The sequence below is a fragment of the Callospermophilus lateralis genome, unplaced genomic scaffold (assembly GCF_048772815.1).
Source record: "Callospermophilus lateralis isolate mCalLat2 unplaced genomic scaffold, mCalLat2.hap1 Scaffold_578, whole genome shotgun sequence".
Lineage (NCBI taxonomy): Eukaryota > Metazoa > Chordata > Mammalia > Rodentia > Sciuridae > Callospermophilus > Callospermophilus lateralis.
The window spans coordinates 823,868-968,046 of NW_027514514.1; the positions used below are offsets into that span (position 1 = coordinate 823,868).

A 144,179-nucleotide genomic window follows, 5' to 3' on the forward strand; every position below is an offset into this window, starting at 1 on the left:
AGCACCACTTTCAGAGGAAGGAGGGATGGGGTTCCAAAAAATAAAGGCTGAACAATTAAAAACAAAACAAAAACCAATACTTGTCACCTTGGGATAATGTGTTCAAGGACAGACACTGCAGTGCTGGAGAATCCGCAGGGATCCCAGAGGGCAGGTCAAGATCCTGCATGCCTCAAATGACAGAGGACTTTGGATAGTTGGATAAGAGGAGTTGGAATCTCCTCCCCTAGCAAGGGTGCCTCCAGTCTGTCCCAGTGGAGATGGATTCCTCTGTCCTTTTCCCTCTGGCCCTGTGCTCACCTCCGTTTTACTCCCTCTGCTTCTCCATTTTCTCCAGTCTTATTAGAATCTGCTGGACTCTGGTCTCTGGGGTTAATATTGGATTTGTCTATGAGAATCAGGGCTTCTTTGATGTAGTTCTGCACCCCAGACACAGGAGTACAGATGACATGGCTGCCAAACCCGTGGGTAATTAGGCTAAAATAAGACAAGCAGTTCTGTTTGTAGGTTTCTAAGACCAGGGAGTGCCTTTTGTTGCCATTGTGTGTTTGGTCTTGATTGAGAAGGTTCGTGAATTCTTTACAAACTTGCTGACCTCCCACAGTGTTATTCTTTCTTGTTGCCATCTTGGTTTACTCTCCTAGGTAAGGCCTGGTTAAATATTTGGCCACTGGCTTACTAGAAAACTCCACTTCACAGCCATATGCAAAGCCCCAAGCCAAGTGAACAGCTTTTCCTTCCACCAAGAATGTCAGGAGGATCACAAGAGCAGCTTTCTGTCTCCCAGCTGGAAGTTTCAGGCCAGTCTTGTCCAACTTTTCCCACAACTATCAGCCAGTTTGGGGCTTTGTTTTTTGAAAATACCTCCCAGCAGAGAGGCCTTTAAGCATTCAGAAAGTGACAATCACCTCTGCACTTCAGCCACAGTCACTTACATTTGGATGTGGAGCTGAAGAGAGACAATCTTCCCAGAACCGAGCAGGAGATTTATAGGATTCATCAGGGCTATCACCAGCTCCTTCTGACAGGGGAGACCCAGGGGGTTTTAAGCCATGGAAAATGGGACCTTTGCAGATTACCGTCTGATCATGCCCAGGCAGGTTTGGGTTGACATTCTTCACCTCTTCTATCTGGTGAGCCATGTTGTGGAGCCCCAGGTTCTTTGCCAGGCCTGTAGCATTCAGGGTGTGCATGTGGGGCAACAGCAGATCTGGGTGGCTGTAGGCATCCCCGAGGATGCCCACAGCACTTCCCTCTATCCCAGAGAGTTGAGGAAGCAGGCCGGCCAGGCGCCCTAGTTGTAAAGGCAGGGCGGCCCCCTCCTGACTCTGGCGGCCAGGCCAGGACCATTGCTGACTGTTGGCGGCCACAGGCTGGTGCAGGGGGCTAATGGCTGCAGCATAGGCTTTGCTCAAATGTGAGTAGGGATCCACGGACTGAGTGTAAGCCAACTGCTGCTAGGGCGGTGGAAAGTAGGGTGGCTGCTGGTATTCAGGACTCCAGTGTGGGACCACAGCGTGATGGAGCTGTAAAGATGCTGCCCTGCAGTTAGGTTGGAGATGCGCTGGTGGGGGTGGGGCTGAGTCCTCAAATCCCTGCGGGAAGGTCTGGGCACTGGGTTTCCAGGGCATTCAGAAGCACCAAGTGAGGACATCCGATCCCAAGCCAGATAAGTCCAAGCCTGTGCTCCAGAGGTAGGTCAGCTTGCAGCAAACACTGTGCCAAACGTGCTTGCTCATCAGCCGCAAATGTTGGGGTCATAATTTAATTTCAAATAATAACTATATTCTATTTTTTATTTTTATTTTTTTAAAGATGAAGGGTATCAGGCAGTGCATTCTTTTAATATTTATTTATTTATTTTATTTTTCGGTGGACACAACATCTTTGTTTGTATGTGGTGCTGAGGATCGAACCCTGCCGCACGCATGCCAGGCGAGCGGGCTAATGCTTGAGCCACATCCCCAGCCCAATGACTATATTTTAACACTGATTTGTAAAATTCATGAAAAGTTAAAGGTTGGCTCTTGCTAGCTGCTGAAAATTGGTACTAGCACATGACTCAATGGGGACATATTATAAGGATTTTCTGAATGTATCCCAGGACAAATACATAATATATTTCATGCAAATTTAAACAGGAAAATTTAAGTTATGTTTTAAATACACATGGAATCTGATATTCATGTAGAGGCACGGATTCAAAATAGCTCTAAGTCTTGAGGTAATATTAGGTTTAGTATTGTACAATAAGGTTATTTGGGTTTTGCCAAGAGATCGTGCAACATCAACTCTATATATACTGTGAAATTCAATTGAGTTAATAGAAAAAACTTAGAGTTAACATGAAATTTTGAGTTGGGTGAGGAGTCATTCTAGAGGAAAAATACCAGTATTGGGAAACATGAATATACATAAGAATGTATCAGTGAAAAAATTAGACCAAAACATAACATCATGTATGATTTGAATTACAGAAGGACATTAGGTGGGGAATTTGGATACATAGTATGTGTATGTGAGAGTGTGTGTATATATATATATATATATATAAATTCTGCAATGCAATGATGTATCCTATAAGTCAATAAATGATGACACAGTAAGTGTACCATTAATAATGGAATGTCTTAGTCAACATCCACTTAAATGTGCACAGTATGTAGGTTTATTGGGGAGAACAAAGAGTTTAGGCTTAATAATGAATTATCTTTCACAGTAGGTTTTGAGTGATGTAGTGAATGATAATGTCAGCCCCCAATGAGAATCCATAAGCAGGCACATTGGAAAATATGTATGAAATTTGGTAAAAATATATAAGTTCTGAGATATAGAAATGTATCTCATATGTTATATGATTATTAGTATTTTTAAATGGAGAATGGCAGAATATAGAAGATGAAGAAGACACAAAATCTACAGTCACCATTGGCATTGGATATTCAATGTTTTACTCAAGAAACACATAGGAGTTCATAGGTATACTGAAATGTCCTACAAATTCAATTTTGGTATTAACATAAGTTGAGGATTTATATTGAATTATCTGTCAGTCACATTACTGTTATGAAATGAATATGAATATCAGATAACATGCATTTCTTTCACTATACCTCTTAAAAACTTTGATAACTATGGTGTTTTGATAGGGAAATATATATGTTTACTAATTTTTCTCCAGTTGATTCATGAATATAACTCAGGACTTATACATAATGTATTTCTTACAAATTTTTAAAAAAATGAATTATGTTTTAAGTGTACATGTAATCTCATATTAATATACAGGCATGGATTGGAAATAGCTCCCATTCTGGTGGTAATGTTAGGTTTAGTATTGCATAATGAGTTTGTTTGGGTTTTATTAAGTGATCCTATAGGTTTCTCAAAAATTATGTATGATTAACAGATTGTTCACACCCAAATGAGTAGTAAAACAGAAAAATATGCATTGTAAAACATTAATTTTAAGGCACTGGGTTTGATCCTCAGCATCACATAGAAAAAATAAATAGAATAAAATTATCTACAACTAAATATATATATATATTAATGTAGCAATAATTTCTTGGGCATATCTGAGCACTTCACCAGAATTAAAGGGAACTTTCTTTCTAGTTCAGGCACTTGATGTAGTTTCCAATGAAGAACTAGGGTAGGTATATTCTTCGGTAGTAAAGTGCACTAAAACATTAATTCAGTGGGGTAGCTTTTAGTGATAAGGTTAAAATATTCTTTTTTATACTAACAAAGCAAAGATACTTCTGAAAATAAACAGCCATATCCCCCCTTTTGGAGTTCAGTTGCCTAGTGGCATTTTATTATTGAAAGCTCAGTCCTGATCCCTGATTCCAATCCAATGATGAGAACATGGTTTTGAGAAAAAGGAAAAATAAGTTTTTGCTTTGCTAGCAAAGGAAAAATATAGTGGACTCCTGTTCCAGAGGCTATGATTCTCCCCATTAGGGCCACCAAAATGTGCTTAAAGGAGTCACTCAAAGACTAAATTCCAAGTGTTCCCTATTCAGAGTTGTAATTCACATCTTAATTTGGGTAATAATAAATTATTAATTTTCAGACTGTGCCTGCCCTAGTGACTCCATAGTGTGTAGAAAAGCAGTGCTCAGGCTGTACCTGCCCTGGGTGCCTCCATGGTGTACACAACAGCAGTTCTCAGGCTGTGTATGCCCTTGGTGACTCCATGGTGTACAAAATATTAGTTCTCAGGCTGTGCCTGCACTGAGTGACTCCATGATGTGTAAAAGAGTAGTTCTCAGGCTGTGCCTTTTCTAGTGATTCCATGGTGTGTAGAACAGTAGTCCTCAGGCTGCACCTGCCCTGAGTGATTCTATGGTGCACACAACAGCAGTTCTTAGGCTGTGTCTACCCTGAGTGACTCCTTGGTGTACACAACAGTAGTTCTCATGCTGTGACTGCTCTGAGTTACTCCATGGAGTGTAGAACAGCAGCTGTCAGTCTGTGCCTGCCCTAATGACTCCATGGTGTATGGAACACCTGTCTCAGTCTGTGCCTAAACCTTTCTTACTCCATTCTGCAAAGCAGTAGTTTGCTGTGAGCTTCTCCATTTTGAGTTTATTTGCTGAGGTAGAGTGACCATACCTGTTTGTTCAAGTAAACAGCTGCATTCTGCCTGATACCACCACAAGGCAGAAGTTGCTAAGTTTCTTATACATGCCAGTGTTATAGTTAAAGCTTTGTCCCGGGTTTCATAAACTGACTTCTAGACCACTCACATATAATTGAATCAAACCTTTATTGAAGCACACCGGTAGTGACTGACCAGAACATAAAGATGTTCTACTGATCAGTTCTGAACAATTGCAAGGGCACTCCTTATAAGCCTGAAAACTGCAAAAGAGACATATGGGGGTCTAGTCAATGCAAGCATGCCAGGTTACAGAAGTGGGAGAATGCAGTCAGGTAGAGGGAAGCCTAACCAATCACAGTTAACCCAATCACCCCAGTTACAGAAACAGGGCCCCATTACCCTAGTTACAGAAACAATGCCCCATTAGGTCCATGTTATTAAATGTTTCTGTAGCAAAAGAAAAAGAACATCTTGCCCTAGTCATTACTCATGTACTTGGAATGTTTGTTTTACAGAATGGAGTCACAAAACAAAATGGAGTCACATATACTATCATATTTACTATCACAATTAGACCCAGTTAAATATCTCTATGAGCCTCCATGCTTCACTTGCAAGACTATTTTCAAGGATGATACCATTATGCCTATAGTTGAGCAAACTTAAGACAATATATTTCAAATATCCTTCAGGGAAATATGTTAGGATACCAAAGAGCTGAGAAGTTATTCCTGAGTGTGAGGAAGAACTGGAAGCTTCTTTATATGATTATAGCATGTGATCTCTGTGATCATATGGAATCTCTGTGCACCTGTGTATTTGTCTCTGTTCTCTATCTCTACAACCTACACCTTCACTACCTTCACTGTTAGTTATCAGTATTCTCCCATATGTGACTTTATATACTTAGTTTTGAATCCTAGTTTTGCTGTTAACAAACTATTGCTTTGTCTAAATTTTCCTCTTGTAAGGTAGACATAAAAAATAGTAAATTAATTAAATCAAGGACATTAAAGTACTTATTAATTAGTTGGGCACCATGTAAAATAAGGTGATATTACTTGTGTTTGTTAAATGTTTTTCTCTTCCATGTGTTTAAATTTTAAATTATACATAAAAACATTTCAGAAATGTGTCCTGTAGACTAAAATAAATCTTAGGTGTTTTAACCACTAAACTACTTAACTCCATTAGCACACTATAGATGACAGCCCTTTTCATGAGTGACATTGAACTGGCAGAGGGCAGTTGGAAATATGGTACAAACTGAGTGTTAAATAAATATAAACTTGATACATAAAAGTAGGGAGGAAATAAAAGAGAGAGATTCAAGCCTCTGTGCTTAGATCCCTTACATCTCTTCTCCACTTCACACCTAACATTCTTGAATAAAAAGCAAAACTTAATACGTAATAAAATCTGCAGTATGGGAACTGAGAGTACATGGATTTGGAAAATCTTTGGGGAGATGTGGAAATTTTCTAAAACTAGTATGGTATTATTTGCACAACTCTGAAAACTTACCAAATATATTGAATTTTACACTTTACATTGAATTTTTATACCAGGTGAATTTTATGATATGTAAGTTATAATCCAATAAGGCTACTTTAAAAATTCAAATTACATTGTATTTTAAAAGCTTTGAGTGCCTTCAGTGGTGCTTATAACTTAACAAAACACACACACACATATTATAATTATTAGATAAAGTTGAATGTATTGTTGCTAAAATAGGGGAATAAAACAAGTTATAGCAAACCCAACAATTAGAACTTAATTCAGAAGATTCATGAATTCCAAGGCAAGCCAGCTGATCTTGCAGGATCTAAGCTACCATTTGTTAAATGGCTGTGACACAAATGGATCTGTTGCTAGGCAGTTAACATATATTATTATATGTCCCTTTTACATTCTCTCTCTCTCTCTCTCTCTCTCTCTCTCTCTCTCTCTCTCTCTCTCTCTCTCTCCAGGCAACTGAACCTAAGGTACTTGAACACTAAGCCACATTCACAGCACTTTTTAAAATATTTATTTATGGATAGGGTCTCATTAAGTTGCTGAGGGTCTCACTACTTTACTGAGGCTGGCTTTGAACTCAAGATCCTCCTGATTCAGCCTCCAGAGACTCTAGGGTTACAGGTGTGCACCACCATGTCTGGCTACGTGTATTCTTAAAATTTTTTATTATGTCTTGGACTGATTTGCAAAATAATTTAAAAACATGCTGCAGTCAGGCTGCAGCAAAATAACCGGGGGTGACAAACAACTTGTGTACAATGATACAGTAGGAGTGTGGAGCTGTTTATTGTAGGACAGGAGGGATATATATATTGTAGGACAGGAGGGATATATATATATTCCACACAGCTTATTTTAATTAACATAAACTAGATACAACAGTCAACCAATAAGGAATCTCCATACTTAATGGCTCGCTGGCGTTATTTCACAAACCACTCCCTCTGCAAAATGCCAGGCACCATCCTGACTTGTTTACAAACCCTAACAAGAACAAGTTTATATTCCAATGTTTTGTTCTTTTTTAATATTTGTCTTTTAGTTGTAGTTGGACACGATCCTTTATTTTATTATTGAAGAATAATCATCTCTATTTTAAATGGAATGCTGTATTTATTCTTAAATGCAATCAATCATGTCATACACCAGAATGTTTTAAATCCAATTGGTGAATGAATCATTTTCCCTTTTTAATATGGAGATTATCATACCATCTTTTTATTTACCCTTATTCTGAGGTAAAACATATTTAATCATGTTTCCAAATGCAAGTATACACTAATAAAACCAGAATTTTCTATCTGAAGATTACTGTCACAGTTTCACAAAAATAACAGGGGTGAGTTTCAATTAAAGAACAAAACATTGGGCTGGGTTTGTGGTTCAGTGGTAGAGTACTCACCTTGTATGTGCAAGGCTCTCGGTTCCATCCTCAATACCCACAGGAGCAAGAGTATCTGGCCTTGGGGATGACACCAGAGAATCCAGAGTCACCCGGGTTGAAGAGTAAAGGAATACCCCTGTGACACATCTGAGGGATACTCCTGTGCAGTGGGCAGGTGGCCTGTCCTCTGTCTTTCCCCAGCTCATAGGCATGGGCTGCCCTCTATGTGTCCCTCCCAACCACAGAAGTAGTGAAGTGCCCAAAGTCTTCACAGAGACCTCCAGCTCTCTCATGGGACTGGGAAACAACATGCTGTAGCTGGGGTGTTTGCAGCCCTGGGGGGAACACCCTCCAGTCTCATTTTTGCAAATAGCATTTATACTAATGTGGGTAAAAAGAAAATGCAGAGAAGAAACTGTATGAGACACTTGAAGTCTCTGACTGAAGCTCAGGTCCTGCTGGTTTAGCACAAACCAATGACAGTCATCAAGGAGGACCATGATGCAGATGCCCTTGAGGCCTCTAGAAGTTCCTCTCATGGAAGCTTGGGATCCATCCAAACTAGTGCATTGCAGCCATGACACACTTAGATGTGCCCCATGCTGGGCTCTGTAAGCCAGTTGGCCTTAGGGTTGGGAATTTGGGCCCCCTGGTGACAGCAGTGGCAGGAAGTTGCAGGCTTATGTGAAATTGTCACATCATCCTCTTACTTCTTGGGATCGTTCTGTGCCTCTTTAAGAGCCCAGTAGCACAGGAGGGCATAACCCAGTGTGTGCATTGAACTTCTTAGTTTGGTAATTGCATGAACTTTTCAAAATCCTTCCTTTCTTCAAAAAATAAGCAGTAGTTATTTCTATCTTTGGAAAATTCCATGAAGCACAATATATTCTCACTGCATAAAATCCATGTACTCTGTGGCACTAAGTTTCAGTATTAGAACTATACTTTCAAATTACTGAATCCTCAATTCAGAGTAATTTCATAGGCTTTTGTTACAAAAACTTCCAGCTTTAAATACTTTTAAGCAAATTGAGATGACAGATATAATTTTAAACCTTGCAACAAGAATGACCTCAGACTTTAAATTTTCTCTATCTCATTGTCCCCAAGAATGACAGAAGTCTGGGGGCCACTTGTTTTACTCATCTTTGTTTCTTCTGTGACCAAAAGACTTCAGATATCTCTGTTGATGTCAGAGATTCAAAAACTACACTACAAGGCTTTGAATAAATGATGCATACCTTAACTACACAGAAGAACTGCAGCCAAATACAGTGGTAAGAAAAACTGACTTGGATTGAGGTTAGGATCAAAACATCTGTCACAGGACAGAAAGTGGCTTTCATCTTGAAGGTGGAGAGCACCATTGGACAGCTAACTACAAGAATGTTACAGAGCTAATCCTATAACTTGGCTTACTTTAAAAAGTCTTTGCTTTTGATGGTCTCATATGCATGATCAATATTTCCTGAAGGCATTGACCACCTGGTGGAAGGGCTCCCCAGAGGCTTGGTGTGGCCACACTACCTGAGAACATGAAGGTCATTGGCCCTCCATTCTCCAGGAAGCAGGCATTTTTAAAAGGTCATGTCTTTGCTATGGAATGTGTGGGAACCCTGAGTGAGATGCTCAAAGACTTCCAGTGCATGCTCTTCCTGAAGTAGTTGGGAGTTTTGGAATGGACATTTCCCATTGGTGTCTCCTAGTGTTCATGTAGGGTGAGGGCCTCCTTACCTTCCATCAGGTCAGAAAAGATGCAGCAGTAAATTGACATTGTCTCCTGCTTGGTCTCTCAAACATAAGACCTGTGCTCATACCTCGAATCCAGACCCAGCTCAGTCAGGGAGACATGGTCTTGCTGCTCCAGCCATCCTGGACAAGACTCACTTCTGAGATGGAGTTAAGTCAAATTCCATGATTTTCTCATTTATTGGAATAATATCAGGCAGTTCTTATAGAAGCCATTGGTAGTCACTACAGACTATCACAGAAAGTATTTGAACCCGCTTCTCTCATTTCAGGATTTAAAAAGTGAAATGTTCATTTAAGAATGTGTTTTTCTTCTAATAACTTGTTTTAGTCCTAAAAATTCTTTTATCCTAAGGGCCATATGTAATCATGTATTTAAAGTAACTCAAAAGAAGTCAGTGAGATTACTAAGAGTATGCTGCTTATTGTCCCCAAGAATGCCAGGAATCCAGGGGCCCCTTGGTTTACTCAGCTTTGTTACTTCTGTGACCAAAAGACCCAACAAGAACAATTTTAGAAAGAAGAGTTTATTTGGGGGCTCATGGTGAGATTTCAGTCCATAGACAGCTGGCTCCACTACTCAGGGCCCCAAGTGAGAAAGAATATCATGGCCTGAGACTGTGGTAGAGGAAGGCAGCTCAGGACATGGCACCAAGAAACAAGAGAGAGAGAGAGACTCACTCACCAGATCAAAAATACATACCCCAAATACATGCATCATTGATCAACCTCCTCAAGCCATTATTCTACCTGCCTGCAGTTACCATCCCATTAAACACCATCAGGGAAAAATACACAGTTTGGGTTAAGTTCTCATAACCCAATTATTTCACCTCTATACCTTGCATGGTCTCACTCACCAGCTTTTGGGCACATCTCACAAGCAAACCATACTGCCACAAAAGGAACCCTAGAGGACTGCACTGCTGGGATATCACATAAGACTTCAGGAATAGTTAAAACCATGGCTGAGAAAATATTATCCAAGATAGAAAGGGAAGTCAGCAATCATGCCAGAACACAGTCTCTTAGTGTATTCACAGCACTACTGGGGAAGCCATGAGCAAGAATCTGAGAATCTATTTTAAGATAAAGTAGACACATGCATGGTTTTATATATAAACTTGTTGAAGTATGAAGCTCACCATATTTTAAATTTTCAGTACAATCAGTGTTTTGGGGGAGTGATTTCTTCACAGAATTTTTATTTGCCAAAGTCAGAGTATTCTCAAGAATGTACCTGTGATAGCAAGTAGGATTTTTATATATGTATAAAATATATATTTTATACATAAAATATATATATTTTATGTATATAAAAATATATAATGTGACCCAGGCGACAGAGACAGGCAGTCAGGAAGTTACATATTTGTTAACATTGAAAATTCATTGAGAAGTATTACAAGGAAAATGTGACTGGTTTTATAATACATATCCTTGACAAAGCAAAAGGCAAGTCCAAATATACACCATGCCTCCAATGAACTGCCGATACTTCTATTCTTTTAGGATTATTTTTATCCAATTTAGGATAAGTAGTCAGAGTCTAATAGGGTATGGATTAGTATCAGAGATTCAATATTTCAAACAGAAAAATGGAAAATGAGTCTAAAAAGTATGCCAACATGTGCTACACAAAAATCTTCCCGCTCTCAATCAGAATTATTCCTTGACATGACTATCACCCCAAGTAAGAAACAATGAGAGGAGGAGAGGAAGAAAATCTGTGAATACATATCTGGAATGGAAAATTCTTAGGATCTCACAACCTTGGGGGTGGCAGAGGAAATCCCAAATGTAGGGGACACGGTAAACATTCCACAAACATGGAGCTGTGCTGGCCTAATGACTTCTTGACAACCTGCCTCTGAGCTTTGGGCACTTGAAATATAGGTTGGTGTCAGGAGCGTTAGCTTAATTGTAGTGAGACCATCAAAGCTTGGTCTACGTCTTTGTGAACAGGAGGATATGGTTTCATATTTTCCAATACAAACATGAGGCAGGAGGGCTGAATCCTCCTTTTGTAAGTAACTGTGGCAACTGGGGTATGAATGTCTTCCTGTGTGGATTTTGAAGACATTGGGTCATCCCCCAGTTTTCATGGTGTTTCTTGCAGATTCCCTGGGAAATTATTGTTTCCTTGATAAAATAAAAGAAGGTCAACTGGGACACAGTGATGGGGGAGTTCTGTCATGTGGGGTGAGTCAGGGTCTGCAAGAGAAAACACTAACTGGGATGCTATCCCATATATCTTTCCACTTGAGCGTAGCAATCTGATTCTAAGCATCATTCCAAAACCTCTTCCTGCAACAAGATGCCTTTATATTTTAGGATCTGCTTCCTGCATCATGTCAGTCACTTGTCATTTAAAAGCAAATGGCTGAACCACAAGATTTTGGAACACACACGTGCACTCCACTGCCACAGGCCCAGTTCCCAGAGGGCTCCAAATCACTGGCATCTCTGTTCTTCACCATTGTCATGAACTCCAGTCAGTCAAAAAAGGCACTGTCTGCTTCAGTCATGATGAGCAACAAGAGATCTCTAGGTTCTCCAGTGATTTCTGGTCATGGGAATCTCAAATATTTCATGGTGTTGGCCTGGCCATATTTCAAAAATGAAGAAGATGGCACTGTGGGTTTTGATTCATTTAGGAGCCTTTAAGTAGTGTGGAATCTCCTTTCAATATAAACTCAGGAGATCTCTCGAAGACAAGGCCTCCAAAGAGTTGCCAAAGATCACAGGAATCCAGGTCCATTGGGGTCTAAAATGTGAGTTTCATGTTTGTTTTTGCTCTCAACTATACCTGAAAAGGCTTTTACAAGAAAATGATATAAAATCCTGCCTGAGATTCCCAGGGCTGTGGACAAAGCCACCCGGGCCTAGATCTCAGTTTCCAAAGGTTCCTCTCATGCCTGGCCCCCTAATATCCCAACACAATTCATGGCAATAGTTCTCTGAGGTCAGTTCCACAACACAGTCTCCACTGGGCATTACACTGGAGTTCAAGTGAAAGTAGACCCATTCATCATTTCCAACAACCACACAAAGTCCACTATTCCAACAATAACACTCCCACATGGCCCTCATCTTCTTCCATATAGACACTCATCATAACATTCTGGCTGTGGGTTTCCATAGGGGGAGCACTCTAAGATGGTGTCCAAAGTAAGCTCTCATGCCCCTCATTTGCCTAAATCATGGTGGCCTGCACACACTTCCTGAGATACAGGATAGATAAAATAGGCCTATAGTTAATACTTCTCTGCTTCTCAAATTAGAGGCCTACTGCCTGCAAGGGGGATATTCTTTATGTGTACTGGACTCATGAAAAAATCCAACCACCTGTGTGCTAGTTACTTCAGGGCTTGCAACAACTCATTTGACACAGAGGATCCCTATTCTTACTTCATAGGGGTCAGGAGCCTGAGCAGAGGAAGGCAAGAGACTTCATCCAAAATTACTCTTCTTTTTATGCTTTTAGTTTTGGATGGACACATGGGATCTTTATTTAATTTCCTGGGGAGCTGAGAATCTAATCCACAGCCTCACCCAGGGCCAAGAGGCTAATTCAGGCACATCTTTTACAAAGCACTTTACCTAAAAGCCACAGATGAGGCCTCTTCATTTCCATTTGAAACTGTTTTCTTGAGGTTTCAAAAAGGGGTCGCCTAAGGCAAAGACCTTCCTGACATTCAGGGGAACAGACCATCAGTAAGAAAAAATCCTGTGGAAAGACTTTTCCACAAGATGAACACTATGGCACTGACAGCTCCTGATCATGCTACTTGGGTTGCTATCTATGCTAGCAGGGATTCTCCAGAGAGAACCTTACTGGTCGCACTAATTTTTGAGTTTTCTGAGATGCTTGGCATTCCCTTTAACAATCCAATCCATGGCCATATCACAGAGCTTGGAGGTGGTACACATCTTTAACGCAAAACCCTGAGCCCCTTCAGAGAGTGGCCAAATTCAGGAAGAATACAGGAACTTAGGAACATGGTAGGTGTTGCCCATCTGCAAAGCAAGCAGCAGTCCATTCATAAATTGGCCATGAGGAGTGCTAGAAAGCTTTCCACTAGACAGGACACATACACTGCTGCATTCTTCTCTCTACTGTATTTAACCACAAATCCAGTGGGATCCACTGACATAGAAACACTCACCATTAGCAAAAGGACTCACTAGTAAACAATCCATTTCAAACCCAAGAAGGCCTTTTTCCTGCATGATATCAGAACATCAGACAAAACCACAAATTTAAACACACATCCACTAAGACACACAAACCCCCTCTGGAGTTGGTCTTCATCTATCCACAGTGTCCTCTGACTGGTGGGTGAAACTATATTCCCCAGCAGTGACCTGTCCTGTCTCAGCTCTGGTCTCCTTGGCCGTCTGTGTGTAGTTGTCAGGAGCCAGCAATGAGCCTGTAACTTCTTTCTCAGGAAAGGCCCCTCTTCAGACTTTTCCTGGCATTTGGCTATCCACACATCACTAGGTGCCCAGAAAGAATGACTCTGGCCTTGGTACATCCAAACAAGTGAGCCCATTGGGACTAGGACTGTCACTGTGTGCCTCACTACCTGGAACCCAAGTTCAAAGAATTCCATCACCAAGGATGTGAGGTGAGGTCACTTCCTTTAGGGAAGTGAATGAGGTTACTTCCTTGGCAACCACTTTGTCCTAACATGATCGATTTGGGTTAGGAGTCATTCTGCTGGATGAATACTGGTATTGAGCAACTGGGATATTTATAAGAATGTAAGGTGAAATGTAAGTGTGAAAACAGAAAACTAGGTAAGATATGAAGCACACAAGGGCATTGGGCCCTTGATTTGGACACATAGTTTTGAAATAGGTTCTGCACAGATGAATCCTATAAATCAATATACAATGGCATAATATCTTCTACCTGGTCTACTGAATATAAAAGAGAACTTCCAGTGAAATAGAGATAGTAGGTAAGATTGCAGTGTAGGTTTAGGAAGAAGAGTGAGTTTAGGATTGATACAAAAGGCCTTTTGTGACAGAATTTCTATTAGAGTGTCAATGTGAATATCAGCACACATGAAGTGTCAGCCACAACAAGGAACATGGGAAAATAGATATCAATATAAAAGTTAGAAGATCAGGCAAAGTACAAAATGATTGATAAGATAAGGGATATTTTCAACAGGGGGACAGTTGAACACATTACCTTAGGAAGAAACAAATGTATACTCGCCAATAGGATTGAAATATGAGAATGTCTGCATACATGAAGAGTCACAAGTATATATTTGTCCAAATATGTATGAATATAGATGTTAATAAAAGTTCTGAATTAAGGAAAATTATCATGTAAAGTTTCAGAGGGGAATGGGGACTCAATTGGAAATTGGTCAGCTTGTTTGTGTTATATTCTGAGAAATAATTTGGCTACATTTTACTCATGTCCTGAGACTTTGTGTGAGGCTGAATTTAAAAGTGAAAGACCAATTAATCTGGTGGAGGAAATTTCAAGGCAGGACATCATTCAGTCCATGGCATGGATATTTCTGGCAGTTTTGAGGCTGGTTTATTCTAAAAATTAAGAGCAAAACTATATCAAAAACATTGTAAAAATTTGCAATTTGGCCAGAAAAATGCTTTCAAAACTGGGGTCAAGAAAGATGTGGTTGTGTCGGGAGCATGTTGGCACATGCCTGTAATCCCAGTGGCTAGGGAGACTGAGGCAGGAGGATGGATTCAAAGTTAGCCTCAGCAAAATCGAGGTGCTAAGCAACTCAGTGAGTTTCTGTCTCTAAACAAAATACAAAAAAAGGGCTGAGGATGAGAATCACTGGTTGACTGCCACTAAGTTTAAGCCCCTGTACCCACCTACCCCCTCCAAAAAAAGAAAGAAAGAAAAGTGTGGTTGTGGGCTGGAGTTATAGTACAGTGGTGTAACTTAGAATCATATAAAAATAAATAAATAAAATAAAGGTGTTGTGTCCATCTACAACTAAAAAAAAATTATAAAAAAAGAAAGTTGTGGTTGTTTTATTAAAGACATTATAGCTACTAAAGAGATGCTAAGTATTGGCACAAGACCTGATGACTTGAAGGCATGGCAGGAATTGACAAGATCACATTACATCATATGCTCAAGTGTGTAAAAGGAAAAATTCTTTTGAGAAGAGTTCCTGGGCACCCTACACACACAGTTGTTTCACTGTGCTCAGCTGCCCAGTCACTCAGAACTCCTGCAGCTGTAGTCCCAGGAGGCCCAGGAACTGGTCAAGATGGCAGTAGACCATGGCATTCAAGTGGTGCTATTTCTGCAGGAATGCACGATGATGGATTCAGTGAATCATGGAGGTTTCCACTGATGTTTCAAGGAAGGCCTGGGAGGCCAGGCAGAATCTACTAAACATAAAACTTTTGTGGATAGTTATCAGAGAAGTAACTGTTTTTCCCCATCAGAATTGCCAATTTATTCCAATTATTTATCAAATAATTCACTGTTTTTGCACTGTTCTGAATTTCCATCATGGTAATTTACTAAATTCATGTACATATTTTAGGTCTATTTTTAGATTTTTCTAACTATTTCATCATTTATTTTAGATTTTTTAGTATCATATTTTCACTACTCTCACTATGATAGATAATGTGAATCTAGTTTTCACACTTCAAGTCATCTTTTCAAAAATTTTCTGACTAGTTTTGTTTGCTTATTTATTATTAATGTAATACTGGAGTAAAGACTGGAGTCGCTCAGCTAATTCATAATCTCAATATCCAGATTGTGAGTTTGGAAAAGCACTACTTGTTTTACACTTAAAACTCTTGATTTCAAAAATAAAACTTTAAAATAGTAGCAATCTTGAGGTATATTTTAGACATACTACTGAGATAATTTAGTATTCTAAAGTTTGATCTTTAAACACACACACACACACACAAATTAGAAGTGGTTTTAGAAATAAAATCCTAAGTTTCATAAAAACAAGACAAAATACAAAAAAAGTCCCAATCTATAACTGCATAATCAATTAAAATGTTTCAAAAATGAAGGCCAAAAAAGTAAATAATAACAATAATAATAGTAAGAAAAGGTTCTTTTAGACATGCATAACTTGAAAGAATTCCTGATCAGTTGGTTTACATTATGAATCATGTTGAAAGAAAGTCCTTTAGGCAGATGGAAAATGACACCAGATAGAAATATGCAACTAACTAATTGACTGAAGATTAACAAATATAGCACCTATATAAACAAATATATTTTTAAAATTTAAGTCTCTTTAAAATTAATGATTATTTAAAGTAAAAATGATGAAATGATAATTTATTTAATACACTAGAAGTAAACTATTGATAATAATCCAAAGGCAGGGGAGGAATAAATTTAATAAATTGGAAAATCTTTCTTTGTGTGTGTGTGGTGCTTGGGATTGAATCCAGGGCCTTGTGCATGAAAGGCAAGCACTCTACCAACTGAGCTATAGCCCCAGCCCTAAATTGGAAAATCTTTAATAATGTATATAAAGTTGTATAATATTATTAGAGATAGTGTGTTAAGTTAAAGATGTTTACTAAAAACCTTGAAGCAGCCACAGAATAACAGAATAACATGACAAATATTTATAGCCAACAAAGTAGATAAATTGTGATCACAAAAACTATTCAATCAATCCAAAAGAGGAAAAAAAAACAGAAAAAAGGAACAGATGGGATAAATAGGATACAAAGAACAGGGAGAAGAATTAAACCATCCATACTAATAATCATAATAACTATAATAAGTCTAAATGCTCCAACTAAATGGACAATTGTTAGAGTAAATTAAACAATAAAGTCCAAATCATATATCTTCTGCAAGACACCTCTTAAACACAGATAGGTTAAAAGTAAAATGTGGATGGGTATACTATATTAAGTAGATTGGGTGAGGACCTCCAAAAGAGATTTCAATGTTCAAATCCTAGAACTTTTGAATGTCATCTTATTTGGAGAAAGGGTCTTTGTAGATATAAGTTGAGAATCTTGAGATGAAAATACCTTGGATTACCATTGTGTACCCAAAACTCAATGACATATGTTTGAAAAGTATGGCAGAAGGAGATTAAATAAAGAAAAGAGAAAGAGGCAATAGACTATAGACAGAAACTGTAGTGATGTAGCCAGAAGCCCAGAAATATACCAGGAGTCAACAAAGTTTGAAGAGGCAAGGGACAGTCACTCCTGGATCCTGAGGGCTGCAGCCCTGCCAACATCTTCATTTCAAACCAATGATCTCCCAAACAGAATAAGTTTCTGATGTTTTAGGCCAATAAATTTGTGATCATTTGTAATAGTAGCCCTCAGAAATTAATATACATGCTTATGCAAACCAGAATTAGAATACCCAAAATGTGAATGCATGTCATACCAATAAACTGCACACACTTAAAAATGGTTAAAATGTTACATGTGTTTTACCACAATTAAAACATTTTAAGCATAGAAATGGGGGGTGGTGGTGGCCAGAGACAGAGAGAAAAAGGGAGCAGGAACTGGAGTTGCTATATAAATATCACGCAAAATTTTACAACAAAAAAGTTACTAAGAAACTAGATCATTCCATAATTAGATTAGTAGACATATTAGGACAACATAACAACCTTGAAGATTATAGAATAAGAGAGCTCCAAAATACATTCAGTTAATTGGTTTTTGATTCAAGGGGACATAGACAAATCTGCAATTACTACAACCCTCTATCAATAACTGGTAAAAGAAAAGACAGGTAGTAAGTAGACAGAAGTGTTAAATAGCACTATCACCTAATTTGCCTGAAATGGGTTTGTCAAACACTCTACACAACAGCAGGATATTTTTTTTCATATGTATGTGGAACAATAGCCATGTGGTCCAAAGAACATTTTGCAAACCAAAGAAGCCAGATCATAAAAAAAATGCATTTCAATGGAGAAAGAATAGTCTTTTTAAATGAATTAACTTGAAATGGATCAATGAACTAAACAGTACAAATGTAATAGAAAATCTTTATGTCTTTGGGTTAAGCAGAGATTTTATATCACCGAAAGCATAATCAGTAAATGAAAAAAGACAAATTGGATTTCATAAAAACTAAAAACTTCTGTACTTCTCATATCCTATAAAGGATTTGTGTTCAAAAAGATTTAAAGATCTCTCACAACTTAGAACAATTTTTTCAATGTACAAGACTTGATAGACACTTTCACCAAAGACATGTAAATGAAACCCCCCCCCCCAAAATACTCAATATCATTATTGTTAGGGAAATGGAAATTAAAACCAAAATGAAATAGCACTAGTCATTTCGAGTGTTTAAAACTATGCATGACCATAGCAAAAGTGCTCTTCAGGATGCTGTTGATGTAAATAAATATGCAAAAAACATATTGCATTATTTAAATGAGTCTTACCGAAAATTGAAATGGACATAAAAGAGATGGATAAAATGGGAAGCTGGCCAAGTTAATTAAATGAAGTGTTCACACCTGAGTATGAGATAGAATGAGGAGACTCCACTGGAAGGGCATGTAGGACTGGTAAGTGAAAACGAGGAATGCAATGCAATTACAGGGTGGTGATGCAACTACACTGCTTTTTTTTAAAGTATTGGGTATTTCTTTTAAAACATTAAATTGTATACTTTATTTATTTTTATGTGGTGCTGAGGATTGAATCCAGTGTCTCATATGTGCTAGGCAAGTGCTCTACAACTGAGCTACAACACCAGCCCCAACTACACTGCTTTTTATATTTTTTCACCTTACAATTTATTTTTAATTTGTTCTAATTAGTTACACATGACAGTAGAATGCATTTTGACACAGCATTCATAAATGGCATATAACTCCTTTCTTTTGGTTGTATATGATGTAATTATACAGATTATATAATCATATATGGACATAGGGTAATAATGTCTGACTCATTCTACTATCCTTTCTATCCCCTCCTCTCACTGCCTTCTGCCCAAGCCAAAGTTACTCCATTCTTCCCTACCACACCCACCACATTATGGATCAGTATCCACTTATCAGAGAAAACATTCGGCCTTTGTTTTTTGGGGTTTGGCTTACTTCGCTTAGCATGATATTCTCCAGCTCCATCCATTTACCTGAAAATGCCATAATTTCATTCTTCTTTAAGGCTGAGTAATGTTCCATTGTGTATATACACCATATTTTCTTTATCCATTCATCTGTTGATATATAAAGAACTCAAGAAACAAATAACCCAATCAATAAATGGGCAAAGAAACAGAACAGGCACTTAACAGAAGAAATACAATCGATCAACAAATATATGAAAAAATGTTCAGCATATCTAGCAATTGGAGAAATGCAAATCAAAACTACTCTAACATTTCATCTCATTCTAGTCAAATGACAATTATCAAGAATAAAAGCAATAATAAGTGTGTTATTAAAGATGTGGGGGAAAAGGTACACTCATACATTGCTGGTGGGACTGAAAATTGGTGTAACCACTTTGGAAAGCAGTGTGGAGATTCCTCAGAAAACTTGGAATGGAACTACCATTTGACCCAGCTGTTACACTCCTTCGTTTATACCCAAAGAACTGAAAATCAGCATAATTCAGAGATATAGCCACATCAATGTTTATAGCAGTTCAATTCACAATACCTAAAGTATGGAACCAACAATCATTTTTTTAAATCTCACCCTATCTAGCTGTTCTAAGATAGGAATTGTACTTCTGTGTAATGCACAAGACACAATATCCTTATCATTAAGTTTGACAGTGTATAAACCATAAAGGAAATTGCAGAGTAGGCTGCAACTTTACCCCACATAGTAAAACAGGGTTGTGCAGGAACAGCTCTATAATTCCTTACTTGTTAAATCTAACACCTCTCCCTGGGAATGGGCAAAGGGGAAGTCCTGGTAGGACTAACCTTACTGCTTACCGCTCCCTGGCTCAGTAATACTGTTAAATGTCCTTCAAAAGATTTTTGGTTTTGTGTAATATTCAACAAGGAAAAAAAAACTATTTAAACATCAGGAAGTCATTTTCTTGCATGCATAATATTTATTGTGCAATTACTAGTTGGTTATAGTTATATTTATAAGAAATTAGCACCATTAACGTTTATATGCTGGCCAATTAAATCCTAAAAGTATATATAATTTACCAAAGAAAATAGATTATTTATAGTAAAGCTCTGTTGAATGAAGGAAAACAAAACAATGAGAAAGTCAATAAAAATTACAAGGTTTGAAAAACACTTAGTACTGACACTTCATTGAGGAAAAATAAAGAGTGGGAAACAAAAATCTCCATCATATTTGAATATACTTTTGAACACATCAATATGTTTAGATCTATCTTAACCAAATTATAAGTTGTGTTAGCTTTGGATCACTGTGACCAAAATATCCAACAAGAACAACTTAGAAGAGGAAAGGTTTATTTGGCTCTCATGGTTTCAGAGGTCTTAGTCTAAAAACAGCCAATTCCATTGCTCTGGGCCCAAGGTGAGGGCAAAGATCATGGCAGAATGGTGTGGTAGAGAAGCACTGCTCCATTCATGGCATCCAGAAAGCAGAGACAGAGAAGGGGTTTCAGGGAAGATGAACCCTTCCAGGGCACATTCCCAGTGACTCACTTCCTTCAGGCCTGCCTCAACTGCCCACAGTTACCAATGAGTGAGTCCATTCAAACTAGGATGTACTGATTAGCTCTCATAGTCTAATCATTTCACCTCTGAACATTACAGCATCAACACAAGAGCTTTTGGACACCTGAGATGCAAACTATAACATAGGCAGACAATTTTAGGCTAGTTAGGATTTACTTACTATTTCAAACAGATAACATTTTTATAGTGTCCATGCATGGAAAACTTTGAGGTCCTATCAGACTTCTGTGGCCCTGGAGCCACATAGATACAGATGTCAATAGCCTAAAGTTTACAAAATAAGTAACTTTCAAACTAAATAACTTTCCAATTTGTGGTATGTAAATGAACAACAAGTTTCTTTTAAAGCAATACTATTCTCTTCCCACAATAAATTATAATACAAATTAAAATCAGTTCAAAGTTAAGGGGTTTTAGTATATATACACTTACTGGTTATATTCTTATAATTTCCCTAGAGAAGCTCATTTAACTCTCTGGATGCTTTAGCCAGTGAAGGATACAAATTAGTACATTATCCATACACATGTGTGGGAATATTTTATGCTCTTCTCATTTTCTAAGTGAATAGACAGAATCTTTGACTTTCAACATGTGTTTTAGTAAAATGCTTTTGCTTATCAATAAAACAGGTAATAATTGATTCCTTTCCTTTTAGGAATATGACTAAATTCAAACTTATATAACACTTTAATAGACATGAGTAACAGTATTATAATCATCTTATGACATATTTATTTGTTATATGCATACAGCTATATTAAATAAAAAACAATGAAGAATTTAATAAACAGCTTAGTTATTTGTAATATACATATTTTTTAATACAAAGTCAGATTTTAGAAGTTGTACATAGAAAGCAAAAAGCACTTTACATATTCATAATTAGCTTTAATATTTCTTTATACTGTACACACTGAAAATGTTTATATTTACTGATAAGGAATGCCAAGTGTATCCATCACCATTTGAATAGCTTGCAGAGAATTGGTGATTTCTTCTATACTATCTCTTCTTAAAACCCAATCCTGTTTAAGTCTGTTTTAAGAAATAAAAATAAAAATATGGCATTAAAACAGTATATTTCTTAAAAGAGTTAATTTCTTAAAAGAGTTAATTTTTATCTTTATGTGTTAACTAATTCATGACACATCATTTCTCTTACAACCTTTTCAAAGAGGTGGAAGAACTTCATATTATTGCCAATTATCAGTTCTAGAATATTTCCTTATGATACTGGCTTCTTTGGAGCTTATACTACTTATTTTGCTACCATCTTTTGCTCATTGACCATCTCCTAATTACTAACCTGCTCTTGGACTTCCCCCAACTCCTGCTACCATTCTCATTAATATCAACATCCATATGGCTAAAAAACCAACAGCATTCTCAGTTTTTGTAACCCTTTCCTTCCATTCTTTCTTAACCAATCCTTTCTCACATGGTTTACATTCTAGACTTTATCACCACTTCTGATTTATCCATGTTATCTGCTTTAATACAGTCACTGAACCAATTCCTCCACCCTGCTGAGATCTCTAGTTCACTTGACCTCAACACATACCTATTGTTCATTAGAATGTTATTCTCACTTTCCTCCCTAACTAGTTTAGTTATCTCAATATTATTACATTCTGTTTCTTTCTCTTATCAAACTTGTCTAGAAAATTCTATTTGGGTTCCAAATTAAATAGAAATATCTTCTTTCTCCATTCATATACAGATATTGCTAAAGAAACTATACATTTTTATTTTATGTCAAATGGGCATTTGAATTGCCTAGTATGCTTCTGCTCTCCCAGATGACTATTTTATTTCTTTCCTCTTTTCAAATATCCCTTCCATACCCTCTAAGCTACTTCTGAGTTGTTGAGTTTAAAATATCACACCACATTGAGAAAACGGTATAAATCAGGGGAGAGTTTCATGTATCTTCTCACACAGATCCCTACTATGTACACTTCCATCTTCTTATTCTTTCTTGTTAAAAATCTAAATGCCTCACCATTGGTTAGTGGTCAAAATGTGGTATGTATCCATACGATGGAAAGGAGTGATAGAAAGGAGTGAAATTTCAATCCATGATCACATTCATTCATCTTTTGGCCTTAAGTGCTATCTACATCCTCAAACCAACAGTACTCCAATTTTTATCTAAAAAATTGTTCTTCTGTTCAACCATAGGCATGATTTTCCAATGGCTTATTTATATTTTCCTCTTATTTATGCTGTAGGTTTCTCAAGCTTATTCAAAACAAAAGCCATGCCATGATGCAACACTCCTGCCCACTCTGTGCTATCCTCTCCTCAACTCACCCTCCAGGACTTAAAAATCACATGATGCTTTCTCGGCCATTCTCTTTATCTTAGTAGTTGTCACTATCTTTATTATTTCACTCATTAATCTGTTTGCTCATTGTCATTCTTCCTGAACCACATAGCTTTACGCTGCACAACCAAATTTAAGCACTTTGTAGTTCAAGATGCAGCTCTATATGATTTGTACTCCCTGATCATGGGGAGTAACCACATAAACAAACACACCTTAAAAAAAAAGTAACATAAACTAGGTAAACCACAATTATCTTTATGGGTCTATAACAGGCTAAATGGTGACCCTGAAAGATATATCTATGTCTAGTCACAGAATCTGTGATGTTACATTATTTAGAAAAAAAGAAAACAGGTTTTTTTTTCTTTTTTTGCTGATATACTTAAGTAAAAGATCTTGGTATAAAATCATCCTGGATTGGGCTGGGGTTGTGGCTCAGTGGTAGAGCGCTTGCTTAGCACATACGAGGCCCGGGTTCAATCCTCAGCACCACATAAAAATAGAGATTGACATGGAAAATAAAACTGATATAACAAGGTTCTTAGCATTTGGTCTGAACTATTTAACATAAGGAATTTGTTGAATAGCTACTAAATACCCAAAGCTACATCAATATTATTTCATTATAGTGAAATTGATTCCTTTAGATTTACTGAATAGTCTATTCTTTTTCTTTCTTTTTTTTTGGAATAGTCTATTCTTATTCAAATGTTTTTTCTCTATGGTTAAGAACAATATCTTGTTTATGATAGTGTTAACAAATATATATTTAAATGAATGAATGGTGACATGAAATTATAGAATACAATTAACTGCTTACCTTGAAACTATTCTGGTCCTTATTGGTGTTTCTGGAATAATGGGAATACCTATGGAAGAATTCTTCTTTTGATTATTAAGTATTCTTTCAGCATTTATTTTATGTTTACGAGCTGTAAGTTTGTAGATGCTATAAATGCGGTCCACAACTTTGGAACTACTTCGTACATCCTAAAAAAGAAAGTGTACATTTACTAAAACCTAATAAAAATTCAATCTCTCCTAGAATAACAAAATCAATCATTTGAATACTATGCAGTAGGCTTTCAAGCTTTTAACAATCAAGAGCATGGCTCTCTAAGTATAGCAGGCAAATTATTTTAAATTGTGAAATAATATGTAAGACAATTATAAAGAGGAGAAATATTCAAAAATTGTAAATTTAATTCGATACTGAAGGCAAAAAGGAACTGTACTCAATATAACCTGTCATATCTAGATACTAAGTCCTATGAATTTTACCTCTTCCAACTTTCTAGAATCATCCACTTACCTCTCATTGACACAACCCTAGGTGAAGCACAATCTCTTGTCTAGCCACTACATATCTACATTTGCCTCCTTTAATGGTCTCCCCATATCTATACATGCTCTCCCAAATTCATTCTTCAGTCAGTAGCCAGGGTGATGCTAAAACTTAAATACGAAAATATTATTCTCTTGCTTAAAATGCTTCAGTGGTGTCCACAATTATCAGGATAAAGGCAGGGCTCTGGTTACTCTTATGTTGATTGTGATACCTGGAGAGAATAACTCAGATGTCTCGGCACAGAAAAGCTTGAGACATATTTATGGTTATGATAGGTGGATAGAGAATTATATGTATCTTATTTCCTACCATGCTAAGGTAATTTGTTATACTCTCTAGTAAGTAGGAAATTCTTATTTACATGACTGAAATAAATTCTATTTTCAGAATTCAGTTTCTTTAATATCAAAATGAAACAATGAATACACACACACACACACACACACACCGATACTAGGCAAAAAAAAAAACAACAACAACAACAAAAAAAAAACCAAGTTTGATCACATGCAAAATCATATTTAGTGTAATGGTTACTAAAGGAAAAACATAAAATCTATACATAAAAGAACATAAAAAATAAGCTCAAAGAAAAGTAACTGATCAATACTTACAGAGGCTCTGTTTGTTGTCTTCAACAAAACAGCCAACAAACAACAATTTTTTCTGTAAATGCTTCCACCCTTGTCTGAAACTTTGTCACCAGGCTTTTCTCGGTACATCTGCAAAAGCTCCAACAATGTGTGTATACAGTTTTCTACATCATAAACTGCTGAAGTAGTTTTCTCATACTTGAAGAGAACAGAATGAAATTAAAAGTTGTAATAAGCATACACCTTTAAAACTGCCCAACCGTAAAGACAGCTTAGAGCCAAATCTTTGAAGTATCTGCCACAGGTACAAAGGACTTCATGAGATATTTGTTACTCCTATCATATTTGAATCTTATATGCATATTAATCTTTTACTTTCCTAACCACTTCAAAAGTTCCACATAAAACAAATTAAAGCTAAAATATCTAAAAAAGAATATCTTGAAGTAAATAAAAGCAAGCTTCTAAAGAGAAGACCGTTTTAGCAAGACTCTCTCATGAAAGAGAACTTATCTGTTACAGTTAGTCATAGAGTAAGATAATGAGTAAGGCAAGATCTAATTATACTATTTTACATCCTTCTTGAGAGGAAGATGCACTTTAGAATAAAACAAATTTGATACTAAAAATCTAGGATTAGTTTTGCATGCTTTATTTAATGATACTATTACATTCTAGGATTCATTTTTCATGCTTTATTTAATGATACTATTACATTCATACTGAAATTTGCATGTTTTCAAAAAATAATCATTCTAACATAAAAATAAGAAACCATTAATAGCTAACACTTGCATGGTATGTTTATGTATCAAGAACTTTTAAGTATATTAACTCATTTAATCTTCACAGTAACATTTTGAGATGAGTATTATTTTTTTCTATACCCATTTTACTGTGGAAGAAAGTAAAGCAAAGAGAGGCCAAATAATCTATAACAGCTTGCAGAACTGGGATTCAAATTCAGTAGTTTGGGTCTATGTTCTTAACCACTATTCCTCAATATATTGGGTACACTACAGTCATGGTTGTGAGGGTGGGCAAGGAAGGTAAATGTCTCATCTTAATACCACTGATTGTATGCAACTTCTGTAAGCATTATCATTCCTTTTCTATAAAATGGGAAATATATGAGTTACTTTACAGGATTATTATAAGGATTAAATTAAATAATGTACAAAAATACTGACAAGTTCTCAATAATACTATTATTCATATTATTATTCATATTATAAAAGTAATAGAAATAAAACAACAAAATAGCATTCATATCTATAGTTATATTCATAAATTAAATATTTTCCTCATCAAGACTCTTCATATACATGAATTTTAATTTAGAGGCCTAATTTCAAACTTTGTGTTTTTTTTTTCCTTTTTTGGTGCCATGGATTGAGACCAAGGGTAGTGCTTAACCACTGAGCCAAATCCCCAGCTTTTTTTTTTAATATTTATTTTGAGACAGTGTCTCACTAGGTTGCTTATAGTCTAAGCTGCTGAGGCTGGCTTAGAACCTGCAATCCTTCTGACTCCTTCCTGAGCTATTGGGATTAGGCATGCAGCACCATTCCCAGCCTAATTTCTAATTTAGAGCATTTCTACTCTACTTCGTAGACACTCATCCAGTCCACACTGGATGTGTGTATATGTGGATGTATGTATTTAATCCTGCAGAGTAATACCTTTATTTTACAATTTATATAAATTCTATCAATTCTATCTATCTAATAATTTGCAGAGTTACATTTCTTGAACAATGAATATTTCATTATTAAAATGGAAAACTACCTTAGCTACATTAAGCAAAACTTGTACAGGATATCAGTGACTTCCATACAAGGAACACTACGATTACAACTTCGGATTAAAACAAATAATTTAGAAATTGCTCCACTCTCAGCCATGTTCTCACAACAACGTGGAGATATTCTGGTAACAACCTCTGAAAGAGAAAAAGACACGTTAATTTCCAGTAACAACAATGCATTCCAATTTTATATATAACTATAATGTACTAAGTAGAAAAATAAATAAACAGAAAGAAGACCAATTGAATAGAGAAAGAGGACAGGGGAGGGACTGAGAGAAGAAGAAGTACAAAAGATTGAAATGGAGCAAACTGGCCGGGTGTGGTGGCGCATGCCCATAATCTCAGAGGCTTTAGAGGTGGAAGCAGGATGATTCCCAAGTTCAAAGCCAGCCTCAGTAACTTATCCAAGCCCTATGCAACTTAGCAAGATCCTGTCTCTAAGTGAAAAAATAAAAATAAAAAACAGCCTGGGGATGTGGCTCAGTGGTTGAACACCCCTGGGTTCAATCCCTGGTACCTCTCTGCCCCCCCCAAAAGAAATGGAGCATATGAAGTTATATGCATTTATGTCAAAATGAACCCCACTACAATGCTCCAAGAAAAAAATGAAGTCTTAGTTAATACTGTGTAATCACAATGTTCTTTAAATATTCAAAGATAAAAAATGCATTCCTAATCTTATGCAAGATATTGTTATAACAAACTAACCGAGGTGTTTTAGGGCCTCAAGAATGGCAGAAAGGTGCTTATATGTTAAAAGATAATGAAGTGCAAGTGTGGTTCTTTTGTAGAGTTTATCTTCTTCTCTAATATCCCTATTAACCATCTGAAGACTTAACCGTATAGCTTTAATTTTTGTAAAATCATGTTTCTTCCTCCAAGAGTAGCCTCTCCATAACGCCTTAAAGAGATAAAAGAATGATTTTAAGATTACAGCCCATATTGTTTTGAATTTATATATACATTTATTTCTACAAAATAAATATTTTCAGTAAATTTATATGATATGAACAGATACATTTCAACTAAAACCTCAATTTTGGTTTTATTCCTGTATCAAAAACCATAGTTTTCACTTACCTGAAGTTTAGTTATTCTACCATTAAATTTTTCCTGTCTTTTGCGAAGGAGAAAGTGACGTACTGCTTTCTGTATTACTGATGCAGCCCTATTTTTCTGGTTCATACATTCTTGAACTTCATGCTCAATTTTATGATGCTATAATATTTCTCAATAAATCTCTTTCGTTCTAATTTTGCTCGAAACCATCTCTGTTTAAAATGTGAAGATTTTTTCACTTTTAATACACACATTTTTAAAAGTAGACAAAAACATACATACATTTATATACATATTTTATATATGTTAGCATTCTTCATAGCCATGTGAAGTTTACATGCTCCTTGAATTCTAAAAGCAGATAATATGAAGCTGCTATGAAGTGAAGGGGGAAGCCAAACTGGTTGTCAATGCTAAACTCTAAAGGAGAAAGAAATAGAAGGTCAAAACGCCTTTCAAACCTCCAGTATCATTTCCCCCTTCTACTTCGTAGAGACTCATCCAGTCCACACTGGATGTGTGTATATGTGGACGTATGTATTTAATCCTGCAGAGTAATACCTTTATTTTACAATTTATATAAATTCTATCAAACTATACAACATTCTGAAAATTATTTTTTCACTAAATATTTTATTGGTACATGCATGTTACTTACACAAATAAGAACTTTATTCAGAATATAGAATTCCTATAAACCATAATAAAAAAGAACATCAAGTAGGAAAAGGGACAAAGTGCATAAAAAGAAAGATTAGAAAGAGCACATGATACACAGATAAGAACTTGAATAATAAATGTAAAAATTTCAGAACTGCTGGCAATCAAGTAAATGAAAAACAAAATGAGATACCATTTCCAATTCACTGGAATGGCAAAAATCAGGGTGTCTTCTGATGCCACTGTTGTGAAGGATTTAGAGGAACAGGTACCCTCCAACTTTACTAGTGGGAGTATAATAAATGAGTAAAATTACATCAGAGAGTAATTCACAGCTTTATTGCTGTTCCATAAAGAAGATTTCCAAACTTACAGTCATTCTAATAGCTATATGCTGAAAGTGTTACATATTATATGATCTTTCCATAAGGAATCTGAGAATTGTTCAATATATGTCAAAAATTTCTAAGAGGAAAGTTACATCTCATAGTTTCTCTGCAAAAGACAAACTGACCTGAATACAAATGGCTGAATTAACCCGTTTGTTAGCATTCTTCATAGCCATGTGAACTTTATATGCTCTTTGAATTCTAAGAGCAGACAGGTGATAATATGCAGCTGCTGTGAAGTGAAGGAGCCAAGCTTTGATTCTCTGTTCTAAAATCTAAAGGAGAAAAAGAATATTAATAATCAAGTGTCTGACTTTTTTGATACACCAATATTTTAACTGAAGAAATTTTTTGAAGTACTATAACAAATGAGTTGATTGCTCAGTTGTATAGCATGTAGAATATTAAAATATTTTATTTTTTATTGGTTCTTTTTAGTTATATATAATATTAGGATTCATTTTGACATAATTTAAAAACAGAATATAATTTGCTAAAATTCAGATCCCAGTACATCTCTTTTCCTTCCCCCACTTCCTGCCCTGTTCCCTTCCCTCTATTAAAGTGTCTGATTCTTAAGATAGTTTTTTCTCTTATGTAACTATCATGATTCAATGTGATTATAATCCTGTATTTCAAAATATTTAGAATAATTTAACTCATGATTCATAGTATGTAAGCAAAATTATAGCATTTAACTAAACTACCCAACAACAGCAATTTAAGACCTTCAATGTATGAATAATAAAAGATATCAATGCTAAAAACCAAAAAAGGCTACTGTATTCCAGCAGAATAGTTAGAAATGGTGATGTTAAATCTGATAAAATTACATGAATTCATTGTTCCAGTATTAGTGTAGCATAAATCCAGTGTAAGATTCTTATAGTATGGCTTTCAACAGTGATCTTGGGGCTTTAGATTTCTAATATATATGAGTAAAATACAAAAGAACTCTATTTTAGGTTCAAATCAGGCTGTTATGTCTATGCCAGTGCTTTATATATTGGAAGCCAAATGTCATGAGCTCCTTTAACAGAATTATCTTTTGCTGAAGATTGGGGTGACATCACAGGAATGGTAGTTACAATTCCTTAAGGGCAGCAAAAGACTACCTGAGTAAAAATTAACATCTTTAACCTATGAAACCTTTCCCTCATACTTCTTTCAGTTTTTTTGTTGAGTCATTATACAAGAGAAATTTTATTTTGCATCTCTGGCAATGGGAAGCAGCAGGGTCAAAGAACAAAAATCTGTGACACCCAATGCCTTTCTATGTAGCTCTGCAGCAGCTGAATGAACTCGAACTAATAATTATATTAGCTCTGAAAATATTCTCCAAAGACCAAAATGTCTTACCACCATTTAACGTCAAATACTTTCATTTCACGTGATTGAAACATTCTACTTAAAAAACTTACTTTTCTCCTTTCTAACCAGCCACGCACTAGTGCTTATAGAATAACTGTAGATTTTTTAATTCAAGATATTTTATTCTTTCACATTTCCCAGCCTCCCAGGCTCGTATATGTCTTTGTATGATCAAAACAGCAGATTTCTGCTGAAGAAAGAGCTGTCTTCTTTTATGTCCTCTAAAACGTAGTTGGATCAGACAAGCAGCATGATGTTTCTACAAGGAAAATTTTACAAATGACATTAATAGATAGAAATAATAAGATTTTCCACCTACTAGAGATTCTTGAATTTTTTTCAATGTTTGAGGATGTCATATTTCATAGATATGAAAAGGTGATACAGTCTATATAGATCTATAGCCAAAATTGAAGGGACAAGTCAAGATCAATAGATATTTGGTGTTCTCTCCCTCTTACCCTCCTGATTCTTTTCATTGTGAGGAGGAAAAGGACTAAAGTTATTATAGGAAAAATACATTTACTAAAATAGCTAGCTACAATATAAAGAGCAGAGTGGTCATTATAACCAGCCATGAGGGAACTTCTGTGGTTTCAAGAACCACAAAGCATACCACCAGTATACTTTATGTTGCTCAATTACATAACATCATGACAATCTAATTTTCACACACACAGAGGATGTGAATTTAAATAATTTTAATTCACTTAAGCTAGGTTTGTTTTATAAACCTCCAGCTATTTGGGCAAGTAAATTTACCTCTCTAAACATTTTCCTCACCTTTAAGTTGAGTAGGATAATAGTAACTATCTTATAAGGCTGTATGAAGATCAAATTTGTTCATATACAAGAGCTTATCCAATGCTTGGCATACTTTAAGTATGACTAGTAAGAGTAATAACAATAATAGTTATATTATTAACCATAGTGAATATTACATGAACACTAAAATTTAAGTCAAATTTTAATTTTTGATTTTTTAACTAAAGCCCAAAGCTATTTTAAAATGCAGATGTTAAACAATTTAAATATATAATCAATAGTGTCTTAAAGAGCATGTTACTAAGTACTTGACTTATACTAGACAAAATATGCTACATTCATTATGATTTCTCCAGATTGGTTATTTTCACTGAAAGCACTTCAAACTTGAGTTTGAAAATAACTTATAAATACATACGATATATGCATGCACTATATATATAAAATACTAGTGTCTTTCCAAGTAAAAATAACTTTTACTTGAGTATAATAGATATAAAATAAATGAATAATTAGGTCTAAAAAATTATTTTTGTATTATAAATGAGTTATTTTGATTTACACCTACTTTTTCCATTAAGAAGTGCTCAGGAGCCATTCTTAAAGAAAGTATAGCTCTCCATTTTCTCTGAATGATAATTGTTGATGCTCTCATCTTCAAAAAACTAAAAAATAGTTATTATTGAAAAGCAATTTCAAATTTAATATATTCAACAAATATTTCTTGTTCTCTTACTTCCAATACTGAGGAGAAAAAAATACAACAAAGGCAAAACAAAAGGAAGCAGGAATTCATACTTAAGTTCTAGCAATCACAATTTTATGCATACACTTAAGACACAATAAAAAGGAAGTTTTGCAATTGGCAATATCCCAGTGAGTAGGAAACAAGAAGTTCCATAATTCTGGTGTGACAAATAATTTTGAACAAGATCAAAAGAAAGTATGACCATTTGGGTCCAGACAAAAACCTCCATAAAGTGAGTCATGACAAATAATAGTAAAGAATAAAGTCTGAGTGAGTCTCTGAGCAGACAGGAGGTGGTCACAAAGAGAGGTTGGAAGATTACAAGTAGCATCAGATAAGAAAAGGACACTTATTTGAGAAGATGGGCTCTTTAATTTCTTCTCAGTATTATAGAAAAGGTAAAAAGATGAGTTTGTTTGATTGTCAGATTTCTTAGAAAATAAGACCGAATATCATTGAGAAAATTCACCATTTTGGTACAAGAAAATAAGATAGCAGTCCTTAATATTGATAGTGGCAACTGGGTCTCTATATTAAGTCCTCTAACTCTGCTCTGCTCTCCTAAACTGGACAGCAATCACAAATTCTGGGATGTGAAGAAAAATTCTTATAGTGTGAAATAAAAAAAAGACCATTTAATAGCAGCCTCTAAAAATGTAAGTAAAACATACATTAAATGACTCAATAAGTAAGGAAATAGAATATGCATAGAAAGTTGGTAATTAGGGTCTTCATCATTAAGGACAAGAGTAATACAAAGTAAAGAAAGAAAGAAAAAGAAAAAGAAATATGAAAACAAATTTAGCCAATAGCTATATCAACAACAACAAAAAGGACAAAAGCTTTAAGTGTATGTAAATATTTCTTACTAAATTATATCATTAAGGCTATGCTCTATATTTAAAAAGCAAGATATCCCAAGAGATATATTATGGTTCATGAATGGAGAAAATATCAACAAAAACTAACCATATAAATTGAGCATAGCAAATACTTATGAGGACTTGCCAACCACACATATACTGTTATGCTCTTCCACAAGGCTACAATACATTACCCTGTTCTCTCCTGTTTGGCATAGAAGCAACCTTGAATAATTTCAACAGCTTTTAATACAGCTAAATATTCATTGCATGCTCTCCAACACCTATAATAGGCTTGAATCTTGCAGGCAGCTCTCACTTTACATAAATATTTGTTAGCTTTATATCTTCTCCATATAGCCTATCAAATACAAAAAATATAACAGGTATGCAATGACTGTCATTTTTTGTAAATTGGAAGAATTAGTATTAAGACAGTCAATCTGAGGTTAATGCAGATAAACAAAAATCAATTGTGGAAATAAAGTCACATACTAACTCCCATTAGAGTCTGGCATATAGTGAGTCCTCTGAGGACAGTGGTGCCGATATAATGAATGCCTGCCATGAACTTTAACACACATACCCTGTTGCTGGCTGTCAGAAAAGCCTAACGTAACCCTAGCCAATATTTTAAATTGTAAGATGTGCATTACATGTGGAAATCCAGATACATGTGCACCAATGCATTTGGAAGAACAGAAAGAAAATGAACACACTAACCTACTCTCCATTTCCTGGGGAGTAATCCTTACCACTCCACATACATTCTGGTTTTTGTGTGTAGTCTGTAAAGGAATCCTGATCTTACCTTTGTTTCCGGTGTCACTTAATGGTATCTTCTGCTGAGTTACCTAAGCCATAAACATGTATTGGATCCCTGTTCATGCTCAACATGATGTCAATTCTCTTCCTAACCAAATTAATTCTCCAAAATTCATTTTCACTAACCTGTATTAAACTGTTGACTTTCACCTGATCAATGGCCTCTCAAATAGTCTCCCTATTCTAGTTTTGTTCCCTTTACAGTTCACCTTTCACATTCCTGTCAGAGTAACTTTGTAAAAATAAAAATAATTCTAGCCTTCTCCTGCTTAAATTCCTTTATAAATTTTTTTCTGCATCTTACAAAGATATTCACAATTTTGCTCCTGGCCAGTCTTGTTCTATCTTACTTTGTACTCCTCTCTGAAGTTTTCCAATTTATGTGTTATCTCCTATAGCTGAAATAGTCCCTCCATACATTTTACTTGGCTCTTTCCAAATTTATCCTTTAGCCAAATATTTGAATATATATGTCACTCACTCTAGAAAGCTTTCTCTGACCACAAGATTAGCCTAGATTCTTTTTGTTCCCACTAACATACACTTCTTACTTAATATTATTATTTCCCTTGCTCAATTAAGTTGTTTGAGGAGAGCAACTAAGTATATCTTACGGTCTATTCCTAAAACCCAGTACAATATTTAGCACCTTATTAGCACTAAACAGTTGTGGATTTTGAGAGAGAATATTATTTCTAAGCTTAACAGCAACTATCAAGATAACAACATATCACACTTAGGTTCAAAGCCCAATTTATTGCGCATAGAACAAAAATAGCTGAAGTGCTCAGATTCAATTCCTGGATCTGCCTCCTTCCAATACAACATTGAAATTTTTGGTTAATTTTTTCTCAGTTCTCTAATATTTTAACAGATAAAACTCTATTTTCCTCACACATTGGAGAATTTATTAAACAAAATAACAAAATGCTTTAGAAGTCAAAAGTGCTAAACTGAATAAAGTACATCTATATAATAAGCAGCTCTAGCTAATATATTATTAGAGGAATATAATTATCCTGTTTCATCCAATTATGCTAAATAACAGTTCACTTTAATTTAAAATTTACTCTTAAAAAATGTCAAATACGGAGATCCCATCTTTTCAAAATTCTTCCAGGAGTGCGATAATTAACACCTATGAAATGCATGAAGTGCAAGGTGACCAGGGTCAAAACAACTCCAGTTCTGTGCTGTCTTGCCTGAATCATCATTGGTGTCTTTTCTCACTCTCAAAATAATGTTCTACTTTGGAAGATGATAAAATGGTCACGCAAAGTACTATTATTCTTTATGGCCTGCTTAAACTCATTTAAAAAATTCTCACAAACACTGACCAAAATATTGAAGCTTTATATTTAAAATAAGTAAATACCTGAATTTTTATGGTGCTACTTTTAATTTTATAAAACTTCTGTTTCTGTATAAATCCTTTGATTCTAGCTTGAATTATAATAACACTCCTCCTGATTTGCAAATAGACTTGTCTTTGGTGTTTTGCAGATAGACGGGCTCTGTAGTGATTTTGTAAAATGACCGCTGCTTTTCTATATAGTAAAAACTGCTTTCTGGTTTGCCATGTCCTGATATAATGCTGTAAAGTGACAGCAGCTCTTTTCTGCTGAACAAATCTTCTCTGAAACACAGTCATCAGAAGGAAGGACTGAATTTGGAGGGCAGCACATTTCTGCATTTCCAGTTTTCTTGTGACTGTATCACAAAGATCTCTTTGAATCATTACTATAGTCCCACTTTGAGAATGATACTCTCCTTCCTGTGAAAAGCAAACAGAGAAGTGTTAAACCACCTGTAAATCATTACATCCCCACTTTGAACAGCTTCATATTGGGTTTTACTTCTGTAACAGTTGAATGCAGACTGGATAGCAAGACTGCCATCCCTTCCTCATATTTTTTTTAAATTTCTGTCTGTCTTCAGCCTGAAGAGGTCATATTTCTGAATCTGCTTAAACACTTTTTTCTTTCCTTTTTAATTCTGACATATGACCTACAAAAATCTGTGTAATAAAAATCAGTTTTCTTTGTTCAATAAACAGCTTTGGCTCTGTGCATTAGGTAGAATGACCAAATTAGTGTGGCAGCCAGATGCATACATTGGATATTACTTCTTACCTTAAAGCCTCTGTAAGAAGACTGTACAGAAGTAACTGTTTGGGTTCTTTTGCACTTAATGCTCTGTATCTTCTTTGAACAGAAATTATTGTTGCTCTAAAGTGGAGATAATGTCTCCTTGTGAGAAAAGCTTTAAAATGCTTCTGAATAATAATGGCAGCTTCATGCTGTTTCTGAGTTTGTTTCCTTATGTTGATGTCCTGAAAACTTGCTTGAATGCTATTTGTTTCTTCTTTACACATATTGGGTTGAAGAGCTTTTTGTTTCTTTTTATTTGCTCGACATCTGTCTTGTAACACTTTTGTAGCCCACTGGAGCTTTTGGTAGAAACAATATTGCTTATACATTTTGTATGTGCTTTGTATTCTAATAGCAGCTCTGTTTTTCCCTTAAAAGCTGTCTTGTTTTCATTCCTTTATATGCAGCTTGAATGACCACTGCAGAATCCCATTGTCTGATAAAATTTTCTCTTTGCAATTTTGCAGCTCTGTATGTTCTATAATGTTGTTGAATTATAACTGAGGCACGTTTCTTAGTCTGAAATGAAACAAATGTTCTGTGCATTCTGAAAGTCGCCTGAATGAGAACAGCAGCCCTCTGCATTTCTTTCATTTGTCTCCTTACCACCCACCCTCTGTATGATGACTGGATCTTAATAACTGCCTTTTGTAACTGAAGGACTTGTAAGTGATGCTTCTTTCCACAAAGTTTTGCACGATATGTTCTCTGAATCCAAATAACAGTTTTCCTGAGAGAAAGGAATTTTCTTCTCATCATCACAGTTCTAAATCTCCTCTGAATAAGGGTGGCAGTTAAATGCATAACTTTTAAAAGTCTCCTAGTTTTCATGCCCCTAAAAGTAGCCTGAAGGCGTACTTCAGATTGCCTCAATTGGTTATACCTCTGAAATTGTTTGTTTCTTGCCTTCACTGCTTGGTATCTTTGCTGTACTATTTTTGTTGCCTTCTTTAACTTATTAAAATACATTTGCTGCTTGTATCTTCTATAGCATGACTGAATAAGTGTTGTTGCAACCTGCATCTTTCTTAGAGTTTGTCTAACACTTGCTCCTCTAAAACTTGCCTGAAGAGTATTAATAGGCTTTAAAGTGGCCAGGTACTTTTCACGCTGAATTTTACCTTGGCAATATGCTCTGTATCTTACTTGAATTGCAGCAGCTGCTCTTCTCATTGCATGGTATCTTACTCTTGACTGATAAATTTTAAACATGGCTTTAATTAAAGTGGCTGCAATGTGCATGTGTTGAATATGTCTTCTTACTCTAATACCTCTATAAACAGCTTGGATTTTAATTGCTGTCTTCTTTAAATTAAGATACTCCTTTTGTTGATGGTTTGTAATTTTGATATCTCGATACCACCTCTGAATAATGATAGCTGAAGCTCTGTAGATTGCATATTTCTTTTGGGCTCTGTAAGCTCTATATTTAGATTGTATAGTGATTGCTACTTAGCTGAATTTCTTTATTCTTTTTCTCACTTTCATACCACGGTAAGCTGACTGTAAAACTAGCACAGCCATTTTTATTTTCAAATACAAATGATGTTGTTCTCTCCCAATTCTGTAAGCTCTATAATACATTTGAATCAAAAGAGCAGCTTTTCTCATGAGTCTCCACCTCTTTTGTTGCACATGCATTCTATAGTATGACTGTATGATGGATGCACATTTGTGCTTCCTTTGAATTTGTCTTCTCAGGGTTCTTCCTTTCCATGCAGACTGAAGCACCAGTACTGCATGACGGTGTTCAACATACTCCATACGTTGTTTCTTTCCTATAGTCCATGCTCTTAGATGTTGCCGGATGATTAATGCTGCTGATTTTAACAATCTGAATTGTTTCTGGGCCTTGTTCATTCTAAAAATAGACTGAATCTTGATTGCAGCTTGATGTTCCCTTCTGATCTGCTGCCGGACTTTCCAGCCTCGATAAGCAGACTGAAGAGAAATCACAGCTGCTCTTTTCTTTAAAAAATGTGTTCTTATATCATAAGCAGATTTGTGTGCCCTGTACCATCTCTGAATTTTCATTACTGACCAAAGAACAGATTGATATTTTTCCCTTTTACTGTAGCCTCTAAAAGCAGTTTGAATTTTAAGAGCCGCTAGAGATTGTTGTTTCAATAGTCGGCGAACGTTGTAACCTCTGTAGACTGCTTGCAAACAAGTAGCTGCTCTTTTGACTTGCAAGAAGTTCTTCCTCTGATTGACTTGTACTTTGTATGCACGATAGCAATTCTGAATGACAACAACTGCTTTATAAGTTTTCAGGTAGTGCTGCCGCATCCTTCTCATTCTGAAATAAGACTGCAGCGAAACAGCAGCTTTTCTTTGCAATCTCATCTGCTTTCTGACCAGGTATCCTCTGACAAAAGCTTGAAATTTGATACAAGATTCACGTATCTGCACATATTCTTCTCTCTTTCATGCAGCCATTTTCTGTGTACGGTACCATTGTTGGATTAATAGTACAGCTTCTCTTAAAAGTAAATATTGTTTACGTGCTTGTTTATTCTTGACAACTGACTGCAAATTTATTGTAGCATTTTTTAGACTCACAAATTTCTTTCTGGAAATATAAGCATGATAATATGACTGAATCTTTATAATAGATGTTAAGATATGAATAAATGTTTTCCTGACTTGCATCCCTCTATATACAGACTGTAGAACAAAGACAGCAGAACGTGTTCTCTGATAAGTTGCTAGAACTTTCCTGGCTGAAATGTAAGCTTGGAAATGAGTCTGAATTATAATGGCTACTTTCTTCATCCTCTAATATTTCCGTAATTGTTGATGTTTTCTTATGTGTGCCTGCAATCTGATAACAATCTTCTTAAGGTTTAAAAGTCTAAATTTTTCCTGTCGCATTCTCCAATATGATTGGAAAACATAAGCAGCTCTAATTTGTCTGTATGAATTCTGAGCCTTCATTCTCCTGAAAGCTGCCTGTAGTTGAATGACTGCAGCTCATTTCTGTAAGTAGTTGGTGCGCTCAATCTTTCCTTTAAGGTATGCTCTGTAGTACTTCTGGATAGTCAGTACAGACTCTTTCTTTCTTTTATATAACTTTTGGGCTTGAAAGCACCGAAATCTTCTCTGAATAATAACAATACAAGATCTAATATAAATATATTTCTGTAATTCTCTGTGGCTTCTATACCATGATTGTATGACAATAGCAGACTTTTCTTTAGCTTTTCTCCTAGAATGCCATTCTCTAAAAGCTCTTTGCGATATTACTGCAGCTTTTATTTGTAATTGCATTTTATGTTGCTTCCATATTCTGAACACAGATTGGATTATAAGGCATGATGATTTTAACCTCTTATATCTTTGTTGATCTTGTTTTCTTCTTAAACTAGCACGCCAATCCCTTTGAAATGTAATTGTGGACCAAAGATATCGTTTATAAGATTTAACAGCAATTATCATTCTTATTCTACATTGCAGGATGACTGAATAATATTTCAATTTCAGAAATCTTTTTCTAGTGGAATATCTTCTCCAATACCCCTGGGAAAGGTAATAAAGGACAAAATGTAAAATAGACATAGCTTTCTATTCTTAATACTTTTGAAAATATTAAGTTTTCTAATACCATGCTTAAAATGAACACATTAATTAGAAAGCCAATATTTCATTGCTAACATCTTGTTTATAGTTTAGTCTTTACAGTGATACAGCTGTAGTCAATTCAGAAATCCATTTCAATTCTGATTGTATTTACACTGCATTTGTATTACAGAGTCATAAGTAGCAATTTTGTTATATTAAAAGGAAAAGAAAAATATTATAATATTTTTGGTATCTATTGGTTATATATAATTTCTGAAGACTTTATTTCCAGATCTTAAATATTTCCTTTATTTTATGGTTGTTAAACTATCTTATTATGCTTGAAAATTCTGTACATAAGGCATCCTGTACTATAACATTACAGGACTGATAATATAAACATAGTGAGCCCTCTGTTTCCATGGATTTCCCATCCATGAATTCAAACAGGTGAGGGTGGAACATTTTCCAAAAGAAAAAAGAAAAGAAAGATGTGACTGTATTGAACACGTACCAACTTGATTTCTTGCTATCATTCTCTAAACAATAAAGTCTAAAAACTATTTATACACTACTGGCATTGCATTGAATACTAGAAATACTATGAGAGAATTCAAAGCATACTGGAGGATGAGGATGTGCATGGTCATACACAAATACCATGCCATTTTGTAAACATACAGATTTGGATATCTGCTGGGGTCCTAGAACCAATCCCTCATGGATACCAAGGGACAACTATACAGGAGTTTGAGAAACAAATGAGCTAGACCACTTTCAGGGTTATTATTGTTATTAAAAATAAAATTACTTTCTTTTACCAAACATGGGGATTATAGATATATAATATATGGAATGAATATATATATATGGAATTTTGGAAACACTCTAAAGTAAGCAAACTTTTGTCTCTTGAAAAGCCACAATTATAATGTAGCTTCTTAGTCAATGAAACAATATGTTGGCTCAACAAACAGGACTGCAGACTTTCCAGCCAATTCCAGTTGCTGATATCTACATGATCCCAGGTTACTGGTAATCAAGTTCCAGATAATTCTTATAGAAACCTGTCCAAAACAATCTATAAATTGTTGATTAGGAGAGGGACATGTTGTTTCTTACTATATATTTTTTTCTTTCATGCAAGTAGAGCAGTATAGGGACTGGGTACCAAAGAATCTACAGAAAAAAAAAAGAAAAGAAAAAAAAGAAAAAATCTCAGAATAATAAGTAAACAATAAATGTATAAGCTTAGTACTATTTACATTTGTAGCAAAACCATGAAATGCTAAGGTGCATATCTAACAAAATATGTACAAAATCTATATGAGCAAAAATTCAGAACTGATGAAATATCAGAAATTTAGATCTAAATATACCATGGTCATGTATGTTTAGGAAGACTCAAAATTATCAAGATGTCAATTCTTTATTTTGATTCGATCCAATCTCAATCAAAATCTCACCAATTACTTTGGATATCAGCAAACTGATGCTAACATTATACAAAAAAGCAAAGGACCCAGTATAGTCAACACAAGGAACATATTATGTTAAATAGATATTACATATTTTGGCTAAAAAGAAAAATAACATAGACATTCTATTGACTAATTATAAGCACTATTTTCATTATATACTAACTAAATGGGCTTGGAAGAAAAATGTGTGTATTATTTGTTCCCAAAGAGAAGTTTCTAGGACTCATTATTAAGATAAAGTTATACCTTGGTAAGGTACATGGATTCAAAGTAGAGTGATGCTGTATGCCACAATGTCCCATGCAGTGGAAGACTACAAATCTCTAATACAAAATGAAGACAGCAAGATGCATAGAACTAGAGTCTTGTCCCTTTCAGAACAAAGAAGGCATTTCAATTATGTTTCAGTCTTATGCTGAATGTAGCAAAGAGATTCACAGGTAGTAAGGAGACGCTAAATATTTTTTAAATCAAATATAGTCAGCTTTCTGTATCTATGAATTCTACATTATTAAATTCAACCAAGAGATTGATATTCCAGAAAAAAAAGTGCCTGTTCTGAACATGTACAGAATTTTCCTGTCATCATTATTCCTTGAACAATACAGTATAATAACCATTTATACGGCACTTATATTGTGTTAGGTATTATAAGTAATATAGAAAATTGAAATATACAGGAAGATGTACATAGATAGTATGCAAATCATATACATTGCAGATTTTGGTATTCACAAAGGGGTCCTGGAATCAATCATCTTTGGATATTAAGAGACAATATTAGAAAAAGAATTCTAATATTTAATCATTGAAGATTTTGTTATATTTTTCCTTCTTCCTTTAAAATGTTACTAGAAATGTTTAAGTTAAAAAAATTTGTTCAGGATACTATACCTGAATGACCATTGCTGCTTTATTCTATACATTTTCCAGTTTTTCCTTTTTTAACATTAATAATTTTCTTTGTGCTAAGACTCTTCTCCAATATTTCTGAATGACCAGTGTTGCATTAATCTTTCTTTTCACTCGTTGTTTGGTTAGAAAATTTATTACAGCTGACTGAATAATTCTTGCAGTTTTGTCTCTCTCCTTAAAAAACAAAACAAAACCAGCAAATGTGAATTAAATACTTAATTATTTAAGACTTTATTCCTTATATGATAATTAATTTTTTTTAAGTTAATTAAGTTACTACAGGACTTTGGGCAAGAGCAAATTATTTCAGGTATTATTCTTTCTAAGTCAGACACTGTATGGGAAAGCAGGTTATGTTTCGTAGTTGCCAAAATGTTAGTTGTTTTAGATAGCTACTGAAAACTGGCCATAAATATAAATTTACTGTAATTAAAAATTTGAGGAGCAATAATGAATGTAACCTATTTCTGAAATATCTATGAAAAATTTTATTAGACGACGACTACTTGTTCTATTATTGTTGGTTTTCTAAATATTAAGTATAATATTGGTTAGTAGGTAGGAAGCTGAAAGGGTTAAAATAATCTGTTCTGCTCAACTGGTCAAGAGACCATTTCTCAGATTATTAAAAATGGCATTTTTCTCAGAACCTAAGAATGAAGCTATTTTATGTTAATGAAAAATTTTGTACTGTTGGGATCACAAAAGAAAGCAATAAATAACATCTCTATCCCTGTGTACAGATCTTAAACATTTTGAAAAATAAAATAATGGACACCAAAGTACTGCTTTATAAAGGATAAACTGAAAAATGGTCTCAGGACAAACAAAATGGTCTTGTTAATTACTGCAAAATCAGACACTTGATGTCCAGACCCAATCAACACTAGCACTAGGATAAGCCTCACAGAACACAACTTGAAAAAATCAAAAGGAGAGTCCTGCTGTAAGAAGAGCTGAGTCAAGCATCCCTAAGTTATTCTTCACAAATTTACAAAGCAGACAACATTATTCCCCATGCCCTAGGGCAGACTAAGTGAAAAGGTGGACAGAGGTGGAAAGGAATCAAATTAAGGAAATAATAGTGATTAGAATATTCAGACCATGTCACCTCAAAACACATACATGCAATTATTAAATTTATCTTTTTAGCTTCATATATTAGTAAATATAAAATTCACATCAAGAACCAATCAACTGGAGGCTGTATAGTAGCTCAGTGATAGAACATTAGCCAAGTATGTCCTGGGTTTGATCAACAGCACCATTTAAAAAAAAACTAGCATATTTTAAAGTACAATTCATATGTCTTCATTTTCTAGGATTACCTTATAGAGCTTTAGTTCTGTTTTTATTTTATGTTTTCTCCATGCTGTCTGTATAAGTCGAGCAGCTCTTATTTCTTTACGAAGATCTAAAAACCTTGCACAAAAGAAATGACAAATAGGTAATAAGCACCTAAAAAAACACAAAAGATGAATACAGAAGATCAACAGAGAATATATACTCACTGTTATATTCTGAGACTTATTAAGAGTTTAAGAAACCCTTATTTACCTTTTCATCTGGAATTGTATTTGACAAATCATAGCAGGTATTCCACCAAGGTCTCTAACTGCAGACCTGACCAAATAAAAATTTTTCTTTTCATTTTCCAGAAGATCTTTGTGGAGTTCTGAAGTATTTTCTATCATGCGAGTAAAGAAAAAGAAAGAAAGAAAGAATGAAAGAAAGAAAGAAAGAAAGAAATTAGAATGCTATAGCCCAAAATCAGACATGGCAAAGAACCAGAAAGGTTGATCAACAAAAAAGGACTAACCAGGATCAAATGATTTAAGAGATATGTCCAGAGTACTGTCATCAGATTCAGAGGAAGAATTTAATACCACTGAACCAGTTTGTGTGCATTCCACAGTTTGAGTAGTACACTGACATATAGCATCAAAAGGCACATACCAAGGATGGTAGTGATGGATAAGGTAACATAACACACGGCCATCTGAGAAAGACACTGTAAAATTCTCTACCTGATTGGAAATACCAGAAAAATAATTACTTGTTTTTAAATACTCATATAAGCTTTCATAGAACATTATATCCTTTTAGTAGTTAAAGAGTATCACACTAATTGTTAAGAGAATCTAGTATACCATATGCAAGGCCAAATTCTCAAATATTAAATCTTAACCATTTCAAAAGTAGGATTTTATATTATTACTGTCTTGGATTAGATAGTATCAATCAAAACTTCACATCCTTCCCAGAACCTCAGGATGTGACCTTATTTGGAAACAAGGTCATTATAGATATAATTAAGTGACATGGGGTCATACAAGTAGGGCGAGTTCTTAATCCATTATGACTGGTGTCCTTTTAAGAAGAAAGAGACACACAGACAGAAACACAAGGAGAACTCCATAAGATGGGAAGAGGCAGAGATTGAAATAATGCACAGATGAGTCAAAAACTACCAAGCACTGCTGGCAACCACCAGTACTTAAGAACATGACACAGTTCCCTAGAGACTTCAGTGAGAGCATATTCCCTTCTCAGGCATGATATCAGACTTCAAGTCTCTAGAGCTGTTAATAGAATAAAGGTCTAGTTTGCAGTAATTTGTTATAGCTCTCTTAAGAAAATACGGTAATTATAGTCAATTCTCATTATCCGTGAACGCTGAATAGGGAATACTGACCACTTCTCAGGGGGGAAAGATACAGTTAAGTTGCTGTGAGTCTCTGGTCCAACATTTTCATCAGTCTGTAGATGGCATTGTTCTATGTATGTTTCTGATTCAGTCAGAAACAAAGCATGGCCAACAGCACTATATACTCAATGCCTAAACAAAGTTTACTTAATGTACATACTTTGGAACATCACAGTTTTCTATTATGAATTCTGCATATGCTTCTACTACACTTGATAGCCATTTTAAACAAGAATATAATAACAAAATGGACATCATATACCAGTTCTGTATAAATGCTTAATTAAGGGCATTTTTCCCCCTTAGTGATATATAAAACTTACATCATGCATTTTCCAATTGGTGACAACTTAGATTAGTTAAAATCTAGCATATAACAATATAATCATTCATGTGAGGAAAAATCTGCTTAAATCTATAAATTTCATTATTTAAGAAATGTAAGAAAATATTTTATGCATTAAGCTTAATTGACATCAACCAAAATTATTTAAAGATAGTGAATTAAAACAAAAACAACCACAAAAAAACTTTACCTTCTTATTATAGAAGGCACAAACTGCATTTACCCAGTCCATCAATAATTTCACATTTTCACTATACTGTTCAAAGAAACCACTATTTCTTTTGTCTTTTTTCTTATTAATAATAGCATCAGAGCAGCACAACACTGCAGACAATGATTTCTTTATACTGTGTGTGTATTTTAGAAAGTGAATTTCTTCCTTTAATTGCTCTAAATTAAGGGAAATATGCACCTGAAACATATAAAAAAGGATAAATTCCTTAATTTTTCATATATTAGTTTATATTTTTAATGTTTTATTGGTGCTTTATATTGTACATATTAGTGGGATTCATTGTTACATATTCATACATACCCATAACATGATTTGTCAATGCCATTTCCGAGTACCCTTCTCCCCTTTTCCTCCTCTCCTGCCTTCTCCTTTCTTGCCTCACTTTCCTCTACTATACTGGTCTTCTATTTTCATGAGATTCCCCACCCTATCCCCCCTTTTTTTCCCTTTGTTCTCTCTAGTTCCACATCATGTTATTTTTGACCTACAGAATTAAAGTATCTATTCTGTATTTTGATCAACTGCAGGTTAAAAAAATAAAACCTAATCAGAAATTTTAAAATCCAAAAATAAAATTCCCAAAGTACAGAAAAATCTACATTTTCTTTAAGGACCTCATACATGCTAGGCAAGGCAAGCACTCTTCTACTAAGCTACATCGCCATCCTACAATCTACACTGATAAAATATCTAGTGGTTAAGAAAATGAGATTTGGGGCCACACAAGCTTAGATTCTCAGCACAGTTCCACCTATCAATGATATAAACTTGAGCTTCAGTTTCCTCACCTGTGAAGGAGACTTAACATGACCTAATGCATGTGTGAGAAATATTAAAATAGAATACATACAAAAATTATCACAGGCCTGAGACAGAATAAATTCTAATAAGTGGTAGTTATTATTGTGTGTATTTGATTCAAATTCCTTTTATAAACTAGTAATCAAAATTGAAAAATAAAAAAAAAACACAAAATGTGCCAAATGTATAATACCTGAAAAGCAAATACAATTTTCCAAAGCAATGCAAGAGTCTTTTCTCTGTGCCTATCCACAATATCCTTAGATAGGATTGAATTTCCTGCCAATAAAAATGCAGTCCATTAGCATGATTCATGTATATATATATACCAATATTCAATGAGAATAAGTATTTTTCTGTTCAGTTTTTACCATGTTCACCACTTAATTGAATTCCTCATGATTTAAGAATTTGAAGAACAATGTCAACATTGTGCATTTTTTGAAGACGACTTATTGCAGGAATCCTGAGTTTCTTTGAAAGATTCCAGTTCTATGTGAGAAGTTCCATGGTTCGCCTAGTAGTAAAGAAATTTTCAGATGAATTTGCTATGTAACAATATATATGAAAAGAAATATTCATTTAAAAATAGTTATTACCCACATAAATCCCAAGAGTTTAAAGAGAGTAAGGTCAAAAAGACTCCAAATAACTATCTCAAAATTGGATTGCTCCATAGTTAATGAGTAGCTGTTTTTCATTTTTAATTTTTAAATATAGAAATTCATGAATAAAATGATAAGAAAACTGAAACATACACAAAAATATACATACATATCAACAAAATAATAAACTTCTTCAGAGAAAGAAAAAAAGGAAGGAGAGGAAGGATAAGAAGAAGGAGGCATGTATTAAGGTGTGCTATAATCTATTAATCAAGTTAAGTGTTTTTTTGTTTTTGTTTTTATTTTAGTTATCATGGTAAATCCCATAGTCAGGTATTAGTGGCTTTTTTTTTTTACAGAGAAAGAAACAAAGGTCCAGGAGGAAGTTAATTTAATTGATCTAATTCATCATCATATACTGCTATGACAGAAATAAGACAGCAATTAAAATCTTGTTTCATCAGTTTCCATAACAACAGTTGGTCGAATTCTCTTTCTCTCTCTGTGTGTATAATAGTAATGCATACTATAAACATATTTGAATGTCTACCTAAAAAAGACATGTACTCCAGAGCTTGAATTCAAATTCCTAATATCATCTAGGTTACCAATATTTTATCCACTACACAATAGGCAATATTTCCATAGAAAAAGCAAGCCTCATATGATGTTGTATATAACTAAAAGGTGACCAAATTATTTACAGAATCATAGTTTCTAAAGGCTAGAAAATGACTTAAGATCATCCTAGACCAATCAATGTACAAAACATTTCTGCAACAATAGACCAACCCATTACCAGTTTAACTGGCTGGTTTGAAATTCACATACACATAAAAAAACACATAATGAGGCTGGGGCTGTAGCTCAGTGGTAGAGCACTTGCCTAGCATGTGTGAAGCACTGGGGTTGATTCTCAGCACCACATAGAAGTAACTAAATTAAATAAAGATATTGTGCCCATCTATAACTAAATCTCTCTCTCTCTCTCTCTTTTTTAACCCCCAAAGTGTTTCCTTGATAAGGGTATAAAATATTGGAGAGTTCCCTAGAAATAAGACTATTGTCTCCAATCCAGAAATTCTAAAGAGACTAACTGAAGTACATGGTCAAAGTCAGGCCTTCCAAAGCTGAAATAAGCAATCCATTACTAAAATCATAGCCAACTGTGAGGGATTCCAGTTTATTATTTGGTAAATATTCTGTAATTTAAAGTCAGGCTTAAAAGAGTCTATATCTCCATTTTACTCTATAAAACTTGGGCAAGTCATTCTATCACTTCATCTGATTTTAATCAAACATTAAAACAAAGTAAATGCTACTAAAGCTAGTCTGAAATGATAATGGAACTCATGAAGCTACTGTTGACATAAAATGTATTTAAGTGTTTAATGTTTTAATTAGTTTCATGCTCTTTCCCAGTCCTTTTCTGAGATATCAGTAGTTCCTAACCATGTACTGCAGAGCATGTACTCAAGTCACATGCCAACAGAAAAAAAAGTGTGATAGGAGAAAAGTTTCTAGGCATAAAACTGATATCATTTTTTGAAAGAGAAATCTCAATTTTTTTCAACCCTAAATTTATTCCATTACAAGAAAGAACAAATATATATATATATATATATATATATATATATATATATATATATATATATGTACAGAGTACGACATTTTCCAAAAAAATTTGGTCTATTCCATTAGCAAAATGATTCTATTTCTTATACTTACACATGACGCACTCCACACTGCAAATCTACAGCAAGATTTGTAACAGAAAAATCAAATTCATCAAATGGTGTCTGAACATGGCTAACAGGCAATCCCAAAAAGCCAAGGTGACGGGAAAGATCACCTTCACCACTTAGGAAATCTTGTGAAGAAGCCAGAAGGATTTCTTTACTAGCCTACAAAGAAACAGGTTGCAGATATAATATTTCAATAATATAACTTTTTATATAATAAAAGCAAATCCTTTTGGTCATTCTGTAAATATAGACATAAAATTAATTATAGTATAAAAAGATTTTCAGTTTCATATCAAATGTTAATACTGCAAATATCATACATTTTCAATTTAATGTTCTCTTTAAAATTTGCTCATAATTAATAACATACTACAAAACCTAGCATTAATTTGATAATATACTACATCAAAATTAGGTAAGAAATTTCCCTCAAAATTAATTTCTTAGAAACATAGTTTAGTTCATTTTCATGTCAAAATTAAGAGTAATAATGATGTACTGGTGAAAGGTTAACCAACAAAAAATCAGGAAAGGTAGAATTACTGATGGGATTCACTAAATAAACATTCATTCATATTATATTCTAACATATTAGTCTCTAGAAATGTTCTTTCTGGGCTGGGGATGTGGCTCAGTGGTGCAGTACTTGCCCCACATGTGTGAGGCAATGAGTTTGATGCTCAGCACCACATATAAATAAATGAATAAAATAAAGGTTCATCAACAGCTAAAAAAAAATTAAAAAAAAACAAATTTAATGTTCTTTCTAAACAGAAAATATGCCACAAGATCAACAAAAGCCTTAAATGGGAAATTTGAAATATATAAGATAAAATGAAAATTATACCTTGAATTCAGCATCTTTACAGAAGAGACAAGGATCATGATCAATAAGTCTGGAAAGCTTAGCATACCAACAACAATAACTTTTTCAATGTGAAAAAGCTTGGACAAAGCTTCTTCATGATCTTAGAAAAAATATTAAAAAAAAATAATAACAAATTCATCCATGAAAGGCAAGTTTCACTTAAAACATAAAAAAAGTAGTAGCAAACAAATAAAAAAATCACACTATGTGCCTTTCTTAGTGTTTTACATATATGAATTTGATAAACCTATACAACAACTCTACATAAGAGGTACCATTTAATATTTTCAATTCATGGATAAGGAAAATGGGCACATGAGGAGATTTAGCTGGATTCATTCAACTGACATTTACGGAGCACCTACTATTTGCAAGCTTTGTCCTAGGCACTATATATACAGTAGCAAAGCATGACAAATATAATCTGAATAGGATTTATAATCTATTGGAGGGAGAAGATGGATAGAGACAAAAAATAGTAGTAATAATTATACATAGTGAAGAGGAATAATGGGAATAAGGGAAAGGAAGGCAGTGGAAACAGACCTATTTAGACTGGTTTCTTTAAGAAAGTAAAACATAAATAAAAACAGGAAGAATAACCAGAAGCCATTTGTGCATAGTGTGGAGAAAATGCAAAGGAAGCAGCAATGTTAACCATCTCTTTATAAATGAGGAACAGTAGGGTGTCTATATTCAGCTGCTATATCAGGATTCCAAAGCAAGCAATTCAGAATAAACATAGCCAACCCTGTGACATCACTATTGTCTTCCAAAGATATGAGTTCACCATAAATTGTCTAAAAACAAAAAATTAAAACCTAAAGTCAGAATCATACTACCTCAAAAAAGGAATGAAACGCTATTGGAGAAGAGTAGACAACAATCTTCTAAAGAACTGGTAATAGTCTATATCCTAAACAGTAAGGAAATGACATAGTCATTCAATAAATAACCCTTTAAAACTATACATATATAGTTTATGCATTTTTTAAATGTTTACTTCACAAAAAAAAGACAAAACTTAGAACTTAGATAAATTTTTAAGCATCTGACAAGGAGCTTTTACATTTATGTTTAAAATTTTTCCTTTAAGTTAAAGGAATATTACAGGTATATACCATTGCTGGGGGCAGTGGTATATACCTGTAATCTCATTTACTTGGAGGCTAAGGCAGGAGGAACACAAATTTGAGGCCAGCCTCAGCAACTTAGCAAGACCCAGTCTAAATAAAAAATAAAAAGTATTGGAGTAGAGTACTGCTGGATTCAATCTCCAGTACCAAAAATTTTAAAAAGTATAGAAACATTGTTCAAATTTAATTATAACCATGCAACTACAAATATCATGAAAGTATAACAGAACGCTAATTATTCAAAATTTTATAATAGTTAACAAGTACTATGTAATAATTCAAATCTGGATGACGTTTTTTAAGTAGTAGTCCATCAAATAATTGGAAAGTTGTGATTTGGCTCAGACAGTTGTAGGTACAAGGCTTGACCAATTACTAGCATTTTACAAGTCACTTAATATCATAGCTTTCACTTTGTTAGAGAAGTAAAAATAATAATACACATCTCATTGAGATTTAAAGAGACTTAAATTAGAAAATATGTTTTAAACAGCCTAGTCTTTTCATTTATAAATGTTCAAAAAATTAGTTTACTATACTATAGGTTCATTACAGCCAAGATCACATTATGTATATTTAAAAGACTACAGAAGTAGCTGGGCATGGTGGTGACACAACTGTAATCCCAAGTGGCTTGGAAGGCTGAGGCAGTTTGAGGCCAGCCTTAGCAATTAAGCAAGGCCCTAAACAAGTTAGCAAGACCTTGTCTCAAAATAAAAAATAAAAAAGGCTGTAGGTGTGGCTCAATGGTAAAGTGTTCAATCTCCAATACAAAAAAAAAAGAAAGAAAGAAGAAAAAGACTATAGAAATAAATTACTCTGTAACAATATGTCAATAATAAATAATGACATGGTCCACTTATCTAATCAGTATTTCCTAGTTGACCTTATATTTTATATTGAAGATGAATCAAGCTAAACAAATAATTTTATAACTTCTATGAGTAAAACCACATTTTATTAAAGAATATTCTAAGTATATAATTGAAAAATAAACTGTTTAAAACTAAAACATATCCTCACCTCTACGCCAATTCGAAGCCACAAAGGATTATAGAATAATAGCCAGTTCAAGACTTTCTGACGTTCTCCTGAAATATAGATCAAAAGAAAGACAAGTTCAGATCACTAATTAAATAAAGAGGATAAAATTCCACGGAAAAGATATCAGTGGAAAAAAAAGAATAATCACTTATATGAAGCATATTGTATATATGAAAAATACTTCTATTGTTAACTATACATTATTATATTTATGTATGTGAGATTTGGGCCAGAAAAGCTAAAGCAAGTACATTTAGCTTTGAAACAAAAAATATCTCTATCTATCTATCTATACACACACATACACATACACACACATACACATACACACACACACATACACACACAAAATGAAATCAGTGTCTGGAAGAGATAATTTTATTTTTATATTTATTGTAGCATTATTCACTGTAGCCAAGATGTGGAAACAATCTAAGTATCCACCAATGAAAGAAAGAATAAAGAAAATGGGTTGTGTCTATACACATAATGAAATACTATTCAGCCTCTAAGATGAAGGAAATATGTCTTTTTTCACAACATGGATAAGCCTGTAGGACATTATGTTAAGTGCAATAAGCCAGGAAAGGAAAAACAATCACTGTATTATCTTGCTTGCACATGTAATCTAAAAACATTGAATTCACAGAAGCAGAGAGAATGGTGGTTGCCAAGGGCTGAGGAGATGCTTATCAAAAGGGTACAAAGTTTCATTTATGCAAGATGAATAAGTTCTAGAGATCTACTGTATAGTATTGTGATTATAGTTATCAAAGCTGAATTACAAACTTGAAATCTGTTAAGAATACATCTTAAATGTCCTCAACCAACCCATCCTCCCCACAAACGTAACTATGTAAGGTGCTAGATATGTTAATCAGATACATTGTAGTTATCATCTTACAATATATATGCATATTAACATCACACTGTATATCTTAAATATATACAATTTTTATCTGTCAATTATACTTCCTTCAATAAAACTGGGGGCAGGGACTAAATGCAAAATTTAAAAAATTAACCAGTAACCTTCTTACCAATATCTTTCCAGAGGTGTTTATCTTTTCAAACAATTAACTGCCTATTTTCAATTTCAATTTCAAGCTTTTTAATAGCTTTAACAATTTTTTCAGATGTAAATAAACAGCATGCTGTGCGGCGTAATCTATTCAACCTGCACCGTGCAGTATAAGCTCTGAGAGACATTTCATCTTTGGTAGGCGCTCTAGGAACACTTATTTTATGTTGATTCTCCGCTCCCAAAAGAAGAGTAGCAGCATTTACTGGGTAATAAAAAAAAGGATAAATGTTTCTGGTTAAAAAATATCATAAATTCTTAAATTCAGCAATAAAATCCAACTTAAGATGATAAAAATGGAATCCATTTCCCACTCCTTCCAAGTTTTCTTCTGATTCTCTAATCTAAAAATGTAGTTGTCATCATTCACTAAGTATCTTGGGCCAATATATCTCCACAACCTGTTAGCACTACCTGCTACCACCAACATTTTAAATATTAGCTTCTCTAATCCAGAATATTAAATGACCTTTGAACTGGCTTATTTTCCATCATTTTTATAAATTAATAAAAAAAAGTTAAGCTCCTAAAGAATGTGATTTTTGCTCAGATCCAAGATGGTAGACCAGAGGGAGGCAGCATTCTGTGTCGCTCCATGACCGGGGTCTCAGCCTGTGGGAATACTGCTTTGCTGAGAGTGATAGAGGACCCCCCATAGCTGATCCTGAGCAGGAATCACAGCCTCTTTGCCCGCAAGGCCCCAGGCCTCAGCTTTAGAAAAGGACTTCCGACTCCTGACTACTTGCTCACGCAGGTCACAAGGTGCCTTAGTGGGACCACTGGCATCAGCACCAGCGCAGAATTCCCAGACGTTGCTCCCACGAAGTACAGCTGCTACCCATGAGCAGGAACTCCAGCCGCCACTCCCACGTGGACCCCCATCTACCAATGTGAGGCTCCCTCTGTCGCTTCCATCTTGGGACTCTGCAACTACTGTCTTAGTCCCCTATTTGCAGTAGCCGGCCTGCACCTGGGGACATCAGAAGCTCTCAAAAAAAGCTAAGAGCTGCAACATTGCATGCTACAGAGCTCATCTAAACCAATCACAACACATCTCCTGGTTACCGCACCCCACCCCTCCCAACACCCCATCGCAGAAAGCAGCTGCCTCCATCTTGGGTCATCTTCATCACCATCTTTAGTTGGGGCAACTACCAGTTTGGAACACCAAATAACCACGTACCCATAGTTTTCTAATTCCTCCCAATCACCAGCAGCTGCTAACTTGGAACAGTGCAATAAAAAACAGCCCTCTATGACAGCCACCAGAGTGCAACATACAAGAACCTCTGGAGAAAGGCTCCTGATTAGGAAGTAGAAAGGGGGGGGGGAGATACACTTTAGAGACTAATTTAGAGGGCAGGAACTGTGAGGTCTACAGGTGAGATAAGGAGATAAGACCCAGCACCCACATGACAGGAGCAGATAGATGCCAAAGGAGATCCTTGAGGTGCAGTCTCCCAACTGGAGTGCCAAACCCCACTTCCAGGTGCCCTGCACACAAGACCAACCCTCACACCCTGGTAACCCCCACCATCATGAGAGCAGAGATATCAACTAAGAACAGACAACCCCACCTACTGGATGAGAAGGGAAGCAGGAAAGATTCTCATCTCCAACCAAAACAATCCTTATTTCTTCCTTTGAGATTTTTTTTCTTTCTTCTCCCTCTTTATTCTCCTGCCCTCACATCCCCAACATATGTGAAAGCAAGTACTTTGCATGAATTAGGATATTGAGGACTGGTATGACTGAATAGTATATTACTGTTGTGTTGTATATTCTTTTTTTTCTTTCTCTCCAATTTTTATTATTTTAACATTTTTAAATTGTTCTTAATATACATGTGTTTGTTTTATGTATTCTATGTCTTTCCTCTTACTTGTCTACCCCGAATTACTTCCTCTCTATTCTCCTGCTACTAACATTCTTCTTTAGATTTCTCTTTCACACATCCTAAGATTAACTCTATATCCTCATCTCATACCTCCTCAACATATCTTCCTACACCCCAGGTTCTTTGCCCACCATCAGAAACTATAAACCCTTTTACAAACCTACTGATTATATTGTAGATAATACTTGAATTTAGCATTTCTGTACACTGTGACCAACCTGTAAATATCTTAATAACAAATATTTGTTTTTAGGTGGTATTTTGTTTATATTTGTTAACATTGTCCTTTCCCTCAGGAGAGGTATTGGAACCCTACAGGGGCACTATAAGCCTATGGGATAAAAATGGTAATGCCTTGGATTCACAGAGCTAAAAAGGAAGACACAAAAACAACATGAAAAGACAAGGGAAGAAGGTGCCACAAACAAATGAAGATACCACATTATTAGAATCCATGGCCAGCACAGCAGATGAAATGACAGAGAAGGAGTTCAGGATGTATATAGTTAAAATGTTTTGTGAATTAAAGGATGATATAAGAGAGCAAATACAGGCAGCAAAAAAAAATCATCTTGACAAAGAGCTACATAAGCAAATACAGGAAGCAAAAGATTACTTCAATAGGGAGATAGAAGTTCTAAAGAAAAACCAAACAAAAATCCTTGAAATGAGAGGCTAAGGATGTGGCTCAAGCGACAGCGCGCTCACCTGGCATATGCGGGGTGCTGGGTTTGATCCTCAGGACCACATAAAAATAAAATAAAGATGTTGTGTCCACTGAAAGCTAAAAAATAAATATTAAAAATTCATTCTCTCTCTCTCTCAAAAAAAAATCCTTGAAATGAAAGAAACAAATTAAAAGTTCAATTGAAAGCATCACCAACAGATTAGACCACTTGGAAGACAGGACCTCGGACAATGAAGAAAAAAATATATAATCTTGAAAAGAATGTAGATCACAAAGTTGAAAATGGTAATAAACCATGAGCAGAACATTCAAGAAATATGGGATAGCATAAAAAGACCAAATTTAAGACTTATTGGGATAGAGGAAGGCACAGTTCCAAAACAAAGGAATGAACGATCTATTCAATGAAATAATGCAGAAAAATTTTCAAACATAAAGAACGAATTGGAAAACCAAATTCAAGAGGTTTACAGGACATCAAATGTACAAAATCACAACAGATTCACACCAAGGTACATTATAATAAAAATGCCTAACATACAGAATAAGGAGAGAAAATTAAAAGCCACGAGAGAAAGGAATCAGATTACATATAGGGAGAACCAAGTAGGTTATGTGCAGATTTTTCAACCCAGACCCTGAAAGCTAGAAGATCCTATAACAACATATATCAAGCTTTGAAAAAAATGGATGCCAACTAAGAATTTTGTATCCAGCAAAACTAAGCTTTAGATTTGATGATGAAATAAAAATCGTCCATGATACACAAAAGTTAAAAGAATTACAGCTAGAAAACCTCTACTACAGAACATCCTTGGCAAACTATTTTATGAAGAGAAAATGAAAAACAACAATGAAAATCAGCAAAGGTAAATATTACACTAAAGGAAAAGCTAATCAAAGAAAAACCAAGTGAAGTTAAATAACAAAAATAAACAAAAGTAGCTGGGAATACAAATCATATCTCAATAATAACCCTGATGTTAATGGCCTAAATTCACTAATCAAAAGACATAGGCTAGCTGATTTGATTAAAAAAAAAAAAAGACCGAACAATACAATATTCTGTTTCCAAGAGTCTCATTTCATAGGAAAAGACATACACAGACTGAAGGTGAAAGGTTGGGAAAAATCATACCACTCACATGGACTGCAGAAGCAAGCAGGGGTTTCCATCCTCATATCAAATAAAGTAGACTTTAGCTAAAGTTAATCAAAAGGGACAAAGAAGAACATTTCACACTGCTCAAGGGAACCATATACCAACCAGACATAACAATTTTAAATATATATGCCCCAAATAATGGAGCATTTATGTTCATCAAACAAACTCTTCTCAAGTTCAAGAGTCAAACTGACCACAACATAATAATTTTGGTGACTTTAACACACCTTTTACACCACTGGATAGGTCTTCCAAACAAAAGCTGAACAAAGAAAATATAGGACTCAATAATATACTCAATAACTTAGACTTAATTGACATATATAGAATATCTCATCCATCAATGAGAGAATATACTTTCTTCTCTAAACACACATGGATCCTTCTCTAAAACAGACCATATATTATGCCACAAAGTAACTCTTAACAAATACAAAAAAGTAGAGATACTACCCTGTATTCTATCAGATCATACTGGAATGAAATTAGAAATCAATGATAAAATAAGAAATACAAACTATTCCAATAACTGGAGACTAAATAATATGCTACTAAATGAACAATGGGTTGCAAAAGACATCAAGGAGGATATTAAAAAATTCTTAGAGGTAAATGAGAACACAGATACAACATATCAAAATCTCTGGAACACTATGAAAGCAGTTCTAAGAAAAGTTCATTGCATGGAGTTCATTCCTTAAAAGAAAAAGTCAACAAATAAATGACTTAACATTACATCTCAAAGCCTTAGAAAAAGAACAACAAATCAACACCAAAAGCAGTAGAAGACATATTTAAGGAAATATTTAAAATCACAGCCAAAATCAATGAAATTGAAACAAAAGAAACACTTGAAAATATTAACAGAACAAAAACTTGGTTCTTCAAAAAAATAAATAAAATTAACAAACCCTCAGCCATGCTGACAAAGAGAAGGAGAGAGAAAATTCAAATTACTAATGAACGTGATGAAAAAGGAAATATCACAACAGACACTACAGGAATATAGAAGATAATTAGATATTATTTTAAAAACTTGTACTCCAATATAAAAGAGAATATCAAAGGCAATGACAAATTTCTAGAGGCATATGAGTTGCCCAAGTTGAATATCAAGATGATATACTCAATTTAAACAGATTAATAGAAGATGCCATCAGAAGCCTACCAACCAAAAAAAGCCCAGGACCAGATGAATACACAATTGAGTTCTAAAAAACTAATACCAATACTCTATAAATTATTCTGAAATAATTTATAAGAAATAGAAAAAGAGGGAGCGCTTCCAAATTCATTCTGTGAGGCCAATGTCACCCTCATTCCAAAACCAGGCAAAGACACATCAAAGAAATAAAACTTCAGACCAATATCTCTAATGAACATAGATGCAAAAATTCTCAATAAGATTCTGGCAAATTGAATACAAAAACATATCAAAAAGATAATGTACCAAGATCAAGTGGGTTTCATACCAGGGATGCAAGGCTGACTCAATATATGGAAATCAATAAATGTAATTCATTACATCAATAGACTTAAAGAATCATAGGATCATCTCAATAGATGCAAAATAAGCATTTGACAAAATACAGTACCTATACATGTTCAAAACACTAGAAAAATAGGGATAACAGGAATATATCTCAACATCATAAAAGCTATCTATGATAAGCCTAAGCCCCAGGACAACATCATTTGAAATGGAGAAACAGTAAAGGCATTTCCTCTAAAAACTGGAACAAGACAGGGATGCCCTCTTTCACCACTTCTATTTAACATAGTTCTTGAAACACTGGTCAGAGGAATTAGATGAAAGAAATTAAAGGGATACAGATAGGAAAAGAAGAACTCAAATTAGCACTATTTGCCTATGATTCTTCTATACCTAGAAGATCCAAAAAAACTCCACCAGAAAACTAGTAAAATGAATTCAGCAAAGTACCAGGATACAAAATCAATTCCCATAAATCAAATGCATTTCTGTATATCGGTGACAAATACTCTGAAAGAGAAATGAGAAAAACTATCCTGTTTACAATAGCTTCAAAAAAAGAATAAAATACTTGAGAATCAAAATTTAACAAAGGAGGTGTAAGACCTCTACAACGAAAACTATAGAACGCTAAAGAAAGAAATTAAAGAAGACCTTAGAAGATGGAAAGATCTACCTTGTTCTTGGATAGGCAAAATTAATATTGTCAAAATGATCATACTACCAAAAGCACTATACAGATTTAATGCAATTCTAATCATAATCCCAATGATACTCCTCATAGAAATAGAAAAAGAAGTCATGAAATTCAACTGGAAAAATAATAGCAAAAGCAATCCTTAGAAAGAAGAGTGAAGCAGGTGGCATCACTATACCAGAACTTAAACCTAAACTATACTACAGAGCAATAGTAACAAAAGCAGCATGGTATTGGCACCAAAGCAATGGTACAGAATAGAGAACACAGAATCATATGATTACACTTATATTAGACAAAGGTGCCAAAAATATACATTGGAGAAAAGATAGCTTCTTCAACAAATGTTGCTGGGAAAACTGGAAATCTATATGCACCAAATGAAATTAAACCCCTATCTCTCACCATGCACAAAACTTAACTCAAAATGGATCAAGGACCTAGGAATTAAACCAGAGACTCTGCATCTAATAGAAGAAATCCTACACGTTTCTCTGGTGAATGTGAAATATGGTCTGTTTGAACACTGCGACAATGGGGAAATCACCATTTTGCAAGATTACACAATGGTTTGATAACTAAAATTATTTTAGTTATCTGAAATGGATTCCTATAATTTCTATGAAGAATAGACAAAAGTTAATTTCTTTCTCTTTCAGAAGAAAATCTTTCAAATGTTTCGGAGTGTCATGCTTCTACCTTATCCCACACCCAAGTCTTCTCTTTAAGAATAAACACTGCAGTGTTTTAAAATTTCATCTGAATTGTCTCTCACAGTCCCTGTACTATGCAGTGTTCTGACCTACTCCTTAAACTAAGGTATTAACAGTGAAGTCAATACATCCAAAATGTTCAGGCCACAAAGGACTGCTTACATTGGCTGATAAAATGATAGAATGGAAGGTAAAAAGAAAAAGCAAGTTTCAGTACTTTTAGTACAGAAAATGTATTCATGTCAACCTATGTAAGAAAAATTACCTACACAATCTTAAAAACTTAAGTCAATAAATTAGTGAAATATAACGTAATAAGTAAAGTATATTTAATTAAAGAATGACAAATCCTGTCAAATTTTGGTCTGCTAAAACAAGAGTATTATTAAATTTAAACATTAACTTAATGTTTACCTTCAGAAATACTTGTTTTTACAGTGAAGTCATCCGGAGTTAATATAAAATTTAGCCACCAAGTGAATCCTTGTTCCTGTTTTTCCTTCCAGCGCTCATCATAAAACATGTTTTTTGCAGCAAATGGCATTGGGTGTCTAGGAATATCTAAGAATACAACTAGATTATTACATAAAAAAATTTCTAGTAAATTACTGTACAATATATAGAAAAATAACTTTTTTTTTAAACTAGTGAAACCATAATAAAAAAACTGAACAATATTTGCTTTTCACTACTTGCTACAAAGACTTGAAAACATTTTGGGTATGAAATGTTATCAAGAAAAATGATAGGGAATAAAACAAAATTCCCTGATTATTTAAAAATCCTAACCTACCATAAAGCAATTTCAGTAAAATCTGATAGAATACCTTAATTATAATTTGCATACACACTTTAAAAATTCTTCAAGGCCTTTATTCAAATTTTTTAAAAAACTCATTTCCATTTGAAATGAAATTGATGCTTCATTCCATGTCACTTTTTCAGATTAAATATAATAAACTATATTTTCAGTTTAAATATAATAAGCACTTACCTGCTTTTAATGGTTTTATGAAGGTCAAATTAGACTGTGCCACAGCAACAATGGGTTTTATCCTTTTGTTTGTTCTAGAAATAGGTGTTTTGAATGCCATTGAATCTAAAATACATTAGAAAACAAAATTAATAGCATTAAAAAATAAAATTCCCAAAGTTGGTAGCTCATTTAAAATTAAAAGTATGGGTTCTTCATAATCATATTCATTTAGCAAATACTTAATAATTACTATGCTTCAGACACTAATATTACGAACTTAGTAGTCAATGAAACCAACATCTAGAATGTTTTTCAGACCAAAACAATACATTCAATTTTTGTCTACAGAAGTTACTGTCCAGATTTAACCACAATTGACTGTGTGCATATATTCCAGACTGTGTTAGGTACAGGGAAAATACAGAATAGAAAGATAATTGTCACAGCCTATAGGCAGTTAAGTCTAATACAGAAAAAGTTTAAAAGGGGCATAAAAGACCTTCTGGATGAAAATATACATGTGCTAACTCCTAAAATGAATATTAAGCACAAGGGATATGGCTTGCTGACAAAACTATAACAAGGATACAACAAAGAATAAACACATATAAGAAATTACATAAAAGAAGTTGGAAGAGGAAGGGAAGAGTTCAACAATATTAATAATAGTGGCAGCTAATAATTGAATATACTATGCCAAGAGCTATTAAGTATCAATCTTTCACTCATATAATTATCACAATAAATCTATGAAAACAGTACTATAGTTATCCAAAATTTACATAATTAGGATTCTAGGGCTTAGAGGTCACATAAGTTAGGAAGCAGCAGGGGTTTGAACCTGGGTAGTCAAGTTCTAGAGCCTGCACTATTAACAAGTTTGAAGTACCCTCTATTTCAGTGACAGATTTTATTTCAAGAAATAACACCTTCATCTTTATTTTTGAAAATAGTATAAGCAAGAAAATGAATGGGGTTATGACTAAAGATAAAAAACTACAAGGTAGTTATTAGCCAAGTTAGATATGATAAAACAATTTTTAACAAAGGTAGGAAACAGAGCAGAGTTGTTTTAATAGTCGAAACAATAAGTCTTAATACCAACTCACTAGGAAAGTGGTGAAGAATGAGAACAGACTGATTCCCAAGTATATAGCTTACATGATTAATAAATAGCAAGTAATTATAAAGGAAAAGGCAATAAAATTCATAGTAGCAAATACCTATAGGAGTAGCAGTTCACTCTCTCAAAAGCAGGTTTCATACCAGCATATTCTGCTACTAAATGTAAGCATCTTTCCTAATTAGAGCAAACTATAGCCCATGTGTAAAATCCAGCACAATCTTCTTTTGTATGTTCTATACGCAAAGAATAGTTTTTACATTTGTAAATGAATGGGGGGAAATGAAGTGAATAATATTTGATGACATAAAAACTACATGAAATCCAAATTTCAGTGCCTATAAATAAAAAATTATTAGAACACAGGCACATTGCTAATGGCAGAGCTAAACAGTTGTGATAGAAATATGGCCTGCATAGCCAAAAATATTATCTGAACTATGAAAGAAAAAGGGGCTGGGGTTGTAGTAGGCAAGTGAAAGAGCACTTGCCTAGCATGTGTGAAGCCCTGGGTTCGATCCTCAGCACCACATAAAAATAAATAAATAAGATAAAGGTATTTAAAAAGTTATTTTTAAAAAAATCCCTAAAAAAAGGCTGCTTACTCTTGTTTTAGAGAAATCTCAAATCTATACCTATTATGAAGATAAGGAACATGATCAAGTTATAACATTTATTAAGTTATAATTTCTTTTTATTTGAACATTTAAAACATAAAAGGGAGACTCACTTTGCAACCTTCAACAAGCTAGTCCCTCTGCACTGAAATCATTTTATTCATTAGGAAGCCTGTATTAGTGCCTTATCACATTATTTGCCATTCATACAACATCTCTGCTTCTATGCTTCAATAATTCCCTGGGCAGAGCTTAATCATTAAAACTGGGAGTAGCTTGAGGATACAAATTACATTTTTTTCCTGGGAAAACAGAGCCTAAACAATGTATGAACACTTAATATGTGCTTTATTAAGGGGCCTCATTAGTGTTGAAGAAATATATCTGGAGAATTGTTTGTCAGAAGAGAAAGAAGCTAGAGCAGCTCTTAGTGAATTACTGGCTCTTCTATGGGCTCATATATCAGATACCAAATATGTACAGTTCTCTCTAAACCTAACAAAGAGGTTCAACCACGTGGCAGCCTCAAAAACAGGTATGGGTTTGAGTGTCAAAAATTCAGTGGTCTTTGTTCATTCATTCATTCACGAATTCATTCTGTTCATCATTTGTTGTATACCTTGCAGGAGACCAAAATGGATATGTTTCTTAGAATCAAATAATTTGTTATCGGATCAGAACATATCTACAAAAAACAGTAAAGCAAGAAATAGAAATAACAGGTAGGTTCAAGATGTCACATAAGCTGTAATTTGTTTCTAAGGGAATATAATTAGAGGGAAATTCATTAGAGAACAGTATTTACAAAAGTTGGTTATAGTACTTGAAATAAAGGATTAAATTAATGAGAGAAAAACAGATATGAATGTTAGTAAGAGTATACACAGACAGAATGGTGAATAAAGATATCTGGCTAAATAAACAGAGATCCTATAACTGATGACCTAAAATGACAGAATAATAATTTTGTAAATCATCTGATAACAGTAAAGCACCATTGGAGTTTCCTGAGCAAGGAAGAAAAACACCACATAGTGGAAAATCAGAAGAGTTGTTTTAATAATTATACATTGGCACAGAACTTTGAAGTCAGTGAATCCCATTGTGCCATCACTATAATCCTTGGTCGTTACCCCAAATAAAAACTTTTATTTATCTTTTCTTCCATTTAAACCCCAACAGTTTAACAAGAATGGTGAAAAAAACCATTTATGTTGTAGCTAGGAAAACCTAAGTTTAAACTGTGACTCTAAATATTTGGTAGCATTTGAGAATCTGGGTCAAGTCACTGTTTTGAACATGATACGATGATGAGTGAACTAAATAAAAAGGTCATTCTAGTTAGAGAAAACAACAAACTGCAAATACCCTGAGGACACAGCATATTTGAAGTTTCAAGGACTACAAGGAAGTCAAAGTGGTAAAAAACAGTGAGCAAGGGAAAGAGAAAAGTAAGAGGCTGGAAAGTCAAAAGGTCATAATATTGATGTTATAGGGACCTGTAAATCATTGTAGGAATTTGGGCTTTCATTGCAACAGGAAGTCATTAGATGTTATGGAACTGAACAGTCCAAGCCCTAATATTTTAAAAGTAGTATGTGGGTACGCAGACTATGGAAAAGTCAAGGGTGAAAGCAAGGAGATCTGTTTGCACATCCTGCAATGACAAAGACTGGCCCAAACGGTGCCATTCAATGGTGAGTGAGAAGTGATCAGATTATGATTATATTCGAAGGAAAGAGAAAATTTGTTGGTGGACTGAGTTTAGAATCAGATCTGCATTTGAGTTTATAAAGAAAGGATGAGAGAGAAATAAAAATAAGGACAATTCCACAGCTTTGGGCCTCACTATTGAGAAATAACAGATGAGATCATTAAGAGAATGAGTAAAATATAAAAATGTTTAATAACTACCCCTCTGTAATCCAAAGTGTAAGGGAAATAAGAAACTTCCCACAAAGAAAACTGAAAGGGAGCAGTCAATGAAGAAGGAAGAAAACCAGGAGAATGAGAATGGCAAGATAAAATGTTCCAAGAAGACAGAGGTTCAAGGCTCCAAACTGTTTACAAATAGTTCAAGATGAAGACTGAGAATAGCCAGGCATGGTGGTGCATGCCTGTAATCCCAGCACTTTGGGAGGCTAAGGAAGGAGGATCATGAGTTCAAAGCCAGCCTCATCAACTAAAGGAGACCCTAAGCAACTTGGCTAGACCCTCCAAATAAAATACAGGAAAGGGTTGAGGCTCAGTGGTTAAATGTACCAGGGTTCAATCCCCAATACAAAAAAAAAATTGAGAAATAATCACTGGATTTACAGTGTGGAACTCACTGACCATTTATCCCTTCAGCCTATGCTCTATGCTTATGTTGCTTACATTTTCTTTTAAGCAAAACTCCTTAATAGAGTCAATGTTCCCTTTGTGATCATTCACTGAGTTATATACTGATTTGTATAATTTTTGCATATAGATTATACTTAATTAAAAGTTATTTTCTGAAGTAAAACATCATTTTGAAAGGAGCTTTATTAGTTATTTCCAATTCATCACCTAAAATTGTTGAATCCACTTCAATCAGTTTTTGCTATTTTATTGAAACTTTTCTTGTTAAGGTCGATTATAATGGTTTTATTGGATGTAATCCTTAATAAATAGAGAAGCATCTATATTTCTACTCCCTCAGTGAAATAGGAAACGGGTCATCAGCTTGGATGAGGATCACAAAACTGACATTACCTGGGGTAGAACCCCAGCTTTACCACTGACTGACTGTAAAATGGGCAAATTACTCAAGTCTCAATGTATCTATTTGTAAAATTGTGCTATGGGTAAAAATAACATTTACTGCACATGAATGTCATAAATATTAAAAGAGGTAATAGTAAGGCACTCACAACTAGGTCTGACACATAAAAGAACTCAGTAAATGTCAGCTACTATTATCAATCATGAGACAGGAGGAAAAAGAAGTTTCAGGAGAAAAGGGTGAGGTACCCTATAGCAAAGCTAATAAGCAAGGAAAATACAGTCATAAAAAGAGTTCAGGGATTACTTGGGGTTTGTAGTAATAAAGAACAACCAAGCAAGGTTCAGGTATAGAGTAGGCAAAATTAGACTGAAATACAGTTGGAATTTGCTGCATGGACAATGAAGGGAAGGAAGCCAGGGGAAATGCTTGTGTTGAACCATGGAATTCAAGCTGGATTAGGAAAGATAGATAGATCAGAGATGAGGGCCATGGAAACAGTGGTGGATTAAAGAACTGTATGTGTACAGTGGGGTATAAACAATGTTGAAGTTGGGTTCTAGAGGAAATGTGGAACTTATAGAGATAGTAACTGGATATTAAGATGCTTTTAGGAAAGCATGACCTAAGGAGGTTGGAACTAAATTCCCAGAGTAGTAGAAAGATATTCGAAAATGATTTTGAAATCATAATAGTAGTAGTTTTAGAAAAAGTATAATAAGCAAGATTCAAAATTTTGAGAGTGAATCATTCTCTGCATCAAGAGAGGACAGGGGTGAGAAAGTCTGAAAAATGAGCTTTAAACTATTTTGTTATTTTCTTTTTGCTTGTTTTTAAGGGAGAGAGGGGATATTAGTTTGGAAATAGATAAAAAATAAAAAGTAGATATTAGAAGATTCCAGCAGGAGCTCCAAAATCATAAAAGTAGGAGAGAATGCAGACAGAACTTGAGAGGGTTATAATGAAAGCACTGTTGTCAAGAGAAGGTCAGGCTGCAACAGGGTAACAAGGTAGGAGAATGTTTGCAAAGAAGTGCTAATGAAGAACAGTGAGTCCAAAGGATATAGAAGGATTTACAGAATAGGAGAAAGAAAACAGTTCCAATTGAGGGATGTTCAAATGAGAGATGTGTATATTTCTTAGGAGGCCTAGAATTCTTTCAAATTATCTGGTAAAATACATAGTATGGGTTACTTTCCTGCGTGGATCTTGATTGTCAGAAGAGGTATTTTGGGTTAAAAGTGTGATGGGATTAATCCTGTCTGCTTCTGAGGCAGTGCCATAAAGCTGTGAATACTAGAAAAGGAAAAATATTCTTCTCTAAGAAATGGAGAACTCTAGGGACCTATCTTCATTTCCAATTAGTGGATGGACAGAGGCAAAGACAGAGTAAGCTCATCAGGAGTACAGGACATGAAAAGGTCTTTTCTACAATCTTTCTGATGGTAGTATTCGGGCCAGGAACTTCACTGGGCCTTCTAGTTAGGGTGTGGACTAAGGCAAGACATGTCAAATAATTTCTTAGGGTGTAAAACTTAAGGAGGTACCAAAAATATCAAATTGAGATAAATATTTGGATATAATATTTTTTAAAAAACAGAATTATTGCAGAAAATTCATGAGTAAAATATCAAAAGTTTGGGCTGGGGTTGTGAATCAGTGGGAGAGTGCTTGCCTCACACATGTGAGGCATTGGGTTCGATTCTCAAGACCACATAAAAATAAATAAAAAATAAATAAAAGTATTGTGTCCATCTACAACTAAAAAATAAATAAATAAAATTTTAAAAAATATCCAAAGTTTAACAGACAAGATTGCAACAATTTCAGAAATTAGTCCCACACTATTTGTTCTGTCTTCCACTGAGCAATTTGACAAATGAAAAGTACAAGTTAATATAAGCTTATCAAAAGCAGATTCACTAAACCAAAACAGAAAATACACTAGAGATTTTATAAATAATACTCACCAGTTTTCTTCTTAAGGCTTAATTTCTCTCTGTTGCTAGTACGTTTTGAGATTGGTGTTGTCATCTTTATTTTTTTAACAGTTGATGTTTTCAATTCCAAGGGAGAAAAGTGGATTCTTTTGATTTTGGGTATATCCATATGTTCTATAATAGTAACCTTCACATTTGTATCTTCCATGTTTCCATCACTTTTTCTTTTACAAGCAACTAAAGCTGTCATTGAATTACTTACTTCACTTTTATAACACTCAGGTTTACTTAATACTGAATCGATAATTGGAAGATGAGAATGTAAAGCTTCTGTTTCTTTGGGGTGATCTATTACTTTTTCACATTCACCTACTGTACTGTTGAGGCATCTTTTTGCTTTTGGCTTATTAATCTGTTTGATTTTCTCTGGCAATGGTGGTCTTCCTTTTAATAACTGTGTTAGAAAGTATGGGGCGTCTCTTATGTTGCTTATTATGGCTATAACGAGAAACATCCTGAACTGCAGAAAATTTAAGGTGAATTTGTTTTCTAAAATTGTAGTAACCTTGACTTCACTTCTATAGGATTTAGTTCTTCAAAATTAGGCTTGGGTGTTTTTGAACCCTGATATTCAGGACTACATGGCAAAACTTTATTTTTTCTCCAGTGCTGAGGAGACCGGGCAATCTTTGAATTTTCATTTGATAATGATAATATTTTACATGTTTGCTGAGAGGTATATACATGTGCCATGTTATCTTTTACAAATTGATTTGGGGATAAAATAGGATTAACTGAATCTGACTCTAGATCCTGATTTGCTCTATAATTATCATTTAGAAAGAATCTGGACTTAAAATTGTTCTGTAAATTTCATGTATACTTTTGGATTCCAAATTCACAGACTCTGAATTATCTTTTTTAAGTGTATCTGATGAAAGAAATGTCATTAACCCTACTTCATTATTAGCTCTATGACTATTACTTACAAAAGCATCTGGACTTAGAAAATTTGCTTGACTTTGCATAATGTTTAAAGTTGAAGAACAGTTTGGGGTCAGAATAAGTTTACTATTCTCCTCACTTTGAAAGGAAGTTTTAGTTATGACTTCCTCATTAAAATTAAAATCTTTTGAAATGGTGGCATCTTCTACTTTTAACTGTTCCTCATTTTCACATGTAAGAAGAGATGAGTAGGTAGTAGACCGACGTACAGAAAGTGGCAAGCAAATTTCACCATGACATTCTTGGAAAGCAGGGCTAATAGGTGATATAGGTATTTTATGTTCTTCAAGGGTTAAAGAACTATTTTCTGTTGGAGAACAGGCTTCATTAATACCCAGATTTTCACATGCCTGTAGGGGCTTCTAATTCTGTCAACTTTTTGAGAAACACAAAATGTTTTGTTAATGTTTTGATCATTTGAAATCTTTTTGTTATAACTTGAAGAGGCTGAATTTTTCTTTTTATTAATGGTATTCCAAAGAGTCCTCTGTAAAAACAAACAAAATATACTGATGAAATTAAAAACCATTGAATATTATTTTAATAAGCAATTTATACATGTTACTTCAGGCTTGTCATCAAAATAATTTTTACACATTATGAAACATTTTCTTGAATTATAGAATGATTAAACTATTACCTTTTTCTTTTTCTGCTCTTCTGCATTTCCTAGCAATATGGCTTGATGTTGCAGAACATCATTTACAAGAAATGTCACAATCTCTCTTATTCGGCCTTCTTTCATTGGTGTCCAGTTAACAGAAATAACTAGTTTTTCTTTAGGCTACAGTCAAAAGAATACATTTAAAATGATTATGATAATATAATTAAAATAATCAAAGCATACCATACAACAACTATTATTCATGAACACTCTAAAATCCTAAAAGCATTTGGTAAGTCAAATATATTTTTCCCCCCTGATCTGCTCATTTCATTATAATGAAAATAGTCACCAGCACTAACAGGGTTCATAACAACATAAAACTATAATAAAATCCAACTGGATGAGGGCTGGTGTCCTGGCTCAGTGGTAGACCTCTTGCCTTGCATGTGTGAAGCACAGGGTTCAATTCTCAACACTACATGTAAATCCATTGACAACTAAAAAAAAAAGATCTAACTGGATGAAAGCAATAGAATAGTCTCCAGATCATTTTAATTGAGTGGCTTTAAAAAAAATTGAAATGTCTACTCCTTTATCATGTGCAGTACTTCTATTTCAAATATAATGGTCCTGTATTATAAAGATTTTGTGGAAAAAGAAACATAAAGATGATCAACTAAATTTCCTCTTTCTCACAAACTACTCTACAGTCCACATCATAAAATTGACCTTTGTCAAACAATCTGTAAGTTTCAGGAACAATTACAGGTATCTCATACAACTGGTTAACTATGAAGTGACCAATGTCTAGAAACTTTGTCAAAGTCATATCGCTAATAATTAGAACCCAAGTAGTCTGGCTCCAGAGTTTAGACTTTAACATCTATCTACACCATACAGCCTGTCCAGTAGAATCTGCCAAACCCTGACATGACAAAACAACAATAACAAACAAACAAACCTTGGTTGTTTGTCAGAGGAAAAAAACAGTTTTTTGTTTGAAAAGTAAATCTATATAACATCATAAGCAGTTTGTTTTAGAAAATACAAATACAGAATCTTTACTGTGTAAAACAATTTACTCTGAAAACAAGAACTTTACTTCTACATTATAACAACAACAACAACAACAACAAAAAGTAAAAGTATCACTATACAGAACAGAAATCTAACTTTCCATAGGAAGAAAAGCAGTCATTTATAAACAAGACCAGCCAGGTTCTGAAGTGCAGATGAGCAGTGACACAGAAGGCAATGGACCTCAGATTTGAATTACTACTGCCTTATGAAGTGGTTATTAGCCATCTAGACTCCCTCAGTTAATGATTTCATGCTTTCCAAGGATCTACTCAATTAAAAGGACACATCAGTCAAAATAAGAACCAAATTTTCTCTTTTGTGGAGATGGGAATGGGACTAGTACTTTGGCCAAAGCAGGCTGTAAAAGCTATGTGGGAGGTTCTTGAAACAAATGTCATAAAATTAAATTGAATGCACTCTTTGTGCCAACTATTAGTTTAAAAACACCAAAAGTATTTAAAAATACCCGGAGCATATTTTTAAATGCCATTTTTTTTTGCATAAAGTTTACTTAGAATGCTGTTAAAGATAAGTAGGCATGCCTTGATGCACTGTCACCGCCCAAGTAACTGAGTGCCCTAACATTACATACGTGCGTGGAAAAATGTGGGTCAAGGGCCACCACACTCTGCCTTTATTCTCTGAGGGTATTTTTGTCATTCGTTTCCCAAGCTTCATCCCTACGGAGGAAGGCGGCGGGAAGGACAGGGTAGAAAGCGCAGCCCAAGGCAGCCCCGCCCCACGACCTACCTGCAACAGGAAACAACGCTGAGACATGCTGAATCCCAGGTCCGCGGCGGGGAAGTGGGAGATCTCCACCTCAGCCACCTCCTCGTTAGGGTTGTGCAGGACCAGGGGCAGCGTCCGCGAGGCGCCCAGGCGGACATCTCCGAAGCAGGGGAAAGGGGACCTGCAGAAGTGGCTGAGAGACAGCGTCGGCGGGGAAGCCGCCTCCTCCTGGGCCACTGGTTCCTGCCGCCCCGCCGGCGGCCGGCGTTCCGTAGGGCTCAGCTCCCAGCAGGTTCGCCCCACTCGCCAGTTCGCCATGGCAGCCTCAGACCCCGTCCTGGCCTCCTTCCCTACCCCCTACCAGGCTGCTCCGGAGCAGGGACCTCGGACCACGCTGGCCGCTTCACCGCGCCGTGGAAAGGGTCGGAGCGAATTTCCCCGCTTGGTTTTCCAGAAGCCGACACCCTAGAAATAAAAAGGGTACCAACCCCACGAACTCGCAAACTCAAGTCACGGATCAAAACTAGTCCTGCCTTTTGCCTCCGTTTAAATTTTTCGCCTCCGCCAATAGGCACCTCCGCGCTCCGCCCACAACACCAGGGGACAAATCAATGAGCAGCAGCTTCTGGCCAATGAAACCGCAGCGCCTCGTTTAAATGATTGAATGGGACCCGCCAGTCGTTCTTTGCAGAGGAAAAGAAACGCACAGGTTTAGCATTGAAATTGACTTTAGAGTTTGTAAACAGGTTATGATAAAAGAAAGATAGTAACAGCATTTCCACAGTAAAAGTAGGAATCATTGTGGTTGCGCGGCACAACCATGGATAAAACCGTTGAGTGGGCAAAATAGTTTGTCACTCCACTCATCTGATCCACCACGCCCAGAATTACATCCATGAACTTTACTTCCGCGGTTTTCCGGGCTGAATTGGAAAAATATAAAGACAATTAAATTGACAGTTTAGTAAACATGCTTATTTTAGTGGCTGGCCATTGCAGAAGCTCACTACATGTACACTCTGTTTCTTACCTCCAGATACTGGGAGCAATACTAGATAAATAAAAGCTAAGATTCCCAATAATCCATAAATGATGGTTTGGATAGAAAATTCTCTTGATAAACAACCACTGATTTTTATATTAATATTTTTATAATAATGATTTTAGCTCACATATTACTGTATGTCAGGAACAGTTTCAAACCCTTTACATAATTATCTCAAACTTGAATCCTACAAGATATCTCATGGGACATAATTATCATTATTTGCATTTTATAGATGAGGACTATAGAGCATACAGCTAATTAGAAAGCCAGGATATGTATTCCTAGTTTGGCCACAGTCTTGCTTTTACCCTCTAAAATGTACTTCCTCTAAAGGCAGCAGAAACTTAAAAAACAGTAATAATGTATAGATGTATGGTTACACAAAATCTATAGAAAGAAAAGACTGAGAGGAAAAACAAAATGAGGAAGATAATGTGTGAAATTATGTTCATGACACCACATTTGACCTGAGTTTGAAGAATACCTTAATATGTAAACAAAGTTGTTCAGAGGGGTAGTGCTGTGACTCAGTGGTAGAGTGTTTGCGTAGCATATGTGAGGCACCGGGTTCCATTCTCAGCACCACTAAAATAAATGAATAAAATAAAGATCCATCAACATGTAAAAAAAATGTCCAGAGGATTTTTTGAAATCCTACAGTACTGATGCACAATTAATAAAAATGCTAATATGAATTACAATTATTTTCAAATGCATTATATATTATACATATTTATATATATATATATATATATATATATATATATATATATATATATATATTACTTATTACTGTGAATTAATTATTACTTATCAAATTAGTATTGCAAATAAATCCTCCTTATATTAAGACACTCAAATTTTGGCTTCAACTCAATGCGTTAATAGCAAAATTTTTCATATTTACTCTATGCTTCATGGGTTTCTCACAAAGCAACACTGTTGGCTTATATTTAAAAAAAAAATAGAATGAACTGTACTGAATATTTTTTACTTGCCTCTTCCTTTCTACTCTCCAATCTTTTCCATTCTGCATTTTGCTTTAATATGCTAATCTCTATTGGCTAAACCAAAAGGTTTTCTCACTGTGTGGTTCCTCATTTGCCTCAGAAGAGGAAGGTGAGAGTAATTCTCTCTCCTAATTGCTCCTCCATGAGTGTTAGCTGGCTTTCTCGACATTAAACCTCACACATAGCTTTAGAGGTACCCTTTCCAGATGGGACTTTCCCTTCACAACTTGGACCTGAGGGTCAGAATACCATTTTATTACTAGTCCTAAGGTATTGCACTATCACTTATGATGTCCTTAGATCTGGTCACGTGTTTGCAAATAGTCCCTTTATTAAAATGTCCTTGAATTATACTAAATTGAAGTAGAGAGCTTTGTGATCCTGATTGATACAATAGTGGCCTCAGGGAATTCTACAATTGAGTTGATCATATTTGAAGAGCTCAGGCATAACCTCTTCTAGGGGAAAACATCATGGTAGTCTGAGGTATGTGATGGAATCATGATTATTCAAATTATTGCTGATGGGAGCATGAAGTGTAGTATATATGGAGAGCAATTCATTCAAATATCAAGTGGCAGTGACATCTAGTTGCTATGCCAACACTTTATAAATGATTATAAAGATTATAGTGTTACTTAGTTTTGTCTGGCTACCCTAGAGAGCATACGTAGGGAATAAGATGAAAATCTGTGAAACAAACAGCTAAGAACATTTTCTGAAAACAAGAGGCATCTATGAAACTCTGAAGAAGTCCCTCACTTTCTGTATTCTTAAGGAAAATATGGTCAAGAATTAAACACAAATATCTGATAGTAAATCCAAGGATTGGATAACAAATTTAACAACACTATTTAAATGCTCTACAGTGTTAATTCTTTTAGATTAGGTAAAAGGTTTTATGGAGAAGGAGGATTTCCTTGGGAATGGGTATGGTGACTATCATATTTTGGATCTGGAATGTTCATCCAACAGTCCATGAGATAGAGACATGGTCCCCAGTGAGGAGCCACTGGGAAGTAGTGGAACCTGTAAGATATGGTGTTTTGTGGGAGGTATTCAGGTCATTGGGAAGCATGCCCCGTAAAAGGAATAGTGGGACTCCCACCTCTCTCTTCCTGTCTTTTGCTCACTGATCATGAGCTGAGTTGTTTTGCTCTACCACATATTCCTGCCATGAAGTGTGACCACAGGCCCAAAGAAACAGGGCCAATTGTTCAAAGACTGGAACCTTAAAAACAAAACAAAAAAAAAAACTGAGCCAAAATAATCCTGTTCTCTTTTTATGTCTCACAATCTATTATGGTGGCAGAAGGCTGACTAACAGTGACATTTGGAGAATTGACAAGGCTGAGAACTGTAATCCTCTTTATTTCTATAAACTTCCCTTTCCAGCAGAGGCAGCCCCCTTCACCCTATGTCAATTTGAGGGCTTCCTTATTTTCTAAGAATTGCACCTGGAGCAGGGACTCACAAAGTCAATGTCAATTTTCAGCATTTTCCCCTCCCCACGATCCCTTATTAACTCAGATTGCAAAAAATAAAACATGGGCAGAAAAAGTAAATGTGACAACTACTGTGAGAGAAAATAACCTGTACTGCATACCAAAAGAGTTACAATATTTTGATAGTCAAAAGTGGATTATAATGGTATTAAACCAAGGGGAAAAATCTTAAGAAACAATCAGAAATAATTGTCATGGGTACACTTTGCCATTTAATGCATTGGAACAATAGTTTTATGGGTTGGCTTTACTACTTGTGATTCATTGATTGAAAGTTGAACTCAGTAGTGGTTTACAGTGAGTTATCTACCTTTTTTATTTTGTAGAATAAAAATTCCAAAGGTTTAAGAACATGGAAATGTTGTAGAACATCTATAAGTGCAACCTAGTCACCCCTAAACATACATATTCCCCCCCAACCTCAGAATCCTTCCTTCAACTGAGGCTTTAAGAAATGCATTGCTGTGAGACTCATTCTTGAAAACACATATGAAGAATAGCATCCTGTTCTCTATATGACAGATGATGATAGAGGATGCTACAATGAAAACAAAGTGGATGATAGGACCCACAAGTGGCCAAGACTTGTTGGTACTTAACACAGCAGGTGTGATAGAACTTACCATAATATGCCAAGGTCTAAATGGTAGAGGTATGGATTTGTGGCAGTAGCTAATTGATAGAAAATCCCTAGAAATAAGATAAGCAGTGGATTATGCTGCTGCTTGAAATATAAGTGTGTGTGTGTGTGTGTGTGTGTGTGTGTGTGTGTGTGTGTGTGTAAATTACAACATCTATGAAGGTAAAACTGAAGTTAGTATTGTGGCGATTTAGAGCCTCTTGCCCAGACACAAACTACTTGACTAAGGAAAGGTCTTGCACCTATGAGGAAGAACCATTCAAAATGAATGTAAGTATATGTCCTAAATCATCATTTAAACTTTCCTGAGAGAGAACTGCAGCCATTTATCACTGTGACTATGGATGGAGGAGAGAGGAATAACCAGACTGTGCACTGGTTATGAAGTGATGGCTCTATCTTTCTGATACACTTCACAAAATTTAAATGCTACCATGGACCAGAGCTCATAGAAGGAGCTTCTAGACATCAGGAGATAAATAGCATCTAGGCCTGAGTCTGTTTCACAGAGAGTCCATTGGATCCATCTAGCTCCAGAATAAAAATGGAAATAGTTCCTGACAGCATTTTTAAGCTTGGTCTTAGATCCAAGAAGCAAGTGATATTATGATAGTCAAGTAGAAGCTTCTGACCATGCCTCCTCTTCCTTTCTTCTAATCCAGAGATTATTGTCAAGACTTGAGGGATGTTGGACTAGTGATTACATCCATATACCCACTTACCTTGCTAATTTTGCCAGTGAAAAAGCTAGATGGGTTACTGTCCAGGAAAATATTTTTTTTGCCCTGTTCATTCAGTACAGAAAACATGAAGCAGTTTGTATTTAAGTGTTTGTATAATACTAACACTATCTTAGGACAGGTGGTAAGAGAGAAACTATGGCAAAGCTCAGGGTTCCACTGCATCAATAAAGTATCCAAGTATCTAGTGGTCTAGGACATGTCAGGATATTCCCTCTAAAGAAAGAGGCAGCTGCTGTACATTTGTTTCATTTGGAACGCCTCTTTAGATTTTGGAGGCACTGCATATCTTATTAGGGCATGTCTCACCAATCCATTTATCTAGTGAACTTTTTTTTTAATTGGGTACTGGAGCAAGGCCTCTGCAGCAGGTCCACACTGCAATATATCCTCCCTTGCTAACTGTGAAATGTGGCATTGCAGGAAGCCGTCAATGAAATACATGAGGACCTTCTCTCAGCATGGAAGCCAGGGAGGGATAGGCCTGGCATTGGGAACTTCGCATGGCTCTCCCAATGCACATGACTTTTCCCTTCGCTCTGCTAGAAAGATTCCACATAGTACCAACAGAGATGGGCATAACCCATTGGAAACTAAAAAGCCCACCTTTTTTGGGAAAATAACATTCTGTAGAATCTCTTTGATGTTTCTTGATATAAATAAAATGTTCCAGGCTCCATTTTGTCAGAAGTTCGATCTGTCTGGTCAGCTTGCCCGTCCTGCCCCCACTTTAAAACTGCTTTCTGTATTCTTTTTTTTTCCACAATTGTAGTTTTCCTAGCTTTTATTTCTCAGCCCATTCCAGTGAGGGGAACCCCATTCGCACTGCCTGCGCGGGACATGGCATAAAAGGCTTAAGAATCCATAACAATCATGGATATGGAATAGAAGCTCTGGGAAATTTCCATAGATGTATCATGGCACAAAATTTTAGGTTTGCCAATAAGGTTATGCCTTCTCTGCAAACATCTGCTATTTGAAAAACAGATCTTAGTTTTGCTACTAGATTATGATAGAGACTGAATATGTACTCATAGGATAAAAGGAATTTTGTGATCCAAACTGCCTATTGCCAACTATCACCTAGCACAGGATCAGCGAACTAAGTCCTGAGGCCCAAGTCTGGCCCATTGTTCTCTTGTAATAGGTTTATTGGAACACAGTCATGCCACTTTATTTACATATTGTATATAACTCTTCTACACTACACTGGCAGAATAGTCGTGACAGAAATCATATGGCCTGCATGACCAAAAATATTTAGCTTCTAGTCTTTTACAAAGAAGTTTGCTGACCTAAAATCGATTTAACAAGCAACATTCCATTATCAAGCAAAAATGACACATACCCACTCAGATCTACACAGGCCTTAAAAACACACAAGCTATGCAAACAAGTGACTGAAGATTTCTATAATGTATATCTTCTACTACTTTTCTGCCTCTCAAACTATGCCTAGGTAAAATTGGAGATTTCATAAAGATTTCATGAAGAAAGTAAAAACTCTGGTGTATGGAGAGATCTCTAGGGTTGATCGGATGAGAACAAAGCTATATTATAGCTTCCCTTTAGGTATGGATGAAACATATTTTTTGAGAATGTTTTAGTAGTCTACTTCATAAGGAAGACAGTCTAAGGATTTATGCAGATTCCTGGGTAATAGCTAATGGGTTTGTTAACTGGACAAAGTTTTAGAAAAATTAATATGGAAAATTGGTGTCAAGACAATCTGAAGAGAAGCATGTAAAAAGGCCTGCCAAAATAAGTACAGGATGTTAAAATCAAGTTGCATGTAAATGCCTATCAGAAAACATCCATGGCAGGCAAGGAGATTAAGAACCAGGTAAAAACAATAACCTTGTCCTGTAGATGTCAGAATCTTTCCTAAGGAAGGAATCCATTTGCTTATTCATCTAACCCACTTACCCTGTGGCCATAGTAGCATGGGCAGAGACCAAGAATAACTTCACACATGGTCTACCCTTACTAACGCTTATGTGAAAGGCCACTGTTGAGTGCCCAACCTAACAAAGATCAATGCTAACTTCCCCCAAATAACTTCATTTTCCAGTGGCACCAGGCAACTTCCTATGGCATGTTGTTACACTAAACCTTTTATGGTAGGGGCAATATTTTTTCTCTCTGAATATACATGGTGGTACTAACTGCCATTATCCAAGGATTTATAGAGAGCTGCATCTATAACCGATGAATCTGTGATGGTTTTCAAAATCTCAAAAGTTCCTTTCTACTCCTTACTTCAAGAGGGAAAGTTTGTGTCCCATGCATGTGGACTAGAACTAGTGACTCACAATGTACTGCAGAAGTGATGCAATATCATTTCCAAGATTAGGTTAGGAAAAGACTGAGCTTAAATCCTAGGTATACTCTCTCTTTTTTGGATTGCTTTCTGATAGGGTGTGTGTGAAGAGTTGGGTGTGGGGGTTGGAGTAAGCTGCCATATCATTAAGCAGCCCTGTGGCGAGGCCACATAGTGAGGAACTTAAGCCAATGGCCACATGAGTGAGCTTGGAAGTATAGCTATTCTGTTAAGAGTGCAACCCTGATTAACAGTTTGCCTTCAACTTCATTAAAGACTCTGAGCCAAAATCACTCAGCTAAGCCTCATCTAGATTCCTGACTCTCAGAACTGTGAGGCAATAAATGTCTGTTGTTTTAAGCCACTAGGTTTGGTATAATTTGCTAGGCAGCAATTAAAAAGAATACATTTTATTTTCATTTAAAATTTGGTACTAAGTCTTAGAATATCCAAATATGACTTTAAAAATCCTGATTTTTCCTGAGTTCATCAACTCAAGTTATATATTGGTTGGGATATTGCTGCTTCTAATGGGAATCTTATCTCAAACCATCACCTCTTGTTCAGATTTAGGCAAATTAAAATAAGAAGTCATTCAGTGCAGAACAGTGTGGTTATGGTAACTGCGTGGTTATGATTATCCAAAAAGATAGAGAGAGAGACAGACACACTATTCATTTTATTTGTTAGACTCTTCTAATAAGCATTTAAAGACAGGCCCAGGAGTGACTTCACAGTTAACTATATAGGCTACAATACAGATTTTTAAAAATGACATGTAAATCATAAAAACAAATGTTCACACTAGCGCTTAGTGCCAATTTTCCTACATAAACATAAAACAACCTAAACAAGTTGTTGCCTAACCAGCAGGCAACACAAACATAAGACCCATAACAAACAAGAAACTCAAAACAAAACAAAATCATTTATTAACCAGTACAATCTAGCTAGCAGAATCAACTAAGCAAGTACAACATTTTGAAAAGGCACAAAATAGTCAAGAAAAGATGGTATAAAATGACACTGTCAAAGAGCTAATGCTTAAAATCTGACTTTTCATCAATTATATTAGAATGATATGGTAAGAAGAAAATTCAGGCTTATAAACATACCAGTTCAACTGTATTGAATTTGTTAACAATTACAGAGTGAAAAGCAATGAATGATGTTTAATTATTTATTAGCCCTTAACTAATATTTTCTGGTCACTCTGCAAACATGTTTGGACACTTTAAGTTTCACAGAACATTTGTAATTATTTCATGACCTATCATCAATTAAAAGAAAATCACTCACTAAAGCACCAATTTAAAACCCTACTTTTGCTACTCCTCTTTTCTCAGCAATGAATGTCTAAATTACTCAAAAGCATGCAAAAACTATTACCTTATATTTACTGGTTATGTCTTGCTGGTATGAGGAACAAATCCTAATCTCAAATGGTATTTTAGGCTGCAAAAAATAGGTGGGTTTATATATAAATAGGTGGGTTTATATAAATAACAACTTAACCCCCCCAAAATTTCTAAGGCAAAAATTATTTTGATAACGTAGTTTAAAAAATAAGATTATTTAGCATTTGATAGTGTTCACTAAAAACAACATTCAATTAAACTTAAGAAAACTGAGTATGCTTACTTATAATTGGTTTGTCAGTATAGTATTCCCAGAGTATTTTTGTCTGTTTTTATTGTTATACATATAAACACAAACAGTTAATACTTAATCTCAGTATTCAAACTAGTTTTTTTGTTTGTTTTTGTTTTTTCTTTAAACCCATATTTCTAGGACTTCAACTGTGCTTCTTTGGACAAATACTTATTCAAACAACAAAGAATTTAAAATTTTTAAGACTATTTAATACCTACTAAAAATCTTTGGTGCATTTAAGTCAAAACAGATTAGGTTAATAAATTTCTGCACTTGATAAATTATTCAATTTACAGACTAAGTGCTAATTGCTATCTGCTAAAAAATTAACTTAAAACAATAAATTATGTTTATAAAATAACAATTCTCAATAAGGCTAAACTTAAGTCAAACTTTTAAGGATAGTTATAAAATAAAATGGATTACAGGGTTATAGAAAGGTAAACTGAAAAGAGTAGGCTTCATTTTATGCTTTTTGTGCCCAATGCAAAAGCTTACATACATTCAGTTTGCCCAAATCAATGAGGTTTTCCCAATTTCAAAATTTCTTAAATTTCTGGAAATTCAAGGCAGCAGATTAGTTTTCTTTTTGTTGCTTCTTCATAAGAATTAAACTCTCTACCAGACAGGGTTACAGTTAAGTGAGGGAATGTAATCCCTGGCACATAGTAAGCCACCATTAATGCCACCTTTCTTCTTTTCTACTGGTAACTCTGCAACTTACTGATCACATGAATTTAAATGTGTCCTTTCATCTTAACCTCCGATTCTTTCTCTACAAAATGGGAATACACCATGTCCTTTCTATTTCAGAGCTGGTTATGAGGTTCAAATGAGATAATAAGTGAAAGCATTTTAGAAAACAGTAAACCACTAATCAAGTTTAATTTATCTTCAATAATAACTAAATACAATTATACAATTGTATTTCACTTACATAAGAGATGTTCTTTTCTAAGAAAAGTTCTATGTAAACCAATCCCTACAATTATACCATATATTTAAAACATCAGAACATTATTAAAAGAACCATAAAGTGAATACCTTCAAACGGCAAAGTATTCTTTTCAATGTGAAAATGCAATATCCTCTTTTTTTGGCCACCAAATATTCAATATACCATATATATATATATATATATATATATATATATATATATATATATATATATATATATATACCATTTGCCTTTTGTGAGTCCAAATTTTTCTATATTAGCTTATATATAAGGCAAAGTATATTTTTAGGTATGATTTATTTTTTATTATAGTTAAGATTTTTAGTTAAAATCTTGTCAGTCTTTATAATAAAAATCATAAAGATGTATTTTTAACAGTCAATCTGAAAGACTAGACTAACAGTACCTTATAGTCAAGCTCAATCATGTAAGTACCCCAGGTATAACATTTCCACATAAAGTAAATGAGAGTGCTTTAGAAAGAAGAGATAATATAGTAATTATGTCTACTGGTCCTAAGAAAATTATAACTAAACCTTAATAAATGAGGCAAAACTTACATTGGTTTTATTATTTATATGAGCTACTTTGGTTAAATGCTTCAATTCTCAACATTTTTTTTTGTTTTTATTTTCACTAACATGGCAAATTTTCCAATAAAGTACCTTCATTTCTTATGTGCTTCATCAGTTTCTTCCGTTACTAACTGGTTAAATTTTATTCACTAAAAGTTCATTATTTTATTTGTGATTTTCTTATTCACAAGGGCCAGGCCAGACTTTACAGTTTACACACAGAAAAGTGCTTAAAACAATTGGGAGTGTAAACAAAATTAAAATGGAAAACTTTGAGAACTGCTATTTTCTAGTAGTTTACAGATAAATGACAAATCAATAATAAATCAACCCTGTCCAGTCTAATCCTCAAGCAATACTACTAGGAAACATTATCCTAGTGTAAGTTTAAATTTACTTGAAAATATGGAAAGTGCATATCTTTAAAGATATTCTATAATTTCAATGTTTTTCCTCAAATTCAATCAGTGAGCTTTCATTGTTAACTGCTATTTCTTTCCTCCAAGTCCTCAACTTGTGTCTCATAAAAAAAAATAAGAATCAAGGATAATTATAAACATTCCACTAATTATGAAAGCAAAAATAAAGATCTGGATTGTATTTGAATCTGTAAACAAGTAGTAGCTTCATTCAATTAAAGTAAAGTAGGTGCAAATTTTAGAATTTGTTTGGCATCTTTTCTAACGATTATACATGAAGTAAGCAGGTTCTTTATCCCACTTTCAATCTGTCAAAGTAAATGAAACTCAAAAGTAGTGCATTCAATTGTGTCACTAATTAGTCATAAATGCTCCTTCATTAATGAGACGAAGATATATGCTATGATATATTGTTAATGTTCCTGAAATAAATGACAAAAAAAGTTCAAAAGGTTAACTTACCTTGGAGATATCTAGTTAAGGCTATCATATTTTTAATCTAACACATTTTTAACTTGTATAATTTAATGCATAGATCAATGTTTGCATTTATTATTCATAATAACTCAAGTAAAGGCAAACCCTGAATAGCTGGATTATCATTTCAATCCAACATTTCTTTTAACATGCTAATCTTATATAAATTAGCTTCTGGCTTTGAGTATGTCAAAAGTCTGAAGCATTATTATACCTGAAGTTATGCATAGATGGCAAGACATCACAAATATACCCAAGACTTTCTTATATATTCAAATTCTTAATTTCAATTAAAAATGTAGATAAAATAAGTTAGGATAAGAAATTATCAGTATACTTCTACACTCTTTCTTAAGGGCTACATGGTTCTTAACTTGTTTGTAAAATAGGGAAAGAAGAAAAGATATAAGGCTAAAGAATAAAACTCTCCACTGATGATTAAAAAAATCCCCATAATGTCAGTAGCTAATTCTGAAAAGTTCAAGAACCTATTAAAAATTAGCACTAACCATTAAAAAAAATCACAAAAATGTTTACTTCAAATATTATGCCAAATTATGTCCAAATATTCATGTATTCAGTCAACAGAGATACACTGTTTTCTTGATCTGAAACTGTTCTGAGGACTTGAGAAACTACAAAAAATGAAAAAATAGCAGCCCTACTAGCTTAAAAGCCACCAGGTTTTAGCTACCATTTAGCACATAACCATCATAAAGTCTGTGGAATGTTTACTCATGAATGATGCTCATTAGTAGAAATATTCTGAACAGCAGTAGTGTTATCAAGGCCTAGTAGTGTTCCAAGGTAAGACTGTTCTCTAGGATCTTGCATTTGTTCAGGTCGGACTGGATGAACTATATTTGCAGGTTGAGGAGTAAGAGTATATTTTTCCAGGAAAGCTAAATCAGCTGCATGTGGATAATCAGTTGACTGTGGCTGTGGTGACAGAATCTCATGAGAAGATGGTGGGAGTGTGGTAGTACCAGGTCACTCGGAGTATCAGGCATCTGAACTGGAACCAATGTTACTGGAATACACACTTCAGCAGATATATTCTGTAACATAGTCTTGGCTTCTGGTTGATAAACTTTGGGCTGGTCCATATATTGTTTTGTTTCTGTTTGAAAGATTTTATCATCAGATGAGTACTCTACCAGCAAAGACACAAGTTTTTCCTCAGAAGTACTGAGAGGATCATCAGGAGATTTTATCTCATGAACGTGGTCAATATGGTATTTCAACTTGTCTTTCCGCTTAAATGTTGCATTACAATGCTGACAGTTGAAAGGTCGGGCATCAGAATGAATAACCAGGTGTTTTGTTAAGGTTTTTTTTAATTCTAAAAGATTGATTGCAAGTTTGACACTTGTATGGTTTTTCACCTGTATGAAAAAAATAAAATTAATTGTAAAGTGTACCCAATTGATAAAATGATAACTTAAATTGCAAGGTTTCCATCTGCATACTTGTAAGACCTTAATAAGAACAATCATATTAAATTAAATGCTATCACAAAAAGGGCTAGTATAGTAAAGTGATGAAAACAATTAGTTAAATATCAGAAAGATATGGGCTTGAGTTGTGGCTACACAACTTACTAGCCAAACCTTAAGCAAGCTAACAACTTCTACTAAGCCTAGTTTCCTCACCTGTAACATGAAATAATAATACCACCTAAATGGGAAACTGAAATAACACTGCTCAGCACTAATTATCATTTCTCACTTTATTCCCACTATAGCCTCCAAAAGTTTCGTTAAACTTATTTTCTTCTATCCAAGGAAGATAAAAATCATAACAGAAAATCTGATCAACCTTTTTCTTTGGATCAGAATGAGAAGTAGTCATAATCATCTCTAGCCCAAGGTCTAAATAAGAAAAGTTGATGGGAAAGAATTAGAAGGCTAGATCAGTTTTCAATTCCTGAGTCAAGGATCTCACACTATAGATTAATTTGCTTTTTTATATAAGGCATTAAAAATTTCTAGGTTAGCCAGTGTGATAAGCAGAATAATGGTCCCTCAAAGAGGTACACATTCTAATCCACAGAAGCTGTGAATACATTATATCACACAGTAAATGGAACTTTGCAGATATGATCAAGTTTAGGATCTAAAATGGACAGATTTATTGGATTATGGAGGTGAGTCCAATATAACTGAAAGAGTCTTAAGAACTGTCTGCTAACTGAAGAACAATGGGTGAGAGACAAGTGACAAGAGAACTCAGCCCCAAATTACTGGCTTTGAAAATGGAAGAAGGGAACCCGGCAGGACCCAGGACACTAAAAGTTGTAAAAGGCTCTTAGCTTGCCACCAACAAGAAAATTAGAACTTTGGTTCTAGCCCTGAACTCCAAGAATTCTATTTTGCCAAGAACCTCAGGAATTGATAAATACATTTTTCCTAAGAGGCCTCAGAAAAAAATACAACCCTACCAACACCTAGATCTTAGCCCAATGAACTACAAGTTCATAAACACATATTGTTTAGGCTGCTAAATTTGTGGTAATTTATTACACCATCAATAGAAAATAAATACAGGCATGATAATATTGCAATATACAAAAGCAAATGAGATTACATATCTACTATTAAAAATGAGATTACATATCTACTGTTACATGGGAGATATATATTTAGAAGTAATTGGATACAATACCTTTATTTTGTTTATTTATTTTTGTGTGGTGCTGAGGATCGAACCCAGGGCCTTGCATGCATTCTACCGCTGAGCCACAATCCCAGCCCTTATACGGGTTTTTTTTATCCTTATCTCCTTCAGCTCTCCATTTAAAACATAATCTATTCTTGTAGAAAAATAAAGAGAGAACTATCTTGGAGCTGAGAAACTATTTCAAATGATTACTCCTTAGGTATTATTGTTTAATATTTTGCAGCCCATTACACCACTGACAAACCACTGACAAAATTTATACAGATGGGGATGCTGGGAACCTGCTACCATTAGATTTCTACTTGGTTCTAGACTAACAGCATTACCAATGTTATTAGAACGAAAGTGAGACATGAAGTAATACACTATATAAAGAAGTAACATTTCTGAAAAGGAAGTACTTTTTAACTATATATAGGATGCGCTGTCTCTGACATTTGATTTTACAGTTGAATGCCTAGAATTAGAGACAATGACAAAATTCATACTGCTTTGAGAGTGAGAAAGAAAAAAAAAGCTTATACTGTTAAGATGTAAGAATTATAAGTTCTTTCTATAAATCCCTGACATCAATATATGACATGCAAGGAGCATTCTATGATTGTCCTTGAAAATAAAAACACTAATACAGCAGCATAACACACACCACCAAAAAGCATAGATTTGATTTTTAAAGATAAAAACGTGAGTTTTAAGTGTTTTCCTTTGGCATTTTACTAGGCATAATGGCTTCTATGAGTGTCTTCATGAAAATGCTTTTATAAATACAAAGATTTTCTTCCTTCCTTCCTTCTTTTCTTTAACTTAAAGAGCCAATTAGTTCTAGTGTACAACAATACTTTTAGAAAACTGGAACCTGATAGGCATATCCTTTGAGATATCTATTATCATTTTAAACAGATGTCATTTTCAATAGAAAAATAAATAAATTTGGGCTTATAAAAAGACAAAATCCATAAAGGAAATGTTGATGTTATTAAATGTATGAAATATATCTGGGTTGTATGAAGATACACAAGTAGCAAAAGCCAAAAAATAAGTACATGAACTTGATGAAAGGAGAAATATAGAATAAAAAAATATTTTATAGTGAGATTTTCTAGAGTAAAATTATCTATTTAACAGCAATTAAACCAAGTTTTATGCCTCTGAGGAACATAAATGAGAGACATAAGCAACCAAAGAAAGGTACTTTTCAGGACCTATAGAAAGGAATCTATTCACACCAGAAAAAATAAAACAATACTCAAATAAATGCCAACTACTTCTCAGTTATAATTCTAACACATATGAGCCTTTAGAATTTAAAAATGCAACCCACAGGATCAACTATCTTTAGATTAAAATTTAGTACTTAAAATGTAATGAGGGGCATTTATTTCAGACTTGATAGTTTATATCATACCATGTTTCTTGCTGGAGTGAGGGGAAGACAAAAGCTCAAAAAACAAAACAAATCAAAACATAGCACAAAAAGCCTACTCTTTAAAGGTACCAAATGAAGCACAACCAAGTCAGCCAGAACCCATGGGCCCAAGGTTCTAGAGACACAGGAAGTATGGAGGTGCTTTCTTCTCTCTTCAGTGCGCTTTCAGATTCAGTTTATGGGAAAATGCGGTCAAATTGCAGCCTAGGGCTTGAGGAAATCTTACTGGAATAAGAAGACAAAAGTTGGAGCTTTGGACTATCAAGAACTTGAGGGGTCAGAAGCCTGGACGGGGCAGGGAGGAAGAAGAAGAAGAATAGAAAAATGAACCAAAATATCTGCCAATTCCAAAGATGAACATTTCCTGAGTGAGACAACTGGAGACCAGGGGCTGAGGGGCTAAAGGACTGAGTTTCTTCAGCAGTCCCAAGGGGTGCTGAGAGAGATTAGAATTCAGGACTCTTCAAAGTGAGAAAAGATACCATTCCTTCAGTAAAGACCCCGAAATATGATGAACTAGAAGACAGACCAGAAATAAAAAAAGAAATAAAGCAAGGTCATTTCATGCTCCATCTGCTGGTGAGAAGAATATTAAATCAGTGAAAAAACACATCTTCAAGAGCGTCGATAATTTTTAATTACAAAATCCAAAGTTCAATACAAAATTACCAGGCATGCCAGAAACAGGAACAGGTGATCAAATGGCAAGAGAAGAAAACATGGTGGCAGATTTACCAAAAATTTCAAAGAGCTATATTTATAAGGCTAAGACATCAAAATCAATATGGTTAATATGTTCATGAAGATACAAAAAAGAAAATTTCACCAAGGAATTGGAATGTGTAGAAAGGAAAGTTAGAAAAATTAAACAATTGAACATAACAATTTGATAGGTAGATTTAACAGCAAATTGGATGCCATAGAAGAAATTATTACTACCACGAAAAATGTATCAATAGAAAATATCCAGATAAACGTATAAAGAGATATAGGATAAAAAAATAGCATGACAATGATATATGACAAAGTGAAATGGTCTAACATATGAATACTTGAATTCCCAGAGTATATAATAAAGCTATATTTAAAGAGAATGTGACTGAGAACCTTCCTAAAAAATGAGACAGCAAGTTGTAGATGCAGTAAGTTCCACAAGCTTCACAAAATATAAGCAACAAGTACAACAAAAAACACATGAAGTCATACTACAGTTGTTATGGTTTAAACACAAGGTTTTCCCAAAAAGCTCATGTGTGAGACAAAGCAATAAAGTACAAGAATTGGGTTATGAGAGCCTTAACCTAATCAGTACATTTATCCACATGAATGGCAGGGAGGGTGTGGCTGAAGGAGGTAAGTCACTGGAGGCATGCCTTTGGGTATGTATTTTGTCCCTGGTGAACAGAGTTCCCTCTGCTTCCTTGTTGCCATGTTCTGAGCTGACTTCCACTGCCCTACTCTTCCACCATAATGTACTGCCTCATCTCAGGCCCCATGCTATAGAGTTGGTCATCTATGGACTGAGAAATTTAAAAGTATGAGTCAAATAAACTGTGCTTTCTCTAATTGTTCTCATCAGGTCTTTTGGTCACATCAACAAAAAAAGCTGATTAATACAAGAGCAAAACTATTGAAAACCAAAGATAAAGAATAATCTGTAAAAGCAAAACCAACTGGGAAACATTTCTTTCAAGTGATCAACAATAAAAACAACAGTAAAAATTTCAAAAAAGTCAAAGAAGCTTGAAGAAGAGAGATGACATATTTAAAGTGCTATAAGAAAATAAATGCTAATGTCACTTTATAGCCAGAAAAACTATCCTCCTTAAGGTAAAAATAAAACATTTTAGTTAAATAAAAGCTAAGAGAATATGGTGTTTCTCATGCAGAAGGAAAATAATTATAGATGCCAAAGATAATGCAAGAAGGAATGGACAGTAAAGGAAAAATATATGATCAAATCTAAAGAGAAAAAAATCAGAATATTAGAAAATATTTTAATGGCATTATAGTGAAAATATGGAATACAAAACTTGAAGAATGCAATGAATCAATTCATTATGTAGAGCTTTAAAAGACAGAGTAAAAAAATACATTACCAATAATGGGAATGAAAAATGGTTATAACCAAAGATCCTATAATCATTAAAGAGATAAATAAAATACCCTGAATTCTTCCAAAAGATTTGGTATTTTAGATTATACAAATATCTTAAAGTCAAAAGAGACACTGAGTATCTGACAGCTCTATAACTATTAAAGAATCGTTAATTAGACTGGGGACATAGCTCAGTGGTAAAGTGTTTGACTAGCACAAAGAGGACCTTGGATTTGATCTCCAACACTGCAAAAAATTAAAACCTTTCTCTAAATAAAATAAATAAACTCAGAGGGATTTACCACTGAATTCTTCTAAATATTGAGAGTATGATGCCAATTTTACACAAACTCCTCTACGTACTTCAAAAAAGATGTATTATTTCCCATGTCATTTTTTTTACCAGTCTAATTATAACAAAGCCTGAAAGGGACATTACAAGGAAAAAAATATAGGTAGTATGTCTCATGAACATAGAGAAAAAGGGAGAAAGAAAAAAAGAAAAGAAAAAAAAGGAGGAGAGAAATAAAAGCAAGTAAACAAACTGAATTCAGCTATACAGGGTAATACATCAGGAACAGGATGTTATATCGTGAATACAACATGATGGAGGAACAGGGTAATATATCATTAACAGAGTAATAGAACGTGAATCAATCTGTGTTTATTCCAGAAACGTAAGGTTTGACATACAAAACTAAACATAACATCACATTACTAAACTTTAAAAGTCTATACATATAGTTCAATAGAACATAATAGAATTGACAAACCACACATGTGATCACTTAATTTAAAACAAATGTATCAACAACATGCAGTGAGAATAGTCTTTCAGTATACAGTGGTAGCACATCTAGATAACTATATGCCAAAATGGGAATATTCATCCCTCCTTAATAACAACAAAAATTCAAGATGCGTAGATCTAAATATGAAGGTTACAATAAAGCTTCTAAGAAAGTGACATCCAAAGTTTCGATTACCTGGGGTCAGTTTGTCTTCATTATCTGAATTAAAGAAGTTTGTTTCTTTAAAGCTTTCAAACCAGCAGACTACTGCAGTAGCAGAGATCCACCCCAGACCTCCCACACCAGCCCGCAGGGGACCCAGGCTCTCAGTAGGCCTGGTCCACCCCTCCTGCAGCCACACCTGCCACAGGACTGTCCCTCCCAAACAGCAGACTACCAAGGGAGGTCAAGCCCAGAGGCCCAGATCCACCCACACCAGCTTACACAGGACCCAGATCCAGGATGCAGTAGCATTCAATAAGGGACACCAACAGGGTCTGGAAGCACAACATCAAGTGTGGTACAGACAATCTGCATGGGTACTATAAGAATATAGGAAAGAAAGTGTAATATCTCAGATCCACACTGCAAGAAAGGAAGACACATAGACAACATGAAAAAACAGGGAAGGAAAGTGCCCCCCAAAAACCAGGACACTATAATAAAGAGAACCCGTGGACAGGAAAGTTGATGAAATGTCAGAGAAGGAGTTCAGAAGGTTCATAATTAAAATGATCTGTGAACTAAAGAATGACCTAAATGAGCAAACATATGCAAAAATTGATTACTCAAACAATGAATAAGAGAGCAAATATAGGAAGCAAAAGATTACTTCCAAAGAGAGATAGAGACTCTGAAAGAAAACCAATCATAAATCCTTAAAATGAAGGATACAATAAATCAAATAAAAAAGTTAGAAAGCATAACCAACAGACTACATCACTTGGAAAAAAGAACGTCAGATAATGAAGACAAAGTATATAACCTGGAAAATAAAGTTGACCTCACAGTGAAGATAGTTAGAAACCATGAACAGAATATCTTAAGAATTATGGGATAGCATCAAAAAACCAAAACTCAGAGTTACTGGGATAGAGGAAGGCACAGAGTTTCAAATCAAAGGAATGCACAATCTCTCTGAGATAATATCAGAAAATTTCCCAAGGATGAAGAATGAACTGGAAAACCAAATACAAGAGGCTTACAGGACACCAAATGTACAAAATTAAAACAGATCTACACCAAGGCACATTATAATGAAAATGCCTAGCATACAGAATAAGGATAGAATCTTAAAAGCTGTAAGAGAGAGGAATCAGATCACATATAGGGGGAGACCAATTCATATCTCAGCAGATTTTTCAACCCAGATCCTCAAAGCCAGGAGATCATGGAACAACATATATCAAGCTCTGAAAGAAAATGAATGCCAACCAAGAATCTTATATCCAGCAAAACTGAGCTTTAGATTTGATGATGAAATGAAAACCTTTTGTGATAAACAAAAGTTAAAAGAATTTACAACTAGAAAGCCTGTACTCTAGAACATCCTCAGCAAAATATTCCAAGAAAAGGAAATGAAAAACAATGATGAAAATCAGCAGAGGGAAGGATTACACTAAAGGAAAATCTAATCACAAGAGAAACCTAGTAAAGTTAAATGACAAAAACAAATAAAAATGGATGGGAATACAAATCATGTCTAAATAATAACCCTGAATGTTAATGGCCTAAACTCACCAATCAAAACACATAGACGAGCAGATTGGATTAAAAAAAAAAAAAAAACAACAACAACAACAATATGCTAGCTCCAAGAGATTCATCTCATAGAAAAAGACATCCACAGACTGAAAGTGAAGGGTTTGGAAAAAACATACAACTCACATGGACTGCAGAAGCAAGCAGGGATTTCCATCCTCATATCAAATAAAGTAGACTTCAAACTAAAGCCAATCAAAAAGGATAAAGAAGGACACTACATACTGCTCAAGGGAACCATACACCAACAAGACTTAACAATTATAAATATATATGCCCCAAACAATGGAGCATCTACATTCATCAAACAAATTCTTCTCAAGTTCAAGAGTCAAATAGACCACAACACAATAATTTTGGTGACTTTAACACAACTCTTTCATCATTAGATAAATCTTCCAAACAAAAGTTGAACAAAGAAACTACAGAATTCATTAATACAACCAAAAACTTAGATTTAACTGACATATATAGAATATTTCATTCTTCAAACGAGTGAATACACTTTCTTCTCAGCAGCACATGGATCCTTCTCTAAAATAGATCACATACTATGCCACAAAGCAACTCTTAGCAAATATAAAAAAGTAGAGATACTACCCTGCATTCTATCAGATCATAATGGAATGAAATTAGAAATCAATGATAAAATAAGAAATAAAAGCCACTCCAACACCTGGAGACTAAATAATATGCTACTGAATGAACAATGGGTTGCAGAAGACATCAAGGAGGAGATTAAAAAAAAATTTTAGAGGTGAATGACAATACAGATACAACATATTGAAATCTCTGGGACATGATGAAAGCAGTTCTAAGAGAAAAGTTCATTGCATGGAGTTCATTCCTCTTTTTAAAAGAAGAAAAAGTCAATGAATAAATGACTTAACATTACATCTCAAAGCCCTAAGAAAAAAAGAACAAATCAACACCAAAAGCAGCAAAAGACAGGAAATAATTAAAATCAGAGTTGAAATCAATGAAATTGAAACAAAAGAAACGATTGAAAAAATTGACAGAACAAAAAGTTGGTTCTTCGAAAAAATAAATAAAATTGATAGACCCTCAGCCATGCTAACAAAGAGAAGGAGAAAACTAAATCACTAACATATGTGATGAAAAAGAAAATATCACAACAGACAATACAGAAATACAGAAGATAATTAGAAATTATTTTGAAAACTTGTACTCCAATAAAATAGAAAATATCGAAGGCATCTACAAATTTCTGGAGTCACATAATTTGCCTAAATTGAATCAGGATAATCAATTTCAAGTGACAAAATAGCAGATGCCATCAAAAGTCTAAAAAACCAAGAAAAACCCAGGGCTGGATGGATACACAGCCGAGTTCTACAAGATCTTTAAAGAAGAACTAATACCAATACTCTTCAATTTATTTCAGGAAATAGAAAAAGAGAGAGCACTTCCAAACTCATTCTATGAGGCAAATATCACCCTGATTCCAAAACCAGCAAAGACACATCAAAGAAAGAAAACTTCAGATCAATATCTCTAATGAACATAGATGTAAAAATTCTCAATAAAATTCTGTCAAATCGAATATAAAAACATATCAAAAAGATCATGCACCACAATCAAGTGAGATTCATCCCAGGGATGCAAGGTTGGTTCAACATACGGAAATCAATAAATTTAATTCATCACATCAATAGACTTAAAGAAAAGAATTATAAGATCATCTCAATAGATGCATAAAAAGCATTTGATGAAATACAGTACTCCTTTATGTTCAAAACACTAGAAAAATTAGGGATAACAGGAACATATCTCAACATCATAAAGGTTATCTTTGCTAAACCCCAGGCCAATATCATTTGAAATGGAGAAAAATTGAAGGCATTCCCTCTAAAAACTGGAACAACACAGGGATGCCCTCTTTCACCACTTCTATTTAACATAGTTCTTGAAACACTGGCCAAGAGCAATTAGTGAAAGAAATTAAAGAGATAACACATAGGAAAAGTACTCAAATTGGCACTATTTGCTGATGATATGATTCTATAACTAGAAGACCCTAAAAGTTCCACCAGAAAACTTCTAAAACTAGTAAATGAATTCAGCAAAGTAGCAGGATATAAAATCAAAACCCATAAATCAAAGGCATTTCTGTATATCAGTGATAAATCCTCAGAAATGGAAATGTAGAAAACTACCCAATGTACAATAGCCTCAAAAAGAATAAAATACTTGGGAATCAACTTAATGAAAGAGATGAAAGATCTATACAATAAAAACTATAGAACCCTAAAGAAAGAAGTCAAAGAAGACCTTAGAAGATGGAAAGATCTACCTTACTCTTGGATAGGCAAAATTAATATTATCAAAATGACCATACTTCAAAAAGCAATATACAGATTTAATGCAATTCCGATCGAAATCCCAATGACATTCCTCATAGAAATAAAAAAGCAATCATGAAATTCATCTGGAAAAATAAGAGATCCAGAATAGCTAAAGCAATCTTTAGCAAGAAGAGTGAAGCAGGTGGCATCACTATACCAGACCTTAAACTACACTACAGAGCAATAGTAACAAAAACAACATGGTATTGGCACCAAAACAGACTGGTAGACCAATGGTACAGAACATAGAGACTAACCCACAAAAGTACAATTATCTTATATTAGACAAAGTTGCCAAAAATATGCACTGGAGAAAAGGTAGCCTCTTCAACAAATGGTGCTGGGAAAACTGGAAATCCATATGCACCAAATGAAATTAAACCCCTATCTCTTACCATGCATGAAACTCAACTCAAAATGGATCAAGGACTTAGGAATAAAACCAGAGACCCTGTGTCTAAAAGAAGAAAAAGTAGGCCCTAATCTCCATCATGTGAGCTTAGGTCCCAACTTCTTTAATAAGACTCCTGTGGCACTTCTTTTAAAATAATTAAAATCTAGAATCAATAAATGGGGTGGACTCAAACTAAAAAGTTTCTTCTCAGCAAAAGAAACAATCTGTGAGGTGATTAGAGAGCCTACATCTTGGTAGCAAATCTTTACCCTTCATGCATCAGATACAGCACTTATCTCTAGGTATATAAAGAACTCAAAAAGCTAACTACCAAAAAAAACCCAAATAATCCAATCAATAAATGGGCCAAGGACCTGAAGAGACACTTCCTCAGAAGATGATATACAATCAACCAACAAATATATGAAAAAAATGTTCATCATCACTAGCAACTAGAGAAATGCAAGTCAAAACCACTCTAAGATTTCATCTCACTCCAGTCAGAATGGTAGCTTTTATGAAAACAAACACCAATAAGTGTTGGCTAGGATGTGGGGAAAAAGGTACATTCGTACACTGCTGGTGGGACTGTAAATTGGTGCAGCCAATATGGAAAGCAGTACAGAGATTTCTTGGAAAATTAAGAATGGAACCACCATTTAACCCAGCTATCCCTCTCTTCAGTCTGTACAAAAGAACTTAAAACAGCATACTACAGGGACACAGCCACATCAATGTTTATAGCAGCATAATTCACAATAGCTAAACTATGGAACAAAACTAGATGCCCTTCAATAGATTAATGGATTAAAAAAATGTGGCATATATACATGATAGAATATTACTTAGCAATAAAAGAGAATAAAATCATGGCATTTGCAGGTAAATGTTTTAGGTTAAAGAAGATAATGCTAAGTGAAGTTAGCCAATCTCCAAAAGCAAAAGCCGATGTTTTCTTTGCTATAAGGAGGTTGACTAATAGTGGGATAGGGAGAGGGAACATGGGAGAAACGGACGAACTCTAGATAGGGAGAGGGGTTGCAGGGGAAGAGAGGGTGTACGGGGTTATAAATGATGGTGGAATGTGATGATCATTATTATCAAAAGTATAAGTATAGGGCTGGGACTATGGCTCAGTGGTAGTGCACTTGCCTTGTATGTGTGAGGGTTCGATTCTCAGCACCATATATAAATATATAAATAAAGAAAATAAAGATCAATCAACAACTAAGGGAAAAATAAAAATTAAAAAAAAAATTTTTAAAGTACATGTATAAAGACACGAATTGGTGTGAATACACTTTGTATACAACCAGAAATATGAAAAATTGTGCTCTATATATGTAATAAGAATTGTAATGCATTCCACTGTCATATATAATTAAAAAATAAATAAGTCATATTATAAAAAAAGTTTCTTAAAATAGAAAAGAACATAAATATAAAAAATTTTGAAAAGATACATGATGTCTTTAAAATTCAGAATCTTTGTTCATTGAAAGATACCATTACCGGGGATGGGTCTGTAGCTCAGTGGTAGAGTGGTTGCTTGGCAGGTATGAGGCACTGGGTTCGATCCTCAGCACCAATAAAAATAAATTAAAAAAAATAAAAGTCTATAGACAACTGAAAAAAATTTTTTTTCAAAAGAAGAAAGATACCATTACTAAAGTGAAAAGATAAGTCATAGAGTAGAACAAGATATCTACAATATACACAATCAGCAACAGGCTAAAACAACTAATATAGAAGAACTCTTACAAATGAATTTAAAAAAAAGATTTAAGAAAATGAGAAGAATTAATTATAATAGTGGATGCCCAAATGGCCAGCAAGCATATAAAATATGGGGAGGTTTGAATATCACTACTCATCACAAAAATGCAAATACAGGCTACTTTCAATTAGTGCTACATATCCATCAGGTGAACTAACACAAAATATGAAACATTGGTGAAAATGTGGAGCAACTAGAATTCTTACACTGCTAGTGGTAGTACAAATGGACACGATTGTCTTAAAAACCTGTTTAGTAATTTCTATCCTTGTTGCCAGGAATTGCAGGGTCAGGTATAATACCAGAATAATTAATTTTTTTGCATGTTTATGCAAAAATATGGACAAGACTGTTCAAAGAACTAAGCAATGCTTCCTTCACAGTAGAATGGACAAAATAAAGTAGGGTATATTAATATGAGAATAAAAATAAACCTCTCATAAAAGTATCTCACAGACATACTTTTGAGTGAAAGCCAGATCTTGAAAAAAAATGTTCTTATTATGTAATTCCATTTATATGAGGGTCAAACAGACACAACTGATTTTTATTGATATAAGTCAACATAGTCATTATCTCTGCAAGGAGGGGACAGGGAAGATACCTCTGGGGTCCTGGCAGTATTCTACATGTTGATCTGAGGGGTGGCTACATTGACATGTTAATTATAAAAACTCAATGATCTGTCCATTAAGATTTGTACACTTTATATGCTACACTACAGCACAAAGATCTTATAAAGACAATTTACCTTGAACTTAAAAATATGAACCAAGGCTAAAATCTAATCCCAGATTTCTATCAGTTTATGGCAATTTTAACTAATGTATTACTGTTTCAACAAGACAACTGTTGAAGTAAATATATAATCACTACTCTGAGGATTACATAAGCAAAACATGTATGGATGAGAATAAGCCACATAGGAGAATAATTTTCCAAATTCTAAATAATGATATTCAAAAGTACTGAAGCTTTTAGAATACAGACTAGAAGACCACAATATTGCTTATTCACATAAACTCCAACATAATGAGTAGACATCTTAAAGAGGAAAATGATTTAACCAAGAACAAATATAGGCATATTTTACTCCTGAATAACCTCACCAAAGTATATATGAAGTACCCATTAAGTCTTACATGAATGTGTCCGAAAATGCATTTCCAGACTTGATTTTCCTTTAAAAATTTTCTTACAAACATCACATTGATGAAAGGTTGCTTTATATTTAAGAAAATAAAAATGTTTGCATTTTTCAATGTAATTTATACTAATAATGAAAATAAGTCCTAATTTTATAACTGTACATATAATTATCAAATGAATAAAGCATAGAACTATACAGAAACATGAATACTTTTAAGTATGGAGCTTGTTGCTGGTTCTTATTCCTCCAGTTATATTCAAAAATCCATAAAAAGAAGCCTTTAGATTTTCAACTATTTTAAATCACGTTTTAATATCAGCTATTTAAATATACAAGAAAAAATTAATAGGACAAAAACAGATCAATAGTGAGCTAAAGGGAAGAGCAACTGAGTACAAAGTGTATAAATTCTGAGGTTATGGAAATAGTCTGTATTCTGATGGTATTGATTATATGACTTACAGAACTATTCTCTAAAAAGAGAAAATTTCACTTTATGTAAATTAAAACATTAAAGAAACAAATACTGAGGCTGATTAGAAACTGCAGCAATCTCAAAATTCACATTCATCAAAAAGTTGACAATGCTCTCATCATTTCACTTCTTAATAAATATTTGATATTTGCACTTATAAATCAAATAAATTTCAAGGAATGAAATACTTGCCCCTCATTTTTATCATAGACATAAAACTATAAATTACCCAAAAGTTGACTTAGTGAGCAGCATACTATAGTGCCTAAGAGTATTTTTGAGTTAAATAATCTCAAATGTAAAATTTAATTGTGAGGACTAAGATATTTGCAAGAGTATTATTTAAGTCAAAGTCTATGTCTACCCCCTCTTACTCCTTCAATTCAGTGAAAATAAGTAGGAAAAAATATGCCTTGCTCAATTCTTTAAGATCTATAAAGAAGTTATGATAAACTAGAAAAAAAACAGCTGATTAACCTATCCCTAATTAAACAAAAAGCTCTAACTCTTCCTCAATCAAGACTCAGCCTATGTAGTAATTATGAAAAATTTTACTTTTTCACTCACTTTTGCCACGCTTTCTCACCAAGGTGCACACTTTTGTAATGAACAGTGAGATGATCCCTATGACCAAAACATTTTCCACATTCTTCACATTGATGAGCCTTTTCACCTAAAAATAAAGTTCCAAATACTTTGATTATAGTATACATTTCAGTTTGTTCCCCCCCCCCATAAATAAATGACCAAACAATAAGATCACATGTTAGGAAATTAACCAAGAAAGTAAAACCACCTATTATTCTGGGCTATTTCCTTTATACTACTTTCTTAAACATCTTTCCTAAGGGAATCTATATTTAATTTCACGAATGTAAATCCTTTATCCACTTGGAAAAGAAATTAATAGCCTTCTGCTGTAGATTTCAAATCTTACCTTTCAATGTAAAAGAGCAAAATAAATGAAATTACTTTAAAACCCAGGATATTTTTTAATTGTTTATATAGATATATATGTCTAGATGTGAACACCTCAAATGAACATACATTACATTGAAAAGAGGCTGTTTTACTATTTATAAAAAGGACCTGAACATTTTCAGATCTTTGTACTTTGCTTTTTTTTTAAAGAAAGACTGAGAGAGAGTGAGAAAGAGGGAGAGAGAGAGAGAATTTTAATATTTATTTTTTAGTATTTGGCGGACACAACATCTTTGTCTGTATGTGGTGCTGAGGATCGAACCCGGGCCACACGCATGCCAGGCGAGTGCGCTACCGCTTCAGCCACATCTCCAGCCCCTGTACTTTGCTTTTGAAAGATTTTCATCTGTGGGATTTCTTACTTTTGCAATGAGCCAAAATGCAAATGTAATGAAAAATCCTAGGTGATTTCCTATTTTTACATTTAGCTACAAATACTTGGTCTTTAAAAATCACTATCTCAGCTGGGTGTGGTAGCGCACATCTGTAATCCAGCGGCTAGGGAAGATGAGGCAGGAGGATCTTGAGTTCAAAGCCAGCCTTAGCAAAAGCAACTCAGCAAGAACCTGTTTATAAATAAAAATACAAAAAAAGGCTGGGGATGCAGCTCTGTGGTCAAGTGCCCTGGTTCAATCCCCAATAGTAAAAAACTATAAAAAACTAAAAATTACAAAAAATTGAAAATAACTTCAATCTGCCTCACTGATATGATTTAAGAAAATAACTACTATTTGTTGTATACTTTATATTTTAAATTATGCTTATTAGAATAATCACCTGTTCTGTACTCTTAGAGATGGCTCTTTCCCATTATTGTGTTCACATATTTGACTCTCTTAGAACTTCCTGAACATCAATCTAAGAGGAAAATATGAAAGAAATCCCCAGAATGTAAAAATTATAAATACAGTATAAAGATCTGAAATTGATCAGGATTATTAAAATACTCTTTTCCAAAGATGCTTTCAAAATATAGTATAACATAAACAATTACAATCATTTTCCTTGAAAACACCAAAATTTTGCTAACTATTTCTCAAATACAATCAAAGTGGGAAATATTATCACAGTTTCTTCCATTAGGGATGTGACAATAGCAATAATTCCACATATCACCATGTTATGTAAATTCAAATTTTTTGAGAATTTGTTTAAAATTAAATTTTAAACTATACTTTGTAGTTACAAAGGGTGACCAAATATATGATTAAAATTTCAGGGAATGTCATAAAATTACTTCTCTTTTAGATACTTCTTTCAGAAAGGCTTTTAGAATCAGCATTAAAAAGGAGTAATCAATATACAACTAATTATTAAAACTACAGCTAATGTAAACATGATGTATTATGATGTTCTTTTTAGGTATTAAAAAATTCTGAAAATAGAAAAACAAAATATAGCCTACCTGAATGTATTTTTTTGTGCTTTGTAAGGTGGTCATGACGAAAAATGTTTATCCACATTCATCACACTCATATCTTTTGTCATCATGATGACTCGTAAGTGAAGCCTATAAAGAAAAAAAAAAGTGCAGACCACTGAAACAGATGACAAATACATGAAAATGAATACATAATGAAAAATGGGCTGTCTAACCAACCTCCTTCAGGTACTATTTGTCTTTTATCTGTGACTTTCAGAGCCTTTCTCAGTCTTCTGTTCATTGGCCCCAGGGTTCTATTCACCACTTCCAAAAAAGCATTTTAACATTTGCACATGCTTAAACCACTTTTGGATAATATTTCTTCCCAGCATGTTAGATCTTAAATCTATTTCATGAATCTACCAAATATCTGGGGTTGTTATCTGACTGGCCAAGTCTTAGAAACATCGAAAGGAGGAATATTACAGGAATAGAATCAGACAAATGGAATAACTGTACAAGTGACTAAACACATGATAATAATAATAGCAAATAACACAGCAAATAACTGAAGATTAGTACTATTCCAGAAGACAAGTGATACCACTTATAAATTGATAGTTCAGAATTTATTGTATTATAAAAAACTCAACATTATGAAAATTACACTTTACCACTCTTTGCACTAGTTGAGGAAAATGGAACTCCTTTTATAGTCATTCAAACACAGATTATAAAGGTTTTGATTATTAAAATTGATTTAACTTGAATCCTTCTATCCCTACAATCTATTATATATACATACAATGTGTGTGTATATAGACACACACATTCTTATCTTTTGTCACATATACAGTATACACATATATATATACACATTATATATATATATATATATATATATATATGTATGTATATACATATACATATACATATATATATCTCCTAGTAAAATGAAGAGCTCTCTCATTCAAGTTGCCAAAATAAGTGTTGATTCTACCATAACTAAAATAAGTAATCTAACTGGACTGGATCTAAAGGAAAAAAAAATCTGTCTAAATTTAAGAGAAAAATGATAAATGAAAGTGTAAACACTAAAGCCTTACGACTAAAATTCTAGAAACCATTCATAAAATTAAAATGATACAAGCATTTCCAAAAAGCAGTTATATATCTAGAAAAACGTTTTCATAAACTTCAAATGTGGTCAGAGATTCATTCATAAAATTGAGAATTCTAGAGTTTTAAACTTGCCATGTTTTTATACTAAAGATATTCTTGTATAATTAAGAATGAAGAAATAGAGCTGGGAACGTAACTCAATGATATAGCATTTGCCTAGCATGCTCAAAGCCCTGGATTGGATCCTTAGTACTGCAAACAAAAACATAAGCAAAAACAAACAAACAAACAACACCAAATTTGAAACAAAAAGGTTCCAAATAAATTCTCATTCAAGGAAAAATAAATAAATATTAAAATAATAACTTAGTAAAACCTTTAGTAAATTTGGCAATGAGGAAACATTTAATAATATTCTTTATAAATCCTTTAAAATGCAAATAAATATTAAAAATTGTAGAGAAAGCTTTTTATACAATTTTACATATGTTTAGAAATATTCAACAAAAAACATTATAAGAAATAAATAAAATGGAGATGTAATTGTATCTTACCTCACATAGGGAAAAATAGCTTTACTTACCTGTATGAGCTTCCATGACGAAAACTTTGTCCACAAATACTACAAAGATGAGGCTTTTCTCCACTATGGATTCTCAAATGTTCTTTCAAAGTAGTTCTGTGTTAAAAATACATAAATTTAAAGTTTTATTATATACCCAAGTATATACTACAAATTTCCAGAAAGATTAATAGAATAGTATACAAAGCCAGAGATAGTATAGCAATTCTTTTTCCTACAATATTTTTACTCTCTACTGAACAGCAGTATACAAATATGCTTGTTATGTCTTTCTCATTAAAAATAAATTAAAAACACTGATTGTGGCATTCTTTGTTATTGGTTGCTTACAGATTTAACCGTATAACTTAAGCACACTTTGAAGAAGTGTAAGTAAAAAATGCTCAATTATCACTATTGAATTGGGTAAAACTTATGTGGATTTTAGTACAGAAGGTTGAAAATATTTAAGGAATTCAGTTTATGAGTTTTTCCTTCCAAATGTGTGCTCATTACTTGTTAGATGTTTTAAGGCAAAGAAAACAATACAGGTGTTACTGACTTTCAGGTGGTGATGTATAAAAGGAACCTATATAAAGGATATAATTTTTCCTCTTCCTAAGTCTTCCAGTTCCACTGACCTGGATGGGCTAGTGTGTAACCATTACAACTCCAAGTAAACCACAAGCAGCAGTCCCTGAAATTCTAATATTCAGAATTTTCCCACATACTAATGTGCTAAGTAAACATGGACATGTTATTTACAAGAGGAAAGGAAATGAAAAGCAAGTGAGACTTGCAGGCTTTTAGCTGTCAATAGTAGTTTGTTTTTTAATTTCAGTCTCATTAAAAGGCTTAATATGAAATGAAAGTCAAGTTCCACCAGCAGATGGTGCACTTCTACAAGGACCACCAACACTTGACAAGTAACAGTTCCAGCACTGAGGAAAATACCCCCCCAAAATAATCAGACCCCTACCTTCTAAGTAGTTATAGTAAAAAGATAGAATTATCTTTGTTTTTCTTTTGGCTTACTTTTTATTTTTACAGAAATACTATTAGTAGAAAAATTAATTTATGCCCAAACAATAGTCTATATTTTTTCTATCTATAAATGATTTTATATAATGTACTATAATGATTTTACTATACCTCCATCATATCCATCTATTGTTTTAAGAAAATGACATTTCTCACTGCTTTAGACTATGAAACTTTCACATCCTGAAGAGTGTATAAAATTTATATGTACTGTTTAAAATAGCATTAAGTACATGTGCAGATTAAGACTTAAAGCTTCTCCTTAATCTCATTTTTTACTCCCTCCTCAGAAATAATTATTCCCTTTTTGTTGTTGTTTTATTCTGAGGATAGCCCCAAATAACATTTCTGTGGAAGAAATTAAATATCCTTAATTAGCATTAGCATACAGAAGTTCTAAAGAGAGTGAATAGAGGCAAGAAACCAGACCTCCTCTAGTATTCTGTTCTCCTAGTTAAAAGATAAAAATGCTAGCAAGTAATCTAACCAATGACAACCCTCAACAAGTCTTAGACCACACTAATACCAATATGGACTACACATTGCATATGTCACATATCTGACATTTTGGTATTTTCATGTACTATCCTCCTGTCAATGCCCTTTGCTTGTCTCCTATGTTACAACTTTGTTTTCCTCTAGCCCTTGTCTTCACCTTTGTGAGATTATTCTTGCATTTTGGTAGTACACACTCTGTCTTTGTTCATGAGAAATAGAACATTAAAAGCTATTTTTTTAACACCATGAAAACGTGTCAAATTCTATTCTCAGATGCAAATGTTTTCTTTTAAGAACTGGATGTTGGGATTATTTTTTTTCCAACCCACGACAGCCGCCTCGCGAGGGATCCTAGGGAATGTAGTTCTTCTTTGCCCGCCCGGGACCCAGTCATACGGACTACATTTCCCATAGCACTCCGCGCGTATTTCCCTAAGTCTCGCGAGAATTCTGGACGGATCCACCCGGCAAGCGGGTTCTTGCGTGGGCTGCCGGGAGTTGTAGTCTTCTTCCAGAAGCCGCACCCGCCTGCGCCGGGGAGGGGGCGGAGGAGAGACTACAAGTCCCAGGTGTTGCGGCGTCGCTGTCCGCAGGGCGGGGGGTACGAAAGAGGAACCCGGGGGCGCGGGGTGAGTGAAGGGCTGGGGCGGGAGGGGGCCGCAGGCCGGACAAAGACCTGGAGGTAGAGGTTGTTGCGGGCCGCCTGAGGCCCAGCGGACTCCCCCAGTGCCCGGCAGTCCGCCGCCGCCTCGCCCAGGAGCCGGGAGGAAGTGCGGTGGGCGCACAGATGGACGCAGGGCCAGAGGGCTGCTAGGAGGCGCCCTGGAGCCGGCAGGGCGCGGGCTCCGAGGAGGCGGGGGCGGCCCTGGGTCCCGGGGCTGCCCAGTAGTGCGGTCAGCGACTCGGGTCTCCAGCTCTGTTGGTCCACTACGCTGAAGCGGCGTTCAGCGTGCAGCTTGGGCCGGGTATGGACGCGTTTCTTACTGCACGTCGGCAAATGCCCCCGCACCTCTTGGCTGAATTCTGAGCTGCAGAGCCCTGCAGATGTGAAGGTGTCAGACTTGTCCTTTTTGTTGTCGTTTGTCTTAGTGTTGTATACCGGGAAGGCGGAAGTGAGAGGGGCTTCTTCGCGTTTTTTTGTTTGTGTTGTTGGTTTTTGTGGTGCTGGGTATCGAACCCTGGGCCTCACACGTGCTAGGCCGTGGGAGCTCTGCTGAGCCCTACCGCTGCCCCCACGGTTTTCCTCTGGTGAAAACCTGGCAGACAGTGTTTGCTTGAAGGCCCAGCCTGGGCGGTCAAGGCTGGGAAGGAAGTTTCACAGCGCACCTCATTGTCCTGTTTTATTTCTTGCTAAGAGCTACTGACCAATAGTTTGTGTTGGGCCAGGATTAATGGCTACTTTATTTTTAGTAGCTCGCAGAAGGAAACGAGATCTGGATTTTATTTTCCTGACACATCCTGCTCCCAATATTCTTCCCAAAAGCCAAGTAAGCAAACATCTTGACAGGTAGTCACCTGAGCTATCTGGTCCATAGGTAGCATCCCTGTGTGCCAAAGGCACCTCCAGCCCCCCACCCCCTTCGTCCTGATTGTTCTCCCTGTTAACTTGGGTTTATCAGGTAGCTTGTTTAAAGAACAACCTCTTGCCACCGTATCACTGAGGTTTTGGCACCCTTAGTGTGGAGACACCCTGGATAGGCCCCAGGTCCAGCCCTGCTCTGGTGGCAGCAACACCAGAGGTCTAGAATTCTTTTTTTACAGTCCATCAGATGGCTGACAGCGCTTGTTCTCTGTCAAAGCACAAGATGGAATTTTAGATCAGGAGGGTTCCGAGCTCTCTGTTCTCTAGGGTCCTCTCCATCTCCCTGATCAGCAGATGGAGTGACTCACTAGAGTTGCAGGACCCAGAGAAGGGTCCCGTCATTCTCTGTCCTGGCTGACCTTAGAGGACAAGGGTCAAAATATTGGCTGCTTTTTCCTTGGCCCTTTGACTTCCTTGACTTTGGTCTCCAAGTTTTTGGTTTTGAAACACCCAGCAAGCCTGTTTCACCAGTCAGATGGCCAAAGTTGTGACTTAGTCCTGAGTTCAGTTTCCTTTTTCTCAAAGTGGACCATGATGGAGCAACCAGTACTGTCCCCTAACTCTCCTGTAGTTGGCTGTCAACAAGTTCACCAGCACCATGAATCCTCATCATGGGAATGGGGTTCCTTGGAGAGCCAGGCCTGCCCAAGAAAGCTGGAGCAGGGGCTACTCTCGGGTCCTATCTGGGTTGCTAAGTTTGTTGTTGAAAGCTTGATCTTGAGATTTTCAAAGTAGAAAATGAACTGCATTTAGTTAATTGTTGAAGTGTAATTTATGTCCAGTGAGGGACACAGGTCTTGTATCCAGTTCCATGAGTTCTGATATACACATCCACCCACTTACTCCATGCTCCTGTCAGATGTAGAACCTGCCTGTCATCCCTTGAGGTTGCCTTTCAAGCCTTTCAGGACCCTGTCTCAGCAAGTGTTTGTGACCTGACCACTTTCTGTAGTGTCATGGAGTCCCATCCCACCTACAGCTGTGCCACCGACCACCCAGCCATATGGGTGTATTTCTGGTGTGGCTAAAGAAGTTATGTGCAATTTTGGACCGTTTTTGTGGGCATGTGTTTTTCTTTCTCTTGGGAAGACAAGCAGGAGTGCCACCGCCATGGCCAGGTGTGCAGTTCCTCAGCTCTGCATCCCCACCATCCACGTGCCTGGTGTCCGTCATTCATCTCCCATGGTGTGATGGTGGCATGCACTTTTCTTCTGTGTATTATGTGCTCAGATGTCTGTTCTGAAGTGTCTCATAAGGCTTCATCATGTTTTTTATTACTGAGTTGTTACAGTCTCTTCTGTATTCTATAAACAGGGCTTTTGTTAGGTAGTATTTGTCTTGCAAATATTAACACCCCACACTCTTTTTTTTTTTCTTTTTGGCTACAGGGGATTGAACCCAGAGGCTCTTTACCACTGAGCTATGTTCCAATCATTTTTAAGATTTTGAGGGGCTTCACTAAATTGCCTTGGCCTCCAGAGTCCCATTCTTTGAACTGCCTATTCATGTTATCAATAGTGTAATTTACATTTTTTTAAATTTTGGAACAGATTTAGACTCTTATTTTGGAACAGATGCACTTGCCCCGAGATAACGGCTCACCTGACCTTGTTCGAACTTGCCCTGAGATAACCACGGGCTCACCTGACCTTGGTGCCCTTCACTGTGCATGTCCCCAGCTTTGCCCCTCCAGGGCCCTATGCAGGACCCCATATTGTGTTTGGCTGCTGTGTCTTCCCCAGGCTGTGCCTGTGTCTCACTCTCTGGTGAATTCTTAGGATCTGAAGAGGCTTGGTGGGGTGTTTGTAGAACATCTGTTTGGGTTCCTCAGGTGGACTGACATGAGGGACTGTCACGTCACTCATGGCAGACTGAAGGAGCACCAGGGGTGATCAGGTGAGGTGCTGATCCCATCACACCCCTTTAGGGCATCTCTGACGTCCACAGACTACCCCTGGCCTGGTTGAGATGGTGTTTGTAGGTGTCTCTGCTGCAGAGTTGCTCCTTTCCCCTGTCCCTGCTGTCTTACAGTGAGTCTCTGTCCAGCCCATGCTGGGGATGCTATCTAGGATTCCTCTGTAAAGAGTGTCTCTTTCATTTTGTATTTGGCCATCAGTCATGCACTGTCGCCAGCATGGACACGCCCTGCACTGGCCATGGTTCATGCACTGTTGCCAGCATGGACATGCCCTGTACTGGCCATGGTTCATGCACTGAGGCCAGTGTGGACGTGCCCTCCACTGTCTGTGGTTCATGCACTGTCACCAGCGTGGACGTGCCCTGCACTGGCTGTGGTTCATTCACCGAGGCCAGTGTGGTTGTGCCCTGCGCTGGCTGTGGTTCATGCACTGTTGCCAGCATGGACGCACCCTCCACTGTCTGGTTCATGCACTGTGGCCAGTGTGGACGCGCCCTCCACTGACTGTGGTTCATGCACTGTCACCAGTGTGGACGCGCCCTCCACTGACTGTGGTTCATGCACTGTGGCCAGTGTGGACGCGCCCTCCACTGACTGTGGTTCATGCACTGTGGCCAGTGTGGACGCGCCCTCCACTGACTGTGGTTCATGCACTGTCACCAGTGTGGATGTGCCCTCCACTGTCTGGTTCATGCACTGTCGCCAGTGTGGACGTGCCCTGCGCTGGCTGTGGTTCATGCACTGTCGCCAGTGTGGACGTGCCCTGCGCTGGCTGTGGTTCATGCACTGTCGCCAGTGTGGACGTGCCCTGCGCTGGCTGTGGTTCATGCACTGTCGCCAGTGTGGACGTGCCCTGCGCTGGCTGTGGTTCATGCACTGTCGCCAGCGTGAACGTGCCCTGCACTGGCCGTGGTTCAAGTATTGTCACCAGTGTGGCACTGTGCACTGGCTGTGGTTTGGGGCTCGGCCGTATATTTCTGCTTGTGTAGTCTCAGCTTTGTTGTTGGGGCACTTTCATCTGGCTACTGTCTTTTTTGATTTTTGAGCACTTTCTTTCTCATGCTATAAGGTACTTTGGGCTCATACTCCTATGTTTCCTGCCCTAGACCCAGAATCAGCCACTTCTCCAGGGAGCTCTCATTCCTAAGATTGGAAGGTGGTCTTAGAAACTAGAATCTAGGGGGCTGGGGATATAGCTCAGTTGGCAAAATGCTTGCCTCACATGCACAAGGCCTTGGGTTCAATCCCCAGCACCGAGAGAGAGAGAGAGAGAGAGAGAGAGAGAGAGAGAGAGAGAGGGAGAGGGGGAGGAAGAGGAGGGGTGGGAGGGAGGGAGAGGGAGGGAGGGGTAGATATGAGAATCAAGGCCCAGGTACTACTTTTGCTTCTAGGACCTCAGTGGACAGACTTGCTGATAGATCTGATTACACAATCAGATCTATGTGTCTGTAATCTCTAACCTGGAACATGCTATTAGGCTGTTGCCACTCTGGGTAAGACCCTGTTGCCCACCATCTGCAGCCCATTTCCTTCTTTATTCAGCCCCAGTGTGCATGCAGAGCACCCTCAGAATTGTTCCTTATATCCCTTTGGCTCATTAGAAATAAAGTTATCAAGTAGAGCACAGAGTTCTGTGAGTTACAGTGGAGTTTTTTGTTTTGTTCTGTTTTGTAAATTCCTTAGGATCATATGTAAACAATTGTATCATCTGTATTGAGACAGTTTTACTTTTTCCTTTCTAAACCTTTTTTTTTTGTACCAGGGGTTGACCCTGAGGGGTCCTTAACCATTGAGCCACATCCCCAGCCTGTTTTTGTTTTTTATTTTGAGACAGGGCCTCACTAAGTTGCTGAGTCTTTCTAATGTTTATGGCTTTTCTTTTCTTTTCTTTTCTTTCTTTCTTTCTTTTTTTTTTTCTTACTACATTGGCTAAAACCATCGAACAGTGATAAATTAAATAATGTAATGACCATACTAAAAAGGAGAAAAAACACATGATCACTCCAGTAAATGTTGAAAAAGCATTTAATAACATTTAAATCCCTTTCATGATGAAGGAAAAACCTCTTAGCAAACTAGGAGGAGAAGGGATCTTTGTCTGTGTGGTAAAAGGCATCAGTGGAAAACCTACACTAGATGTTGTACTTAGCAGTGAAAAACATGAAGTACTTCATCCCTAAAATCAAGCAGCTGGCATTGCGCCTGGAGCCCTTACCTTGGTAGTAAGGTCAGAAGTAAAAACCAAGTTGGTTTCATCAGATCATAGAGGACAAGTAAAACTGCATTTGCAAGTGATGTGGTTATGAAGAGATCCTAAGAAATATTTTTTTAAAAAGCTGAGTATATTAAGTAAAATCACGAAGATCTTGGAAATAAAAGTTTATATGCAGAAATTAACTGTTCTGTTACATATTAACAGCAAACTATTAGAAAATGAAATCAGAAATTCTTTTCTGTTTATAATCATACCAAGAAATAAAGTATTTAGTAGTAACTCTAACTAAAGATATGCAAAACCTCTTCACTGAGAACACGGAGCACTGGCTGTGGGAAACTGAAGTGACCTAGCATGGGGGAGAGCACTTAAATGGAAGACTTGACATTGTTGGAAGACCAGTCCTCCCTGCAGAACTCATGCAAGCCTTTTCTGTGAACTGACAAGCTGAGTCTCAAACGTGGATATGCATGTGACCTAGAACTGCCCACACTGTTGTCAGAAGCAGGTTCTTGTGGCCTGACCTCTAGCTGTGTATACACAGCTTCAGCAAATGGAGTATCCTGTAGCTGAGGTGGCTGTGGAGTGATGCCTAAGAGGAGAGCAGTTGCCCAGAGACAAGTACAGCAAGGCTGGGAAGGTGGTTAGAACAGGTTTACTGCAAGGCCAGGGAAAGACTGAGGGGCACCCTAGACAGGGGTGGGCAGTGGTGAGGGAGAGGAGGCCCAGCCTCCCTGGGTGGAGTGCCACTTAGCCACTGAAAGGCACAGATGTGCAGATCAACAAGGCACTTCCAGAGGCCCTGTGCCATGTGACATAGCCAGACACAAAGCTAAGTGATCTCTTTATAAGAAATTCTAGAATACAGCTCAGTGCAGTGGCATATGCCTTTAATCTCAGAGGCTTGGGACACTGAGGCAGAAGGACTGCAAGTTCAAAGCCAGCCTCAGCCACTTAGCCAGGCAGTAAGCAATTCAGTAAGATCCTGTCTCTAAATAAAATACAAAAAAGGGCTAGGGATGTGGTTCAGTGGTTAAGCACCCCTGAGTTAAATCCCTGGGACCAAAAAAACAAAAGAAATTCTAAAAAGCAGATTTGTGGTGATAGCCAGTCAGTGGGTGCCCAGGCCAGGGTTTGCAGGAGGAAGGGTTGCAGAGGGCTGTACTGCAGATGCCCTGATGATATGCGCTCACAGATATATGGTGTGCATAGTTTTCCAGAACCCCCAGGTTGTGTGTTGTAAGTGGACGAAGTCTGTTGTGTGCTAATTGAACCTCAATAAAGCTGACTAAGCAGTGCCAGTGTGACTGGAGTCTTGGACTTTTGGTTCCTTTTGTGACTTGACCTGGCCCTGGTTACCTTTCCCAGAAAGTGAGAAGGGACCCTGACACCAGTTTTCCCCAGGGCATGGGGAGATCTACTGAGCACATGTTAAATGGACAAAAAGAAAGGGTGAGACTTGACCACACCCTGTAGGTGAGGGGCACCATCTAAGAGGACTAGCTGTGAAGGAAGATTTCAGGAAGTGTGCACTTCTAGTGGGGTGGATCGCTGGCACTCTTCCAGAAAAGGCAAGCACTGCTGTAGGCAGGAGGGCACTGGACCCTGCATCATAGAAAACTATCCTGCAGGACTGGACACTGTCTGAACCATACCGTGTGGTTACTTTGCCAACAGACCTGGATGAATCTGGCATGAAGCAAATTACAGGACAGATATGGGCCCCTCCCTGTCAAGGGACCAGAACTTCTGCCCTCAGTCTTTGCCTTCCTGGGCTGTGTGGACCCCATAGTCCTCTCCCCAGGATCCCCAAGGGGGAACTTGCCCACTGCCCCAGGCCAGTCAGAGAGCACCGTTCCTTATTCCCCAGCCTCAGACTGGAGCATCTCTGCATTCTTCCTGAGGACCTGCCTGGAAAGGAAGTGGGGACTGCTGCTGTGGAAGAGTGTCCTTGGTGCCAGAGTGTCCTACAGTGTGCCGCTTCCACCCCGCAGCTGTGTTTAAGTGCAGAGTTTCCTGGAGGTAACTAACATGAAAATATGTATCCAGCAGTGTCTGTGACGTTACGCCATGAGAATCACCCTGTGAGTTAAGTGAAATTTGTTGAAAGTAATACAAATGGGGGGCTGGGGCTGTAGCCCAGTGGTAGAGCGCCTGCCTTGCACATGAGAGGCACTGGGTTCCATCCTCAGCACTGCATAAAAATAAATAAAGATTATGTCCATTTACAACTAAAAAAAAAAAGTAGTACAAATGATATCACTTCAAGGTTGTGTGGTGGGTGCTGCTAATGCTCTCTCTTACATTACAAATGTGAAGTGAAGCCAGGCCTGCTGACCTGGGATACCAGCAACTGGGGAGGCTGAGGCAGGGGGGATCCCAAGTTCCAGGCCAGCCTCAGCAACTAAATGAGACCCTGTCTCAAAAAAAAAAAAAAAAAAAAGGACTGGGGATACAGCCCAGTGGTAAAGCACCCAAGTTCAGTCCCCAGTACCAAAAAACAAACATGGTGTGACTACTAAGCCCCATGATGGTCAGGTGACAGGAGTTAGGGTGAAGAAGTCTCCTTGCAATGTGTTTGCTCCCTGAATCCCTCTGCCCAGGACTAGAACTTTTTGAACTCTAGCATTATTCTGGACCCATGTCTGCCTGCCCTAGGGACCTAGCCACCCACGGGGAAAAAGTCTGGGTGACAATGCCCAAGACTCCAACAGAACCTTGAGAGGTGTCATCTGGTCTTGGGAGACCAGAGATGCAGTGACCTCATTTGCAAACGCCAACCCAATGAACCTGTTGGAGAGAGATCAGGATGCCCCTCTGACCAACTCTGGACTCACCTTGCTGGGAAAGTGGTCTTCACAGTGACCAAGAGCAGGCCTCACCTAATGGTCTTGATTCACAGGCCTTGGACCCTGGGCCTGCAGAGCTCAACGGTCAGGCCCATGAACTCCACGCCCTCTGGCCAGGCTTTCTACTGAGCACCTGGGTGAGGAGCTGATGTCAGCAGCTCTCATCCTGGAGGGGCAGGTAAGGGTGCCCTGGACCGCACCCACAGACCTCACAAGGCAGAGACCTGTGCGCATGCCCCTGCTTGCCACAGCCCATCAAGCCTGCCAGGTCCTCCCCAGCTCTGGGCACTCTCACTGGCATTGCAGCCCCTTCCCTTTCTCACGTGGCACCCCCCACTTCAGAGCTGCTCCTTTTGCAGCCCCGCCCCTTCCAACTATGGCTCCACCTCCCTGACATGTTCCCTTCTTTTCCTGCTTGTGTCCCTGGCACTGCCCTCCTCTCTCACAGGCCCCGCTGTCCTCCTGCTCCTGGCATGGCACTGCAACGCTTCACGCTCCTGGCTGGCCTTCTGGTGTGAGTTGCCAGCAAGTCCACAGAAAGCGAGGTTGGTGTTCCTGTCACATGTCCAGGTGACCATCCTCCAGGGAGGCAGTGGGCCCTTCCCTTTAACCTTAGGAGTCTTGGCACTCAGCCCTAGGGATGACGGAGTTCCATGCTGGGGTCCAAGGGGCTCGTGTCTTGAAGAGGACAGCAGACATGCCCCCATACGGTAGCTGTTTGGTTCTACCTTCTAGAAGACTGCCAGACCTACTTGTTTCTGTAGAGCGCACAGGGTCTCTGCAGATGCAGCCTGGAGCTGCCTGCCCACGTGCTATTTGCTCAGGAGAGCGACAGTGGGGTATCATGGCTCTGCCAAGCTGGTGACACTCCAGTATGCTGAGCTTTGGTGTCCAGAAGAGCTGAGCCAGGGCCGGGTGGCAAAAGGGTGGGGTGTCCCTCACTAACCGGGACAAGGCTAGTGTGAGGGTGCAGCCACTGGGCCTCGGCCCCTCCTGTGTGGTCTTGATGCTGCCCTGTGTCACTCACACTCCTCAGATGCCCCTCACTATTCACCATACTAAAGTCACAGGAAACAGTGGCCCAGCAGTGACAGTAGAGTCACACCTGGGGACCCTCCTTCCTCAAGGTCTGTCAGCTGCCCTGCTGTCAGTGAAGGCCAGTGCTCAGCATGTGTATTGGACGTGGGTTCAAGGGTTGGGCATGAGTTCATTTCCCCTGAATGGCTGGCCTGGCCTGGGCCCTTTGTCTGAGACCAAGCTGCAGCATCAAGGGGCATTCATTGGTGGAATTGCAGAGGGCATCAGTGAAGTGCCCCTCCCTGTGGGGGTATGTTGGTCATGCCAAGCCTTGGCAAGGCCCTGCCAGCCTCCCAGTATTCATCGTGGTCCAGGAGAGTGTCCCTTTTCTCAAGACAGTGTCATTAGAACTGGTGCTGCAGTTCCTGGGGTGACTGCCCTGTTTCTCCCTGTGGCCCACAAGGTGGGAGGTTGAGGCTGGAGCAGCTCTGCCCGACCAGGGAGACCCTGTGGAGAAGGGGCCTTGGCCACCTCAACTTCCCTAGTGAGGTCTTCAGGGCAGGGAGAGGAGACCCCATGAATGGACGCCCACAGCCTGGGACATCTCCCCAGGTGGGGCTGGATACCTTCCGACCCCCGTAGGTGAGGAAGTGTTCTTTTCCTCAGCCGTGTGACTGAGGCACCTGTGACAAGGGACAGACGTGTGAGAGACAGCATTTGAATGTGAGTTTTACAATACACGGGAGCCTTCGTAAGGAACCCGTGTCCCAGAGAAGTGGGGGTGCTGAGTGATTGTGCGCAGGCTTGAGGAAGAGGGATGGTCCTGACCAAGTGTGCTTGGATGGAGAGTGTGATCTGATGGCCATGAACCAGGATCTGTCCAGGTGGGGTAGTCAAGATTCTTCTCTGTATCTTCCTCTCCTTGGGCATGGGCAAGGCCCTCTCCCTTGGGGTCTCCTGGTCTGCCTGAGGGACAGAGGGCAGAGGAGGTCAGAGAGACCTGCTTTTGCTCTTTCTCAAATGCACAGAATTCTGAGTCCTATCACCTCTAGGCCGCAGTGCAGATCAGGTTCCCAGGGCCCCTCCTGCCTGGCCTTTGGGAGTGAGGAGGCTGCTGTGGAACCTGTCTGGTGGGTCTGGGCCCCAGGCAGTTCGTGTGGTCATTCAGTGTTCAATGGCCTCATGCCCTGCACAGCTCAGACAGTGCTATCCTCACCTTGGAGGGGCGCCCAGGGCCACGGGGTAGAATGGATCAGTGACTCTTGAGATGTGTCTGGTCAGTGGTCCAGTCTCCACCCTGCTGCATTGGATCTCCCTGGCTCATTCTGTACTACACTGAAGTTTTCCCTGGAGACTGCCCAGAGTGGGGCTCTTGCAGGGGCAGGTATGTGTCCTCACCTGCTTCTAGGCCAAGGGGGAAGCTGGGAGCCTGTTGCTGACTAGAAGACGCTGAGCCATGAATGCTCACAGTGGACTGACAGTGTGGCCCTTGCAGAGCCTGCCTGTTGTCACCCCTCCAGGCCCAGTAGCCTGAGTGCTGTGTGGACGTGATGGATGCCAAAACCACATGCCCAAGCACAGGCCTGTGTGGCCCAGGTGAGCCACTTTGTCATAAGCAGTCCCCTGAACAGCTACCAAGCCACCATCCCATGGTAGGCATTGTCCCCGCCTGCCCCTCTTCAGTGGTGAGGACAAGAATGGTTTAGCCCCAATACAGCTCATGTCCAGTGCTAGCTTTCAACACCCACTATCAATGTTTATGGACCCTATGTCTCTGGCCTCAGTGCTGTGTTGAATGTTGGAAAGAAGTACAGGGATAATACCCAGTCGCTACCCTTACAGGAAGCTGGACGACAGCTGCTCACATGCTGTTGGCCAGTAGGAGCTAGGCCACTCCAGCACCTGGGCAGGGAGAGGGTGGGACTTCAGGTAGTGATAGTCTGATATGGAAATTTGGCTTGATCCTGCAGGGAGACCCCGGGGGAACAGTACAAGGATGCAGTAGTTACAGATGAGGGTTGTATCTGCCCTGAGTGGGTCCAGTGAGTGTGGAGTGCCTGAGGCAGCTGCACGCATGCCCTGAAGGAAGTGGTCCTGGGGGAGCCGTGGTCCTTGAGCCTGGGTGGCAGGAGGTGGAGGCCAGGCCTCCAGTCCTCCAGAGCATGAGGCCACCACACTGTTAATCTCAGATTCCCGTCACCAGCCTCTGGACTGTCTCTTAAGGTGTTCAGCGAAGGCTGTGGCCTCCTCAGCACCAGGCCTCCAGAGGAATCTGGGGCCAGAGTGACATGCTTCCTGTGGTGCTGGTTTCTTCTCTGGAGTTAGAGCCTCTTGTTCCACCCAAACTTCCAGTGTCCGTGTTTTTGAGTGACCGTTGATTTATAAACTCAAAAGATACAGAAATGCTCCAGGATACAGTGAACTGGCCTGGATCCTGCCTCTACTGAGAGCCGCCTGCCTTCTGTGTAGGCTGCTATAGACGCTGGAACGTGGACTGGAGCACCAGCTGCATCCGGTGTAGGAACGGGATGGTGCTGACCTATAACAGCTCTGAGTGCAGGAGCTGTATGTCTCCCAGATTGCTGCCCCCATACTCCTCCCAGATCCTGGACTTCTCACAGGGGTCCACATCTCCAATTTTGGGGAAACTGGAGTGGCCGCCCTTGTCCCCACAGAACCACTATCCATCAGCAAACAGCCCCCAGGAGCCCTTTCTTCCCGAGTCCCATGTCCATGAGGAACAGCTGTGGGGCGAGACTTGCTAATGTCTGGTCTCAGATTCAGGCAGTGTCGGGGTCTTTCTCGGGTCCTGTGCCTGGCCCTGGCCTCCCCTCTGTTCTGCTCCCCACAGTTGCTGCCTGGGGTGCGCAGTTCCCCATGAACAGAAGCACAGGGCTGCCTGGACGGCCACATTTTGGTAAGTCTTAGTTCACCAGGCCAGAGCCAGGCCTGGGGTAGAGGCTCCTTAGAGCCATGGCAGCACAGACCCTGAGAGCTGATGGGCTGTAGGGTACCTTGGAGGTCACGATCAGACTTCAGACCCAGCCATGCCCTCTGTGACAGGGACTCTGACCATGAAGTAGGGATTTCTGAGAATCCAGTGGCTCATGAGGCTGAGGTCTGTGGGCTGAGTGTGGCAGGTACTGGGTGTGCCCTGGTGTGGGGGGGTGCCATATCCTCCATGGTCTCAGAAGGGCTGTTGGTGGAAGCCTTCTCAGCCGCACCTTCTGTCTGGTCCTTGCCTCATTCCATGGCTGCCATGGCCCCTGTGACCTCAGGCCCCAGCAGGAGTCTGCCCATCGCAGTGGTTTTTCCAGGGCATAGGCTTCTAAGACTGCAGGCATATGGGCCACCAGAAATGCCTGCCACAGCACTGTCCTCGGGGTGTTCCCTGTCTCTAGGTAGTCACTTCTCCCTGGCCTGCAGTCTACTTGAGTTGAGGGCCTGGTCAGGCCAGGGGTGGGAGTGTGGCTAGGAGTGGCTGGGGCAGGTGGGACCAGGTGAGAGGGAAGATCCGGACAAGGCAGGAGCTGGGAGAGGGGCCAGCACTGGGGGGGGCACCATAGCCCAGCTCCAGAGCAAGGTTGCCTCCTTTGCTTGAGGTGCCTGAGAGGCTGTGGGAACCATCATCCCAGCCACTCATCTAGCAGCCCTGGGCTGGACCTGGGTCCTAGATCTTAGGTTCAGAGTTCTGTTCTGAGGCTCAGCTCTTCCCAGGAATTTGAGCCTGGCCTTCCCCTCCCCAGAAAATATGTTTGAGCTCCAAGGTGGCCTCAGGCCCAGCACTGGCCTGGACTGCAGAAGCCAGCAGCACAGAGCAGTGGCCCATAGGGAAGGGCCAGCTCTGACACCTCATGGCCTCCTATAGCACAGGGCTAGTTGGATGGCAAGGCCATGGGCCTGGCAAGGGCACTTGTGCCTCAGGGTGAAAAAGTGGCTTCCCCAGGCACCTAAAGCATCTCCTCCATCCCATGGTCACAGTTTGTCCACAGTCCTTGGCCCTGAGCCATCCTGCCCTGACACTGAGCAGGTTCAGACGGGCAAGGAGCAGCTGCCAGCACCTGAGAGGTAGAGTGCGGCAGAAGCACCTGCTGCAGGTTGGAGCTCTGACCCTGCACAGTCTCAGGGGGAGCCTAGCGTTTGAACTTCTGGAGCATGGAATTAATGAAGGCTTCTTTCCCTTTCACCTTCCCCTCCCTCTCCCCAGGAAGCCTGGGCCTATGTCCAGGTGTGCTGGCCCCTTGCTCCCTGTGAGGGCTCAGGTGTGTTCAGGAATGGTGGCCTGGGTTGGGCATGGACCCTGGGCCCCTGGCATGCCACAGTTGAGACTGGCCACTATAGCGGCTGATTTGCCTGCAGGGGGTTCCCACGTGACAGCTTCCCTCTTCCTGGGGACGTTCTTCGTCAGCGCAGGTCTCATCCTCTCTGTGGCTGGGTTCTTCTACCTCAAGTGCTCCAGTAAGCTCCCCAGGGTCTTCTACAGGAGAGACAAAGGTACTTCACTCCTCCTTCTCCCACTCAGGGGCCTAGATGGTGCCCAAAGGGACAGAGTAAGTGCCAGGACCCCTCTCTGCCTACGTTACACCAACATTTGGGTGCCCTCTGGGGGCTACTATAGCTTCAGGTCCTGAGAGTCCAAGACTGGGCTTCTGATGCTGGTAGGAGTCTTGGGGTCTCCAGTCAAGTTAGGTGCCTTGGGGTCAGCTCCCAGAAATGCCCACCCAGCATTTCTGCCTTCCAGGCCATCCCTAGAGCAGAGTAGACCCTGGGTGTGGCCATCTCCGGTGGCCCAGGGAACCCCAGTGGAGGCACCCATGCCCTTATGCATAATTGGGGGCTGATGGCCACTGCCTCACCTGCAGCACCTCTGGGAACCCAGAGGATGGAGGGGTCTCTGTCCCCCATACTGGGTTCTTGGAGCCAGAGAAACCACCTGAGGAGCATGCCTTGTATGCTCTGGGAAAGTGGGAGGGAGGTTTCTGGGAGGTGGCTCTTCCTGGGATGCTTGAGTGGCTTGCCCCAGGTGAAGGCCATGAATGTGGCCAAGCTGAGACTCAGCTGAGGGCACTGCTGGGCAGAGTGTGGAAGTGGTACCAGATCCAGCCTGGATCCTGGGAAGAGCCTCTGCCTGTCTGTGGACCTCACTGGATGCAGGCAGCTGCTTGGCTCCAGGGTGATGTGCTCTTTTCTTCTGTAGCCCCAGGCCTGCAGCCTGGCGAAGTTGTAAGTAATCTGCACCCTCCCGGCTGAGCATCCTGGGCTCCGTGTCCCATGCTGAGCACCCAAGATCTCACTCTGCCTCTCTCTCCTTTCAAGGCTGCAATGATTCCCCCACCACAGTCCTCAGGTAAAGGCAGGTTGTGTCACCCGGGGGTTCTTGTCTCTGGGCCGGTTTCCAAATGCCAGACCCAGGAACCTCTACAGGTTTGCCCCTAGACACACATGCCCACCTCTTGGGTCCCAAGGAGACACTACATGAAGGAGGGACAGGCGCTTGACAGGCACACCTGGTGCCCATCAGCCTACATGGCTGTGTGCTGTCCCTTCCTCTTCATGTATTGAGACTGAGAGAGGAGAACCCGACACAGGGCAGACCTTCCCCTCACTTCCTCCAGCCCTGCTCAAGTCCATCTCTGCTTGAAGGGTACAGGGAGCAGGTCAGCCCCTGGGTCTTGCCCCACCAGGCACCCCCACCCAGTTGTGACCCACTATAAGAGGAGACTGTGAAGCTAAGTCCCTGACCACAGTCACAGCTGTGAGCCCAGAGCAGAATCACCCAGCCTCCCTCCCCAGGCCAAGCTCTTCCCACCGTGCAGAGGTCTGGTGGGGACAGGCAGCGTGTTCCTCTCCTCTGGGGCAGAGCAGTTCCTAACTAAGGCCCAGCCTACCCTGTTCCAGGCAGCACTTGGCTCAGGTCTGAAGCAGCCTCATCCACAGCATCTGCAAGAGCACAGGGACCCCAAGTGGCTGGGGCCTCATGGCAGAGTATCCCCAGGTGGCTTAGACAGCAGGAGCTCTGACAGCTCTCCAGGTTGGACGTTAGAGACCAAGGAGTGGGAGAGGGGGACACTGGCTCCCAGGTCTGTGGGACCCTCGTACCTTCTCAGCTCCTAGGCTCAGCTCCCTGGGCTGTGGCTGCATCCCCTCTGTCTCTGCTCCCTCATGTCTTTTTTCTTTCTGCCTCCCCTGAGGAGGGCACTGGTCATGGCAGTTAGGGCCACCTGTTTGAGGCAGGAGGGTCTCATCTGAGATCTAAATCACATCTTCCCAGACCTTTTTCCCAAATGAGGTCACACTTGCAGGCTCTGGGGCTTAGGACATGGTCCTAGAAATGCATAATGCCTGCACCTTAGTCTTAAGGGACAGCCGGGCCCTGATCCAGGCCCAGATGTGTGGGTGCAGGGTCCCAGGGTTTAATGGGAAACAGCCAGGCTAGGCTCCCGGGGGCATCTGGCAGGAGGAACTGGCTCTTGACGGGCAGGGGCGCCTGGTCTCTTCCTTGGTCAGAGTCAACAGGCCCCTGTGGTGCCCCACACCTCCAGCTACATCCTCTGCCATCCTTGAGCCTCTGTCCCTGGCTCTGACACAGCTCATCTCTGACCCCTTTCAGTGCGAAAACCAAGATATGTCAGGTGCGAGCGGCCCCTGGACTGGGCCTCGGACCCTTCTGCCTTCTCCACAGCAGAGGCCCGAGTCAGCAACGTCTGACCTGGAAGCCGATCAGACTGCACTACCTGCGGCTTGGAGGCTGGAGGACCCCTCAGTGAGCCCCCCACAAAGGGCCTTGTCACTGGGGCTTGGGACAGGCCAGACCTGGCTCCCAGCGAGTGACAGGCTGAATGGGAACCCACCCACGGGTTCTTGAAAGTTCTTTTGCTCCACCCACACTGCTTGGTTTGACCAACAGGAGCAGGCCGATGTGAGACTGGGGGCTCAGGCCACAGCCAGACCCACAGCCAGAACTGTTGGAGACGGCAGGGGTCACTAGGCTGCTTTTCACCTGGAGAAACCAGGGTAGCAGGACCCCTCCAGCACCACCCAGCCCAGTGGCCCCCACAGACCCTCTGAGAGGAGTGAAGCTGGGGCCTGGCCGGCAGGCAGATCGGAGCTGTGAACCAGCTGCCTGAGACTGAGGCCTCCAGGTCGTCTGGCTCCCGTGGTGGCTGGGAGGCCACAGTCACACCCTCGGGAGCTACAGAACTGAGTTCCCTGAGGCACTGCTGTCCCATCCCAGGCCTTGCACCCCAGGCAGGTCACACTGGCCAGCAGGCACCCAGGCTGGGCACCCACAGTGAAGTGCCCACACATGGGTCTTCCACATCTGAATCCCCAGGTTTTCTGGGCCCGTGGAAGGCATGCTGGCCAGCGGCCCTTGCCCAGTGGTCCTGTCCCAGCCATCCCAGGCCACCAGACACAGCCTGCACATGGCTAGTTTGGCTGGGGCCATCAGCCAAGGCTTCCTGTAGAGGAGGCTCGATGGTGGCCGCCTCCTACGTGCTGGGCTCAGCACTTAGTGGTCTGTCACTGTCCTCAGGTGTCCTGCCTCATCTCCATCAAGCCTGGCCCACTTCTTGGGGATGTGGCTGTGCTCTTGGCACTGTGATTCTGTGTGCAGCTCCTCATCCGCGAGTGGTGGACTTGATCTTTGAGGCTGGCCAGCCACTGGCCCAGCAACAGGGTGGGGTGCCGATCTGAAGTCAAGTCGAGTAAACTATTCAGAGCTTCTCCTTCCCTGCCTTCTCAGGGCCCTAAGGGTCATCTGTTCTTTTAAATATGTGTGACTGCCACCCCCTTCCAGGCCAGTACCACCCACCCCACTGCCATATGCAGGGGACAGGGAGACAGCAGGATCCAGGAGTGCTACTACCTAGTTCCTAGTCGGGGGCCTCAAGTCAGGGACTGCCTGGCTCCTGCCAAGGGCCCACCCCTGAATTCACCCCTTCAGCTCTCATGGTGTCCCCCAAAAAAAAGCTTGCTCCAAATCCCCTTGTTGGAGAGGGCCACCCGAGGTTCCTTGGGACCCAAGATGGGAAGATGTGGGCATCTCTTCTGGGCTCTTGTGGAGAAGAGCCAGGCCTGGCAGGGGCATGCAGACAGGGCCATGGAGACCTGGCAGGGATTGCCAGGCCTCATTCACACCCTAGAAACCCTCAGGATGAGGCTACAAATAGCAGTCTATGGGCTTGACTCGCCCTTGGGGAAACCCCCGTGTCCTGGCCACTTGAGCCCAGGGCAGCAGTCCCTCCTCAAGCCCACAGGTGGACAGTGCTTTGGGAGGCTGGTGGGCATGGAGGCATTTGCTGATGGGCATCAGAACTGGCCAAAGAGGGCAAGCTGTAGCGGGGCAGTTACTGGCCCTCCCCTGGGCACTGAGAGTCTGTCCAGAAGGAGGGCAGACCCAAGTGTGCCTTCCACTTGGAATGCCCAGAGTCCTGGCCCTGCCCCAGCCCCTCTGCCCAGAATATGGACTGGGGGTTGTGTCTTCAGATACCTGCTGCCATCCAGCCTCAGAAAGCCCAGCCTGAGGTCTGTCTACCTGAGAAGTGCTTGGGAACAAGGCCCCCAGTAGGCCTACCCAACTTCACCTTGTTCTGGGAACAAAGGACCCCACCCTGGAGACAGAACATGAGGAGCAGCGAGAGCCACAGGAGGGAGTCTGACCCAGTGGGCCTCTTTGCACCCGGGACCTCCCCAGGGCCATGCCATCCTGAGGTACCTGCAGCAGGACAGGTGCTTTGGCCAGACTGAGGGACCCCAACGTGATTTTTTAAAATATTTTTTAGTTGTAGATGGACACAATACCTTTATTATTTAATTTATTTTTATGTGGTACTGTGGGTCAAACCTGGTGCCAGGCACTGAGGCACAACCCCAGCCCCACCAACATGATTTCTGATGGCAGGTAGGAAGGGACATTGTGTGGCAGACAGGGAAGGCCCCCTCCCTCTCTGGTCATCCTGAGCAACCCCTGCCCAGGCCCTTCTCACTCATGCTGACCTGGGACCTCTCCCTCGCCTCCACCCATGGCCAAAATTGGAAACAGAGGTCACTACAGCCCCCTGCACATTCTTCCCTAGAGTCCAGCCCCCCACCCTTCGTTCCCTTACCTGCTCGTTCAGTATTCCCTGGGCAGCACTGGGGGAGGTGCCCAAGCTGACCAGGGAAGGATCAGCTGAGCAAGGACTCAGGTGGACCTGAGAGTGATGTCGGGTGGTGGGTGCACAGTTAGATGGGGCCTGGGTCTGGGGGCTGCCTGGGCTCTGAGCCTCAGTGGGGTATGTATCAGTCAGGCTCAGCAGATGGGGGTTCTGAGCAGGGGCTATCAAGAGATCTTTGGGGACTGCAGTTTCACTGCTGAGTACAAAAGGGACAATGCTCTCCAGGCTGCCTCCTTTCCAGAGGTTGGGGACCAGGCCTGTTGCCAGCCCCAGAAGGTGGGGCAAAGGGCAGACCCAAGTGTGCCTTCCACCCCAGAGCCTACCTTCCCCTTCCAGCTTCTGCCTCCATCCATACCTGGGCCTGCGTGAAAGCATCCCAGCTGGAGCCAGCAGAGCCACTGTGACATGCAGACAGCCTCAGGTGCAGCAACTCGGGGAGGGTGGGCAGTCAGCAGAATGACCAGCACCAGGCACACCCTGGCTTGGAGTGCCTCTCCACTCTGGCCCCAAGTACAGCATTGTCAGAAATGGGAGACCAGCTTCACCCATGGCCCTGGAAGTGGGAGAGCCGTGAACCATGGGCTTCAGGGTGCTCCTTCAAGGCCATGCTCTCCTGGACTCACCTGCACAAGGACAGCTCCTCTATCTGCCACCCACATTAGGTGGGGAGGGATGAGTGAGGGCCTGGCCCAGGGAGCCCCCAGGGTGAGGGGTACGGGGAGAGGAGACAGGAGAGAGTGAGGCAGACCCTGTGTGCGCACACGCACCCATACACTTCATGCATGCACAATGCTCACTCGGCCATTGTTAGGGTGCTGGTGCACACACCCCATTCACTCGCTTGCCTACTCATGATGTGGTAACAGGTGTGCCCCATCCACTGCCCTGGACACAGCCTGACAAGTCCCCTCACTGCTGGGTGGGACTCCCCCAGGCCCAGGTGGGGGAAGGCAGGGATTCTGGCCCCACCTCTGCAGCAAGGCCTGGTACATTCCTTGGGCCTCAATGTCACACTCGCCTCTGGGTACTGACTGTCCCCTGAGGAGCCCGGTGACCTCACAGTGGCAATATTCACAGGAGCCTGGGGAGGAGGTTTCAGGGCAGCCAGGAGTCTACTACCTGGAGGGCTTGTGATGCTGAGTCACTGGGCTCGCACAACTGGCTCCAGGGGCTGATCACAGCACCCCAGGAGCCCCCGACCCTGCTCAGGGAGCCAGTCCCTCTCTAGTCACTACCTCCTTCTGGGCCCCACCCCCTCCCTGGGCCCCAGCTGCTCTCTGTTCCCCTGCTTCCTATCTGGGCCCCCTCCTTTCCTGGCCCTGAGATCTCTCTCCACTCCAGGAGCAGATGGGGACGCTGAGGTCAGGTTCCCCTCTGGTAAGGCGTCACCCCCCAGCTCTCCCTCAGGCCCTGGGAGTCTTGTCCTTGAGCACCAGGATTTTGGGGAGCAACACTGCAGGGGCTTCTGATGCCCAGTCCACTGAGGTGGTCAGTGGTGCCTGCAGGTGGGCGGGCCCCCGAGGAGCAGGGGCATCCCTTACCCTAGCATGGCCCCTCTCACAGGGTGCCCTTTCCACAGGCCTGTGTGTGGGCTCCAACCTCAGAACCTGGGTTCTTGCTAGCAGTAGGCCCCGTCCCAGTTCAGCATCACTGGTGAATCGACCACTGTGCTAGGCAGAAGGAGGGAAAGCTCAGGACGTGGGAGGAGAGCCTGACCGTGACAGAAAGGGTGGGGAGGGCCACATCCATTGGAGGGATCCAGGTTGGTCATCTGGAGTGGAGTAGGCAGTACTCCTCCACTCACAATGGGCGCTCAGGTGAGCTGGCGAGGGGGTGGTCTGTGCCACTGGCTACTGCTTGGCCCATCGGGCTTTGGTGCAGTCCCCTCACCCTCCCTCCACTCTAGCCTCAGCCCTGGGTGAACACTGACACTAGCCCGGGCCTTTGCCCCGTGGTTGACTAGAGCCCCATGCTGACTGGCCAAAGCCAGAAAAGCTTCTGCGATCCTCTGCTGGACCTGGGTCTCCCTCAGCCCCTGGTCCCTGCCCCACAGAACACGGTGCCGGAGGGGGGAGGCTTCTTGCCCACAAGCTGTTGTGACCACCCAGATCACAAATGTCCTCGCTCTGATTTCATCCTCAAAGTTGCTGCTCAGGCCCTGCCTAGCCTTGACTTCTCACCTCACTTCCTGGACCCCAATAGAGGGAGGCTGGGCTGGAGTGGGACCCTGGGCAGAGGCAGAAGAGTGCCATGCGTGAGAAGGATAGTCACAGGTGGATGGGTGGGAGGGGGTGGAGCTTCTGGGGAGGCAGGTAGCAGTGCAGGTGACAAGCTGGGCTATAACTGTGAGGTGTTTGTGGGTTCCCCTGCTTTGGGCCCACTCAGGAGCCATGGGCAGCCGGAACTAGAACAGAGTGGACAGACCTCCATGCTGCAGAGGCCTGGGCTGACCCCAGACCCAGAACTGCTGATCCCCATGTGGCCATGCCTGTCCTGCTAGGTAAAGAGGATGGCCAGCCAATCCTGAAGCCCAAGCCACACCCCCAGCCACCCTGGAGGTATAAAGGCACCTGCCCACAGCTCATGCCTTGAGAACTCACACCTGTCCCAGACGGCCAACACCAGGACAAGCATACACATCCTCTATTCCTGACAGCCCAGTTACACTTGCCAGTACCTCAGGACAGCTGCTGGCCACTGGGCCCAGGAGAGACACCTGCCAGGTGGAGCCGAGGCCAAGCCAGGACTGGAGGAGAGGGAGCAAACAGTATTGGAGCTGGGGAGCCCAGAGGCTCAGCACCCCTCTGTGGTCGGTGGAGAGGATCATGCCCAGGAGCTGCTGACCCCCCGCTGCCAGGTAAGGCTGCTCAGCCTGTCCTCACCCTTCACCTGAATAGGCGCCTCTGTGAGGGTGGGGCCTGGTGCCAAGGAGCAGGTTCTGTGGGAGAAAGGTGGGGGAGGGCGTCCCGAGGTCCTCCCAGGCTCTCCAGGGCCACAGCTGTCCCTGAGATGTGGTGACTTCACATGCCAGGAGCCTGGGGCCCTCGTGACATCACGGTGATGTCAGGTGACTCACAGGATCACAGTGACAATTAGCAATACCTGCACCATCCACCTGCCCCCAGGACTGGCCAGTAAGCCTAGATCAGGGCCAGGAAGGCAAGGGGCCACCTCTAGTGAGGCCTCCAGGGCTCCATGGGTCCTGGGACCAGAGCCTTTGAGATGAAAGGCATTGTCACTTGCCTGTCCTCTAGGCAGGACCCTGTGGCTGGGGAGGGGCAGCAGGCAGGGCAGGGCAGGTGTCTGGTCAGCGGGGTCTTCTGAGCCCATCAGGGAAGTAGAAATGGCCATGGAAGAGAAGGCCCTGGACCCTTCAACATCCTGCTTCCTCTTCAAAGGGCAGCCATGACCTGACATTCAAGGGCACAGAGTGGATGGCTGAAGCCTGCTTCACCCTAGCCGGGGGGTCATTGGCACAAGACCCTGGTCACCAGCCAGACAAGTGGGCCCCAATGTGTCCAGGGTGCAGCTGGGAAAGCCCTCCCTTGGGATTTCACTCAGGCCTTCCCAGTCTCCCACCATCACAGGGCTCCGCTGCCCTCAGACTCAGAGACCCCCCACTCTACTTGGCCACTTACAACTCCAGCACGTGCCGACCAGCCCAGGCGCCCACTGCATGTAGTTTCACATCACTTCAGCCGCCCAGAGGCAGCCCACAAGCCCAGGGCCCCCATCCTGCAGGCTCCGGGTTGAGTCAACCTGGTTGAGCTGCCCACCCTCAAGCTGCCTTTCCCACAGGGCCTGTACCCCAAAAGATGGGATGTTGCAGGAGCCATCACAGACCACTGCCATCAGAAGTAGAGGCAGGGGCAGAAGGTGTCCACTGAGCCATGAGATGCACCCCAGCACCCTCTGGGCCATCTAGGCCTGGGGCCCACTGGAAACCCAGCCCTGGGACAAGTAGGGGAGGGTAGGTGATAGCTTGGGTGAAGGAGCTCCAGGGACACAGAAACTTCAGAGGTACCCCCAAGTGGACAGTGTGTTCCCTGGAATCTGGGGGCTGATGCTGGACAAGACTGACCTCATAGGATGGGCAGGAGACACTCACAGCAGCCTCTGTTCCGCAGCCCAGCACCATGTCAACAGGCCAGCAGGTATGGCACACGGTAGTACCACCCCACTGCCGGAGCAGCCCCACAGTCTCGACACCCAGGTCACCCGGCACCCCTGGTTCAGAGAAGGTGGCCTCCCCACTGGAGTGCTCCATCTGCTTCTCAGGTTATGACAACATCTTCGAGACACCAAAGGAACTGTCCTGCACCCATGTCTTCTGCCTGGAGTGCCTGGCCCAGCTAGCGGCCGCCCAACCCACAGGCTCCGGCAGTGAGGCTGTGCCTTGCCCATTCTGCCGGAAGCCCACAGCTGTGCCAACTGCTGGGGCCCCTGCACTGCGTACCAGCCGCCAGCTGCAGGCCAAGATGCCCGCACACCTGCAATGAGAGGAGCCAGTGTGGCTAGAGGGCACCAAGCTGTGCTGCCGCCCACTGCCTGCCACACCTGGCCGTGAGGCACACAGCTTTGTGTGTGTGGATGTGGGCCTGAGCAAGCCTGCTGAACCTACCCCACCTGCGCCTGTCCCAGACCTGGCCCCTCGCCGGAGCCGCCTGGCCCGCTGCTGGGCACGCTGCAGGGACTGGCGGTGCTTGGCATTGGTCTCTGTCCTGCTGCTGGTGCTGTTCTGCATGGTGCTCTGGCCCGTGCAGTGCGCGCTCAAGACTGGGAACCTGCACTGCCTCCCCCGGCCACCTACCGCCTCCAGCACTGCTGCCGCTGCCTTCTCCCTTGAGCCCCTGGCTAGCAACTAGGGTCACCAGCCTATGGCCAGGCCTCTGACCTGCTGGGGTCAGGAGCACAGCAGCTACTGGAAATTTATCCCCTAGGGCCCCACTGAGGGTCCTCATGAGATGGACAAAGGGTGCTCAAAATCTCTAAGAATGATTAGCTCCTACAGGCCCTAGAAGCTATCCCTTCCCCTGTCACACAGTGGTGGAAGGGACCCAGGAGGTGCTGGCCAGACCCCTGTCCTCCTCCACACACTGCAATGCATGGATGGCTTACTGTCTTTGAGGCCATTTCACCAGGGCCTTCCCAGGGCTCTCTCTAGGCAGGGCTGGCCCCTTCTGTTGGAGGGATCAGAGAGCAGAGGCAGGGCAGGCCCTCTGCCCAGGCCACTGCAGAAACTGCCCAGATGCCCTTCTATGCTTGCAAATAGTACATTTTAAAATAAAATATTTTATATCCATGTTTGGTAAAATGTTCTCACTCTGTGTCCCTGCCGCCACTCAGTCCCCACCCCTCCAGAAAGCCCCCTGTTCCACCCAGCCTAGCCTCTGTCCAGGTTCCCCATTGGATCATGGGTGGGACCAAGGACTAGGGGGCCAGCTCCAGTACCATGAGGTTCCCCTAGGGAAACAGGGAAAGTCCCAGGGCACCCCAGCAGGTTGGAGCCTCAGCCTGGCCCAGCACCCAGTGGCTCTAAGGGGGCTTCTCTTCCCCATCTCCCACCATGGCCATCCCTGCCTACCCCCAGGAAGTTGTGAACCCCCAGCCCCACCAGGAGAGCTGTTTAGGGAACCATGGGACCCAAGACCCCTGTGGAAACCAAGGCCCAAGGGTCCCTGAAGCAGAGGTGGTGACAAGCAGTGGTGGCCCGATGATCTAGACCTTGGGTCCCTCTGGGAGACCTCAGCCCTCCTGAGCTAGCCCACCTGCTGAGCAAGTGCATGCAGCTTTGTGGGCTGGGCCTCCTGCCCACCCCACCCCACCCAGGTTCTGCCATGGCCCCAGGAATCCTGTACCACAAGGTAAGTGAGACCAGGAAGGCCCAGACCTGCCCCAAGGCCCAGATACTTCCTGCTCCTACCAGCAGGGCCTCTGACGAGGCAGAGAGAGAGAGCAGAGAGAGTCTCTGTAGAATCTGGGTCCAGTCCTAGGGACCACATACACCCCTGGCCCAGGATTAGGGGGGCCAGGGATCAGCCTAAAAACAGAACTAAAACCAGCTTTACTAGAGACGCCCTGATGCCACAGGTAGCTGTGAGAAGGAAGGGTGCCTCCATGGACACAGGCAGGGGTGTCACACCCTGTCACACACAGTCATGCATATGTGGAGTCACCTCACCACCAGCAGGGCCAGGCACGTGAGTCTGCACACACGGTCACATGAGCATCTCTACAGGCTCTCATTCCACAGGCCTTATTGCACAGGCATGGTGGTGAGGAGGCCAGGCCTGCTGCCCTGAGATGGGCAGGGCACACAGGTCAGCAGGATACTAATACCGATGGCTGCAGTCATGTCAGGCATGGACTGTCCCTGTTGCTCACTTCACACACAGGCCAACATGGAGTGGCTGGACTTGAGGCACATTCAGGTTCACATGTGGTCACTGTCAGCTCTGCAGTCCTCACAAGGCCAAGGACACTGGATCTCAAGACTGTTCCCCTATCAGTCGGGGCCAGGTCTGGCACGCAAGTCTGAGAGGTGCACTCCAGGCCCCCGCCACTCCGACACCTGAACACCTCAGGCCCTGAAGCCGCCCTCTGAGGAGCCAACAGCTTCCAAGGGCTCCAGCCCTACCCCAGGGCACAGACAGGACAGCGCGGGTGGAGGGTGGCAGAGGCCCCTCGGCCCCCAGGCTCTGTGGGCAGAGAAGCAGGTCAGCTGGCTCCCAGGAGATCCCACCCAAAACGGGTGGGATTCGCCTGCACCCCGACCGTCAGCCAAATCACGCCGCGGGCTACCGGGACTGCGCAGGTCGGGGACTGCGGCAGAGCTTCCAGTCCTCCGCTAGGACTCGCGCTCTGCTGGGGCCCACGCAGTCCCGCCCCGCCCCCACCTGCTCGCGCAAGCGCAGCTGCTCGCCTCGGATGTAGCACTGTCGCGCTAGGTACACGAACTGGCACTGCGCTCGGTTTGCACCTTCCGCAAGCGCTGCTGCCGCACCAGCTGGTTCCTCCAGCCCTAGGGACAACGGCGTTCAGGGCAGCTGGCAAGCAGAGGAGGCTGGAGGGGTCAGCAGAGAAGGGGGCAGGTCGTAGGGTGGACTCTGGGTGGGGCTAACGGAGAGGGCAGGGCCAGAGGGGCGAGGCCCGTGGGAGGGCGGGGCCATCAGGTCAGGAGTAGGGAGAATGGAGCCTGGGGGAGGGGCAGCGGGAGAGGGTGTGGCTTCTATGGGGCGTGGCCTCCGGGAGGGGAGGGGCCGGAACTGCTCACCAAATTTGCGGATGAGGTCCCCCAGAAAGTCAAACACAATGATGGTGCCCTTGCGTCTGATGCCCACGCTGGGGTCAAACCAGGCGACCTCTTAATAAATTCAAGGAGTGAAGCCCTGGTCCCATCCTTACCAGAAGGCCTGGTCCACAGGTCCAGTCTCCTATTGCTCCCTGCAGTCCCACCCCTGGTAGCACCTGCAATGCACCACTATGAGCCCAGCGCCTGGCAGGGTTCACCTCATCCAGGTCAAGTCCTGAAAGTGCTTCGTTGTGCGCGGTGGCTCCTCCTGGGTAGGGCAGGTCTGGTTTGGAGAATGTGAGTGGCAGCTCCCAGGTAGGGCCACCGGGGTGAGAGTGTCCTGTTAGGACCCCTCGGTGGGAGGGGCAAAGGGGGTGAGCTGGGAGAAGGTGGAGGGGCTGGGGACAGGCCAAGGCCAAGCAGGAGGGGAGGAAGGAAAGGAAAATGGGGGTGGAACAGAAAGGGAAGGAAAGAAGGAGGTGGCTGGGCAGGAGTGGGGACAGGGAGTTTTGTTTAGGCAGAGCCAGCCTCCTGCCTGAGGAATTCGCAGGACCCTCCCACAAAGAGGTGGTTGGTCAGATCAGAGCCCTGTGCTGCTGGGAAGGGGGAAGGATCTGTGCCTGGGGCAGGAATAGGCACCAGTGGCACCCAGAGAAGAGAGCTGCTGACAGGAGCCAGGCAGAGACCTGGGAGGCAGATGTGAGCATGAGCCACCTGGAGCCAGGGCCAGGCCCTGGACCTGGGGTGGAGACGAGTCCTCTGTGAGCAGAGCCCAGTCTGTGAACCAGGTTCAGGAGAACAGAAGCCACCAAAACCAGTGGGGATAGACGAAGTCAGGTTTCTCAGCTCAGGACCTCCTCTCCCTCAGCATGGACCTGGGGCACCCTGGCCCTCTGACCTACAGCCACACATTCCACTGCCCACCAGACTCACCTGGTCTGGCCGCCCCACTTGTAGCTTCTGTGCATAGTAGCCCTGTGGCACACACATAGATGGCCTTACTCTTGGTGGCCCCGAAGCTCTGGCCAATACCAGAAACACTTGTTCTGAAGGAGGTCAGCCTGTGACGCCTTGCCTGGCAAGCACACGCACACAGGTGCGGTCATGGGCTCTTCTTCCTCCCTCCGCCCCAGTGCCCCACAGCTTTTTGTCCCGGAGGAGGAGCTGCTTCCTTGACCAGTTAAGAGGGAAGCCTGGACCTCACAGTACAGGTAGGACTCCGGGCTCCTACCCACCCCTGCTCCACCTGTCTGATGGTCATGACAGGGACATGTGTGTTCTCTTGGCACATCGTGCCCCGAAGGCAGCTGACGTGGTCTGCAGGGAGCCCTGTGTAGCAATGTCCACTTTGCCCACTCCCAAGTCTGACTTCTCCTCTGGGTCACTCTGAAAGAGGGTGAATGTCAAAATTAAAGCTGAGAGGACAGATCTAAGTTTATGCAAGTGTGCAAAAGAGCCTAGGTGGTTCATGGTTCCTCACACTTAAGGCCAGGGGAGGGCTGAGGAGTCACACTCAGTCCAGCTTGCTCTGAAGACCCTGCTGGCTGGCTTTCAGCCCTGCCAGGGTCCGCACTTTGCTCTCCACCCCTTGGACCTGGCTCTCTGGGACCTCCCAGCATGGTCTCTGGTGCCCAAGATGGAGCCCGGATGACTGGGGGGGCAGACACAGGTCAGGGTCTCCTGTGCGATCCAGACAGGCCTTGAGGGCAGGATGTCATGCACACCTACCTGCTCCCTCACACACCCACCTGATGCAGTTAGCCTTGACGGAGTCGGCTCCAGGCATGCTGGTGTCCACGTCATGCGGGGTGACATGGGTGGTATCAACTGGGAAGGTAAAGAGGCCATTCGGGTCTCCTGGAGAGGTGGGAAGCTCCACCACCCTGTCTCCTTGCCCACTGACCTGTGGTGAGCAGAGGTGGGGAGGTCTGGGGCCTTGTGTGTAAGAGGGAGCCAAATCTGGTGGTGGGCGCTCCCTGCCTCCCCCAGGACCCCTGCCAGGTGGTCTCCACGTGCCCATGACAGTGAAGCACTTGATCACGGGGAAGGACGTTCTTGCAGAGGTTATCAGGCTTGGCCTCTGTGCCTTCTTCCAGGGTTATAGGAGCCAGCTTTCCTGCTGTTGCAACACCTGGGAGAGTGGAGGCTTCAGCTGTGGCCCTGTCCCTCTGCAGAGCCCTCAGTGCCACCACCCCGCCCCAGCCCTGGAGGATGGAGTCAGAGGTAGGCAGCAGGAAGGGAGCACCTCAGACTCCTCCCAGAGACCCTGCTTGTCTTCCCACGGGCATCGGCAGCCTGGGTGAGCTTCTGCACGTGGCTCTCGGCACTGATTCCTGTGGCCTTGCGGGGCTTCCAGGCAGAGCCCCCAGCACCCTTCACCAAGGTGGCCACCACGCCCTGACCAGGCCCAGGACCCTCATTCTGGGGAGGACACTGGGGCCATCTGCCAGGGGCCTTGCCTATTCCTCCCTTCTCTTGGTCCTTCAGATTCCCAGGGCAGGCCTGCAGGAAGTCTTACCCCTGGCCTTTTTCGTGGAGGGGTCAATGTGGCATTCCTTGGGCCCCGGGGCTCCTGCAGCAGCCTACCTGCTGGAGCTGCATGACGGCCCCGACTTCTCCACCCAGGGGTCAGAGAAGCCTTCCTGTCGGGTCCCACCAGTTCTCTCAGGATGTAGAACTGCTCCCTACCTCCCGCCACACTTCCCATCTGTTTGTGGGGTGGCAGTGAGGGGCCTGGCTGTGAAGCCCGCCCTTCCCAGAGTCACAGCCCTCTCATGCCGCCTACAGCTTGGACGCAGACCATCATGTAGGTGATGCGGGGCTGCGGTCGGTGCCTGGTGCCTCCTCTGGCTCCTGAGTCAGCACTGTGAGCACAAACTCCCCAGGGTTGCTCTGATTCTCCTGTACCAGGAAGCTGCCCGGATGCCCTTCTCCATCAGCAGCTTCTCAGCCTCCTTGCCAGACAGGTGCCTGTGGTACCACCTGGCCCAGGGTGAAGCACAGATGTGGTTGGAGGCCCTAGCCTGGGAGAGACTCGTGTGAAGCTGACACTTCAGAAACAGATATGGAGACAGAGACAGACAAGCATCAGACCTCTGGCCCAACCCTCTGACCCTCTCTCCCCCAGCAGTGCTAAAAGACAAGACAGCTGTGTTGAGCAGGGTGCGGGGTGGCCACCAGGTGGCAGCCTGGTCCTCAGCAACAAGAAGCAGAGTGGCCTCCCAGACCAGCCCACCGGGTCCCTGGCACAACCAGCTTCCTGTAGTGGGGAAACAGATTGCAGGAGCTGGCTCACCCCAGTCACTAGCCAGGAGGGTAGTGGTGGCATCAGGGCCCAGTTCCCTGCTCTCTCACCCCTGCACCTGTGCTTTGGATTTGGGGGACACGGGCCTCATAGCACACGGGGGCAGGGCTGCCAACACTCTCAGTTTGGCGGCCGCTGCACCTGGGTGACTGAAGAGTAGGTGAGAGGTGGTTCCCAGCAGACTCACACACTTGCATACACATACAGTGCCATTAGCCCAGGCTCATCACTCTGACATGGGGTCCAGGCAGCCCAGTGGGCCCTGCTGTGATCGTGAAGCAGCCACCCACACTGGCCCGTGCAATGCTCCACCAGCTCAGCCAGCGTGGCAAACTTCTTCCCCCCATACAGGTCACAGTCGTCACCCATGTTCTGGATCATGATGTGGGTCCCTCCTTGTGCCACCTGGAGGGCAGGTTCAAGGGCAGCTATGGGAAGGGAGCCTGGCTCCCACCATCCCCCGCCTCCCATCTTCACTCAGCCTCCAGGACAGTCTCTGGGCTTTTCCTGCCAGAAATAGATGGGGCCAGGACCCTCCCCACTGCAGCTCTTGTCCAGTCAGTGTGGGCACTCCTCCCACCCCCTGCCCAGGACTAGGCTTTGGGACCCCAGGCCCAAGTTCCTTAACCTGGAGGCCAAGGCTGGGGCAGCCCACCACCAGTGGTCCTGCCCAGGAGCTCAACAATCAGGCTCAGTCCCCTACCCCCCCCCCTCAATGTGCTCAAGTCAGTGTCCCAGGTGCCACCTTACAGTTGGGGAGCTCTGGGGAGTGAGCCTGCTGCCTCAGGAGAGAACCTAGGAAGATCTGAAGCCTGTTAGCGCCCCAGCGGCCACTTCTCCTCACAGACTGATGCCTCCTCATCCAGGCAGACATGGGTCCAGCTGTCTACTCTGCTGTCACAACTCCTCCCTTGCCTCTCCTCCCACACAATCCCCAGGAGCTGGCCCCCAGACGGCAGGCAGTGGGACCAGCTTTCCCTCAATCCCTGAGCCACCCCAACAGAGTCCTGCCCAGGGGCATAGCAGCTGCCCCACAGCACCCAGTTTCCCTCAGCTACTGGCCACTACCCTCTGGGAGCATCCTCAGGTGTTCAGAACCCTGCCTGGCCAGGCCCACCCTCCGCAGACAGTGTGGAGCCTCCTGGGCTGCTCTTGCTGGGCCTGCCTGGGAAGCTCCCCTGGGGCCCTGGGACAGAAGCAGCATCTCTGCCTCCACCCCACTGGCGTTGGGGTGAAGCCACCTGGTATGGGGACAGTACGTTGGAGACTGCAGACCAGTCCTGCCCCAGCCCCTGCATCATCTCTGCAGCTAACACCCACAGTTGCCAAGTGGGCCTCCCCTGCTCAAAGCTTTTGATGGGCCATGATGAGGAAGGAGGCGGGGGCCAGGTGGGTGAGGGAGACCCTTCCAGCGCGTCCAGAGGACAGCCATCAGAAGCACCCTTCTACATGACCCAGCTTCTCAGGGTGGAGCTGGGTCCTGCCACAAGCATGAGCCCTTGTTCAGACCCCCTAGAGCCACCCCACTGGCCCCTTGGTCTTGGAAGACTTCAGCTTCCTGGCTGCAGGAAGGAAGGCTTTGCCCAGCTCTGGGGTGGCTGCCCTGGCTGACAGAGGCCAGCAGCTGATGTGCCCTTCTGGCTTGTGCACTTGCTGTTCAGCCCCCATCACAGGCACCACACTGAGTAGCCTGCTGAATGTCTCCTACTCAAAAATTAAGTTCCATAAGTGCCACTCTGTGTGCTGCCATTTTCCAGGGCTGAAAACAGTGCCTGGGACCAGAAAATAATCACATTTGAATCAAGAAGTGAATGACCTGGGCTGGGGATATGGCTCAAGAGGTAGCGTGCTCACCTGGCATGCGCCAGGTGCTGGGTTTGATCCTCAACACCACATAAAAATAAAATAAAGATATTGTGTCCACCTAAACAACTAAAAAATAAATATTTGAAAAAATAAGTGAATTACCATCAACATTCATAGCAGCACAACTCACAATAGGTAAATTATGACATTGACCCAGATGCCTGTCAATAGATAATGGATTAAGAAATTGTGGGCTGGGATTGTGGCTCAGCAGTAGAGTGCTCACCTAGCATGTACGAGGCCCTGGGTTCAATCCTCAGCACCACATAAAAATAAATAAATAAAGGTATTGTGTCCAACTACAACTAAAAAATAAATATTAAAGAAAGGAAATGTGATATGTGATACACACACACACACACAATGGAGTTCTGCTCAACCATAAAAAAAGAATACAGGGCTTGGGATGTGGCTTAAGTGGTAGCGTGCTCGCCTGGCATGCGTGTGGCCCGGGTTCGATTCTCAGCACTACGTACAAACAAAGATGTTGTGTCCGCCGATAACTAAAAAATAAATATTAAAAAATTCTCACTCTCTTTAAAAAAAAAAAGAATACAATTATGGCATTTGCCAGTAAATCCATGGAAATGGAGAATATTACACAAAGTGAAATTGGCAAAACTCAGAAACCCAAAGGTCAAATGTTTTCTCTCCTTTGTGGAAGCTACAGTAAAATAAAGGAGAGGGGGAGGGAAGGAGAGGATAACATAAAGAACCAAATACAAATTAATGAAAGTGAAGGAAGTCCAGCAGAGCAGAGGAGGGAGAGGGCAGGGAGGACAGGAGGAAAAGGGGGATAAGCAACTGGAGACGAATTCCGTGCGTCTAGGAGTTGGTTGATATAAACCCAACTACCATGTGTAACCTTAAAGCTCCACTAAAAGAAGAAGTGAATGACTAAGAATGGCAGGCGGTAGATGGCAGGGGCTGTCAGTGGATGGGTGGATGGGTGGATGGGTGGATGGATGGGTGGAAGCCCAGCAGCTGGCAGGAGCCATTGAGAAAGCCAGAGGCCATGAGTTCACTGACTACAGGGCACAGCAGGACAGAGGCAAGTGCTGGTAGGGAGGAGCAGCAGGCCCCGACATGGCAGGCCTCTGCCCCCTCCCAACAGGACTCCTGTCAGGGCCTTGCTGTCGTCCACTGAACATGAGCCTCCAAGTAAGTGCAGGCAGGGAGGCTCTTCTGCAGACCCTGTGTCCCTCCAGATGTCCTTGGGCTTGCCTCCCGCTCCCCAACCCCACTGAGACCTCCTTCCAGGCTGCTCCCCACCTCTGGCCCCAGGTCCTGCTCTTCCTCAGGAGTCCATGCTTGTCTCCCACCTCCGGGGCCTGGCCATGGTGCTTGGCTCCTCATGTGGGGTCCCACTGAGTCCACCTGCCATTCACCTCCAGCCCTAGCCCTGCATGGAGCTGCAAGCTCATAGACACCTCAGCATCTCCATTTGTAAAGAGAGCAGCATCTTTCGCAATATTTGCAGGATTTGTCTCCCGTTCTCCATCTTCCCTCTCAGCAAAGCAAGCCACTGTGCACCCACTGCCTGGGCCTCAACCCCAGCAATGATCCACCAGCACTCTCTGGTCACACCTTTGCAACATGCCCAGAGTCACTCCCTTCTCTCCCCGCCCACCGCGTGGCCCCATGGCAGATGGCTGTGTTCTCAGAACTTCCAGTTGGACCTGCCTACTGCTGGTCATCGGCCTTTCGGCTGTTGGGAAGCACCAAGAGTCCTGCAAAGCAGTCCCCCTGCCAGCAGGTGTGCCCCATGGATACAGGCATCCACACTGCCTGAGAGGCCCACCCCAATGCCATTGTGCCTCCATGACTGCCCCTCTGTACGTCACAGGAGCTTGTGGCATGTGTGAGGAACAAGTGTCCCCCTATACACCTCAGTGTTGACCTGCCGCCCTGTGGATTCTGCCCAGGCGTGAACCCATCGGCAGCTCTGTTCTGAACCTGATGGCTCCCCAGAGCATACACTTCAGTTCAGAGGGACCAAGAGCTCAAGGGGCTGCTCCAGGGTGGTCCAGCAGTACACTCTGGTGCCACCTTCCTGTGGGGAAGAAGGGGTTTCTGGGCATAGTTTGGGCTTGGTGCCTGAGCTCCCTCCCACGCTGGCAGACCTTGGGCAATTCCCACTAAGGGGGCCAGGTTGGAACCAAGGAGGGCTTTCTGCAGGAGGAGATGCTATATGGTGACCCCAGGGGCCAGTCTAGGACAGCAGGCAAGGCCACAGGAAAAAGGCAGGCAAAGGTTCCATGTCCCTGCATAGTACTGACACTGCAGAGGAAGAGGGACGGAACCAGAGGTGCCTTCCTGCCCCTACCTGGGCTGCCCACTATGCTGACCCATATCCTGAACCCAGGTGCTGTCCAACAGCCCCAGATGGGCGATACAGAGCTGGGGGCAAGGGCAGTGCCAAGGTCCAGCTTCAAAGCCACAGGGGTGAAGGGCCCCTGTTTGTCCTTTTGGGGACTCTAAATCATACTTTTAATCCCCTGTCCTCCCACCAGGCTGCCAAGAGTCTATCAGGTAGAAACCTCCAATGGGGGGCTCCCTAGCTGCAGTGGCTCCCACCAGTCTGAGGCAGGGTCTGATGGTGGAGTGGGGTACCCAGTAGGCCAGTGTGCATCTGCATCTGGCCGAGGCTGGTAGGAAGAGGGAGGGAAGAAGGGAGGCCACAGGTGCCCATTTCAGAGCCCTGCTGCCCTTGATGCTGCTCAGGGGCTAGCCAGCTCCATGGTATGGCGGTGGCTTAAGTCTAACTGGCGACACCAGGCCTCCTGAGGGGACCCGGGGGCAGAGCATACTGGGCCTAGGCTACTCAGGAACCCAGGGACAGTCAAGGACACCCAAGAGGACAGCCTGAACCCATACTGGCCATGGTGGGCCCAGATCCCCTCACAGCCTTGGCCTTGATGTCCCTTGTAGATATGGACCCAGGGACATTACCCCACAAATATGGGTCAGGGGACACACCACAGCTCATCAATACACCTGCACACACCCAGAGCAGGAACTTTGGTTCAAAGGGATTAAGCACACATGGGTGCAGACATGCCTGTCTGTGGTGGTGGGAAAGTATTCCAGGCCAGACTCCAGGGATGGGGGTCAGTTCCCCAGAGCACCTGGAGGTCTTTATCCCAGCTCTTCCCTGGCCCCAGCTATTCCTATTCCAGAAAAATCCAACCAGGATCTGTCCCGACTATACAGGACCAAGTGGACCGAGATGTGCTTCCTCTCCAACTCAGGGGGGTACAGTAGGCTTGTCCCCATGGGGTGCAGATCCTCCCAGGCTCTAGCATGGGCACAGAACCAGTCCTGTCCCCATCCTGCCTCGCTATGCTGAGTGGGGGGGGTGAGTGGTGCCTGTTGACCCACAAACCATGGTGAGAGGGCAGGGGGAGGGCGTGGCTCTACAATTTGGTGGGGCCTGTCAGGCCTGATAGGGTTGAGGGCAGGGGCCCAGGACCAGAGGACGAACAGTCATCACAGGTGAGGGAGGGAGGGGGAGCAGGTGAGCAGAGCCCCACCTGGGGCTTTCCCAGACCAACCTGGGTCACACGCACATGACACAGACATGACCCTCTCTGAGAACCAGTCCTGTACTCAAAGGACAAGTAAGAATGAGGTCCAGGGGACCCAGGGGCCACTCCAGCCAGTTTCTGAGATGGATCATACACATGTAGCTCTGTTTCTTGGTATCCAACTGGACATTATACCTTGGAATCACGAGGCTGCTGGCTTGCAAGTTCTGTGATCCAACTCACTTTCACAGTTCCTCAGCCTGTGAGGGCCCGAGACTGTGCCAGGCCTGTCCTGCCTGCATCCCACACCTCACTCTCTACCCAGAGATCCCAGGACCCTGATCTGGGGACCGTTGCTCAGTACCACTGGGGACCTCTCCTGTGAACTCCAGCCTGACCAAGCACCAGAGATGGGCACTCTGGGTGATATGCCAGATGCCAGGGCATAGGGCTATGTGGATCATGTGCTTTTGCTGATCCCTACCCCTGCCCGCCTGCCTTCAGTGCCCTCTAACAGGCTGCATCTCTGGTGGCAAAAGGGAGCAGGAGCAGGGCCTGCCACACTTAAGCAGGAGGAGGTGCCACTGTCCTTCCATAGCCACCCCCCACACCTGGGCTACCTGCAGGGCACCTTCCCTAGGGTGGAGAACAGCTGATCTCCATCCAGGCCAAGCCTCTGCAGTTAGTGAAGAGCCTCCCTCCCACATCTTTGGGGAGGCTAGGTGCAGAACATTGGGCCTGGAGGCCGCAGGCTGGAAGCACAGGGAAGTCCTGGGTGGCAAGAATCCCACGCCCACTGGTGAGAGCTGGTCGGAGCTGCAGCGCATCTCTTGGCATGCACGTATCCGGCTGCACGCAGGCTAGGCGCATCTTTGCGAGGTCACGTCAGCACCGGAGCCGCTCTCCGATGCGCCAGCCCCCCGAACTCCGCAGCTGTGCCCTCCAGCTAACCAGTCCCGCAGAGGCCCCACCCCTGCCGGCTTCATTAAAATGCAAACCCCCGCCCCTGCAACCGCCCCATCGGCCTTGGAGCCCGGGAACTCCGGATAAAGGTGCTAAAGTTTCCCAGGGTATCCGCACTTCAGAGCAAAGGGATGCGCACGGGATTCCGGGTTCCGAATGTTAAGGCGTATCACGGCCCCACGGCCCTAGTGGCCTATGGCCTTGCCACTCAGTCTACACGATTACTAAGGGATCAGCCCTAGGCTGGAAGCTGCTCCTTCCAAGAATCTCCTGTGCTCGCTCCGATTAGGGCGGCCAAGCCAGAGGAGGGCAGAGTAGAACCCCGCTCCCCCACCGCAGCCCCGGAATTCCAGGCAGAGGTGGGAGGTGGACACCAGGTCATCCCCTTCCTTGCTGCAGTCTCTTCACTTCCTTGCCACAGGACACCCTAGCTGTGGTCAAGCCTGCTTGTGTCCTGGGGTTCACAGCCACTACTCTTCTGGGGTCATGCAGACTTTCAAGAAGGGTCCACTGTGGCCTGGAACCATCTCCCCTGGGGTCTTTGGCTTCAGCCTTTGCTCCTGCACCCCATGCACTGTCGCCCCAGAGAGCAGGGTCAGTGCTGTCCTGACTTCCTCTCTGACTCACCCAGATCCCAGAAGGGCATGTCACCCTCTCCCTCTCCTGGGCTTCCCTTCTGGGTCCTCACCTTCCCTGTGGTCCTCTCCTCCACCTTGGCTCACCCTGCAGCAGGCCATGTAAATGCTGGAGTCCATGAGGGGCCCGAGCTCCCCAAGCCAGGGGTCCTGGCCAGGTGCTGCCAACCAGGGCCTGTCTCTCCTAGCCTAAATGACCCAAACCCCATCCAGCTGGGCAACAGTTCTCTCCCAAGCACCCTGCGTCCCAGGGCAGGCCTTCTCATGAAGCCTGAATATTTCATGCCTAAAGTCCTCCCCAAGCCCCAACAGCTTCACCCTCAATGGCTTCTCTGACCTGGCCCTGGCCTCTGGCCATTCCTATGCTTCCTTTCTGCCCCAAGAACCTCTGTTCAGACTCGGGACACTTACATGTGCCACCCCTGGTGCAGATGTGCCTTGCAATCCCTGTGCTTGGGTAAGGGTTGATATCTTTAGCTGGTCGGGTACTCCCCACCCTCCCTGAAGCCTAAACTAGGGCAGCCCCCACCAGCACCACTGCCTCTTGCAACCCCCAGCACCTGCCTCCCCCAACCCAGCATCTGACTTGCCTGGTGTGCAGCAGCCAACACTCCTTAAGGAACAAGTTAGTGAGGGGGTAGGAAGTGAATACCCGAGGACTCCCTGGGTCCCTGGGTCTGAAGTCGAGGGTCTTTTGGTGGGAGGGGGTGCTCATTAATACAAAATCAAACAGGCGCACTTATTATCTTCAATTAAAGTCATGAGTTTGAGGGAGGGGGTCACCTATGTGACCACACAGCCCCCCTTCATCTCCCTTTCCTTTCTAAGCTCAGACTTCTGCCAGGGATGGGGCTGCGTCTGCAGAAGCTCCTGCATATACAGCACCCTGGTCTGGGCCACCTGTCAGTGTCTCCCAGAAGTGCTAATGGGTGGCCCTGCACACTGGAGCCAGTTCAGCAACTGCCTGCCACCCAGCTCACCACACAAGACCCTCTTACACCCACTCGCCCTGGTTCTGGCCTCCACAAGCGTGACTGCCCCCAGGGCAGTCGGCAGGCCCCCTCAGCCCATTGCACATCCTGGAGGGATGAAGGGAGGCTGCTGTGTAAGTGCAGATGGGCATGGGCTTAGTCCACAGCCCTCCCAGAACTCCACCTCACACCCCCAGGCCACCTGGACTAGTCTCTGTGACCCCACCCAGCCCACACCTGGGGGGCCACCTGGATACTGTCTGTGACCCCACCTTGTCCCCACATTGCACAGCACTGTGCTCATCCACACACGGGGCTCCTCACCAAAAAGAGCCTGGAGCCCCAGCTCTCAGTGCAAGGCCACCTAAGGGAGCTGGAAGCCTGTGTCCCCACCATGAAGCCAAGCAGGGCGCCGCCAGGCTGTAGGGCTGGCAGTTGGGGAGGACAGACATGGCCCTTCTTTTAAAGTTTCCAAACTTTATTTCACGGTGCTTGACAAGACACATACTGGAGTTAGTAAGGACACACCAGGGCAGTTTCCTGCAGCCCCCCACCCCCAGCAGAGGATGGACAGGCTGCCAACTCCACCACCGTTGTCTGGTCTTACTCCCAAGAGGACTGGGAAGGGCATCCAGGCGGGGAGTGGGGGGTGGAAGTTGCAGTTTAAGGCATTTCTGACTCTGTGGCCACCTCTGCCACCCCTGCACCTACACTTTGGTCTTGCTCAGACACTGACTAGACCCCAGTCACTTTCATATAAAGATGATCACTTCTCATACTGACCCTGATGAGGATGCTTAAATGCTCTGGAGTCAGGACAGGAAAGATAACAGCTCTTCTGCTTTGGGCACCAAATAAAACCAATGGTCCCAGAACATGTTTGGTGGCCAGGCCTGAACATCCATCACTCTAGAGGAGGACACAGGCAACGGAGATCAACCATATCATGCACAGTGGCCCATTCCCTCTCAGGGGCTGCTCACAGGGCCTGGAGTGTGTGTGTGGGGGCCATGTCCATGGTAGAATATGACATCAATGGTAATGTCATTTCTAAGTCACAGTATTGGCACAGGAGTCCTGGGGTCCAGGCTAGCCTGGGGCAAGGCTACCCACAGCACAAAGGAAGAAACAGCAGCTTAAGTAAGGACCAAGAAAGGTCCCATGGGGGTACTCAGTGGAAGGCCCCTCAAGCCCCTCCTGCCCTGGGACAACAGCCTTCGTCAAATGCAGCAAGGGTGAGGTCGGGAGCAGGGTCTGCCAGTGGACCGGGTACAGGAGGGAAGTGTGGGGGCCGACACACGGGGACACACAGTGCAAAGGGCTGGTGTGGTGCCCTGAGGCCAAGGGGCACGTCCTGAAGCTGCCACATCACCCCTGGGAGCCTCTTGATACCAGTCTGTCTCTGCAGCACAGCTGCCTGGACAGAAGGGAGGACAGGCCAGCAGTCCTTCTGGCCAACACACAGGCAAGAAAATCATATCAAAAAGCAACAGTTTACAAAAATAGAAAATAATTACAGTAGGGTGGGCAGATGGGGGTGCTCCGGTGTCAGTTTAGGAGGCTGGGCAGGGCCGAGCTCTGGCTTGGTGAGGGCATCCTCCAGCAGGTGCAGTGGATGCTGGCCTACCACCACATCCCGGAGGCAACCCACAAAACCTGTTCCATAGGCCTTTGGCAGGGCCTGGCCCACAGGCAGCTTCTGCAGGCCCCCTACAGGACAGACAGCAGGAGATCACACAGCTGTGGCTAGAGGGCAGAGGGCCACCACTGCCCAGGGAACAGGTGGGTAGTAGGCATGCCCACCCATAGGACCCTGTCCTCTGGCCTTGGGCCTGGGGCCAAGATGGGAGAGGACACAGATGGACAGATGGAGTCTGTCCCTTAGATAAACTGAGGCCCTTGGATGGCCCCTGACCTGACCTCCCTCGAGCACTCACCGAGCCAAAGAGCTCCATCTGTGTCCAGTTGTGTGGCACCCAGTGGGGAGGAACCGGTCACAGGGGCCTCATTGCCCACCTGAAGGGAACCTTCTCTCTGCTCCCTGAGGGTGCAGGTGGGGCAAGATTATCAGGGGTCCTCCCCACCTCCTCCAGATCAGAGCCCCCTCCATGCCTTACAGTGCTGCAGGCTGGGCCCACACCAGGTAACCCTGGAGCCCAGGATGGCGGCAGTAACAAGCCTCCTGCCACACTGCTTCTCCTGCATCTTCTTGTCCTTCCTTCCTCTCCTCCCCATGACAGTGACCCTGGGTCAGGCAGTTGGTGACAAGGAGTGCCTGGGAAAGTGCAGGCACTGCCTGCTGTTCTCAGGGGGCCCCACTGACCTGTGAGCCCTGACTCGCAACCAGCGGTTGGTGTTGACCCTCACGGTGGAGTGTAGCACCATGGGCTGAGAGCCCAGGTCATAGGCCAGCTGAAGGTGTCCATCCACAATGGCTAGCACCATGTAGTCTGCATGCTCGGTGGCCTTGCCACTCCACAGCACCAGCCCCTGTGTAGCTTCAGTGCGCAAGCTTAGCTCGAAGTGGTTGGTCTGCAGTGCTTTCTCACTGGAAGGTGAAGGGGTGGGTCAGGCCTCCAGGAAGGCGGCAGGGTGGATGGGGAGGGCAGGAGGACAGAGCCTGGACTTCACAGGCCATGGGGGCTGGTGGCTGGGTGAGGGAAACACCAATGGTGGGCGGAGGAGAGACAGACAGATGGAGGGACTGGCAGAGGTGATCAGAGATCGAGAATGACAGGCAGGCACACCGTGGGGTGACAGCCACTCTGCCCCTCAGGCACTGCCACATGCTCACCTGTTTAGGGCCCCAGAATCCGGAGTTTCGGGGCTTTGAAACAGGAAGAGAGGGAAGCAGTGAGCCAGGGACAGACAGGCCAAGCACAGGCCCAAGTCCCATTTCCAGCACTGGGAAAAGCAAGCATACACCTGGACACGCGTGGCCCTGGGCCCCACTGATGACCCTCCAGAGAGCCATAGAAGTGACATGTGTGCAACACGCGTGTGCAGACACAGCTGGTGGCATGGCCCAAGCTAGTGCAGAGTTCAAGGAATTAGATGTGAATGGCAGATGGAAGCAGAGGGCTCATCTGCCTGGGGGTGGCCCTGATGCCCCAGCACACATGCATGTGCACAGAACATGGACACACAAGCAAAGACACGCTCATACACACGTGAACTCACACACGATCCACACGAACACGCCTTACTCTCTGCACGCACACACAGGCATACACAGGAACACCTTTACTCACACATACAGATATGTCTAAGTGTGTGCACGCACCCACAGGCACAGGCACAGGCACACACTCACGCCGGCCTGGGGTAGGGTGGTGGCTGCAGGGTGGATGAGGCACGTGTCCTGGGAGGGGGTACCATTTCCCAGGAAAGAAGCTGAGCCTCACACAGCACTAAAGGCCCTAACCCCCACCTCCATCCAGGAGGGACATTTTGCCCTTCGAGGGGCTCAGGACTGTGCTGTGGCAGGGTCAGGGAAGCACAGATGGGCATGGATGAGGGGAAGGTGCAGGTGGGGGCCGAGGGGCTACTTACACTGGGATCTCATTGGTCAGTTCGCTTGGAAACAAAGAGACAGAGAGGTGAGAAGGAAGGAGGGGGAGGAGGGGTGGACACTGGGGCTTCCCGCCTGGTCAGAGCATGGTGTCCTGCCTTGTGTGGTGTGTACAGACAGGACCAGATAGACAGCGGAGGGTGCACCATGTGCTGGTTCCTGGGCGATGCATTACCTCTCGGTCACAGCATTTAGGTACTCGATGTAGGTCCTCCCATCGAAGGTCAGTGCCTCAATGTCCCCTGCTGACTTCTCAACCAGCCCTGGGAGACAGGCAGGGTGAGGTGGGCTGCAGGTGCAGGTGCAGCCCCGGCCTAGCCACAGGTGCTCACCCTTCTCGCAGTGTAGCCCCGAGAAGCCATGGGGCACAGGCATGTGTAGGTGGCTTCCTTTGGGAGACACAAGGCGCCATGGAGGCAGGGGTGGCCTGAGGCCTGGGTACAAGGGTGGTCTGCAAAGGATGAGACGTCCAGCGCCTGCACCACGTGCTCCTGGGCCAACAGCTGGCGGCTTCCCAAGGAGACCTGCAGGGCACAGGGTGAGAGCCTGTGTCTCAGCAGGTGCGCCCTCCCTGCCCTGCAGTCAGCCCGGGGCAGCCCCTCCTCCCCCTCTGTGGAGAGCCCTGGCAGGAGGGCCCCACCCCATGCCTCGCACCAGCTGAATGGCACCGTCGAAGCCAGAGGATGCTGCAGCTGCCCGGGCAAGCTTGCTGAAGTCGGGGGCATCCCCGATGTAGAGTGGTTCCTTCAAATTGAGCATGGTATGCGGCACCTGCAGAAGGCGCTGGATGAGGGTGTGCAGGGCCTACCCACTAGGCAGGGGCAGGTCTGAGTCCCAGACCAGGGTGCCCAACTGCCTGACACCCACACCCCAGCCCCTAGCTAACAGCAGGCAGCATTAACCACACAGAAATGGTGGACAGGGGCCTTAATGGGGAGGAGCTACTCTAGGGTGGTGTCAGACAATGAGCGGTATGAGCAGCAGACAATACCTTGCGGGATTTCTGACATCCGGAGAGCATGGGGGTGCAGAGTAAGAGCCAGAGAGCAGGGCAGAGACGAGACAGACCAGGCACAGGACAGATGAGAGAAAAGAGTTTTGTAAGAACTGGCATGGGGGCTGCCAAGCCCCCAGGAGGAGGAGGAGGAGGAGGAGGCGGAGGAGCAGGGCAGGGTGGGGGGACACTTGGGCCCTCCGCACACCTCGGACACTCACCGGGGACTCTCCCAGCACGCGGGGCCCATCACCCACATGCAGGGCACCCTTACGGCCATTTCTCTCCACCAAGACCCTAATCCAAGAGCCCAGGGCTATGGGTTCCTTGCTCCTGTGAGGAAGAGGCTGAGTGAGCAGGCTGTGGGCTCTGCCTACCCACTGAGTGACAGTGTCAGGAGCCCCAGCCTTACCCCTGTCCAGTCCCAGGCTTCCAGGCCCTCCCCGTGGGCAGCCCAGGACAGAGCCTCCAGCCCTCATGCTTGCCCACCTGATGACTGCTGCCCCTTTGCCCAGGTCATAGCAGAATTCCAGGTGCTGGTAATGCAGTGCCAGTGACACGAAGTCCCCTTTGCCATCTGTCTTTTGCCCATTGTACAGGAGCAAACCACTGGGTCCTCGGGCCAAGAACACCACCTCGAGGGCC

General features: G+C 41.0%; 2 protein-coding genes and 2 pseudogenes across 5 annotated transcripts in view; 2 read left to right on the forward strand and 2 right to left on the reverse strand.

Annotated features, from left to right (window-relative positions):
• Window positions 1-296: 296 nt before the first annotated feature.
• On the reverse strand, window positions 297-70,162 carry LOC143387957 (abnormal spindle-like microcephaly-associated protein; annotated as a pseudogene).
• A 32,110-nt stretch (window positions 70,163-102,272) lies between these two features.
• Window positions 102,273-120,807, forward strand: LOC143389400 (uncharacterized protein C1orf159-like). Of its 4 annotated transcripts, XM_077108346.1 has the most exons (12): window positions 102,273-102,302; window positions 109,259-109,410; window positions 110,291-110,415; window positions 110,686-110,782; window positions 110,870-112,638; window positions 112,775-112,850; window positions 114,106-114,171; window positions 115,614-115,748; window positions 116,452-116,477; window positions 116,571-116,601; window positions 117,865-118,017; window positions 120,749-120,807. In XM_077108346.1, exons 6-11 carry the CDS (start codon window positions 112,805-112,807, stop codon window positions 117,960-117,962), a joined length of 402 nt encoding a protein of 133 aa, XP_076964461.1. In that variant the 5' UTR covers window positions 102,273-102,302; window positions 109,259-109,410; window positions 110,291-110,415; window positions 110,686-110,782; window positions 110,870-112,638; window positions 112,775-112,804; the 3' UTR covers window positions 117,963-118,017; window positions 120,749-120,807. The 4 variants fall into 4 exon arrangements, with proteins under 4 accessions (XP_076964461.1, XP_076964458.1, XP_076964460.1 ...); XM_077108343.1 differs by lacking the exons at window positions 102,273-102,302; window positions 109,259-109,410; window positions 110,291-110,415; ... (1 more) ...; window positions 110,870-112,638; window positions 112,775-112,850 and having other exon boundaries at window positions 113,766-114,171; XM_077108345.1 differs by lacking the exons at window positions 102,273-102,302; window positions 109,259-109,410; window positions 110,291-110,415; ... (2 more) ...; window positions 112,775-112,850; window positions 120,749-120,807 and adding an exon at window positions 118,162-118,233 and having other exon boundaries at window positions 113,766-114,171.
• A 3,741-nt stretch (window positions 120,808-124,548) lies between these two features.
• Window positions 124,549-125,277, forward strand: LOC143640711 (RING finger protein 223 pseudogene; annotated as a pseudogene).
• A 15,205-nt stretch (window positions 125,278-140,482) lies between these two features.
• LOC143640714 (agrin-like) overlaps window positions 140,483-144,179 on the reverse strand; it is an 11,672-nt gene continuing 7,975 nt past the window's right edge. The window contains 12 exon segments of the mRNA XM_077108348.1: window positions 140,483-140,679; window positions 140,907-141,010; window positions 141,293-141,517; window positions 141,764-141,796; window positions 142,522-142,545; window positions 142,716-142,803; window positions 142,873-142,902; window positions 142,905-143,064; window positions 143,195-143,311; window positions 143,532-143,543; window positions 143,756-143,867; window positions 144,024-144,179. The exon segment at window positions 144,024-144,179 is cut by the window's right edge and continues 9 nt beyond it. Of these exon segments, the coding sequence (XP_076964463.1) occupies window positions 140,483-140,679; window positions 140,907-141,010; window positions 141,293-141,517; window positions 141,764-141,796; window positions 142,522-142,545; window positions 142,716-142,803; window positions 142,873-142,902; window positions 142,905-143,064; window positions 143,195-143,311; window positions 143,532-143,543; window positions 143,756-143,867; window positions 144,024-144,179 (1,258 nt within the window).

What these genes read in the sequence shown, in the direction of transcription:
- LOC143389400 (XM_077108343.1), top strand. Translation starts at nt 113,982, where the DNA reads ATGTCCATGAGGAACAGCTGTGGGGCGAGACTTGCTAATGTCTGGTCT. An exon ending in GCCTGGACGGCCACATTTTG is followed by an intron (nt 114,172 to 115,613) that starts GTAAGTCTTAGT and finishes ATTTGCCTGCAG; the next exon opens with GGGGTTCCCACGTGACAGCT. An exon ending in GCCTGCAGCCTGGCGAAGTT is followed by an intron (nt 116,478 to 116,570) that starts GTAAGTAATCTG and finishes TCTCCTTTCAAG; the next exon opens with GCTGCAATGATTCCCCCACC.